We start from the raw sequence: 144179 nt of genomic DNA, 5'->3' as shown, positions 1-144179 counted from the left end.
TTCAGAATTGTCCATCAATGTAACACCATCAATGTAACACCCTGTTCAAGATGGCACCAGCGTGTGTAGATATCTGCGATTTTACTCCAAAAATAAGTTACAGTGAAGCCGTAAAAAATTCGTGTGTAAGGTGCAAAAGTGAATTATTAAAGTATAATGAGCGTATTGCTAGTTTACAATGTGTAATTAGCAGTCTAAGAATAGAAACTGACAGCCTGAAGTCTGAAAATATGGAAGTGAAGTCGAAGTGAAACATGGATCCATTGCTTCAAGACAGACAGAAGGACAAAAACTTTTGCCAGAACATGGCTACATTGGTGCAAAATGACGCTGATAAATCATCAGAATGGAACGTAGTAAACAACAAGCAGCGTCAAACAATCGGCACTAAAACTTCATCTACAGTAAATGTTTCGATGTTCGAGATTGTAAACAATTTTGATGTAATTTGTTCTAGTAATAGTCTCACAGAAAGTGAAAACAATCATAAGAAGAGTGTACCGATAAACTATGGGAAAAAGGTTAGGTTTGATCTTCCAAAGCCACAACGCTCAGTTAACAGCACTGTAAGTGGCAGTGGTGTGATCCAGTCTGCTGTGAGTGAAACATTAAATAATCGTTTTCACATTTTCGCTGATAGTCATGGTAGAGGCATGGCTGATATACTGAAAAGCAGTTTTAATACTGGACGTTTGTGGAATTGTGAAGCCAGGTGCTAAACTTCAAGACGTTGTAGCAGGGTGTGATCCTGAAAAGGTAAAAAACTAGTGTGTGATCTTAATAGGTGGCTCAAACAACGTTGCCTGCAACGATGGGAATGATGTCATACAGTCGCTCAGGAAGAAAATATCAGTGCTTCAAGGTATTTGTTGTGAACATTCCAAAGAGACATGGCTTAATTCCACAGTCCTGTGTAAATGAGGCTATCTCACAAAAAAACTCTAAGTTAGCAAAGTTGTGTAAGCATTTTAAAAATACTTGTGTTGTAGATATAAGAAGTTTTGGACAAGAATTATTTACAAGACACGGTATGCACCTGAACAGATCAGGAAAAAAAGCATTAGGTACCTTCTTAAAAACAAAAATATCGGAAGAAGTCCACAAAAGTACCCCAAAGTTGGAACCAATCGCACTTAAATGGCTCCAGCCGTCAAGTCAGGCTCGGTTTCAAACTCAAATGTTTCAGGAAATTGTTAGTAATGAACATACTGTCTCTATAGCTACAGATAATTTTTTAGGCAAATGTTTACATCTGTCTCTAATTCCAAAGAAATGCCGATTTTTCACCAAAATGTGGGAGGACTTGGTAATAAAGTAAATGACATTACTGTTCTGTTAGAGGAACCACAAGGAATAAAAGATACTGATGTATTATGTTTTAGTGAACATCATGTGAAAGATATTGAAAGGTTACAGCTAAGTGGTTACTGTCAGACAGTGCATTACTCTAGAACCATCGTGGAAAAAGGTGGAGTGGTAATTTATGTAAAAAACAACATATCTTACAATGCATTAGATTTAAAGAGCCATTGTATAGAGCAACAAATTGAAGTATGTGGTGTTGACATTACTATAAACTACTTCATGGCTGTAGTGTTAGCACTGTATAGATCTCCCTCAGGGAATTTGAATGTATTTCTTAAGCACTTAGATTCTTTATTATCCATACTATACTCAAAGTCCAAGAACTTGATAATTACTGGTGAGCAATAGTAAAGCTGATTTAGTACATTTAATGGAGCCTTATAATCTAATGGCAATAGTAGACTTCCCGACTAGGGTTACTGTTAACAGTAAAAGTCTGATAGATAATATATTTATAGATAAGTCTAAATGCAATGAGATCACTGTACATCCAATCCTTGGCCTTTCTGATAATGGTGGTCAATTGCTTAGGCTCAATTACATCAGTGTGTGCAACAGTTCCGAGCATTCTTGGAAATCTTTTAGGATAATAAATGAACAGGGCCTTAAAAAATTCAATGATAGCCTAAAAAGAGATAGATTGGAGCCCAGTTTATAGAGAAACAGATGTAAACAAAAAATACAATTAATTTTTAAATGAATTTATGTCTGTATTTGAGTCCATCTTTCCCAAAAAAAAAGTAGTTAGAAATAGTCATATAGGCAATGCCAAGAAGTCTTGGATCACTGCAGGGATAATAACATCTTGTAGAACAAAGAGGATATTATACAGTTCTCCCAGGACTTGTAATGATCCAAAGAAACGACAACACTACAAACTCTACTGTAGCATTCTCAAGAAGGTTATAAGTAAATCTAAAAGTATGTGCATAAAATCAGAAATTGAAAGCTCAGAAAATAAAATTAAAATTATATGGAATGCAATAAAGAGGGAAACTGGCAGGACAACAGGGAACATGTCTCAGGTAGAGATTAAAACAGGGGACAGTATCATAAAGAAACCTGAGTTGGTTGCTGAAATATTTAATAACCACTTTTTGAGAGCAGCAGAGAAGACAGGCTGTAATGGTTCTATGGAAGAATCATTGCCCCTCCTACAGAAAGCTATTAGTAACAGAATCCCACAGTTATCCTTACCTCCAGTTACTGTAAGCGAAGTCATAAGAGTAATTAGACCATTAAAAAATAAAAATTCTGCTGGTGTGGACAATGTTTCTAGTAAAATACTGAAACACTGTTATAAATTTGTTAGTCCCGTCTTATGCAACATATACAATGCATCCCTACAAGATGGGATTGTCCCTGACCGACTTAAGTTGGCTGTAGTGATTCCTCTCTTTAAAAAAGGTGATAAAAGCATTGTTACAAACTATTGCCCAATATCCCTATTAACTACATTCTCCAAAATTCTGTAAAAACTCATGCACAGAAGGATTGTAGACCATCTCAACTTCCACAGTATCTTAAGCAAAAATCAGTTTGGTTTTCGTGCCGGTCTTTGTACTGAACAGGCAATATTCTCTTTCAGCAACCAAGTTTTGGAAGCCATTAACAAAAAATGTCTCCAGTGGGTATTTTTTGTGATCTTACGAAAGCCTTTGACTGTGTAAACCACCAAATTCTTTGGAAAAAGGCAGATTACTATGGTTTAGGTGGTACTGTTGGCTTGTGGCTACAATCATATCTACAGGATTGGAAGCAGACTGTAATGCTATATGGCTCTTCTGGAGAACCTGCCTCGTCTGAATGGGGCACGATAACGTGTGGTGTGTCTCAAGCCTCCATTTTGGGCCCACTGCTTTTCCTCATCTTTATTAATGATCTTCCTCTTTGTTCTGAGACAAACAGCAAGTTTACCCTGTTTGCCGATGATACCACAATTCTAATTGACGACTTGATTGATCATGATCTTGAACAAACTACAACTGCTGTTTTTAATGACATCTTAAATTGGTTCTCCTCAAATGGTCTCTCACTCAATGCAGATAAAACTTATTATATGAGGTTTCATACATCACAAAGTAATCCCGATGAAATTAATATAAAATGTAGAGATCAACCAATACAGAAAGTTGAAGATACAAAATTCCTGGGTGTTTACATAGACAGTAAATGTAATTGGTCAGTTCACATTCTTCATCTATGTAAAAAACTTAGCTCGGCAACATTTGCGTTACGGGTAATTTCTTCAGTGGCTGAAGTTGACACTATTAAGGTTGCCTACTTTGGCTACTTCCACTCATTGATGTCATATGCTATCATATTCTGGGGGAACCAACCACTTGCAAAAAAAGTTTTCACCATTCAAAAAAAAAGCAATCAGAATAATGTGCGGGGTCCATCAAAGACACTCATGCAGGCACTTGTTTCGGAAGAGAGGTATCCTAACAACTGCCTCACAGTATATTTTTTCCTTGCTGACCTTTGTGTGCAAAAATTATTCCATCTACCAAGACAACAGTAAATTCCATGGTTATAACACCAGAAATAAAAACAATCTACATTTCAAAATGAAACGTCTCACTCTGGTACAAAAAGGAGTTTACTACTCCAGCATTAAGCTGTTCAATGCTCTACCACTACATATCATATCAAATGTGTTCATACAGAACTGCCAAAATTGAAACAAGTTCTCAAAGATTACCTGACAGAGAAATCTTATTATACTGTGGATGAATATCTGAAATAAAATGTACACCATCACTAAACTTATTGTGTCTAGAAGTAGTTCAATTGATGTTATTGTGCATTTGGGAATTAGCACACTTTTTGTAACACGTTGGCTGTACATGTATTTACTCTTGTAGGCCTAATATCTGATTCAACTTTGTGCTCTTATATTTAACCTTTATTTGAAACTTCTTTTTCTGTTAAATGGTTGTTATGTTATCTAGCTGACATTGTATCTGTTACTGTATTTATAGTATGTCTTACTTAAACTATGTACAATTTGCCATTGAATTGCCCTTGTATTTATTGTAAGTTTAAATTGAAACCTGTACAATTTGATACATTCCATATCCTTGTGATTGACTCACTAACTGGATCTACGGAACAAGAAATAAATAAATAAATAAAGTGACATTAAGCCTGAGTTGCATGAAAAACTGGAGCCTCATTAGGGGTTAGTGTCATTAGGCAGGTGCTCTGGCCAACCCACTGTACAGCTAACATCAGCCTGTGGAACAATTGATCATGGCCTGTTTCTGCAGCCACTTCAGACACCTTAATAGGGAATTCTTGGAGGCTGTGTTACTGATTGGCATCTAAAATAATTCACAAACCTTTGTGCCTGTCAAACTCTGCATCCAGGCCACAGAACAAGTGGGAAAGTGTGTCTGCATTTGAGTGCAGCATGCATGGTGAAGCAATAATGGATCTCATATGTATAGTTACTCAGGAACAATGCCCACTGTTACAGATGATGTATCATGAAGTTTTAAATGGGGGCTGCATAGCAAAATAAGGGGTTTGTGACCGTTGATCATGTGAAACTTAGTACCCCAGAAATATACATGAAACTTCCTGACTCCGAAAATGATAGCCTGTGCATCTTTCTTAATTTGGGAATAATTCCTCAGTGCCGCAGAGAATGCTTTAGCATCAAATGCAATGAGCTGCTCAATGCCATCTGCATATTTGTGGGATAGCATGTCACCAATATGAAGCATCAGTGTCAAGTGTTAAGATTTGAGGGAATGGAGAGTTGCTAAATAAAGCAATGACCTAAGGTACTTTTCAAGCTGCACCAGAGCTTTCCGGCATGCCTCTGACTACACAAATTTAACACTACCCCCCCCCCCCCCCCCCCCCGCCCCCCAAACACGCACACACAAATGATTTATTGGGTGGGAATTCTGAGCTGCACTGGGAATAAATTTTGCATAATAATAAGTGACTTCTCTCAGGAATGGCTGAAGTTCTTTGAAGCTGGTAAGTTAGTAATTATGTTCACATGATCTTGTTGCTATTAGAGCGAGCTCTTCCTTACGTAAGACATATTCCAAGCACTTTGTGCTTTACACAAAGAAACTACATTTGCTGAAGCAACAGCTTGGAGCTGCTCATACAACATGTATAGGTTATGCAGGTGCTGCTCCCACAAGCAAGTAATCTAAATAATTAACACAGTTCAGGTCACCTTGGATAAGTTTCTCAAAATGGTTCAAATGGCTCTGAGCACTATGGGACTCAACTGCTGTGGTTATCAGTCCCCTAGAACTTAGAACTACTTAAACCTAACTAAGCTAAGGACATCACACACATCCATGCCCGAGGCAGGATTCGAACCTGCGACCGTAGCAGTCACACGGTTCCGGACTGCGCGCCTAGAACCGCGAGACCACCGCGGCCGGCCGATAAGTTTCTCAATGTATATCTGATTTATCACGGGTACATTTGTGACTCCAAAAGGCAACATGTTATAACAAAACATGCTGAATAGCATATTACCCACAAATAAATGTTTCATCATACCATCAACAGGCAACTGAAAGTAGGCATCAGGGAGGTCTATCTCTGAAAAATAGACCTTTAAAAACAATGTTCCCTTACTCGGTTTTGCAACAGTTCCTCCAGCCTAGCTATTGGATGCAGATCGACATTTGCTTCCACATTAACAGCATACTTAAAATCACCACAAATTCAAGGTAATCCATTTGGTTTCTACATCTATATAGATACTCCACAAGCTAGCGTACGGCGTGTGGCAGAGGGTACCATGTACCACTATTCATCATTTCCTTTCCTGTTCCACTCGCAAATAGAGCGAGGGAAAAATGACCACCTATACTCCTCTGTATGAGTCCTAATTTCTCATATCTTAATTTTGTGGTCCTTATGTGTATGTTGGTGGCAGTAGAATCATTCAAGTCAGCTTCAAATGCTGGCTCTCTAAATTTTCTCAATAGTGTTTCTTGAAAAGAATGCTGCCTTCTCTCAAGGGACTCCCCTTTGAGTTCCCAAAGCATCTCTGTAATATTTACATGTTGTTTGAACCTACCGGTAAACAAATCTAGCAGCCTCTGAATTGCTTTGATGTCTTCCTTCAATCTGACAACAATCGAGCAGTACTTAAGAACAGGTCACACCAGCAACCCATATGTAGTTTCCTTTACAGGTGAACCACTCTTTCCCAAAATTCTCCAAATAAACCAAAGTCTACCATTCACCTTGCCTACCACAGTTCTCACTAGCTCGTTCCATCGTATACTGCTTTGGAACGCTATGTCCAGATATTTAAACAACTTGACTGTTTCAAGCAGGATACTAGCAATACTGCATCTGAACATTACAGGTTTGATCTTCCTACTTTCCACAATTAGAGCTAGCTGCCATTTATCACACCAACTGGTAATTTTGTCTACGTCGTATCTTCCTTCAGTCTCTCAACTTCGACACCTTACCATGCACTATGGCATCATCAGCAAACAACCGCAGATTGCTGCCCACCCTATCTTCAAATCATTTATGCATATAGAGAACAACAGTGGTTCTATCACACTTCCCTGGGGCATTCCTGACGATATCCTTGTCTCTGACGAACACTTGCCACTGGGGACAACATACTGGGTTCTATTATTTCAGCAGTCTTCAAGAGACTCACATATCTGTGAACTTATTCCATACACTCGTACCTTCATTAACAGCCTGCAGTGGGGCACTGTGTCAAATGCTTTTCAGAAATCTAGAAATATGGAGTCTGTCTGTTGCCCTTCATCCATAGTTTGCAGTATATCTTGTGAGAAAAGGACAAGCTGAGTTTTGCACGAGTGATGCTTTCTAGAAACGTGCTGATTCCTGGCTATAAGCTTGGCAGTCTAAAGAACATTTTTTTATATTCAAACTGAGAATATGTTCACGGATTCTGCACCAAACAGAAGTTAGGGATATTGGTCTGTAATTTTGTGGGACCATTCTTATAAACTGGAGTCACCTGTGCCTTTTTCCAGTCACTTCTGACTTTTTGCTGAACGAGAGATTCACGATAAATGCAAAACAGATAAGGAACCAATGCCGTAGAGTAGTCTTTGTAAAATCAAACTGGGATTCCATCTGTACCTAGTGATTTTTTACTTTCAAATCTTTCAATTGTTTCTCTACCCAGGGATGCTCATTACTATGCCATCCAAATGGGAGTCTGTCTGATAGTCAAATGACAGTATGTTTGTGCAATTCTCCTGAGTGAATGATTTCTTGAACATGAAATTTAAAACTTCAGTTTTCGTATTGCTACATTCAACTGCCATACCAGACTGCTCAACAAGGGCCTGAATAGATGCCTTATACCCACTTAGTCATTTTACATAAGACCAGAATTTCCTCGGGTACTCTGCCAGATCTTTTGCTAAGATGTGATGGTGGTAGTTGTATGCTTTGGGCATAGATCTTTTCACAGACGCCCGAATTTCTACTAACTTTTACTTGTTGTCATTTGTACATTCTATTTTGAACCAAGTGTGCAACAGCCACTGCTTCCTCAGTATTCTCCGACTTTGCTATAAAACCATGGTAGGTCTATTCCATCCTTTATCAACTTAATAGGCACATAACTCTCCAGACCGTGATTTACAATCTGGTTTAACTTTGCCCATAACTCTTCTACATCCATCTTACTGGAGCTAAGTGATGCCAATTCACTGTCTAAGAGAGATGCATTCTCTTTATATGCTCTGTCCAGAAGAAACACTCCCCTAGCTTTCTTGAATGATTTATTAACTTTTGTAATCACAGTTGCTATAATGACATCGTAATCGCTAATCCCCGTTTCTATACTGACATTGTTGATAAGGACTGGCCTTAGCTACAAGGTCTAAGATATTTGCATTGTGTGTTGGCTGCTGAGCTAGCTGCTCAAGACAGTTTTCAAAAAACATGCCAAAAGTATTTCGCATGACTGTCTGTCTGTACCCCCTGCAACACATCCATAGACATCCCAGTCGATACTCAGTAGGGTAAAATCTTCTCGGTTCTCAATCCACCTCACTTCCATTAAAATTCTTGAGCTTCCGATTGCTAACTCCGCCATCGTCACCAGGAGTAAAGCTACTGACTGCTGGGACTGGCTCTATTTTCCGAATACACACCTATGATTATGGTGGCTGGCACCAATTAGAGAGGGCTGAAATGATGTGTGTGCAGAAGGCAAGTTGGGCAGCTCATAGCAGCTCCAGCCCACCATGGGACCAAGTGACGTCAGGTGGTGCAAGCGACTGGCGCCACATTTGGAAATGCTGCTCTCACCCCCCTACAAGTGTTAAGCATCCGCCATTGGATTCTTTCGGCATCCAAAGCCTGCCCCCATGTCCAGGGCTCTGTTGAAATTTTTGCTGTTCATTCTTATCTTGGCTGCCTCTTTTATTCAGACACGTGGGCCAAGACTTTAGTGTTCTCAGACTGTTTTCAAGGCAATGCTCAGCTAAAGCTGACTTGTCATGCTTCCTTTGCGTAATATGTCTCTTGTGTTTGGTGTAACACTCTGCAACTGTGCAAATTGTCTCGCTTACATGATGCTGTCGCACTCGCAAGAGACACCATACACACCGGGCACATGAAGAGCTGAGTCATGTTTAACAGGGCACAACATATTTTGTATCTTGGGAGCGGGCCGGAACACTGGTCTCAGTTCATGTCTCTTCAGTAAATATCCTAACTTCCTGCTCACTGCCCCACAGTATGGCAGGAAAGCCACCGGCTTGGCTTCTGCCGATTCACAAGGTGTCCTTCGTCGGTGACTCCTGAAAGCATCTGCAATTTCTCTTTTGCTGTAGCCATTCTCCCTGAACACGTGCCTCAAGTGCTGCAATTCAGACTGTAGGTGGTGGTCATCATAAAAAACTTTGGCTCCATATATTAACGTGTTTAGGACCACTTTCTTGTGTACTGGATAGTGAAAACTAATGGCATTCAAACATTGGCCAGTGTGCGTTGTTTTCCTGTACACTGAATGACCAAGGCAGCCTCCTGCCTTCCACTCAACTGAAACATATAAGAATGGTAGTTTGCCATCCTTCTCCATCTCGATGGTAAAATTTAATGTTGGACACTGTTCACGAGATCCATGAAATGCTGCAGTGTATTTCCACTGAGAGGCCAAATCGATGTACCTAAGGAAGCCAGAAGAACGCAACACCGCAGAGTTCCGAGCCTTCTCAAAGTTCTCCATGAAGAAATCGCGACTGCAGGAGACAGTGGTGACCCCATTGCTGTGCCAACCATCATTTCATAACATTTGTCATGGTACAAGAAATATGTTGTCATTAGACCATGATGGAATAACTTGACGATTCCAGGTGGAAACTGTTGGGTCAAAAGATCCAGTGTATCTTGTACTGGCACCCTCATAAAAAGTGACACAATGTCTAGACTAACCAATACATCAATTCGGCCCAGCAATTAACTTGCTTTCACCTATGCCTCTTATACACGACCAGGTAACTTCACTGTCACAATTAATCTTGACCTCACTAGAGACAATATTTTGTTGACTGCAATGAATGCTCTTCCTCCTATGGCCTCTAATCAGTCTTTCCAATAATGTTCAATGACTCATTAAATATCTCGGGGCTTTCCACTTCGGATTTCAGCCAGTTCTTGGGCCCAAGAATAATTTGAGTGCGAGAACTTTCATGGAGGGCAGTAAATTTGGGAACTTTACTACGAATACTTTGACAGTTTGCTGATACAATTATGACAGTCGAAGCATCTTTATTCTGAATGCTGTTTGACTTCCCTTGCTGCATATCAACTGGCGAGTGTTCATCAGAGCACCTCAAACTACAGCCTAGCCTAAAAGGACTTGACGTGTACTCCACAAGTACTTTGCTACTTGAGTAGCTGTTTTCTTTGTGTGCTGCACCCCTGACCTATCAAGGAGAGTCCTACAAATCCCCACATGATGACGCAGGTCTAGAAATCTGCAGAACCCATGCAACAGGCGTTGTTGGTATTGACGTGAGACACAACACGCAGATAACTGCTGTATTGCTTGACAGCCACAGGCAAAGCCATCTACACATCTTGGGTGAGGCCCCCTGGCATACATACCGAGCTTGCATTGGCTTTCTTTCCAGTCCTGAATGCTATCTGCCTAAGGGGCTCCATAACGCCCCTAACACCGGAGCTCTCAATAACTGGTAAACCCCTGCCCACGTCTGCCTACTTAGACCCATCTGAAGAAGCGGCCACCTTTCCACTCACAGGGTGAATGTGTGAGGCCAGTTTCCACAATGGCCCTCCACCTTGAGTGACGTAAATGCATTACCACCCACCACTCATCCTGCTATGGGGACGGATCCACCTCATTGGGTGCAGTAGGAGGTGCCTCAAAAGCAGAGTCCATGAAAAAACAAGCAACACTTGAGGTGTCCCATGCAATGCGCCGTATTCTCTGTCACTGCTACACCTCAAGGCAGCAGCCCGAAGGTGACTGACCATAGCCAAAAGTGCATTCAGCTGTTTGCTAACTGTGGCCAGCTCCTCCTACGTCCACACACAGCATGCACACATCCAGCCATACTAATTGAAGAAGTAAAGTACAAAAGCAGACAGAATTCCAAGTATGCAACTTGCTACGTTCCTGATGGGTCACCAATGAATGCTGATGTGTTAATGGGCTACGTAGCTGGCTGTTCAGTAAGCAACTAATGCACTATAGACCAAATGAATTTACACTTACAAAAATTGGAGATTAAACATCTTAAAAAGAAGAAACATGCATGAAATTTTATAAACATTCTACAATGAAAACACAGAAAAAGATAAACAATTAACTCACTGCTCTGTAGCCGTATATAAGCTGAGAGCTGTTTTACTGTGAAAACAGGAATAGCCCACTGGCTAGACATTACTGGGGTTATCATTCCTTTACTCTGCAACCTATCTAATGCTCATGGACTGCAAAAGGCACCGGATGGTCTCTACAAAACAAAAGCACTGCTGATTGCTTTAAGCATATGTGGGTGTGGAACCCTGCTGCACAACCTAATGTACATCCCCAGGGAAGCGTCCTGGGACCTCTGCTGTTCCTGATCTATGTAAATGACCTGGGTGACAATCTGAGCAGTTCTCTTAGATTGTTCGCAGATGATGCTGTAATTTACCGTCTAGTAAGGTCATCCGAAGAGCAGTATCAGTTGCAAAGCAATTTAGAAAGGATTGCTGTATGGTGTGTCAGGTGGCAGTTGACGCTAAATAACGAAAAGGGTGAGATGACCCACATGAGTTCCAAAAGAAATCCGTTGGAATTCGATTACTCGATAAATAGTACAATTCTCAAGGCTGTCAATTCAACTAAGTACCTGGGTGTTAAAATTACGAACAACTTCAGTAGGAAGGACCACATAGATAATATTGTGGGGAAGGCGAGTCAAAGGTTGCGTTTCATTGGCAGGACACTTAGAAGATGCAACAAGTCCACTAAAGAGACAGCTTACACTACACTCGTTCGTCCTCTGTTAGAATATTGCTGCGCGGTGTGGGATCCTTACCAGGTGGGATTGACGGAGGACATCGAAAGGGTGCAAAAAAGAGCAGCTCGTTTTGTATTATCACGTAATAGGGGAGGGAGTGTGGCAGATATGATACACGAGTTGGGATGGAAGTCATTACAGCAAAGACGTTTTTCGTCGCAGCGAGACCTTTTTACGAAATTTCAGTCACCAACTTTCTCTTCCGAATGCGAAAATATTTTTTTGAGCCCAACCTACATAGGTAGGAATGATCATCAAAATAAAATAAGAGAAATCAGAGCTCGAACAGAAAGGTTTAGGTGTTTGTTTTTCCCGCGCGCTGTTCGGGAGTGGAATAGTAGAGAGATAGTATGATTGTGGTTCGATGAACCCTCTGCCAAGCACTTAAATGTGAATTGCAGAGTAGTCATGTAGATGTCATGTAGATGAGAAACAGCTGCTTGAAACTGCACTCAAAAATTATAGAGCTGCGTGGATGGTGTCACAGTTGAAACTATATTCTGTTGGTTCTGAATTAGAAAACCAAATAGCAAGAAAGCATCTAAGCAGAAACTTTTAGTTGTTGTCGTCCTTGAGTTGACAACTGGTAACCAGTATGTGTCCTCCACAATCACAGACATGGCCTTGCCTGCATCCAAATGGAAATATGCCAGCACTTCATTAATATCCAGTTGCAATATGAGCCTCTTATCTTGTCTGCTGTTGCTATCGGCACCAGCAAGATAGCATGTGGCACCGACAGCTGCATCTATGATAACACTAAAAAATTATCTGGCAGTGGCAGACTTTTTTAAGCGCCATACTGGAAAGCTGTAATTTTTCCCAAGGGCATGCAGCTTTACTGTATGGTTAAATGATGATGGCGTCCTCCTGGGTAAAACATTCCAAAGGTAAAATAGTCCCCATTTGGATCTCTCGGCGGGGACTACTCATGAGGACGTTGTTATCAGGAGAAAGAAAACTGGCATTCTACGGATCGGAGTGTGGAATGTCAGATCTCTTAATCAGGCAGGTAGGTTAGAAAATTTAAAAAGGGAAATGGATAGGTTAAAGTTAGATGTAGTGGGGATTAGTGAAGTTTGGTGGCAGGAGGAACAAGACATTTGGTCAGGTGAATAAAGGGTTATAAATACACAAGACATTTGGTCAGGTGAATAAAGGGTTATAAATACAAAATCAAATAGGAGTAATGCAGGAGTAAGTTTAATAATGAATAAAAAAAATAGGAGTGCAGGGAAGCTACTGCAAACGGCATAGTACAAGTTTATATGCCAACTAGGTCTCCAGATGATGAAGAAATTGATGAAATGTATGATGTGATAAAATAAATTACTCAGGAATTGAAGGGAGATGAAAATTTAATAGTAATGGGTGACTGGAATTCGAGAGTAGGAGAAGGGAGAGAAGGAAACATAGTAGGTGAATATGAATTAGGGGTAAGAAACGAAAGAGGAAGCCGCCTGGTAGAATTTTGCACAGAGCATAACTTAATCTTAGCTAACACTTGGTTCAAGAATCATAAAAGAAGGTTGTATACATGGAAGAATCCTGGAGATACTAGAAGGTGTCAGATAGATTATATAATGGTAAGACAGAGATTTAGGAACCAGGTTTTAAATTGTAAGGCATCTCCAGGGGCAGATGTGTACTCTGACCACAATCTACTGGTTATGAACTGTAGATTAAAACTGAAGAAACTGCAAAAAGGTGGGAATTGAAGGAGATGGGACCTGGATAAACTGAAAGAACCAGAGGTTGTACAGAGTTTCAGGGAGAGCATAAGGGAACAAATGACGGGAATGGGGGAAAGAAATACAGTAGAAGAAGAATGGGTAGCTTTGAGGGATGAAGCAGTGAAGGCAGCAGAGGACCAAGTAGGTAAAAAGACGAGGGCTAGTAGAAATCCTTGGGTAACAGAAGAAATACTGAATTTAACTGATGAAAGGAGAAAATATAAAAATGCAGTAAATGAAGTAGGCAAAAAGGAATACAAATGTCTCAAAAATGAGATCAACAGGAAGTGCAAAATGGTTAAGCAGGGATGGCTAGAGGACAAATGTAAGGATGTAGAGGCTTATCTCACTAGGGGTAAGGTAGATAATGCCTACAGGAAAATTAAAGAGACCTTTGGTGAAAAGAGAACCACCTGTATGAATATCAAGAGCTCAGATGGAAACCCAGTTCTAAGCAACGAAGGGAAAGCAGAAAGGTGGAAGGAGTATATAGAGGGTGTATACAAGGGCGATGTTCTCGAAGACAGTATTATGGAAATGGAAGAGGATGTAGATGAAGATGAAATGGGAGATACGATACTGCGTGAAGAGTTTGACAGAGCACTGAAAGACCTAAGTCAAAACAAGGCCCCGGGAGTAGACAACATTCCACTGGAACTACTGACGGCCTCGGAGAGCCAGTCCTGACAAAACTCTATCATCTGGTGAGCAAGATGTATGAGACAGGCGAAATACCATCAGACTTCAAGAAGAATGTAATAATTCCAATCCCAAAGAAAACACGTGTTGACAGATGTGAAAACTGCCAAACTATCAGTTTAACAAGTCACAGCTGCAAAATACTAACGCGAATTCTTTACAGACGAATGGAAAAACTGGTAGAAGCCGACCTCTGGGAAGATCAGTTTGGATTCTGTAGAAATGTTGGAACATGTGAGGCAATACTGACCTTACGACTTATCTTAGAAAGCAGATTAAGGAAAGGCAAACCTATGTTTCTAGTATTTGTAGACTTAGAGAAGGCTTTTGACAATATTGACTGGAATACTCTCTATGAAATTCTGAAGGTGTGCAGGGGTAAAATACAGGGAGCAAAAGATTATTTACAGTTTGTACAGAAATCAGATGGCAGTTACAAGAGTCAAGGGACATGAAAGGGTATAAGTCAAGGGGCATGAAAGGGAAGCAGCAGTTGGGAAGGGAGTGAGACAGGTTTGTAGCCTCCCCCCAATGTTATTCAATCTGTATATTGAGGAAGCAGTAAAGGAAACAAAAGAAAAATTCGGAGTAGATATTAAAATCCATGGAGAAGAAATAAAAACTTTGAGATTCGCCGATGACATTGTAATTCTGTCAGAGACAGCAAAGGACTTGGAAGAGCAGTTGAACGGAATGGACAGTGTCTTGAGAGGAGGATATAAGATGAACATCAACAAAAGCAAAACAAGGATAATGGAATGTAGTCGGATTAAGTCGGGTAATGGTGAGGGAAATAGGTTAGGAAATGAGACACTTAAAGTAGTAAAGGAGTTTTGCTGTTTGGGGAGCAAAATAACTGATGATGGTCGGGAGGATATAAAATGTAGACTGGCAATGGCAAGGAAAGCGTTTCTGAAGAAGAGAAATTTTTTAACATCGAGTATAGATTTAAGTGTCAAGAAGTCGTTTCTGAAAGTATTTGTATGGAGTGTAGCCATATATGAAAGTGAAATGTGGACAATAAACAGTTTAGACAAGAAGAGAATATAAGTGTCATATTCATGATCTATGGAACAAGTACTAATCTAGTCTCTATCCAGGACCCATCTCCTTTAATTCCCACCTCTTTGCAGTTTCTTCAGATTTACTATACACTTGATAAACAATAGATTGTGGTCAGAGTCCACATCTGTCCCTGGAAATGTCTTACAATTTAAAACCTGGTTCCTAAATCTCTGTCTTACCTTTATATAATCTATCTGAAACCTTCCACTGTCTCCAGGCCTCTTCCACATATACAACCTTCTTCCATGATTCTTAAACCAAGTGTTAGCTATGATTAAGCTATGCTCCGTGCAAAATTCTACCAGGAGGCTTCCTCTTTCAGTCCTTATCCCCATTCGACATTCACCAACTACTTTTTCTTTCTCTTCCCTTTCCTACAATAGAATTTCAGTCTCCAATGACTATTATATTTTCATGTCCCTTCACTATCTGAATAATTTCTATTATCTCATCATACATTTCATCAATCTCTTCGTCATATGAGGAGCTAGTTGGCATATAAACTTGTACTACTGTGGTAGGTGTGGGCTTCGTGTCTATCTTGGCTATAATAATGCGTTCACTATGCTGTTCATAGTAGCTCCTATTTTTTTTATTCATTATTAAACATACTCCTGCATCATCTCTATTTTATTTTGTATTTATAACCCTTTATTCACCTGACCAAAAGTCTTGTTCCTCCTGCCACCGAACTTCACTAATTTCCATTATATCTAGCTTTAACCTATCCATTTCCCTTTTTAAATTTTCTGACCTACCTGCCTGATAAAGGGATCTGACATTCTACACTCCGACCCATAGAATGCCAGTTTTTTTCTCCTGATAATGACATCCTCCTGAGTAGTCCCCGCCCAAAGATCCGAATGGGGGACTATTCTGCCTCCGGGATATTTTATCCAAGAGGACGCCATCATCATTTAACCATACAGTAAGGCTGCATGCCCTCGGGAAAAATTATGGCTGTAGTTTCCCCTTGCAGTTTATTCCCATCCCTCCCCCCCACCCCTGTCACAACCCATTTTTCACATTTTGTAAGTATACCTTTGCATAGGGTTACACTGAAATACCTAAATAAAATTATTCTGATGCTTAATCAGGATCTTCCAAAAGCTAACTACATCTAATTTAAGTAGCAGCAGTTATATCTAGGTATCAAAACAATGTAAAACACTAACAGTTGCCATGTAGCATGTCTGACAACGAGAAGTATTTCTCAAATGAGTTCAAAATACAAGGGAAGGGTTTCAAGGTGACATGTTTCACATAAAATACACACATCGATAGCAGTGAACATTCACAATGGCATAAGAAAACTTCCATACAGAGAAAATACTGAGTGCACTCTGGATAGGAACACAAACCGAAACACTGGAACTTGGCATTCTGTAGCCATCTATCGCTCAGTCATCTATATAGTAAGTGGTTTTTATCTCTTCCCACGCCTTTTTCTTCTTATTATTTTTTTCCCGCTCAGACTTTTCCATTATCACATTAATGGAGACTCAAGAATTTTAGTGTATCTGGTAACACATGGTTTCATATAAACACAAACTATTTGTTTCCCCCCTTGAAATGCGACAAAAACTATGACCAAAACTCTTTGCAGTCTCTGTTTTCATAATATGTGACTTTCACAATAACCCAAGATACACTCTTCACACAAGTTCATTGATGAAGCCTGCTTTCTCATATGCTATACATTATTAATAGCTATGAAGCCTTAATCACTGCCTTAGTTCCACAAAGCTTTTTCCTAAAATTTCTTATTATTAGAATAAGTTTCATTAATGGTACTCTCATGCAGTTTATTATTTATTTGCAGTTGCACAGATATCGAAGTAGTAATCCAAATCCCAAGGAAGGCAAGTCCCGACAGGTGTGAATATTACTGAACTTTCAGATTAATAGGTCATGGCTGCAAATACCACCACAAATAATCTGTAGAAGAATGAAACAACTGATGGAAGCCTACCAGGGGCACGATCACCTTTGGTTCTGGAAACATGTATGAACACGTAAGGCAATACTGGCCCAACTAATTACCTTCGAAGATAGACTGAAGAAAGCAAACCAACTTCTAAAGCATAAGTGGAGTTAGAAAGGTCTTTTGCCTATGTTAACAGAATTATACACTCTGAAATTCAGATACTCTCTGGAATTCAGAAGTTACTAGTCATAATACAGAGGGAGCAAAAGGTTATTTATAACCTGTACAGAAACTATACTACAGTTAAGAGTTGAAGGAAAGAAAAAGGGAGACAGTAATAAGGAAGGGAGTGAGACAGGGTAGTAGCCTACCTTCCACATTCTTTAACCTGTAAACCGAACAAGTAGTAATAGAAACTATGGAGAAAATTGGAAATGGGATCAAAGTTCAAGGAAATTAAATAAAAACTTTGAGGTTTTGCAATGATATTGTAATTCTATTAGTGATAGCAAAGAACTTGTAAGAGCAGCTGAACAGAATGGATAGTGTCTTGAAAAAAGGTTGCAAGATGAATATCAATAAAAGTAAAACAAGTATAATGGAATGTAGTCAATTAAATTAGACACAGCTATGGGAATTAGATTAGGGCACGGGACAATGTACGTAGAAGATAAGTTTTGCTATTTGGGCATCAGAATAACTAATGATGTCCGAAAGTAGAGAGGATATATCAACAGCAGATCAGGCAATGGCAAGAAAAACTTTTCTGAGACAGAAGGTACGTATCAGAAGTATAGCCATCTGCAGAAGTAAAACATAAACAATTACGGATCAGACAAGAAGAGAATAGAGAAATTTGAAGTGTGATGCTACATAAAAATCCTAAAGATTAATTGGATAGATCACACAACTATTGAAGGGGTACTGAATCGATTTGGGAGCAAAAGACATTTATGACACAACTTTGAACTTACAGGAAAAATCCTGAGGCATCAAGAAATAGCATTTGGTAATGAAGAAAGTGGGGGGAGGAGGATGGCGGTAAAACTTAAAACTTATTGAGGGACAACAAAAGCTGGACCACATTAAATAGTTCAAATGAATGTAGGTTGCAGTAGTTATGGAGAGATGGAAATGTCTGCAAAGGAGAGACTAACGTGGAAAGCTGCATCAAACTCATCTTTGGACCAAACGACAGCAGCAACATAATTAATGCAGGAGTAAACATAAACAAATATAGAAATTTGTAATTTAGCTTTTCCACACTTTCATTGACTGTAAGGCACAAAGAGAAGTGATTGCAGGTTGCATCTGAAATAAGGAACACTCACACATGATGTCACTGAAATTCAGAAAAAGTAATTGGTGTCTTGAAAAAATAATTTTGTTTTAAATTGGAAATAAGATCGATTCATAAAGTAGCCTATTCTGGGATTTCTTTTTGGTGTGTGTGTGTGTGTGTGTGTATGTGTTGTAGGAGTGGAAGGGGGGTGGGGGGCAGCATGCACACACTTTAACGTGCTGACTGCTACCGCACGCTTAGTGATAGACCAGGCATGCGGTGTTACGCATGAGGCTCACCTGTGGCTGCCACCACCCACAGGGCATCAGGCATGAAATTCTGCTGTGGTTGCCTCCAGCCACACAGCAGTCAATGTTAAACTACTCTTCTGAAAAATACTCACCTCTTGGTTCACTATTAGATATTACCAACAACAGCTGTGATTTTGTAGGAGAGGATATTCAACACTTCTATGTTCTCTTGATTGCACCTATGCCCAGACAAATATGCTCATGACATACCTCTGAGATATACTTTTCATTTCTTATATATTAAATCATAAACTATGACTGAATAAATCTGCTGTCAACTTTTTAGAAGATATTTATTTCAAACTTCCAAATAACACAAAAAAATAAAATTTAAAAGCTATTTCAATAAGTATCTTCAGTCAATATTATGTATTTTTTGTCTATCACTGACAGTTTTCAGAGATCTCCTTCACTTTAAAAAAGCACTGATACAAGTCCACAAGGGCATAAAAATACACAATACTTGAAGCAAAGATATTGGATATTGGAAATATCTGACAACAACAATATTGCAATCGGAACTGAATTGGTAGTTTGAAGAAGTAAGAAATTCAAAAGCCCCATCTGTAGGAAAAACAAAAAACCATCTCCTGTTCTTATTTGTAATCTTGTCTTAACCAAAGAATTATACAAGTTTGTTTACATTAACCAGCCATCTCAGTGGCATGGAAAGATGAAATGTTATGTCCAGAAAGATACATCAGCAAATTAATGACTGAGGATTTGTTTCCTTCTTCAAACTGATTATGTATTAAGCATTAAAACTTATTATTACAACATCAGATATATTTATATTTTCACAAAACTTTCATGATACAACATTTACAGGAAATGTCTATTCTATTTAAAGGTTTTGAAACCATTATCTATGAAATTTATTTTAAATATAATTACTGTCCTTCACTTTTACTGCTTTTGGCCTCATTAGTACCTCCTCATAAAACAGACTACACTCATATGGAATGCAAGTAACTATGTCATGTACAACCCAGATCTTCCTGTCTGGTATTGGATTTTTTCCAATGTATGCCGAACTCAGCTGTGGTTAAATAACCTTAGGTAAGAAGTGTTCTAACGGCCTGTACTTGGATATTGAAGGACTTTTCCAGGAACTTCGCACCCTCCACCCACCCCATCCCAAACAGAGGTCACCAGTTCTTAAAATTCAGGATACTTTCAGCAGAGATCTGAGTAATAATGAATCCTGTCTTCATTAATGTGTTCATCAATAAAAGCACATATGCCATTCAGTATTGCAATGGCCATGCTTGCTCCTATTATTCAGGCCTTTCAATAAATGATAAACAAAAATGCTATATCATTTGACTGATGCTTCTTTTGTGATTGCTTCCATAATGGTGATATTTGATCAATCAGGCCCAGTGAGAATGTGTGCGCTTGATTTTTTTGAACGTACATCAAACAAAGTTCCTTCTCATCTAAACTTCAGTATATATATTTTTACAACAGCAAACATCACAATTCTTTGTCTTACACAGTATTGTTACACCTGTCCTAATACTCTTATACTTGTCACCACAAAGTCGTTTGCTTTTCTAAATTTCACAGCTGTATGTTTCTTGACAACGAATACCTTTCTCCTTTTTTACTGTAGTAGTTAATATCAGTTTCAGAGGTGGATGAAGACCTTTTTGCAATAACTTCAACACCAAAGAATTGAAACGTACGCCTACAACAAAAAAAACATGAAAATACATTAGAAATGCCAAATTGACATGATTTTGAAACATCTAGAATAATTACTGTATCAATAACTATTATTCATTACCTTTAATGAAGAACATCTAAACTCTGACATCACACACACAAAAATACTCTACGGACTGAAACCACGAGGCAACCATGCATTCGACATCAACCAGGCTCTTATAACTCGGTGCATACACACAATTTGGTAGCCTTCAGGCATAAATCTCTAATTTACTGGTGTAAGATGTTCTAATGTCTTTGGGAGCAAAGAGTTTTGTACTGAACTGATCTGGTACAGGCGTACTGTATTGGGCAAAGAAGCATCTTCCTCTTAATAATTCAAGCTTTTCATCAAGAATGACATCTGCAAAAAGAAAGTAGTCATGCTGATAGTTGGCACAAATTATTGAAACATACCTTATGACTTGGAAAATAAATCTGAACCTTTAGAGACTCACAGAGAAGGAAGTACGGATGGAGGAGGCTTTATACCACACACGTCGGATTAATTGTATTTGATGCTATCAATGTACTGACTGGATAATTTCACAGTAAGTCCATTACTCAGTCGCCAAACAAATATTCTGAGGTTCCTAAAATTCAGCTTATATTTTTGACTACCTGTCATGTCTGCAAGCTTGACAAGTAGATTTAGTTAAACAGTTTACCTTTAATCATTAGAATCTTCAAATAATCTCTCATGTCAATTTTCAGACTTGCAAACAAACATACAGACTATTTCTCTGATATCTTATGCAGTGTATAAATAAAATACTTCTTTTCTTGATGCCATTTCTGACCAGTAATGATTGAAAAAAATGCAAAAGCACAGTTATTGTGATTACCAACGAAACTGGAACAAAGCTGATTGTATCATATACTTTAGATGTAGCCTCACTAGAAATACTATCAATCTTAAAAATTTACACAACATTTGCAAGAAATTAATCAAATTTTAGCAAATTACTCACAAAAATAGTCATGCTGTATCTCACAGATAAAAGGACATAGTAAGACACCATATGTTTGATCTTCGAAGGACAGAAAGTAATAACGTGTCACCGTTAGTAAACTACAAGGACGGGTGGTTGGGAACTTGCAGCTCTGCCCACACCCCCCTTATTCAAGAAAAGAAAGAAAGAGAACAGCTCTCAGATATCTGATTAACCATGTTACGACGAGACTCAACATATGATATGCAACTAAAAAAGTCTCTCTTCACACACAAACCAATGCTAGAACTCGGAAAGTCCTGAACAGAATACAAACAGTGTAAGACATAAAAGTAATCACCCACTGAATACTCCAGGTGTTGTGCAGTCAATGGGTATGTATACAATATTTAAATTAGTGCTGAGGTTGTCCTTCAGAGCTGACAGACTAATTAGAGGGAGGGGGCAAATTGAAACATACACAAACTTATTGCAGTGGAGTATTACCACTAAAGTTAACTCAATGGAACCTATAAGGTAAAAAAAAAGTTCTCTCTCTTCTTCAATAACTACAACTATATTGTCCCACAAGCCTGTAAGGTTGCAGCATCAGAATGCTGTGTGTATAGTTTTTAGCTCATTAGCTCTCAGAGCAGGAGTGTGCCTGAAAACTTAGCAACGATTTCATTTTTGTTTATTTGCCTGTCAACACCTAAACTACACAAAAAGTGGTTACCTTCACCCATATTCAACACACACACACACACACACACACACACACACACACACACACACACACACAGAGAGAGAGAGAGAGAGAGAGAGAGAGAGAGAGAGAGAGAGAGAGAGAGAGAGAGAGAGAGAGTCTCAGGCTGCTGGGGACAGGCCACTTTCTGACCACAGCAGCCAGAGACTGTGGTCATGTATGTACATGTTGCGTGCGTGCGTGTGTGTGTGTGTGTGTGTGTGTGTGTGTGTGTGTGGGGGGGGGGGGGGGGGGGGGTCGGGGGGGGGGGGGTCATTTTGTCTATTCCCGGTGAAGGCCTTGTTCGCTGAAAAATTACTCCCTGAGAGTGTTTTTGTTGTGCCTGTCTGCAACTCAGTATCTCTGCTACATGGTGTGTAGAAACTATCCTTTTGGTAATATTGTCATATTCAATTGTTTAAAATGAATTTATACATTTTCTTGCTACAAAACCAGTGTCATGTCCATGTAGTACCCCTTGTTGATAAAAAAAAACTGAATTTTGTCCTGGATGCATGATGTCAATCCTAATAGTTTTCAGTTATTTGTATATGACATTTGTAACTTTTTTTTTTGGAAAGAACCACAGTTTGTTCTACAACTCATTCAAAAAATTCTCTGTTGCACTGTTTGCAGAGAAGGGATGGGAGAAAAAATGTTGACTTTCATTTCAAAATAAAGAGATATTGTTAATACGACATGTCAGTCCTTCAAAAATGCCATTTCATCATGTGAAGGATGAAACTTTGCTTCTTTTTAATGACATATTACCTTCATGTAAAACAGATACAGATTTACAGATTGCTTGCGTTCAGGATGGGCGCTAACCTGGATCTGTTTGTACAGGGGCCTCCAGTGACATTCATGGGGATGTAAGCGGTTACACTTTTTTTTAAAATTATTTTCTTAAACATTAATGTGACTATTTTAGTCTGGTTTTCTATTATCAGCAAAGGTAATTAAAATAAGGGCTAAGTTTTATTTATTGGTGTCAAAGTATCCTAGAGTTATTTAGGAATAGATTTAATTTGCTGTTAATATAGTAGACATATTGAAACTCTGCTTAACAGGACTACCCCATACCACTAAAATGTGTTGATATGGAAGCTGTTATGAGGCAAAGTGTGGTATGATTCACGTACACTTATATACAAAATCTCTAGCATCTAAATCAGAAAAAACAGAAGCCATTCAGCTCAGACTTTGTTGAAAACCTCCAGACATAAGCCTGCCCTTTGTCACTAGTCATAAATCACAACTTGCCACTGAAAAAAATAAGACATATTATTTCATTTTGCTGTACACTGATCACATTACTATCTTAGTATCAGTGTTATCCTTTAAAGATGAAGTGGAAAGTTACATATCTCAACTGGACACCAGTCACAGTGCCAAATGCAAAGAACTGGCGACAAGTTAACAGCCACATACCAGAAGTAACTTCTTGTTTCAGAATGAAATGCATCATTTGTGTAAATAAAAAATACATAGCATTATGGAATTAGTGTGGTATTGCTAATAGAAGGGAATTATGAACATTTTGTAAAGAAGAACCACATGTCATTTTATAATTAGAACAGTGCCTTGTGGTTGTAGGTCTCTACAGAAGAGACCTTGGAATAGCTGGATGAGGATAAAATAATTCAATTTGTTTAAAAGGCCAACATTTTCCAAGCTAGAGACACAGGAATAATTTCAATTATGAAGCGAATAAATAATTTTTAAAATCTTCATCATGTCTGGAGGCAGAAAATGTAAACTGGAGAAACACAGACAAATCTGTTGCAATAGTAAGAAGGTTTCATAAAACTCCTGGACTAAGATTTTGACATCATTAAAAACATCATCTTCAGAAGGACCAATGACTGACACTGGTCACCTCCACAAAATTATGTAACCAGTGTCAGTTATTGATCCTTCTGAAGAAGATATTTTTCAAGACGTTGAAAGTTATGTCAAGGAGTTAATAAACCTATTTACTATTGCAATTGATTTATCTGTATTTCACCTTTTCCTTATGATTAATAAATAAACTTAAAAGCATTGGAGTAACAATAGAAAAGAAATGGTCAGTAGTCACCTTTAGACAGTCATGACATAAGATCACTGAGCAATCTTCAGAGTACACAGGAAAAAGATTCTGTAATGATCCTGGAAGGATACATTCATGTTTCATTTTGTGCCAATGACCCATACTGTCTTGGTGAATCAGTGCCAATTCCAATGTTATTGATAATTACACAGATTCTATACACAAAAGGAACAAAATTTTCTGTATGTAAATCATGCCAAAATTCTTTTACACACCACAGTATTTGTCCATATACAGAGGAAGAATAGCACTCAATATGTACCGCACAACAATGCTCTCAATGCATCTTTCTGACATCTCTGTCTGACCTACTATGGCTGATGATTTTTTCCAGCTGTAATTTACTTATACATTACTGTGATATTGATATGAAGTCAGGGTTTTGCCAAAACTTCCCAAAAGTTATAGCTTTTTCTGAAAATGAAATAAATAAGTATCATTCAGTCTGCAGCCTAGTGCAACACAGTAGGTTTGATACCATTACGATACCCTGTTTATCGGTTTCACTGATTATTAGTTCAAGCAGCTTTTCAACTGTTTTCAAGAGGCTGAGGAGACCATTCCAGACTTTTTATTTCAGAAAAAATATGGTATGCTCACTGTGAAACAAATTCCGAGTCACCACACCAGTATCCAACACAAGGATCAAATCGTGAACATGTAAATCAGAACAAATGAAAAGCTAGCAAAGGTAAAAGTTTTAGATTTTATTTCAGTTCCATGTCCTGCCTGCAAATTTATTAGTTTACTTGCTAAGGCCCTTAGTGAGGTTAAAGGTTAGATAATGTTCAAATTTCCCCACTACAAGTGTCTTATTTCCATCATTTTCTGCTTAAATATTTGTCACGGCATGCAAAAATTATTGCTATTACTGGTGGAGGTGCAGACTGTCATCCAATAGGCTCGAATAAAAAGGATGCGTGGAGACTTAATAATAATAATAATAATAAATATTGTTATTATTATTATTATTATTGTGTGTGACAGGGCCTCATTAGATCTAAAGTCACTTTATTATTAAATTTACAATTTTTCTATGCAGCGCTCATCTTTTATTTGTAAATTCTCTTTCTTCAATATATTTTATTCATGTTTTCCTTGAAGTTTCATTCTCCAACTGCACCTCTTACCTGTCAATTTTTTGATTCTACAAGTTCTGTCCAAAACTTCCAAAGAACTTATCTGAGCTCTTTTTAGATCTTTTTTGACTTGATGAAACCATGAAACAGTTTTGTCATTCAGTGTGTGTTAAAATTTAGTGGGTAAGTTTTGCTGCTGGGAGACTTTAGCTGTGTCCACAAATATTGAATTTACTGCTTCAGGGTCGAATATTTTTTATGATGTCTGATGTGTCACTATGTAACAGTCTTCTGTTCTATATGGGCTGAGAATCTCTCATAAGTCTGTACTCTTCTTTCACGATGTTTCCCATGTCATCCTTATGTGAAGTGTGATAGTTTTGTTGATATACAGGGCTTCTGGTTTGATAACTGTGTTGAATGCCTGATGTTTGTATGTGTAGAGAGACATTTTTTGCTGCACATCACAAATTCTTCTGCAGGCACTCTCAAGTTTCTTAGGCAAATCATCTGCATGTCCCCCTCCCCCTTTCCCTTCCCTCACGAACAAACTTTATCATGTATGCAGAGCATTTTCACATTCTGAACTGCACCACAAAGATTGATTGTTCTTCTTCAATGGATTAATTTTTAGCCTTTTACCATTTTTTGTTGCAATTTTTCCCAAGTGTGTGTCTGTTTTTTGCCCTATTCCTCTTTTAAATTGGTGTGTAATTTTTTTGCATCAAATTTCAATCTCTTTATTAAATTATTATTACCACATACGTTGTGTTGCCCACTTCCGTAGCAGAGTGCTCAATGCAACACACCCTCATGTGGAGGACTTGCATACTGCATGGGATGTTTTCTTGGTGGTAGGAATGGACTGGAGCGGACTCAGCCTTGTGATGCCAATTTAGATATCTGATTAACAGGTGGAAGCTCCAAAGGCGGAACATTGACAGCAGTCAGGAGGGCGGTGTGCTGACTCATGCCCCTCTGTATGGCATCTGATGATGATAAAATGGTTTGTCAACTAGTACATGGCCTTCAGAGATTGATCATGAGGTTTCCTTTTTTTGTGTTTGTCATGATGCTGCTATCACTACCATTAAAGATTTTTGTAATCTAAACCATTTCTCATATTGTTCAGCTACAGAAGGAAAATGACTGTTTTTAAAAGGTAAAGGCAGGAAAATTATGATGAGTAGTAGGCCAGAACTTGACCACAGGTTATCCTAATGAATAATTGTTATTAAACTGGTGCTACTCTGGACTAAACTTACACTGGAGAAAATTGGTTGGATAATAGTAGATAAGACAGTTGTATTGCTTGTTGTGTCTGTCACATAGAACTTGAAAACAAGATTCATGAGGATACTACAGACATGTTCAAGAGTTAATGTCATTGCTGTTAAGAAAATATTATATTCTGTTATGGAAATTCAATAGTCTGCACACTTTATCATTGTTTATTACAATAAGGGACGTATGTTTGCCAAATTTTTCAAACAACAGTTTAGCCTGATCAGCACTGAATTGATAGAATTTGTGTTGCGGGGGATAATCCAATGACAAGTAAATATGTTTTGGAACAAAAGAAATGAAGTATCACTCCATGGCATATTATTGCTTACAGATGCCAACCAACTCCAATACACGGTTGTGCCAAAGAACAGTAGCTGCTGGTCATGTTTCTGCAGACATTGGGGATGATACCAGTCTTGCAGTGAACTCTTCACACAATAAACAGGATTTGGCTGCTAAATCACAAACCACTGTGACACAAATTGTATTGTTTTGTACACTGAAGTGTCAAAGAAACTGGTATAGGCATGCGGATTGAAATCAAGGATATATGAACAGCCAGAATATGGCCCTACAGTCGGCACTGTCTGTATAAGCTAACAAGTGTGTGGCACAGTTTACTGCTGGTTTGATGGCAGGTTATCAAGATTTAAGTGAGTCTGAATGTGGTGATATAGTCAGTGCACGAGCAATGGGGCACAGCGTGTTCAAGGTAGCGATGAAGAGGGGATTTTCCCGTAAGACCATTACACGAGTGTACCGTGAACATCAGGTATCTGGTAAAACATCAAATCTCCAACATCGCTGCAACCGGAAAAGGATCCTGCAAGAATGGGACCAACTACAACTGAAGAGAATTGCTTAATGTCACAGAAGTGCAACCCTCCTGCAAATTGCTTCAGATTTCAATGCTGAGCCATCAACAAGTTACAGTGTGTGAACCATTCAACGAAACATCATCAATATGGGCTTTCGAGGCTGAAGGCCCACTCATGTACCCTTGATGACTGCATGACACAAGCTTTATGCCTCGCGTGGGTTCATGAACACCGACATTGGACTGTTGATGACTGGACACATGTTGCCTGGTCGGAAGGGGTCTCATTTCAAAATGTATTGAGCAGATGGACGTGTACAGGCACAGAGACATTCTCATAAATCCATGGACCCTGTAAGTTGGCAAGAGACTGTTCAAGCTGGTGGAAGCTCTGTAATGGGGTGGGCTGTGTGCAACTGGACCCTTGATATGTCTAGATATGACTATGACAGGTGACATGTATGTAAGCATCCTGATTGATCACCTGAATCCATTCATGTACATTGTGCATTCCGATAGACTTGAGCAATTCCAGCAGGACAATGCGACACCCCACACATCTAGAATTGCTACTGAGTGGCTCCAGGAACACTCTTCTAAGTTTAAACACTTACACTGACCAACGAACTCCTCAGACATGAACATTATTGACGATATTTGGGATACATTGCAACATGCTGTTCAGAAGAGATCTCCACCACCTCTTACTCTTATGGATTTATGGACAGCCTTTAAGGATTCATGGTGTCAGTTCTCTCCTGCACTACTTCAGACATCAGTCAAGTCCATGCCACATCATGTTACGGCACTTCTGCGTGCTTGCACGAGCCCTACATGATATTAGGAAGGTGTACCAATTTCTTTGACTGTTCAGTGTAAGTAACAGCTGTAAACTTCTTTAGTTTACTAATTTTGAGTTGCAAGAAGGCAATCTGTGTTAATAGATTAGAGAAGATAAACTTCTTTGCTAAAGTGGCTAATAATAACCTTTATTCTCAATAACCAGTTTCAGTAATAAATGTTACCATCTTCTGATCTGGAAAGCATTTATACAGTGTAACTATATGCAAAGCAGATGTAGTCTACAGTATCAGGTACAAAAAAAAAAAAAAAAAAAAAAAAAAAAAAAAAAAAAAAAAAAAAAAAAAACCAGAAATACTACATTAGCTGCATGAATGTATAAATGCTTTCCAGATCTGAAAATGGCAACACTGATTACTGAAACCACTTATTGAGAGTAACTATTATTATTAGCGATCTTGGCAAAGAAGTTTATCTTCTCTAATCTATCATCACAGATCACCCCCTGCAGCTCAAAATGAGTAACCTAAAGATTACTAGGCCATGACAGGTGCTAAGGGAAGCACACAACTTCACATTGCAGAAGAAAATTATAAAATTCCACTCTCAAATTCTTTTCAACAAGAAGTGGCTGCAGCTAATACAGTATTTTTGGTTTGTGTTTCATATTGTACCTGATACTGCTTATAATGCTTTGTATGTAGTTACAAAATACAAGTGCTTCCCAGATCTGAAGCTGCTAACATTGACTACTAAAATTAACCAGTAACCAAGATTAAATTTTATTATTAGTGATATTGGCGAAGATGTTTATCTTCTCTAATATATTAATTTAAAAATTAAAATCTTTATGAGACACAAGGAAAGTATATTTGAGTTTCTTCAGGTGCATTAATTGTTTACATATCTCCCGAAAATGAAGGTGTGTAGACGTTCAGTAGAGGAACCTACTGCTATTCTCAAGGTATACTGTAATACTGAAAAACCAGGTTGTTCATTAATTCTTACATATACATACTGTACTCCATATGTACAAGGATCTTCTCATACCATATTTCTCAAGTGAACATATCATCTAACCTAAACTTCATAATATGTAACTGTATGACAACTACCAGGTATACATAAAAAAGACATACAGCAGTCAATAGAGAATTTGCAAAATGAGAATAAATTGTGACAGTTCACAGGAGATGTCATACCAGATATCAACCAACAGGCCTAATAACCAAAAAATTTACTATCAAGAAAATGGAACATGAGAGCTGGGATGACTGTCCTCTTGTACAACTTTCATTAGTTACCTACCAAAATTCCACGTGAATTTTTCTCCAAGATCATACCAGCTGCAAGATATAATTCCTGTCACATGTTTGGGAGTTGTGTAGAAAAAGTTAGAATACAAATAAATAATTTAAGAGTACAAGAGACCATTCAGTGAATAGGAGAAGCTGAGCAGTCAACAGGCGCACAAAAAAAGAAACAAAATTTGGTAGGTTTTGGAAAAATCCTGTAATAAGCCACAGGAAACCTGCCTGCTGTCTCGTACGCTTTATAAAAGGAACCCTTAACAGTTTTGTACAGTAACATGCTAATGATTTCAATTAACAAACTGAATGTGCAATTCAGCAAAGGCATCCATGCAGACTAAATGTGAACACATCCATTATTAGCTCACAGCACAAATCACTTTGAAAATTCCAGACTGATACATACATTGAATCCAATTCATGACATACAGGACTGTGTCAATCTTATTTTAATATTATCACTCTATCTTTTTCTAACTATCATTAATGTTAGAACTTTGTACATGGCATTTTCTTTTGGTAGTTGCATACAGTCTTTTCTAAGGAAACTTGGCAAATGTTGCTTTCACATTACTCAAGCAATAAAGACAATTTATCCCCAGAGCTTACCGAGCGACATGGTGCAGTGGTTAGCACACTGGGCTCACATTTGGGGGGACATCAGTTCAAATCTTCGTCCAGCCATCCTGATTTAGGTTTCCTGTGATTTCCCTGAATCGCTTCAGGCAAATACAGGGATGATTCCTTTGACACGACATGGCTGATTACATTTGCCATCCTACTCTCATTCAATGGGATCAATGACCTCACTGTTTGGTCCCTTCTCCCACATCAACCAACTTCAGAGGATATAGTTACATGACTTTTTTGGTAAATCTGCTTTCAATCGAGATAAATGAAAACTGCAATCTACAGAGAGCATATGCTCGACTGAACAAGTGTGGCAAGTTAAAACCGGGACTCAAAACCTGTCTATTGCAAGCCATGGGCTGTGTGCCGTTCAAGCAATACTTCCCAACTCTGCGATGGGTCTTCCACAATACTCTGAGACTAGTACTTTTGAAAGAAAGTTATAGTGGTGAGGTTGGCTTATTAACAGGCTCTGTTGTTATTAACTAGTCAACTAAATCTCATTTTCCTTGCAGCATGAAGTCAGTATACATGGTTGGTGTTCTAGTCAGAAACAGAAACTAAGCTGACAAATTATGGGCTGCATACACAAGTTAAAAAATTGTTCTGGCTTCCAAATATTGATAAAAAAGAGGTTAAAAGTTAGCCAGTGTAAATATAGCCATGCCACTACCCTGCCCTGAAAGCCTCTACAGTGAATTATACTCTTACTCTCCATGCTGAATAAAATAAAGCAGCTGTTTAAATATCAAGTTTCTAGAGGGCCGTCCAGTAATGTAGGAAGAAGAGATTGAGAAAAAGCATAAATTTGAAATAAGAGATTAAAAGTGGAATGAAAAATTAAAAAGCCACTTTAATAGCATATGCAAATTTTTCTGACACAAAATATTCCAAAGAAAAAGACACAAGGAGATGACGATAATCATTAACTGTGAGCCATTAACATCTGATATCAGTATGTGTGTTTAAGTAACAATTGATGATCATTTTCTGTAGTGATAGAATTAATGTAAAACTTACCTTTGGGAAAGTTTGGGAGTACCAAAAATGCCAAGCTATTTCACAGTTTTCCTCATGCACTATGTTTGCTGAATAACTTGACTACATCATAATAGAGTAGGGGCACAATACATTTGTTAGGATATGGTGTGTACAGCAATGAGTCTTCAAAGCAATCTTCTCAGCACTGCCGACTGTTTTTAGTTTTATTTCTGGATACTTTTTACTTGAGAGAGAGACAGAGAGATTAATGTAATTCTTGTCAAACAATAGCACTCAGAAACAGAACAAGAATATGTGACTACAGGTGTGTTGTCTAAGTTACTGTTCCATTATTTTAAAGGACTTTTATTATTAAAATAAACAACAGCTGTTGAAAGTGTCTATCTACAATGATATATACAGAATAAGGGACCTGCATTCAGGATGAATATTCTACAATTATTTTAAGCATTTAGTAAATTTTCTGTGTGGTGTAATGACATGTATATTCCACGCCACAAGCAGCTACTGAATGCATGTAAAAATATACATAGAATTCAGAATTTATAACAAGGACTGAAACTAATGAGCACAAGAAACAATCACACTTTTCAAAATAATCTCTTCACTAGTGTACCAATCACAGAAATAAGAAACAATGAAGACACTATAAATCTATACATGTTACCATATATATATTCATAAGTAAATAATGGTATCTCATTTTTTCACTCTTTACCTAACAAAAGAATCATAACATTTACAACGTTGTACAAGCAAATCTACATTATTTGACAAAATATGACACAAAAGTTATTCTTCCCCACAACAAGTTGTGTTAACAAGACCTGGTGTCCTAAAAGCATTTCATCTAACATTGTACTTTAATATTTTCTTTCCAACAATAAAGCGCCACAGGTTTTATTTCAGTATTTGGTAGATGTAACGTAGTATCAGTTAATTCTGAACTTCCAAAATATATGTACATCAAATTGTTATGATAAGGGGAAGGAACCACAATGTAGAACAATTTCCTTCAGTATGGACCTTCGAACTGCACAGCATGAAAGCAATGAGACATCACAGCTTCAACAGCACACTAGCACCATGTGATGAAACAACAGTTATTGCATTGCTTAGTGTAGTCACCATTAACAAGTTTAAGGCAGAACTGAGAAATTGTTAACAATGGTATCATTATTATTAAAGGTGTCACATCTACTAATACATCTGAATACAGTAAAAAACAAAACTGGTATAGGCTTTTATTTTTAAAGAAACTATTTCTTCTCATAATGCATATATTTAGCCATTTATAAAAATTTTCCACTTCCAATAACTATTAATCTGGTGATTATGTATGAGGCTGCAGTCTGTAAACATTAAATGTATACAAATGTTATATTTTCTTTTCCTACATTTTGCATTGTGGAACATTATAAATAAGCAAGATAAACTTCCACATACCTGTCTACAGTTCTTGCTGTAGTTCATATTTGCATAACGATTGAGAAATTTCTGTAACAGAAACTTTAAATTGAAAAATAAGTATAACTAAAAGCTCTCACATGGATGCTGAACTATTTCAGTTCAATGAAAATCACTGAAATGTGTCTCGTATAAAATTCACTCAAAACTAACTGCAACTAAATAATTTTATGATCATTAGTTGAGAATTTTTACTCTACGTCCTTACCGTAAGTTAAAACTAGTTCCAACGATCACATTATTCTAACACGTAATGCCCAAGTTCATTCACAGTTGAGTCTTGGATTGAATATTCTGCTGAATTTCATTTTGAATGATTAAATATTTTAAGGCAAGGTTTTTTCAGCACTTGTGAATGCTTCAGGTGTTTACTTCATACCAAAAAGCATTTTATCATGGCGTTTTGTTCTCAGTGATAAGTTTTTTTATATTTAAGATTATAATATTTTTATAGTGTAAACTATTCACATGAAAAACATCAGACATTTCATTTTCTGTTACAAGAAAAGTCAAATATACCCACTGCACTCACATTTTCAAAAAAGAACTAAAAAATTACTGTAGGATTCATTCAGATTTGTACTGGTGTTACTTGCATTTTGTTCCTGGAAATACAAGTACAATAAAGATTTCTTCATAATCAATGAAGTGACTCTGAGTTGCAACTTAAAACTTTTACTTAAGAACAGGAACCAAAGAAGGTAAAGAATTCTGTGCTAGCCTTTACCAGTACCTCTTTTCCTTGTATAACACAAACAAGCAAAATACTGATTCATAATAACATTGGCCTCACCTGCGGCCAATAACAGGTTTCTGCTACAAAAATTAAACTCCTTGTACTTTGTGACAATTAATCCACTGTTTACACTATTGATGTCACACAATCCTAATAAACTAGGTATAAAATGAATGAAGAGGGAAGGATAGGACAGGGAAGGAACAACTGCTGACATTTAAAAATAAACTGAGTTAAGAAAGGATTTAAAATTGATGTAACAGTCAGTCATGATAACAGTGTTCACTATTAAATGAGAACTACACTTGGTACCGTATGAAGTGGACTAGAACATGCTGTTCTTCACCACACAAACGTCTCAAACATTCATCATTTATCTCCTGAGACATCTTGACTGTTCTCAATCCTCATCTTCTTTTTACTTTCTTCTTCTAATGTTGTGTCAGCCTCCTCAACCACCTCAAGTTCCCTCTTAACAGTTGTTTGCTGGGGAGATTGTTCAGCAGAGGTGGTAGTTGTGACGTACGAGTTACTGCAAGTTACAAAATAAAATCCGCATTACAACATCAATCAATCAAGTTATATAAGCAAGAAATGCAACCAACATGAAGTACAATTACCACTGCATAAATTGCTTTGAAAACACAGAGGTCTGGAAGGCAAAATGGTGAACTCTAACGTAGGTAAGTTGGCCTAACTACAAGTTTTGTGCTTTGATTATAACTTAACTTGTCCAATAATTAAAGCCTTCATGACATTTCTGCTGACGATACATTACAGGTTACCGAATTTTAATGCAGCATGATATCTGTTGATAGACAAGATGTTTTCACTAAAATAGTGTTTCTGTAATTCCAAGCTTCCCTCTTTGTTATATATTTCTTCTCTATATGCATTCTTCCTTGCCTTATCTTCATTATGCTTTTAACACCTTCTATTTGCATTGCTACAACAGGTCTGGCACCCCATTAAAAGAAAAAAACTTAATTCAGAAAACAAGCTAAACCAGTAAAGTTCACAACTTATAAATCATTATCTATGACACGGCATTAATTTTATTTTTCGTAGGAGTTTTAGCTGACAAATTTTGTTTCAAGTTTCTCTTTTCATTGTATATGTTGTAATCAATTTCCAGTCGCAATTTTGTCATAAACCACACGGTAACAGCAAAATCGATGAGATTCTAAGAAAAGTATAGGTTACACGAGAATTAATACCACAAATTTCCACTGCAGTCACTGTGTCCCTTGCAGGCAACAATAAAGCAGGTGCATTTTAGTTCTATCAAACAGAAAATGAATTAATTTGTAATACGTGAACATTTGTTGTAAATAATTGCATGTACCCACCTGTAATTAGAGTATGCAGCCTGCACAATGACAGGAGCTGGCGTAAAAGTAGCTGGGGACAACGAGCGTTCCTCAGCTATACTCACAAGGGTGGTAGTGCTGTTTGGCATTAGGTACTTCTCTGTAAATCAAAATTAAATTGTTACTATTTAGGATTTAAGCAAACTACACATTATCTTATACAATTCTTGCACACAATGTTGATAAATCAAACTAGTCAATGATGAAAGAAAATATAAAAAATAGAACACTTAAAATTTTCAAATTCTTTGTAGTTTCACAAGCAGAGCACGTAGTAGGATCATCCACCCCATCACTATTTCAAGTTTTTGGAAAATATATAAAATCAAAATTCTAAGCAAAATTACAAAATCTCCTATGTCAAAAACAGTACAAGGATACGTAAAAGTATCATCTATTTTAATGATCATCTTAGCATAGCAATGTGAGAACAGCCCCTATCCAGCAGTGGATCAGTGTTCTCATTTCACATATCCTCATTCTTTTCATATTCTCATCAAAAAGGTAATAACATTCAGAATAGTGGGTGCACATACTGAATTTTGTTAGTACAAAATTTTAACCACTGAGATAATAACTGAACAGGTAAACTTCGTGCATGTTGACAGCTTTTTGTAGTATAATTTTTACACTTGGGAAGAGACACTAAAATCAAGAAAACCTACACAGTGGCAGACTATGTCCAAATGTGCATATGATATAAAAATATCAGGTGAACAGGAAATAATCTTTAATACCACATGGTATTTATATGAATGGCCAAAAGAAGACCCAAGCCAACAAATTTACTGAGATCATACTATACTGCGGGAGAAAGGGGGGGTGGGGTGGGGAGGAGGGGTTAGAGGGTAGATCAGAGGGAAAGGGAGAGCTATCTCTTACTCTCAGATTTCTTCAATTCATGTGGAACTACTGTTTTCACAGAGCCCATCATTAATCCTATAAGACAGCAGTAACCTGCTCTCCAAGCCTGACTACTGTCAACAAATCAACATAGTACAGACACTGTGTTTCTATCCAAAGACTTCTTTGCACATTCATCTGAAATTGTCTGTATGCCGTATGTATTTACAATTTAAAAACCTACAGATACCTTTGTTCATTTTAAAACTGAAGATCAGCACTGAAGTACACACACTCACTTTGCCCTGAAGTGATACAGTATTTGCACAAATGTAAAAATTTTCATTACTTAAAAAAATCTGTTTCTTGATGTCACCAGATAAACTGGAAGTCACAGACACAAAATTAATTAAAACAACAGTCACAGGTTTAAACTTCAGATAAACTGCACAACAGAAAGTATGAGTACTAATCCACAATCTCCATGCTGCAGCATGGAATTCTCTTCAGAAAAACAACAGAACCCTGCATTTACTCCAGTTTGACCTTTGAATGAACGGCAGACTATCACGTCCCACTTCTTGTCTGATATTATAGGACAATCATTAATCAATTGTCTCCAATTAACTTGTGTTTTCAAGACACACTGTAATATGTGTCAGTCCATAAATAGTTCACTAAAATGTCAACACTACACACTGTATTTCAGCATTCCTTCACTTCGTGGGCCATTATAAGACTTCATACCAAGTATATAGGCTGTGTATCAGAACTGTTGAACAGATAAAAGTTTAGCTTCATAAGGGATATGATTGCTGCACAAACTAAGACATACGTACTGATGTAGTTTTCTCTAATTATTATTTACACAACTCAAAGATGGAAAGGACAATCATTGTTTACATGACTCAAGAGTGCAAAGAACACTTTTAAAAGCTGTGATCAATGTTTGTGTTTCTTTCCTCTATCTTCAATAGTATTAATCAGGATGATGATGTTTGGTATGTGGGGCACTCAACTGCGCGGTTATCAGCGTCTGTACAAATTCCCAACCATTAATCAGCCAAATTTCACCACTTTGATGAATGATGATGAAATGATGAGGACATCACAAACACCCAGTCATCTCGAGGCAGGGGAAAATCCCTGACCCCGTCGGGAATTGAAACCGAGAACAAGACCTGGAGATGCGGACTAGTATTAATCAGTTGCACACCAAGTGGTCCCGAATACAATATGCCTCAGGATATATTTTGATATGTCAACTAGTCCCTCAATTACTTGACCAGTAGTAAATGTCACTCTGAACAATCTGACTGTGCCACTTATGTGAAGTACAGAAATGTCCATTTTCTTACTCATTTCTAAAAAAGAAAGGTATATACAGAGCTCTGGGGTGCTGAATAATATTGATTATCTCTTTTTCTATCTGAATTACGTGAACTGTCATTGTTGATGCCTCGTACACAACTCAACTGTTTCTTAGCAGCACATTCAACATTATCTGCATATAAAATGTTCTCCACTCTTCATTTAAAAAATATGGGGAACTGATGGTGAAAGACTCTTTTGTTTTGCAGCTGATTCATGGTCGACTATGCAGTAAAAGTCATCTTGTCTGTAACTTTTAGTCTAGATGGTTCTACAGTATTCTTATACTCACTTGGTCTCTGTTCGATTTTATAGTCCCTTAATCCTAGAAGGGTACATCAGGATCAGCCTGACCATTCAGCATTGAGTGAGACCTAATAGAGGACTAATGTTTTGGAACATTGCTGTTTAATTAATGTGACAAGCAGATTTTTAAGGGTCCCTGTGACCCTAGAGTACACATTGTATAACTGTTCTGTCACGAAGTGTGAAAAATGTTTATATGGAAACAGCATGTAGAAGTGCCATTTTACTAATGGTAGATGCTATACGGGAAGCATTTTTAGATGAACTCAGTCTGGAATGTGACAAACGACTTCCCCGATGAAAGTGAACCTGAAACTGATTCTCCTGCAGTGGTTACAGACAGTGGTAAAAATTACAAATCTGACGAATCTTCAGACAGTGTTGAAGAAAATAAAATTGTCCACTGCAAGAATGGTCATTGTTGCAATACACTTGTTCCTAATAGAAGAGGGGAGGCAGCTGTCGATAACATTGTACTCCATATTCCACGAGTGTGGAAATAATTTATTAATGGATTTATAAGTAATTTGGAACATTTCAAAATATTTGTGTAATACATGCATTTAATTAAATGAATAGCACCTTCATGAAATTGAACTGCAAATGAAGTCTTTAAATCTGGATCACATTCAAGTTGTATCACTGAAAAGCTTCCATGACAGTTTTTCACTAGTCTCGAATTTCGGATGCATTAACATTAATAGGGACTGAAAAAGTATGCGACAGAAGTAAAATAAAAAGAGTTTAATATCTGAGAGTCCAATATCATTATAAAATATTCTACATCCAGACAATTTCTCCAACAAATAACTGATGGCCACAGTGACACTGGTGTACAGTTCATTAACAATTTCATAGGTGTACTTTATTTGGGTTAATTGCACTGAGATGCTCTCCAAATAGGAGCTGTAGTAGTTCCTGCAGCAATTTTTTGCCCATCTACTTGATCTTGAGCACATAAACCCTAGAATTTCCTGGTAAACTTTCAGTGTGTTCTATCCAAGAACAGTGAATTACTGTAAAATGGAGATTTAAAAAGGAGGAAATCTGTTCTTTGTTATGATTTGCTTAGCAAATCTCCTGGCATGGTATTGTCATGAGTGTTGTCCAAAAACACGAATGAGATGGAACTGTTCGGGAATAATGGAGGAAATGCTTCAGAGTGAATTAAAGTTCTCAATAATAAGTGGTTCAAAGTTAGGTCAACATGTAGCCCTGCCTATGTAAAACACTGAGTCACACTGTTTTTACTGGGTATGTGATTAACTAATGTATCTCAATGGAATAAGGGATCAACATCAAAGTTTGGCAAACTTCTTTACCTACAGCACAATGCTCGCAATTACAAACAACCTCTAATGAAGTCTATTCTTCATAAATCGGTCAATGACTTCTATAGTATTTTGACAAAAATTCATTACAAAAACCATTCAAAATTTGCATTACTCTCTTCAAAATTTACTGGCAATTTTAACAGGGATGTAAAGGATATAAATATTCATTGACAGAAAGTTTTCATTCCATAAGTAGAATTTTGCGCTTTTGCACATCCAAGCAGCTATTTCTCCAAGCCCCGATCTGCACACTGAATAAACTTCAGTACAATGGCTCACACGTTCAGGATACCTGGGCATTTTGACAAAATTATATCATGCACCTTATCAAACAACAAAATTCTTGTATGTGGAAATATCATGAGTGAAATACAAGCCATAGGGCAAAATAATTATTTATCATTTGTTTGCACAACATACAGTACTCTCAATCAGAGCTGACTGACTCCACTTTCATGGCAATATCCTTTAATACACACACAAAATCTTTTGTACTGAATGAAACCAAATTAATTCAGCAATATGCAATGCCTTCTTCTTCCTGCCTTTTTCCATTTCTCTACAGAGTCTATCAGGGGATCAGCAACAATTTTGGCACATTACAAAAAATTCTTAACAATAATATATATTTACACCTATATCAAAAACATATGTATTATACACAATTATGGCTTATTACTTTTTCCCAAATCTTGGCCAGCTTCAATGCATTTTCTGTTCCTTGATGAACATATTCTGTGCAGGAGGCTGGTCACAGTCAGCGTTAAAGCATATGATGAACAGCCTTGTCTTCTACTCAGTCACCCTGAATATCATCTTTATCAGTGCAGCCCCATCTTGTTAAATTAATGTTTGATAGGCCAACTCCAAATCTCAGTCTACTCAGGGACTTCTAAGTTATCCACTCCTCATCATGCCCACGAAGTAGAGTTCCTGAAACTCTTTTCCAGCCAGGGGGAAGGTAGATCATAGTCCTCCAAAACTGCAATCTAACTTTTATGGCAGTGTTTCTAAGTGTGGTCTGTGTTCTACGAAAACATCTCCTTGACTTCAGTCATTCTGGGTGCAGTATGTGACCATACAGAGGATGCGTTCTCTCCTGATCCACTGCGTTACTAGCCTGGCACAGCCACTACAATAAACTAACCCTGATGGAGAGTTTAGTGAAAGGAGGAATTTCACACTTTTTGCCAAACAATCCATTTTCTTATACAATAACTGCAGTAGCACAAATTTCTATAATCGAAGTATAACATGACAACAGACAGATAATTTCCTGTTCGCAGAATCAAATGTGCTCTATGAAAGTACCTACCACTAAGGAAGAAGCAACTGCTGCATTTCACAGAAGGGTTACCATCTAAAGGCCAAAATCTACTTTGATTTTTTACTGATTAGTTTAAATGTAGTGTCAAGAATGTATATATTTAAGAGTACTACTGGTGATCATTCACTAGCAAAACCACAGATAGTATTTGCAGGCGAAAAAATGAGAATATTTAACAGCCAGTGACACTAACATGTGAGCAAATTTTGGTGTTTAAAATTAATGTGTGATGTCCATGCAGCTATCTCTGAATCCCAAATTAAATGGGACTATCTCCATGAACATTACCTTTTTATCTCTCTTTAGCTTACTGTCTGTACTGATACAATAGCTGTACCCTCACACCTAATTTCCTTCTATCGGCAAACTACACTCAAATTAAGCCCTCAGAAACATCTTTCGGAATGCAGATGGTGTCACTGAGGTGAGGAAGAAAGATGTGGCCTTCTTATATGCAGTGTAGCTCACCTCCTCCCCCCCTGAGTACCTGGCATTGCCTGGGTATGTATTTATTCCAATCCTCTATTAGTCCATCTCCTCCTCCTCTCCACCTCTCTCTGACCATCTTCTCCTCCCCCTCTGATCTTCTCTCCCTTCCCCAACTGCATCCATCTTCTCCTTCCCCTTCTTTGCCTGTCCATCTCTTCCTGTCCCTCCTCCCTGCTTTCTCCATGTTATCACACCCACCCCAATAGGAAGCTGACACTTCTTTTTGGCACCAGATCAAAACTAATGTGTGTATCAAATTTTATTGGAAATATTATGGGGGTTTAGGATAAGCTTTCTAGACGTGGTTTGCATGTGTATGCACATGTCAAATACATTTCTCATCTATTTAAAATATTTCACAAGTATTTGTACACATATTCCACCGATATTTCTTGCAAATTTCGCCCTGCAGTCTCATTTTCATGCATCTCAATGTTAATGATGTTGTAACTCCTGAAATGTGTTTGTACAATGTTTACTTTGCAGGTACATTCAGTAGTATATGTATAACTTGTTTGCAAAATGTGTTGTGAACACAGTAGTAGAGAAGTAATAAATTAAAACGTCATACTTCAGGCGGCAGTTTTAATGCATGAATAGCAAAAATTCCTTAAGAGACAAACTTTTTCCTATCATAAGTAAGAAAAATGGCGGCTACAGGTGTAAGAAGTTTGAAACCATTTATTATGGCAAATCTATTTCAGTCACTGTGTAACCATCTTCAGCACAAATATTTTAGTCTTTAAGACTAAGTTCAAAATTTTTTTGTTAGCTGCTATGTTCTTAAGTATTGACGCCATGTTGAAATTGTAATATGTGCTATTACTCCATGAGTCTTCAAGATTTAAATACTTGCACTGAAGATGGTCACACAGTAACTGAAATTGATTCGCTGTAATGAATGATTTCAAACCCCTTATGACTGAGGCTGCCATTTTTCTTGTTACAATACTAAAATTGCACTCACTGAGCACGTGGTTCCCAATGGAGTCCAACCTCAAGCTTTTTTCCTTTCATCATTGTGTAGGGGTTGTCAGCAAGGAAAGTTTCATAAAGGTTTAAAGTTATTTGTAATGTTTGCTGTGAATCACTGCTTGCTCTCATTGTCAAATACTAGATGAATACCATACGGGTATTCGTACACCGATGCATACATTGTCTTTTAATTCACACACTGAGCTCTTTGATATGTAGATAGTTCTTACCCCCCACAGCACATCGTTCCAAACAGTAACAGTTCAATCAAGTTTAGTTGAAATCTGTTCAGTGGGTAAGTAGAAGGAGATGTGGAACATACACATTTTTATAACACGTATCAAATGTCCAACAATAATTAGATGCCAAATTTGATGTAATTTTTCAGTTTAATTTGGATTTTTTTTGCCAATTTTGTTGTTATTCTTTGATAATTCTGGTGTTTTTACAAAATTCAAAAAAATAAAAATATGGCACAGCACTGAAACATATGAGTCAAAACAAGGCTTCCAAAATAGGTAGGTATTGACAGGTGTGAAGAGTTTTGAACTACATGCTTAATAAGTCATGGTTGCAAAAATGATGACAGAAATTATTTAGAGAAGACAGGAAAATCTCCTGAAATCCAACCTTGAGAAGGATGACTTTGGTTTCCAGAGAAATGTTAGGAACATGTGAGGCAATACTGATTCAACAACTTATCTTAGAAGTAGGCTGAAGAAATACAAATCTACATTTATAGCGTTTGTAGATTTAGAGAAAGTTTTTGATGATGCTGACTGTACTGCACTTTCCGACATTTTGAAGATAGCAGGGATAAAATACAGTGTGCAAAAGGTTACTTACAACTTGTACAGAAACCAGAATGCAGTAATGTGGACCAAAGGATCTGAAAGGAAAGTAGTTGAGATGTGACGGGGACATGATTGTAGCCAGTCCCCGAAGCTGTTCAATTAGTACATTCAAGCAAGGTGTAAAGGAAACCAAGGAGAAATTTGAAATGAGAATTAAAGTTCAGGGAGAAGAAATAAAAACTTAGAGGTTTTCTGATCGCATTGTAATTCTGTCAGGGTCAGCAAAGGACTTGGAAGATCAATTGAATGGAATGAATAGTGCCTGAGAAAAGAGGTTGCAAGATGAACATCAACAAATATAAACACAGGCAACAGAATGTAGTCAAATTAAATCAGATGATGATGAGAGGATTAGATTAAGAAATAAAAAGGTGAAAGTAATATATTAGTTGTTTGGACGGTGAAATAACATATAATATAAAATGAAGACTGGCAACAGCAAAGAAAGTATATTTGGGGAAAAAAAGAAAAAAAAAAAAAAAGAGAGAGAGAGAGAGAGAGAGAGAGAGAGAGAAAGAGAGAGAGAGAGAGAGAGAGAGAGAGAGAGAGAGAGAGAGAGAGAAGGAATTTGTTAACATCTAATGTAAAATTAAATGCTACGAAGTCTTTTCTTACGGCGTTTGTCTGGAGCATAACCTTGTACGGAACTGAAATGTGGATGATAAACAGCTCAGACAAAAATGCTTTTGAAATAGAGTGCTATAGAAAAACGCTGAAGATTAGGTAAGTAGGTGAAATAACTAATGATCAGGAAACGAATTTAATTTACGGCAAAATTGACTAAAAGAAGAGATCGGTTAATAGAACACATCCTGAGGCCTAAGGAAATAATCATTGCGGCAATGGAGGGAAGGGCATACCTAAATACAGTAAGATGGTTCAAATGGATGAGGGTTGCAGTAGTTATTCACACATAAAGAGATTTGCACAGGATAGACTAGCAAGGAGGGCAGCATCAAGCAAGTCTTTGGACTGAAGAACACAAAAACAGTAACTAATACAATCTCCTTCATATTTTATTACATATTTATTTCTGATGTAACATTTACCATTAACATTACTCCAAAATCAACACTTATATGAAAATCCTCAGTGTTAAACATATATAAACATTTACTTTTTAAACTGTGTGTGACTTCTACATTTTTCCTAAGTTGAACTATTTAAGTCTTCCTCCATGCACAACATACTTTGATGAGATAGTTTTAGATTTTTAAAGTCTATAAATTATTTTCATTGCAGTTGCTGAATTTTTACTGGTGATACAGCTGCAAGGAAAAGATCTCTATGATAGGAACTGTTGTTAACAAGTGACATACACTTGTCATTTTGACAATGTGAAAGTCAAAAACTGTTCAAGCAGAACAAATGAGACATTACCTAATCCAAATCATTCCACAACTTTTGACACACTGCGTATATGACTCACTCTATTGTACTAATTAGAAAATGGTAATGTTAAAGATAACTCAAAAAAGAGTAGTAAGTGAGAGGGGAGGGATAGAAAAATAAAACATTTTATGTCGAAAAATCATGTTGCTTACTCCTATGGTTTAGTTCCTGTATTACTGTGCAAATTGTAGAATTATATTACATTCAACTTGACAAATGATAATCTGAGGTACTGTGTATTCCAATAATAATTAAAATAAAATAAACTATATCTATCTGGGTTCCCTATGTGATATACAAGGCCTGTAGTCTAAAACTATTTTCACTCACATTAAATTGTACATGTGAGAAAGAATAGTGCCAAATGTCAGTGAAGTGGGGAAGCTTTTAACAGTTAACATGTAAGATAATCAAATTAAGCACTTAAAAAAATGTGTACCATCTGCGCATACGACAGATAATAAATGCCATTTGAGATCGAATCTTTTGAAAATTACTGACTGTGTGCAAACAATCTTAACTGGTAGATGTGCGCTTCAACAACTAAATAATCAATAATTTTGCAGCAGAATTAACATTTCACTCCGCAGAAGAGTGTGCACGGATATGAAACTTCTTGTTTAACTGGAACTCAAACCTATATCTAATCTTACCAACTGATTTACCCCAGCATGACACTCAATCTACACTCACACATTCAACTCCTTGGCTGTGGTCATAGCTCCATGACATGGTTCCTTTCAGGAATGCCAGTCCTTTTAGGTATACACAGAAAAGCTTATATGAAGAACAGAAAATATGAGAAAAGTACTGGCACAAATGAAGCTACAAGGGTGGGTCACGATTCGTACCTGAATAATATAAGGAAAGTACTGGCACAAATGAAGATACGAGGATGGGTCATGAGTCGTACCTGAATAGCTCAGTCAAGACAAGCATTGCCCACAAAAGGCAAGATTTCAGGTTCAGGTCCCAGTATGGCACACAGTTTTAATGTTTCAGTAATTCTGAATTCTTCTGTAAGAGCATACATATTTTCTTTGCAAGATACAGCAGTTTTTGATGAGTTAAAGCTGATTATCTGAGTCAGCTACATTTCACAAGTGAGACAGAAATAAATAATTTTTCAGTCCTGTGATTGTGAAGAGTATAGTTTGAGCAATCAACATTCAAGAAGTCCTCTCCTCTCTTGAAACACAATTATACCTTCAACTATCTGCAAACATTATTTGATAAATCCATCTTCACCTAATAACTTAGAAAACTTTGTGGCGTTTCTACTTATGTGGCTTTGAAAGTGCTATGGGGCTGAATTCTTTACTTTTTTAAACATTTACTGCTGGATATTCAAGTTGTAACTTTTGTAGCCTATTTCAAATGTTTGGAGCTGTCTATCAAAATTTTAGATGCCTGTATATCTCTCCTTATAGTGTCCCTTCCAAGTAGCAAAGTAGATTGGCTCACAGCAAGCATAATGGGAAATATTTATTAAAATAAAATTTCTCCACTTAATTATCTTGAAACTGATGACACTAGGCCACCAGAAAAAAAAAGAGAGCAACAGCATACATGCCAATATTTTTAAAAGTGGAGCTCTGTCTTCCACTAAATGTCTAGCGGGTCATTCCATGTCAAATCACGCAGGTTATGTCAGCCATCATCTCAGATTTTCATGGAACTTTACACATTTGCTTATATTTATAAGAACTTGTGCAGAATAATTTTGGTCTCAGACTGAATTATTTTTTTTTATAACTGATTTTAAATGTTGTGATATTCTGGTAAGTGGACTCTGCAAGAATGTCAATGCAAAATGGTACTTATGTACATAAATGCCGTAACTCAGGTGTTTATGAAGCTTTCAATTTGGATTTTTTTGTTCATATCGTAAGAGAAGCACATCCTTAACAGACATGTAATTATTTAAGCAGTTAATTTACAAAGGATAGTACAAAAAAATTAATGTGTGTCACTTTCCAATTTCTGGCAAAAGTACAGACACATTGGAAAATGTTTATATCACATTTCACCAAACTGGTGGGGATTTATTACTGGTCTTAAATAATTCCCAAGACAGTACACATTGTAATGAAATAAAATTATGAATGGGTTTTCTACAAATGGACACACAAATAAAACTGAAATCACAGTACTTTGGTTGTGATGAAAATAATAATAATAATAATAATAATAATAATAATATTTCTAAGAAAGATTATCGATACCTGACACACACTGCTTCAGATTTTCACGACACTTTTTCTACGTTTTACTTTCTGTGTGGCAACAGTAAACGCAAAATCTCGCCACATACTTCATGTGGTTTGAAAGGAATAAATGGAAATTTTTTACACACGTAAATGCCAGATCTGAAGTTTGTCATTAGGACTGCATTACTATTATTATTATAGGAATGCCAGATCTGAAGTTTGTCATTAGGACTGCATTACTATTATTATTACAGGATTAATCAATACAAAGATCAATGAATAACAGCATCTTGTTATATTCCTGTTATCCTCTGCCAAGCCTCTTTATTCAGCACATCTTCCTTGTCGATGCTGCAATGTTCCATTACTCCATTTATATGGTCTGTCCAAAAACGTCATGGGCTTCAGCACTTACATCTGCTGGGTGGTTTCCATTCATAGACCTTCTTTGGCCACCGATGATCTGGCATTCTCATCATATGTCCACACCATTTTAGTGGTTTTCTTTCAATTCTATCTATCACTATATCATTTCCCTTCATTCTAGCTCTTACTTCATCATTAGATTTCCTTTCGATTCTTGATATTCCGGCACTCCTACGCAAATAATCCATTTCCACAGCTATTAGTCTTCTTTTGAGATCAGCATTTAAGATCCATAGTTCTGATCCACAGCACAGCACTGATTCAACAACTATCTAATCTACTCTTTTTTTATTGCATTACTCCAGACAAAAATAGTAACAGAAAGTATCTATTTTCAACACATCACTGTCACATTTCCCCAGATGTATCTTTATTGGAAAAAAATTAATAACTATTCTTGACTTATGGGAATATAGAAAATCATTTTAAGCTGTTGTCGTCCAAACAATGATTTTCAAATAAGTAAAATACTTTCTAACAACTGAGACAAGGCTTATTTTTATCAAAACTCTGATATTACAAAAAAAAAAAGGGGGAAAGAAAAAGAAAAAAGAAGAAGTTTTGACAGATATTGGATGTTCATTTAACATACATCAAATCACTGTTCAGAAGGTTATTCAAATTAGATTATGTAAACCACGACCTACAGCATGACTTCCTCATGAAAGTACTGAGCCAAAAGTTATTAATTTAACTGAAACATTTTCATTACACGGGTTAACTTTATTTAGTGTGTCAAATTAGAATCTTTAAACAATTACTCAAGCCACACTAATGTTAATTTAAAATGTACATGTTCAGCAGTGAAGATCCATTAAACTACCAATGAAACTTCTTAAGAGCATCTCTGTTTTTAATCCACTGCGACAAATTATATTCTGTTAACTTCGTAACTTTTTCATTAAAGTAATACATTCTGCCTATTGATGTTGATTTAGGTACACCAACATCACATAAAATGTTTTCCAAACGCACAAAACAAGAATCTTTCTTCTCAGACCAAAATAATAACACTGTTGGTATAGGTGGGTGGAGAAAAAGTAGTTCAACGTCTCCTTCTTCATCACAGACATTTCTGATGAAGGCAAAGTACTGTAAAGAATCACAGGAAAGTGGTTTATAATGGTGAAAATTCCTGGTACCAGATATTGTGCGGATTGTAGTAAATCGATTTGTGGTTCTTGTGTAGGAAATCTACGATGACTTTCTCTAAGAAGTGAAAAAAAAACATTTGTCAATATTATCTTTGCAGAAATCATAAAAAAACAAATGCAGTTATTATTTGCACATCATCCGCTAGTTGAAGACTAGCTCTTCTCAACAGATTTACTACAGCTATTAGCAAAAAAGGAATGCTCAGCATCAATACAAAAACTTTTTCTGCTCACACAAAATTTTTAAAGCTTTTTCTATTCTTGTATTGTGCAGTAAAATCAGCACTTTCTTCACTTGTGGGCACTGCTCTGCCAGCCATTTAACCATTTATTTCTGGATGTTACAAACCCAACATGTTCCAGAACATCACTTATAAAGCAGTGATTCACTATTACCAATTTACTTTCCTTATTTATCACATAAACACACATGGGATGGACTGTACTGTTGCTCTTTGTCCAATGGTAGCTCTGAATTTCACTCTAAATTACAAAACTGTAATTTTCAGCAAAGTCCATTAACAGAATTGCTTTTTCAGGGGTTACATATTCTTTTAATTTTTTCAATGATTTTGTCTGATACTTAGATATAAATTAGTGTGGTCTAAGTACCTGTATTTTGTTAGATATAAATTAGTGTGGTCTAAGTACCTGTAATTTTGTTACCAAAGTCTATGTATTCACCAACAGTTGCAGACTGCTTTACCAACTCTGCCCGATGATCTGAGTTTATCCATTAGCTGAATTCAATTTCATCATCAGCGTCTTTGTAAGCTAATTTCTGTTTTAATGCTTCTGACAGAGTCACTGCTGGGACAATTATCACAGCGATTCTGCATACTGTCTTAGTTTTCAGAGTCACATACAAGAAATTTTATAAGTTCTTTGTATGTTTCTTCAATGTGTTCCACTTTCAAAAGCAGTTTTACATTTTGGTGGATCAAATCTCGTTATCTTCACTAAGTTCTTCAATGTTTTTTTACTAAGCTATAGGTTGTCAAATGTCATGGTGTTTTTAGTAATTTTCCAACAGTGCATGAATTCACATTTTCCATTGCAATTAACTGGGCACTAATTCACTCAAAACATACTTTATACAAGTGGAATGACAAGGCCAAACCACAAACAAATATGCACTGCCTCACAGAAAGACAAAAAGAAACTGAGGCCAAATAGACTAACTGTTGCAAGGCACTTATTCTCAACAATGAATTTCAGCAATTGTTGCATTGTTTTCATGCCTATAAAGGTTTCAAACAAGTTACTGAAAAAAAAAAAAAAAAAAAAAAAAAAAAAAAAAAAAAAACAACCAACCCACCTTTTTTTTTATCGCCGAGAGCAGATGACTGGCTGAACACATAAATCATATATATTATAGTCTTTAAAGCATAGCTGAATTAGTCAAATGAAAGGAAATAAATTTTCACACTAAAAGTTAATGTGACTGTCTAGAATGAGTTATATACTTAAATATGCTAATTTGGTATTGTTGCATCTGAGGCAGTGAGTGAATGAACTTACTTAAAATGACCCTTTCCATCACAGCAAAAAGTATTTTGATTTCAGATGTGTGTGTCAATTAACAGAAGCTCCATTCAAATTATTTTATTTGAAAGCTTACAATCTAAGGGATTATTTAAGACCAAAATCAGGTTCCAAGCAGGTTGGAGAAGCATGATCAAAGCATTTTCCCACATCCTCAATTTTTCTGAAATCAAAAATTGACATACATCATTTTTTTTTAATTTTCTTTGTAACTTTACTGCCTCAATAACTGGATATCTGTCAATTATATGCCTTAACTTAGCTTCATGAACATCTTAGTCCTGGGAATTTATGTAGGTAATTACCATTTTGCAGTGACATTCCTACAGAGCCCAGTTATCAGAATATCGCTACATTTAAAATTCGATACGAAATAAAGTTGTAGCCTGAGACCAAAAAGATATTTCAGAAGTTCCTCTGTTATTAGTAAAAGCAAAAGTGCAATGTTTTGTGAAAATCTGAGATGGAGGGTTATAAATCTTTGAATTATTGCATGCTTTGATGTGGAATGACCCTAGCAACAGTTAAACGCTGATTGGCAGTTTTGTTCCACAATACCTCTTGCACTGTCACTTCGCCTAAATTTTTTCACAGCAACATTTTGTATGAATGCACATCCCATATAAATAAATTAAGAAAAAAATAAATTTTACTGGTTAATTTTTTCCTTCAGAATCTAAGAAACAATATTTTTGCATTCATACATTATCACTCATTTAATTTTGAACTTTTTCAAAAATGTGTTCTAAATGATTAATGGAAAATCTCATATTAAGATGTGAAACAAATACTAACAAAGAGATAGAGGGGCTGGCCAATACTTACCTCAGCTCAATACAGGCGATAGATTCACAAAACAGAACAGAAAATTTACATTCCTAGCTTTCAGAACTTTGTTCCTTCAACAGGGAGGAGAGAGGGGGGGAAAAAAGGGAAGGAGGGAAAGTGGATTCAGTTACTCACAACCCAGGTTATGAAGCAACAGAGAAAGGTAAACAGAGGGGGCGGCGGGGGGGGGGGGGGGGGGGGGGGGTAGCCAAGGATGGAGGCATGGTTGTCAGAGGGAAGTGAGAGAAAATAACCATTTCAAATGAAGAACTCTGAAAATTGTTTAAGCGAAATCAGAATCATGGTTTAAACGCTGCTCTCCCTAGTGCCTCAGTGACTCCACTTGGTAAATTTGTTCCTAAGGCAAGGAACAGTTTGGTTTGTCTTTTTTTCTTAAAATAAATAAATAAATCTGCTGTGAATGTAACTAGTTACTGAAATTTGTATTTCTAATTGACAGTTTGGTTTATCTCGAAATTGACAGTTTGGTTTATCTCGAATAATAATAATAATTTAACACACGTCACTTAGTACTAAGCAATGTGAGAAAGACTCTGTTAGCACATAAGATAGTATGTTTATAACAGGTTGTACGGAATCAGGAAAAGTAGAGGGTTGTATCTGACCTACAAGGAGCAGCAGCTTCCTGTATGTGAAAGAAACACATATGAGGAGTCACGGACAATATATTAGTACAAGCAAAACCTGTCTACTAACTGTCTGAATCTAAAGTTACAACGATCAGTTTAGGACTTCTGTGTTCATGATACTGAGGAGTGACTCAGACTATTGATTCTGGACATTATGCCTGTCTACTGCAGCAAATGTATCTTATGTGCCTTAAGCAGAGAACAAAATCTGCTTTGGTGCAAATGTGTGTACTGATTCATTGAAGCAATAACAAAATGCATAGAAGTGTTACTTGTCCTTTAGTACAGTATTTTGCAGAAACTTCACCTCGTACTCATCTTGTTGTAATCTTCAGTCAGCAGACTGGTTTGATGCAGCTCTCCCTAATACTCTATCTTGTACAAGCCTCTTTGTCTCCCAATGCATCCCACATCTTTCTGAATCTGCTTACTGTATACGTCTCTTGTTCCCTCTGTACAATTTTTACCACCCACAATTCCCTACCATACCAAACTGGTGATCCCTTTATGTCTCAGAATATGACCTATCAACCGATCCCTTCCTTGTCTTCCTAATTTACTGCAGTACCTCCTCATTAGTTACGTGACTGATCCATCTAATCTTCAGCACTCTTCTGTAGCACCACATTTCAAAAGCTTCTATTCTCTCCTTGTCTACACTATCATCCACGTTTCACTTCCATACATGGCTACAGTCCATACAAATAGTTTCAGAAAGCTACCCTCAATGTTAACAAATTTATCTTCTTCTGAAATGCTTTTCTTCCTATTTCCAGACTACATTTTATATCCTCTCTACTTCAGGCATCATCAGTTATTCTGCCGCCCTCATAGCAAAATTCATCTACTACTTTAAGTGTATTGTTTCCTAATCGAATTCTCTTAGCATCACCTGATTTAATTCGATTACATTCCTTTAGCGTTGTTTTCCTTTTGTTGATGTTCATCTTATATCTTCCTTTCAAGAAACAGTCCATTCCATTCAACTGCTCTTTCAAGTTCTTTGCTGTCTCTGACAGAATTACAATGCCATCAGTAAAGTTTTTATTTCTTCTTCCTGAACTTTAATTCCTACACTGATTTTTTGTTTTTATTTTTTTGTTTCCTTTACTGGTTGTTCCATGTACAGATTGAATACCATCAGAGATGTACAACCCTGTCTCACACCCACCTAAATCGCTGCTTCCCTTCCATGCCCCCTCGACTCCTATATATATTATATATATAAATAGCCTTTTGCTCCCTGTAATTTTCCCCTGCTACCTCCAGACTTTCAAAGAGAGTAATCCAGTCAACATTATCAAAAGCTTGCTCTAAGTTTGCAAATGCTAAAAAATGTATTTTTGTCTTTTCTTAACCTATCTTCTAAGATAAGTCATAGGGTCAGTATTGACCTGCGTGTGCTCACATTTCTCTGGAATTCAAACTGATCTTCCCTAATGTCAGCTTCTACCAGGTTTTCCTTTCTTCTGCAAGGAATTTGTGTTAGTATTTTGCGACTATGACTTATTAAACTGACTGTTCGGTAATTTTCACACCTGTCAGCAACTGCTTTATTTGGAATTGGAATTACTACATTCTTCTTGAAGTCTGACATTATTTCATCCGTCTCATACGCCTTGCGCACCAAATGGAAGAGTTGTGTCATGGCTTGCTCTCCCAAGGCTATCAATAGTACTGACAGAACATCATCCATTCCAGAGGCCTTGTTTTGACTTAGATCTTTCGGAGTTTTGACAAATTCTGCAAGCAGCATCATATCTCCCATCTCAACTCCATCTACGACCACTTCCCTTTTTATAATATTGCTTTCAAGCTCACCTCCCTTGTATACGGACCCTCTATGTATGCCTTCCACCTTTCAAAATTCCCTTCTTTGCTTGGGACTGGTTACCACCTGAACTCAATATTCACACAGCTGGTTCTCTTTTCCCCAAAGGTCTCTTTAATTCTCCTATAGGCATATCTATCTTACCCCTACTGGAATATACTTACAAATCTACACATCAGTACTCTAGCCATTCCTGCTTAGCCATTTTGCATTTCCTGTCAATCTCATTTTCTAAATGTTTGTATTCCATTTCGCCTGCTTCATTTGCTGCATTTTTAAATTTTCTGCTTTCATCAATTAAATTCAATATCTCTTGTGTTAGCCAAGGATTTTTGCTAGGTCATATCTATTTACCTATTTGATCCTCTGCTGACTTCACGATTTCATATCTTAAAAGTACCCACTCATCTTCTACTGTGTTCCTTCCCCCTGTTCTAGTCAACGTTTGTGTAATCCTCCCTCTGAAGCTCCCAACAACCTCTGGTTCTTTCACTTTATCCAGGTTCCATCACCTTGATTTCTTACCTTGTTCCAATTTCTTCAGTTTTAATCTGCAGTTTATAACCAATAAATTGTGGTCAGAGTCCACATCTGCCCCTGGATATGTCTTACAATTTAAAATCGGGTTGCTAAATCTATGTCTAACCATTACACAATCAATCAGAAACATTCCGGTGTCTCCAGGTCTCTTCCAAATACACAACCTTATAATATGATTCTTAAAACAAGTGTTAGCGATGATTAAATGATGTCCTGTGCAAAATTCTACCATGCAGCTTCCTCTTTCATTCCATTCCTCCAGTCCATATTCACCCACTATTTTTCCTTCTCTTCGTTTTCCTACTATTGAATTCCAGTTCCCATCAAGATTAAATTTCTTTAACTATCTGAATAATTTTGTTTACCTCATCATACATTTCTTCAACTTCCTCATCTACAGAGCTAGTTGCCATGTAAACTTGTACTATTGTGTTAGGCATGAGCTTCATGTGTGGCTATAACGATGCATTCACTATGGTATTCATAGTATCTTACCCCCACTCCAATTTTCTTAGTCATTATTAAACCCACTCCTGCAATACCCCTATTTATAACCCTTTATTCACCTGAACAGAAGTCCTGTTCCTCAAAACAAACTTCACTAAGTACCACTATATCCAACTTTAAATTTTCTAACCGACCTGCCCATTAAGGAATCTAACACTCCATGCTCTGATCTGTAGAATGCCAGTTTTGTTTTTCCTGATGGCAACATCCTCCTGAGCAATTCCCACCCGGAAGTCCGAAAGGGGGGCTATTTTACCTCCGGAACATTTCACTCAAGAGGACACCATCATCATTTACCCACACAGTAGAGCTGCATGTCCTTGGGAAAAATTACAGCTTTAGCTTCCCCTTGCTTTCAGCTGTTCTCAGTATCAGCAGAGCAAGGCCATTTTGGTTGATGTTATATGGCCAGATCAGTCAATCTGAAGCACGCAAGCCACCCCACAGACGGCAAGATTCATGGTTCATACAAAAGCAACAACTAAAGAGTCTTCCATAGCCTTTGCTGGAGTGTACTGACCAGAATGTGGAAGTAAGTCTGGTGGCCATTCTCTACCTGTTAATAAAATGCAGTTGTCCAGCTTTCAGTATAACTACTATTTCAAAACACTAACCATGGCCATAAATTTATTTTGCTTTTCTTTTGACCACCTTGTGTCAGATTATGCCTTCAGATTTGCACATCAAAACTCCCCCTTCCTTCTCACAACTGACTATTTTCTAAATCCCCCCCACAGAATTTTTTTTGCTTTTTCCAGAACTCTGTATGTGCCAAGTGGCAATAAGATACTTCTGGTAAAACATAAAAACCCTTCCTTGTACAAAAAGCAAAATACAGTTTTGTGATAAAATTTTAAAAAAAATCAAGGCAGTTCTTTGGGATTATTAAACACGTGGGCCATCCTGAAAGTAACACATTTTGATCTATTGCAGCACTGGGTGGAGCTACAGCCGCCATCTTGGTGTCATAACATTCCTACACTCAGTGGGCATCCAGTGGTAGTAAAGTGTGATCATTGTCTCTGATACTTTACTTTCTGTGACTTGTGAAGATTATTTTGGGAACAAGTTTCTGTTGGCAAAAAACTACAAACCAATTGAAATTTATAGCGACCTTTGTGATATGCACAGAAAAGGAATATTGAATGAAAGACGAGTGCGGCAATGGTGCTCTGATTTTAAAAATCGCCATATCAATATTCATGATAAGAACCGCAGTTGTAGACCTAGCCTGCAACTGATGAAATTGTGATGAAAATCAACAACATTCATGAAAATTGTCGTTTCATGATTACATTTTGCAACAGTTTTCCCAAGGACTTTGATGCATGAAATTGTGGTGGAGAACCTTGGATACCAAAATTTCTGTGCTAGTTGGGTTCCTACAAGCCTAACGGAAGACCACAAAAAACAGGGGGCAGCCTGCAGCACTGACCTTCCTCAAAGATTGTGAGAAAAATGGTAACTAAGTTACCGACTGTATCATAACTGGGGATGAGACTTGGATGAAGAATGTTAACTGTGAAAAAAAGGCAGGTTATGGAATGGGCTCATACAAATTCTACCAAGAAACCAAGGAAGTGTTTGCAAATATTGTCAGCAACAAATATCATGAATACTTCGTTTTGGGACTCTAAGGGTGGAATTTGTGTTAATTTCTTTGAATGTGACACAACAATTAACTCAGAGAGGTATTGTCAACACTGAAAAAGGTAAGGTGGGTGATGAAAACAAGCATCAGGGAAAACTTCTCGGAAAATTTAGTTTTTTCATGACAACGCATGTCCACACACAGCCAAATGTACTTGAGAGCTCCTACGGAGTATGGATAGGAGGTGTCTGATCATCCACCATACAGCCCGGATTTGGCACCAAGCAGCTGCCACCTTTTCTCGGCAATGAAGACATGACTCGCTATTACGACACTTTGATACTGACACCAAACTGCATGCGGGTGTAAACCAGTGGTTGCAATAGCACGCGCAGATTTCTAGAGACGGTACTGAAAAACATTTGACACGGTACAATAAATGCCTCAGTCTGAGTGGTGATTATGTAGAAAAATAGGTTAAGAATGTCCATTTAAAATGTAAACAATAAAATTTGTTTTTTTCCAAATTGTTAATTTATTATTTCAAAACATCTGTTGCTTTCTGGATAGCCTAATATTTTGTTATTGCCCATTATCTGGTTAACAGAAAGCTCGCATTAAATTTGGACATCATTCCCGTCTACTGCATTTGACATCAAAACTCACTCTTAGACATTATCCACAAATCTAGCTTTAAGAAACTGCACTTTTTTGGATAAAGGAAGTTACTGGTAAAAACTGGAAAATTGTGAGTAGTTTCGGTACAAAGTTATTATTTTGTCAAAATCAAATAATGGAAACTCCAGGTAGGAATATGAATAATGAAGGAAAAGACAGATTGCTACTTACTGTAAAGAAGACATGTCAAGTTGCAGACAGGCACAATTAAAAGCTTTCAGCCACAGGCTTCGTCAGTAAAACACACGCGCACACGCAAAAGCAAGCAAGCAAGCACACCTCACGGACACACTACTGCCAACTAAAGCAAGGGATAGTAGTGTATGGGTGGGGAGAGAGACGAACTCTGTCTGATGGAGTGTGCAAGGACTAGACTGCTGACAGGTGCAGTGTCAGGAGGTTGTAGGGCAACAAGGAGGGGAAAAAGGGAATAAAAAGGAGAGAAGCAAGGAAAGACAGACGGATGCATTGGCAGAGGGCTGCAAATAAACAGGGTGGGAAATGAGAACGGAGAGGAGATGATATGACAAAGTGGTTGGAAACTGGTGGGTGGAGGGTGCAGTGACAGTATGTTCCATAGGTTGAGGTTAGGATAATTATGGAAGCGGAGAACGTGTATTAAGGTAAGTCCTACCTGCGCAGTTCAGGAAAGCTGATGGTGGAGAGAAGAATCCTGTTGGCTCGGGTAGCGAAGGAGCCATTGAAATCAAGTGTGTGATGTTCAGTTGTGTGTTGTGCCACAGGATGGTCTACTTGCTCTTGGTCACAGTTTGACGATGGGCGTTCATCGTGATGGACAACTGATTGGTAGTTACACCAATATAAAAAGATGTGCGATGATTGCAGCAGAGCTGGTAAATGACAGAGCTGCTTTCACAGGTGACACAGCCCCTGATGGTATAGGATTTACTTGTGATAGGACTGAATTAGGAATTGCTGGGTGAATGGATAGGGCAGTTTTGCATCTGGGGCTACCACAAGGAGTTGATAGTTGTGGCAGAGTTAGGAATGGGAGTGGCATAGGAATGGACTAGGATGTTATGAAGCTGGGTGGGTGGTGGAATACCACTTTAGGAGGGGTGAGAAGTATTTGAAGTAGGATGTTCCTATTTCGAGTAAGATGTCCCTCATTTCAGAGCACGATGGTAGGTAATCAAAGCCCTGGTGAAGTATGTGGTTCAGTTGTTCAGTCCGGGATGGTACTGGGTGATGAAGGGGACACTCCTTAGTGGCTGATTCTTGGAGTTGGTAGGAGGACTGAGGGTGCAAGGAGAAATGGCGTGGGAGATCTGTTTGCAGACTAGGTAGGGGGTAGTGTCTGTCTTGTCTGTGAAGGCCTTGTTGAGACCCTCAGCACACTGAGCAAGGGCATTTTTGTCACTGCAAATACACGGTTGCCAGGTGGCCAGACTATATGGGAGGGATTGCTGGTGTGAAGGGGATCTCCTCCGCATTCTCATCCCCCACCAGGTTTATCTGCAGCCTTCTGCCAATGCATCTGCCTGCCTTCCCCACTCTTCTCCTTCTCTGCTCGTTTTTTTTCTCAGCTTCCCTGCTCTACATCTTCCTGATGCTGCACCTGTTGGCAGTCTAGTCCCTGTACACTCTAGCTGGAGGTTGTGTGTGTGTGTGTGTGTGTGTGTGTGTGTGTGTGTTTGCTGATGAAGCCTGTGGCTGAAAGCATTACGTGTTTTTTTTTATTTTTTCAAAAAGTAGATTTGTCACAGAATATTATGAAAGTTGGATGAAGTACTTCAGCTACCAACAAAAGAATGGATACCAGTTATGCATATGCACACGCACAAACTGAATGCATATTAAAACCACAGACATTACATCCTCGGACTTCACAACTACTTATGCACTCCTCTTGCCAGGAATGAGAAGACTCAGAACATCTAAAACGAAGTTATGTGGAATCTGGATGAAAGGAAAATGTCATTCCAAACATATGAGGAAGCGCGCAATATGCAAGCAATTTAGAGGCAATTTAGGGGTACTCAATATGTATCTCCTTCCACTACTGTCTGTTCTAGCAGCAATAGTTCAGCAATTAGTAAATAGATATTCTTTTCTGTCAATATTCATGTTGGAAAAGAACTCTGAACTTTCCACAAATAATTTCTTGTAGTTACAAATACATTCACTTTTACTGCCAATCTAACACTCAACTTTCAAATACAAGTGTTTTGTTACAGCTTTCACACTATACTTAACAACCATAATAATAATTTTAAGGGAAGAAATGGGTATTTAAATTCATTCCACTAGCATAGTAAATTGTTTTCAATGAAACAATATTCTATACATTACATGAACTAATTATACAGCTTATTACTCTTTTTCTTCATTTAAAGATGTCTTTCAGGTACAAATTTCCTTTTTTCTGTATTTATAAAAAGACAGTTTAATAATTACATTATACTATAAATGTGTAAACATAAATGAAAGTGTTCCACCCAAATGTTTGGAAGGAACATAGAAGAAAATTTATTATTATTATTACGAGTCCCACTGCATATGTGCTTTAAATAAGATATGGCCAAACAGAATCGTATCTCAGAATATGAATAAAGAATGACATCTACTGAGGCCTTCAGTTACTATTGCTCTGCCATAGTAATTTCCTCACACATTTCACATTAGGTCTACCCATATTTACACAGTACAGTTCATTTATTGAAAGCTTATTAATGTTAGCCAATATCTACTTCATGGTTTTTGATTTGACAGTTGGATGTTTCAAAACAAGATCTTCACTGGAATTTTTGCTTTCATAGATCTCAGATGAGACTGTCTGAGGAGGAAGGAAGCTGCCAATTGAACACAGTGCTGCACTTTGTCAGAAAGATATGCATCAAATTCACGAAAAATAAATGACACCAAAAGATTAACAGGATGAACAGGGCTGAAAATACTTCAACAACATTGTATGACACCTCGTTGTTCTAGTGCGTGCAAATAAAAACAAAAATAAGAGAGGCAGTCAAGATTTGTTTAACCCCGCTGTGTATGATTACTACTTCTGTGTGTCTTGCAGATGATTCTTTTATGTGAATTATACATTCTTTTCTTTCACATCAACACTGCACAACTTAAATATATCATGTTCTACAAGAATTTATACTGTTGTTGGTACACAGTGGGTCTTGCATGGTATAACTATGTCCTACTGTCAACAGATTCAGTACCAATTTTGGGAGGAATTGGACATTACTTAAGCACTACATCAATAGTACACATATACCATGCAAGATGATGAACTCTTACAGCATTTTAACATATTTCTGTTTCCCTACTGTCGACGATGACACACTTTCAATTTGGCATTTAGTCAAAATGTAAATGAAATGACCATAAATTTTCATATGTGGTTTGTAACACCAATGTTAACACCATTGCCCACTATATCTTGTGGACTTCCGTACCTCTCAACTGTTACAAAAATTTATGCAATACTGCTCATCCACTCACATCATTATTTCAAGCTAAATTAAAATGAGGTGTATAAAGGATACAAGTTTATAAATGCCTTCCCAATATCTGTGGTTATACATTCTTCATATAAATGTCTTAGGAGAACAACTGGAGTTATTTTCTAACATACTTATTCATGTCATGCAAAAGCTGCAGTTCCTCCAAAATAAAAAACGTAAATGTAATTCAAAATTACAAGAAAATTGATTTAACTTTGCTACTGTGTTGAAAGAGTATGTGTACCTTCTCTAGTAACTTCTCCACTCACTCCATTGGTAACCACAGCAATCTGCTGTGCTGGCAACATGATCCGTGATTTTCCCATTACTGTGACTTGCTGTGGTTGCCCAGTAACACTGCTTGTCACAAAAGTGACACCTGTTAACACAGTCATACTTGCATTATTTTACACTCCACCTTAACATGTACTCCCAAAAATACACATAGGAAATTAAACTTCTCACAAATCACAACCATTCTCGAAATTCACAGAAATAAACTTGACCAACATACTTTACGAGGATGAATCAAATAGAAACAGGATTTTATCACCATCATCATCATCATCATCATCTAAGACTGATTATGCCTTTCAGCGTTCATTCTGGAGCATAGCCCCCTTATAAAATTACTCCATTATCCACTATTCAGTGCTAACATTGGTGCCTCTTCTGATGTTAAACCTATTACTTCAAAATCATTCTTAACCAAATCCAGGTACCTTCTCCTTGGTCTGCCCCGACTCCTCCTACCCTCTACTGCTGAACCCATGAGTCTCTTGGGTAACCTTGCTTCTTCCATGCGTGTAACATGACCCCACCATCTAAGCCTGTTTCTCCTGACTGCTACATCTATAGAGTTCATTACCAGTTTTTCTTTGATTTCCTCATTGTGGACACCCTCCTGCCATTGTTCCCATCTACTAGTACCTGCAATCATCCTAGTTACTTTCATATCCGTGACCTCAACCTTGTTGATAAGGTAACCTGAATCCACCCAGCTTTCGCTCCCATACAACAGAGTTGGTCGAAAGATTGAACGGTGTACAGATAACTTATTCTTGGTACTGACTTCCTTCTTGCAGAAGAGAGTAGATCGTAGCTGAGCGCTCACTGCATTAGCTTTGCTACACCTCGCTTCCACTTCTTTCTCTATGTTGCCATCCTGTGAGAATATGCATCCTAAGTAATTGAAACTGTCCACCTGTTCTAACTTTGTTCCTCCTATCTGGCACTCAATCCGTTTTTTTTTTAATCCATTTATTGAAAAGCACAAGGTAGTTACAATTCATTTCTCCACATAGTTTGCCACTTTAGAAATACGTTTTTCCCTCTGAAAAGGAAGGTTTTTTTATCACAGCATCATAGAATGAAGCTGGTTGCACCAGGAGCCGACTGGGCACAAATTCCTTGACACCTTCCATCATCCTCACATCAGTGTCCTCCCAGACATTTAAACAGTCCAAAAAAATGAAATCACAGGGTGATAGGTCTGGGTCCTATGGAGGATGATCAAGTTGAGTCTTGCCTGCCATTGTTGCAGAGAACGATGTGTCAAATTAGTTGGTCTTGTCTTTTGGAGCGATACACATCCCTCACCTTCTTCAACAACTTGCAGTAGTGTGCTGCACAGACGTTGTGTTGCTCACACAAAAAAGTCACTGAGCAAAAAGTCTCACTAGTTGAGAAAAAATGGTTGTAAAAAAACCTTGCCAGGTGACAGTCGAGTCTTGGCTTTCACTCGGGCTCACTAGCCTTTCCTCTGCCACTCCTGCCTCCTTTAGATGCGGGAGTGTAGTAGTTGACACTACAATTCACTGCAGGTGAAGATCCAACTAAAAAATGAATCAACTTCTTTTGCAACCTTTGCTCTAAGCCTCTGGCAGACTTCCAAACATCTCAACTTCTGATTTTCGGTCTGAAGATCAGGGGGACTCATCTCAATCACACTTTACGGAACGGTATGTCATTTGCAATGATTGCTTGACAGTTCGCATACCTTATTCTGACCTGTTCTGCAATATCTGATACTCTCGCCCGTCGATTGCCTTCAACAACATCTCGAACCGCATGCATGTTTTCGTCTGTAATGATGGTCTGAGGGCCAGTGATCATGTTGAAGATCTGCAACATGTTTTCAGCCTTCCTTGAATTCTTGATGCCAGGCGAATGCATGTGTCCTTGACAATGTTTGATCACCAACTGCACAGTCAATCTCTGTAATATTACTGTTGCATGGTCTCCTTCACAAGCAAGGAATTTTATAATTGTGTGTTGCACCGTGGAGAGGTGCATCTGTTGCTCTGGCACCCTGCGCATTACTGACAGAGCTGTTGGAAGTACGTAACGGCTGGTTCTCCCCACTACTAATGGCCCCGTCCTAGCAACAATTGATGCTCAGGAACAAAAATCCTGTTACATTTGATTCACCTTCGTATTTACACACAAACTTCATTACTATTAATCAAGGAATGAAACTATACTACAAAGTCTATTTAGATTGCAAAATTATAAGTGATTCACTCTGTGGAAATCCCAAACTTTTAAAAAAAGCATGAACTTGTCTGGAAGTGCCAAAATTGTCACCATCAAGAAACAATATTAATGAAGAGTTAAAACTTATATATGTATAGCTGTCTTTTTGTTCTGCCTCTCTGCGACTCAACATCACCTCTACATGGTGAGTAGCGATTTATCCTTTTCATAATACTGTCATTATTCAGTCCTGGATTTTCTACTGCTTGATACTTTCTATTACAGGTAGTATAACTCTTAGTACAATAGCAAACCATTGGTAAAAATCACACAAACAGATGGCTAAAACCTTGACAGCTAAATGGTTCAAATGGCTCTGAGCATTATGGGAGGTCATCAGCCCCTAGAACTTAGAATTACTTAAACCTAACTAACCTAAGGACATCACACACATCCATGCCCGGGGCAGGATTTGAACCTGCAACCAACCTTGACAGCCTTGATTAAAATTACCAAAATGAATTTCAAACATTTCAAATGTGATGATTAGTAAATTGAAAAATATTATCCATCATATTTTGAAAGAACGTTGTTGAAGAGTTTATATGATTTTTTGAATGAGAATTTGCGGAACATTTCTAAAAGCATAGCACAAAAAACAGATCTACTTAATATCATGTAGTATCATAGCTCTGGGTACAAACCAACTGAATCATGTAAAAGCTTACTTTTAAAAAAATTCCCCGTCTGTACATTCCAAGATGTTTGTAACAGTTGTCATTGCACTGGTTTTCAGTTCTAAGAATTATTTGATGCATCATTAATTTATCCTGTGCACGGCTCTTGAGTTCTGCATTAATTACAGCAACCTACATTAACTAGAATGCTTATAGAAGACAACGGTTGTTTTCCCTCTACAATTTTTACCACCACCCTTCCCTCCATTAGGAAACTGCTCATTCCCTAGTGCCTGAGGATGTGAGTTACCATCTGATCGCTTCTTTTAGTCTACTTATGCAATAAATTTCTTCTTTCTTCAAATCAATTCAGTATCTCCCTGTACCTTCATTAATTATTTGATCTACACATCAATTCTTCAGCATCTCCTACAGTAACATATTTCAAAGGCTTCTATTCTCTACTTGTCTGAACTGCTAACTGTCCACATTTCACATCTACAAGGCTATAGTCCAGACAAATACCTTACGAAAAAGACTTCCTAAGAATTAAATTTATATTGGATGTTGACAAATTTCCCTTTTTTCTTACTACTGATAATCTGTGGTTTACACTCTCTCTACTTCAATCATCATCAGTCCCAAAAACCAAAACTTACAAACCGCTTTTGGTATCTCATTTCCTATTCTAATTCCCTCAGCAGTGCCCGATTTAATTTGCTACAGTCCATTACTCTTGCTTTACACTCATTGCTATTCATCTAATAACCTCTTTTCAAGACACTATCCACTCTCTTCAACTGATTGTAGAAGTACAATACTGTGGCACCTTTGTTGTTCAGAAGTACAGTGCAATGTTCCTTTATACAAGCAGGCATAACGACGTATGGAAGTTTGGGTCTGGCCACAATGCATGCTTGGATAGCCTAATGGTAAGGTGACCACTAGGGATAAGTGGGAAATCCGTGTTTGAGTCGCGGTCAGGCACAAATTTTCACTGGCGTCATTCCATTATACAACTGATGCTTGTCCATATTCGCAACTGTGAATACATTTCATGGATCTTAACAGTTCTTCACAATTTGACAGAATTACAATGTTCTGACAAACTTTAAGGTTTTTGTCTCTTTTTCCCTTAACTTTAATTCCCCTGTTCAAACTTCACTTCATATATTTCAATGATGGCTCAGTATACAAATTAAATTACATGTGGGATTGGCTACTGCCCCATCTCACTTCTCAACTACTCCCTTCCTTCCATCCACTCATAACTGCACAGCCTGGTATTTGTAAAAGCTGTAGCTCACTCACAACTATCTGTATTTAAACCCCGCTACCCTGATAATATCAAATAGTATTTTCCAGTTAACATTTGCAAAAGCTTTTTCTAAATTTACTAATGCTGTGGACATGATTTACCTTACTTCTACCAAACACCTAGGATAAGTCATAGTGTCAAGTATTGCCTCATCTGTTCCTGCATTTCTCCAGAACCTGAACTTATCTTCTCTGACATTGGCTTCAGTTTTTTCCATTCTACTATAAACAGTGTCATTATTTTGCAACTATTAATTATGAAACTCATGGGTCAGTAATATTCACACCTTTCAGGCGCCTGCCTTCTTCAAACCGTGATTATTACATTATTCTTGAAGTATGCGGGCATTATTCCTGTCCCATATATCTTGTATACCACGTGGAACAGTTTCATCAAGGTTGATTCTCCCAATGATCTCAATAATTCTGAAATGTCTACTTGTTTTGATTTAGGTGTTTCAATGGTCCATCGAATTCTACCATAGTACTGTAACCGCCACCTCATTTATCTATTTCGTTGTCCCCCTCCCCCAAATTCCATCATACAGTGTGTATCAAAAGGAATCGTCCGATTTAATCAAAACCATAATTATTATGTTATTTGAGATGTGGGCATGCTCAACATACTGTTGGAAAGAGCGAACTCTCGAGTTTTACATGGTTCCCACTAGGTAGCAGCAGTGTGCACCCACTTCAGTTCTAGTAAAAATGGTGTTGGGACAACAGAAAGCATTCTGTGTTCTACATTTTGCGCAGTGCGGGTCAGTAATATCTCATCAGCACGACTTTCATACTAGATATGGTGTGGATCTTCCTGCAGCACAGAGCATTAGACGATGGCGCGAACAATTCTGAAAAATAGGTTGTTTGTATAAAGACAAATCACCAAGTTGTCCCTGAGTCTCTGACACAGACGTCAAATGGATCCGCCATAGCTTCACAAGGAGTCCGCAGAAATCCACTCATCAAGCAGCTCGACAGCTCAACATGTCCCAGATGTCCACCTAGCATGTGTTGCATTGCCACACTGGCATCTGGAAGTGCAGGACTTTTTAAATCAAAGGATTACTGAGCAATAGATTGGTCACACTGGACCTGGCTGTATGTGATTATTTCTTGTGGAGGTTTATAAAACACTCTGTTTTTGTGCCTCAATTACCAACAACAATGAATGAACTGAGACATCACATAACAGCAGCTGTAAAAGCTATTAACTCAAGACATGTTCACTGCAGTGTGGGAACAATTTGAATACCGCATTGACATATGCTGTGCATCTCAATGGGGGCATATTGTTTATCACCTATGAAAAGGAATGGAAAAAAAATATTTCTTTTTAGTTTCTCAGTCATAAAAAAAAGAAATTCACTGTATGTGTTTATTAGTTTGTGAAATAAAGAAGTGCCGAACTGGATGGTTCTTTTTGGTACACCCTGTACTGCCTTCAAGTTTGTTTCCTTTGTAATAATCGTAATGGTAAAATTACATAAACTACGGGTTACAAGGAGTATTACAACAGTCATTCTCATCCTCCACTATCCACAACTGGAATGGTAGGCAGGAAGAAAAATGATTATCCATAACATGGTGTATTACAGGTGGCTGACTTTAGAGTGGATGATGAATGAATGTAAGTACACAAAACTGCACAAAGCTCAACCTTCTCCAATTACCTTCAGTCCTGGACTTTCTGTGAATGGTTTATCTTCTAATAAGTGATACAAACTCAAATAACTAGCTTATCTATTGATAGCAAAGCCTTTCTCTTAAATTTAGATACTGGATTTCTTAACAGATTACTTCATTCCACATCTCAATATAACTGCATTAAAATAAACAAATTAATGGAAAATTTTTAATAACCAATTTGTGCTCCATACATAGTCAAGCAGGAAAATAATTACTATTTCGGTAATCCAAACTTTCCAGATACTGGGGATAATTTCCACGATGGAAGAGAAATGAAGTGCCAAATGTAAATACTAAGAAGGAGCACATGTACTGTGGACTTTTGAAGCATGAGAGTGTACAATTCATTCATGTACACCAGGAAAGGAAGGGTCCAAGCACCAAGCCTGATACCTCTAATAACTGAGAGTGCATTTGATTGACTGTTATTTACCATAACCATCTGGGTCCTGTTAGTCAAATATGATCTAATCAGTGGCAACACTTTATTCTTGATACCATAACTCTGGCTTACTTAGGAGTATTTCATCTGACACAATGTCTAATGCTTTGTTCAGCTGTAGCAGTAAGGGACAAGTGAAGAAATTGATCTCAAAACAATCAAGAATAATTACAACAAGAGTTTCTACTGCTGTTTACTGTAGATGAACCTGCCCTAAAACCAGAAAGCAAAGTGGAAATCAGACTGTGATCTTCAAAATATTGGCAAAGCTGTAATTTAGTATGATGCCTATTACCTAGGATATTATAGGTACGAGGGAGATTGGTTGGTGACTTTTTAGAATAACAATAGTAACCTTCAAGCTCACGGGATACTGCCAAGGCGATATGATGCAAGACACCTGCCTGTTACAGTAGCGAGTGGAGTTACCACATGCTGCACTGACTCGGCCCCTCTATGTATCCAAAAGTGGCACCTTGTCATAACAAAACCATGACAATTAAGTATAAATACTAGTCACTCAGGCCTAGCAGTTTCTGTCATTGTCTGCTGCCTATACTGAAGATAATTACACGGCAGCTGATGACACAATGTAGGTCACCTCTTATCTTCAACTAACCACTGCACCTGCCAGCTGTTGGTTTATGGGCTGCTCCTACGCCCTACATCTGAAGAGGCACCATCCCACTGGGCTTTCCCCTCAACTATCAACAACAGGCTTGCGAACATCTCCAAGGGGTCCTGGCTTCACAGCTTGCACCTGGGTGCATCCCATACCTACTCCAGGTTATTGGCTGTCCAGTGCTTCTTTGCCCTGTAGGCGGCAGAATGCCTGAGGTAGCAATGTGTTCACAAGACCGCTTATGTAGTGAACCCGTTGTGGCTGCCTAGCTGCATGTTGGTGATAGTGCATGTTATGCTAACATGGGCTCTGCTAACCTGGGGTTGAAGCACATCATCCAGATGCCAAAAGCTGCGACCATACGAGTTCTTGCTGAATTAAGTACATTATATCATCGAAGTTCTGATTCCACAGCTACCAGGGAACTTGTGCTCCATACTGGTCACCATACTCACAATCCTGAGTTATCACTTGACATTTTACAATGTCAATGACAATTGGGCCATCTGACACTTATGGGGCTGCCATCCTGCAATAACTGCTGCTAGAAGTGTCTTTGCAGATTCACCCCATAACAATACAAATTAACATTAAACACTCATCCATTATTTAAGAAATCAAGGGAGTTTTTGTTTTTTCTCCCTAGTATAGTGTTGATGTCAGCAAGAAATCTGCTATCTGCACTGAAAGCAGAAAACTAGTTTCCAACAGTGTGTCCCTGCACAGCTGCAGCAAAACCTGGTTGGGTTTGTGGCGACGACTGCTGCTGCTGCTGCTGCCACCACAATAAAGGTCCTGAAGTGTACAACTGAGATCCAAAGAAAATATTAGTGTTTTCTGAAAAACTGGTTTTACCACAGCATGTGCAGGGCATCTACCAACAACTCCACCACTCTTTTTTCTTGCTTCACCCATATTTGCATCTATGTTGCTCAGAAAAGTTTTCAAGATTTCTGCCATCATGCATGCCTTACTACTTAAGTCACATGTGCATGGCAATGCTTCTACACTCTAAAATAACAGGGAGTTTTAAATTTCAAAATTATTAATGGCAGAAATTTTTTGATCGTCATCATCACTGCTCATAAAGGGCAGTACCAAAGCTTGTTCTCATTTTTTGACCAGTGCGACAATTTTCCCTCCATAAATTATAATTTAGATCAGTTCCATCAGTGCCAAAAATGTTCCTTGGTTCATAACTTGGAATCAACTGGGGCAAACTACTTTCACTGTTATTATTTTTTATTCCAACAGTTGACACTTTCCAAGCCCACAGTCTCAGGCTCTACACTTAACCGTACCAGAAGACATTATGAATTTTTTATAACAACAGACAGCAACTCAGTGCAAAAAAAAAAAAATCTTCAAAACCACTCTTCAGGATGTTTATGGCAGTGCATCTCTGGTTATTGGAATGTTGCCTACTCTCATTCCTTGAAAGCATTTTAAAGGATTGTTTCCAAGAATTCCAAAGTTTATGTACAGATGGTTTTCCTCTTCAAACCAGAACCTTGCACCTACCCATTCAGGAGATTTACTTTATCTTTCAGTACTCCAAACAAATAAGATGGTGCCAATCACATTTCTTAGCAATATCAGTAAGTTCATAGTCTTACTGTCAACTTCTATTAAATTTTAAGTTTTATCCTATCACAGACCACATTAAAGTATTATTAACAGCACATAATTCGACAGGACTATACAAAAAGTGTGGTTGTTTCAGTGCTCAGAATGTAAGTTTAATATGTCAGGTCACACAAAGTCGCAGATCAGGTTCAACTTGATAATATCAATTTACCATTGAATTCTATTCTATTTTGATGGCTTGAAGGAGGATGAAAAATTATCACAAAAAAGGTTATGATTATGATGACGGAAAACTCACAAACTCCATGTTAGGATTTGTGTCTAACTACATCCACACAACCTGGCTGGCCCATGAGTACCGACCAACAACCGTGTCATCTTCCACCAATGGCATCACTGGATGCAGTAAGGAGTAGTGTGCGGTCAGCACACCACCATCCCAGTGACTGTCTGTCATTGTGACCTGGAGTCTTTGCTACTTGATCAAGTAGCTCTTAAAATTGCCATCACAAGGCTGAGTGCGCCCTGTTTCGGTCCTCCCAGCAAGAAATCTGGGGGTTTTCCACGAATAAAACTCGGGACCTCAACGTGGCTGTCAGCTGCATTGACAATTAAGTTATGGATGCAGATTGGATTTGTGTCTAAACCAGGTGTTATTTTATAGAATCTTTCATGCTTGTTCCTTAGAAGCACGTTACTATTTTCAACAAGTTTCATTAAAAATGAATTTAAGTAACACTGTTTGCATGGAATGTCACTAGCACCTATGAAAATATTCACTAAAAGTGGAAATGTATTAAATGCAGGGCTTAATATGAGGTTATAATCTAATAAAGAAGAGGTTATAATCTAATAAAGAAGATGTCTAAATTCTGCTCAGTCGTCTTCTCCTTTTGACAAACTAACAGTTGGTGTTACCAGGTATAGCAAAATAGTTTGAAAGACAATGAAAAACAACTCAATTCTAACAGCATGGAATGTTGAAAATGTGACTAGAGACACAATATCAGCATATTCTCCTTAATAAGGTAGTCAAGAGACCAGAAACAACATTCTGTTGTCGTTTTGAACAATACACATAAGGTAGCTGTGTGAAGGAACAAGAAGGGGAAAGAAAAGAGAGTAGGACAAACACAACATGGGTTGTTGCATCTGACGAATTTCTCCAAATGAACTGCTTTGAAAATGAACTTTAACAAGAGAATTTACACTTTCAAATAATAGTTCCATCCACTGTAGTTGCATAAATATTATTAAATTTAAACTGACAGAGCTGTGATTACAAAATTTTCTGTCTATTGAAATATGCCACTGTGGAAGATAGATGCAAATAGTATTTTACAAAGTAATATTATGACTTCTTCTTTAAAGAAACATCATTCCAAACTGTCAATGAGCAGCACTTAATTAAATAGTAATCTGACACTGAACAAAAACTTTCACAATGTATGAAAACCTAATCTTAATTTTGGTAATAGTGAACAGTGACACCTGCAGCAACTATTAAAACACAGTTATCGAGAATTTTGTTTACTTATGCTTATACTCTAAGAATCTAGGAGGAACACAAAATTCTTTATAATTTGAGGTCAAATGTTCTGAGAGAACTAATGTTTGAATAAGATCCTCAACAAACTGTTTATTACTTAGTTCATGCCGTTATCTACATAATAAATGCATACCAGAGTTTCCAGGAGAACCAGGAGCTGACTGGCTGGTCTTGACCTCTAGGTGTGAGCTATGGACTGCCGGTGATGGGACAGAGCATTCAGGATACTGTTCGGGTGCTGGTGAGCCTTCTCGAGAAAGGGACTCTGGTGTCATCAATCCACTTACACCAACATGACTTGGAGAAGCAGGAGCACTCCTGCAAAATTTAGGATAAACTTTGATTTAAAAATTATTGCTAAGTCTATGTAGATTACACCCATGTGTGCTAGAATTAATACAATAATTACATATAAGGCTTTTGCAGATGCATCTATCACCATATAGCACTACTTCTAAATCACAAAAGGCTATGAATCAATTCATAATGAAGGTAATAACAATAAGGAGTTTTTCTGTTGTTGACAGGTACAGAGACAAGACAGTGAATTTTGCTACACTTTCAGACAATTGGCCACTAAATGCCTCATGCATAAGTTGATTTGTTACTTTCACTCTTTTCTTTATTTATATTCCACCAAGGACTTCATTTATCATACTTAAATCAATTCAGTATGATCAAACACTTACATAAAACTTTGGGATTTAAAAATCTCAGAATACACACATGGTTTGAGTGCAAAAAAAGACTTCATACTATTTTAGCACACTGGTAACTCTTCTACAGAGGAAGTGTCATGAGAATAGTTTACTTTTTTCAACTTTCTGCTCCAACTGCCACTATTGCAGTAAAGTCTTACCTATGATTTTAAAAAATACAGTTCCTATGTATTACTGTGCATTACTAAGTGGGGCTTACCCAAAATTACCAACATATAATAACCACAGAAATGTCAAAGAAACAGGGCCAAAACTTCAAACAATGTTATGACAGAAAAAAAAAATTATTTTTCAATCCTGATTGTGATTTGTGAGGTAAAACCAATGTGAAATTATAACACAGTTATTTACCAAAAACTAAAGCAGAATTGATGAGTTCTCAATTTTTTTAAAGTCTTACTTCATTATGCTAAAATAAATACGATTTCACAAGCTATAACACAACACTATTCTCTCTGCATAAGTAGAACATTCTCTTTTTATGTCTCAACAGCATAACTTCAAAAATTAAAAAAAAAAAAAAAAAAAAAAAACTTTCTGATGAGAAGTATGAAAAAACAAAAGAGTTGTTCTGAAAACTAATTTTTTAAAAAAATTATACATTTGTCTGATAAATGACAAAGAATTGAAGCACTAATTGGATTTCAAATGTATCTATTATTTACAACTAATTCATTCACAGATGACAATCTTTTTTTTCCCTTTTTCAAATGAATAATGTTTAGAGCAAATATTTGAATTTGTTATTTACAAATAATGAATAATAATTTTTATCTCTATTTGTTGTACATCATTCGAATAAGTTTTGCCCGACCCTGTCAGTCAGATACAGCTTGTATAATACACTACAAAATATAACCATATAGGGAGGTGCTGAGTCGGGATAGGCACAAATAGGCACAGTAAAAAGATTCACCCAATCATAGCTTTTGGCCATTAAGGCCTTTGTCAGCAGTACACACACACACACACACACACACACACACACACACACACACACACACACACACACACAGTCTCAGAGAGCTGAAACTACACTGTGAGCGGCAGCACCAGTGCATGATGGGAGTGGCGACTGTGTGGGGATAAGGAGGGGGCTGATGTGGGGAGGGGGAGGGATAGTATGGTGGGAGTGGCGGACACTGAAGTGTTGCAGGTTAGACAGAGGGCAGGAGTTGTTACATTCCATCCAGGATTTTCCATTGTTTGACATGACAAAATGTGTGTCATAAATTATATATCTGTCAAGATTTTAAGTGGTGTGTACTTAGCAGGAGCACAATGCATTCTGTCCAAAGAAAGAAAAAGAATACTTTGTGGTAGTACTTCTTTGCTCTAACTGTCTCCGTTCAACACCACCTGCTCATGTTACTGTTTCTCTCAGCAACCGGCAGCGTTAAGCCTTGATTTAGCTGCAGCCACAGTCTGCTCCTGGTTCTCTCTCTCAGCAAAGTGATACATACACACTCTTGACTGTTTACGTAATATTTGTTGTGTTTATTATAAGTCGCTCTTACACAACACTACAACAATAAAACAGCACTCTACAACAATAAAACAGCTGTCACCACAGTGAACTAACAGGAAAATGAAATCAAAATATTCATTACGAAAGATGAAATCTTGTGGCAGACATGTAATGGTAAATGGCACTTTGGGGTTGCGCACCATGTGTTACACTGTCTGTCAATAGCACAACACTCCCTCACCTTACCTTGTTAACCCTCAATACTCAAACATATATAGCTGCTTATTTTGTCCTGTACTGGAACTATGCTATTTTCCCAGTTGACTGCACTTTTATGTTTTTAATAGTGTGCCTGAAAAACCTGTTTATTCAATTAAAACAGTTTAAATAGTCCAATCTTACTAATTATGTAGGAGCATCATTTGGACCAACTGCCATCAATTTTCCATCTTCACTACCACTTCCATGACTATCTTGTTGCTTCCACAGCACTTGAAGAGATTGGATCATCAGCTGCTAAATATCTTATTATCAAGACAAAACTCTTTATTTTGTTTTATTATTATTTTTTATGACAAAACAGCTGTATTTATAGTTTTTTACTAACAGCAATAGATAAAAAGCACATCGATCGTTGCCATGCTATGTGCCTGAAGATGAAACCTTTCTGCTTTGAAACTGATTGAAATTAGTGAAGAAATGAATAAATACAACTGGGTAGATATGTGAAATAATGATAACAAAATTATTTCCATTCCCCATAAGAGCTTCAATGACAGGTGCCCCAAAGAAGTGTGATACAACCACTGTCATTGTCTATGTACTTAAACTATCTGACAGACAGGTTGAGTAGCAATTTCTGCCTCTTTGCTGATGATTCTGGATGTAAGGGGACGGCGTCATAATTGAGTGACAGAAGGATGATGCCAGAGGACTTAGACAGACTTTACAGCTGATGTGATGAATGTCAGCTTGCTATGAATTTAAATTAATGTGGCCGAGTAGAGAAAACAACCTTGTAACGTTAAAGTACAGCATTAGTAATGTGCTGCATGACACAGTCACTATAATTAAATACCTGGATGTAATGTTGCAAGGGTGATGTGAACTGGAATGAGACCATTGGTTTGGTAGTATGGAAGGTGAATGGTCAACTTTGTTTTATTGGGAGAGTTTTTGGAAAGTGTAACTCACCTATAAAGGAGAAAGCATATACAGGGTGTTACAAAAACGTATGGCCAAACTTTCGGGAAACATTCCTCACACACAAAGAAATAAAATATGTTATGTGGACATGTGTCTGGAAACGCTTACTTTCCATGTTAGAGCTCATTTTATTACTTCTCTTCAAATCACATTAATCATGGAATGGAAACACACAGCAACAGAACGTAACAGCATGACTTCAAACACTTTGTTACAGGAAATGTTCAAAATGTCCTCCATTAGCGAGGATACATGCATCCACCCTCTGTCGCGTGGAATCCCTGATGCGCTGATGCAGCCCTGGAGAATGGCGTATTGTATCACAGCCGTCCACAATACGAGCACGAAGAGTCTCTACATTTGGTACCAGGGTTGTGTAGACAAGAGCTTTCAAATGCCCCCATAAATGAAAGTCAAGAGGGTTGAGGTCAGGAGAGCATGTAGGCCATGGATTTGGTCCGCCTCTACTAAGCCATCGGTCACCGAATCTGTTGTTGAAAAGAGTACAAACACTTTGACTGAAATGTGCAGGAGCTCCATCGTGCATGAGCCACATGTTGTGTCATACGTGTAAAGGCACATGTTCTAGCAGCACAGGTAGAGTATCCCATATGAAATCATGGCGGTGAATCGAGGAAGTACAGTACATACTGACGAAAATAAAATGAGCTCTAACATGGAAATTAAGCGTTTCTGGACCCATGTCCTCATAACATCTTTTCTTTATTTGTGTGTCAGGAATGTTTCCTGAAAGTTTGGCCGTACCTTTTTGTAACACCCTGTAGAATACTAGTACAACCAATTCTTCGGTACTTCGAGTGTTTGGGATCCCCACCAGGAAAGATTACAGGATGACATCAAAGCAATTCAAAGATGTTCTGCAAGATTTGGTTGGTTGGTTGAGGATTAAAGGGACCAAACTGCATAGGTCATCGGTCTCTTGTTTCGTAAACACACAGAGCACAGTGAAACCATCCATTTGTCATTCTAAGCACAAGATAAAAATTCCAAGGGAAGAAAATCCTCACAGTCAATAATAAAGAAAAATGGAAAACGGAGCACAGCAACAAAAACAACATAGAGAAGAAAGGGAGAAAGAATTAAAACTGTACAGCAGAGGATCGTGGCTGGCTGATCATGAAAATAATAGGATGAGCCAGCCACTCTGCAACACGTTAAAACCTCTGCCTAAAAGATTAGGATGGAGTCGAATTACAACACAAAACTAATTAAAAATACAGCTCAAAAGAGAGTGATGTAATAAAATTAAATGGAGCTATAAAAGCCGCTTGCGCAAATAAAACGTAAAACCCGATCTGCCATAGTGACATTGTCACCTAAAAGAGATGATAAATCACCCTGGGGATTAAAAGCACACCTGAGAGCGGTTAAAAGAGGACATTCCAACAACAGATGCGCCACCGTCATGGTTGCACCACAGCGATAATGAGGGGAGGGTCCTCTCGACGTAGCAGATGACCATGCGTCAGCCAAGAGTGACCAATGCGGAGCCTACACAGAACAACAGAATCTCTGCGAGAGGCCCGCGTGGAATAACCCCACACAGTCATGGTCTCCTTTACTTGCCGCACTTATTAGGTGCAGACAGAGTGCTCCATTTGTCTCCCCGGATCCTAAAGACTCGACGGTCCAAAATCTTTCGGAGATCAATTGCCGGTAGGCCAATCTCCAGCGTCTGTTTGCGGGTTGCCCCTTTGGCTAACTCGTTGGCAAGTTCGTTTCCCGCGATTCCAACGTGGCCCGGGGTCCATATGAACACCACCGAAGGACCACACTGTTCAAGAGTGTGAATGGATACCTGGATGGCATGGGTAGCTCTGGTCAAGAGCCTGCAGACTACTGAGCGAGTCACTGCAAATGACGAATGACTCTCCAGTGCTGGTATGAATACGCTCAAGGGCACGAAAAATGGCTGTCAGTTCTGTGGTGTAAACACTGCAGCCTTCCGGCAAGGAGGGCTGGTCGACATAGTTCGCATGAGCATAAGCGTACCCCACACGGCCATCAACCATCGGTATAGATAACCTCCGAGTCATGGTATGCACTGAGGAGAGCAAGGAAATGGTGGCGCAAGACTGCAGGAGGAACCGAATCCTTTGGCCATCAGGAAAGTTCCAGCTAAAGCTGCGGCCGACGAATACACCAAGGTGGTGTATGTGGGCAGACCTGGTAAGCAGACGGAAGAGGAAAACACCCCAGTTCACGAAGGAGCGACCAAACACGGATCCCAATTGTATAGCCTGATCGTGGCCAATGGTGTGGGATATGGACTGCCGCATTAGCGGAAAGGAGACGGTAGTTAGAGTGACGGGGCGAACAATGGATGTGGGCAGCATAGTTTGCTAACAGTTGTTGACGCTGAATACCAAGCGGAGGAACCCCAGCCTCAGCAAGGAGGCTATGAACAGGGCTGGTGCGGAATGCTCCTGTCGCCTGTCGAGCCCCACAATGGTGAACAGGGTCCAGCAGTTGCAATGCTGAGGGCGACGCTGAGCCATACGCCACACTCCCATAATCGAGTCGGGACAGCACGAGGGGTTTGTAGAGCTGCAGCAGCTTATTACGATCTGCACCCCAAGTTGTGTTGCTGAGGCAGCGGAGGGCATTCAGATGCTGCCAGCACTGACACTTGAGCTGACAAATATGTGGAAGCCACATAAGCCAGGCATCGAACAGAAATCCCAGAAAACATTAAGTGTCAACAATCCTGAGCATCGCATCCTGAAGACAGAGCTCAGGGTGGGGATGGGCAGTTCGACGCCAACAAAAGTGCATGACACAAGTCTTCCCGGCAGAAAATTGAAACCCATGGGCTAGGGCCCATGCCTGCGCCTTGCGTATGGCTCCCTGCAACCTACGTTCTGCAACACCAATGGTGGAGGAGCTGAAAAAGATGCAGAAATCGTCAGCATATAACGTGGGTGAGACAGACGACCCTACTGCTGCTGCAAGGCCATTAATGGCCACAAGGAAAAGGGGCACGCTCAATACAGAGCCCTGTGGAACGCTGTTCTCCTGGATATGAAGTGAACTATGGGATGTGCCAATTAAATTGCGGAATGTCTGAACAGATAAAAAATTCTGAACAAAAATGGGGAAAGAGCCCAGAGACCCCACCCGTGCGATGTGGCGAGAACACCGTGCCGCCACATCGTGTCATACGCTCTGGAGAGGTCGAAAAAGACAGAGACGAGATGTTGGCGGCTGGAAAAAGCAGTGCGGATTGCAGACTCAAGGAAGACCAAAGTATCGGCGGTGGAACGGTCCTGACGGAAGCCGCTCCGGCACAGAGCCAGAAGACCCCAAGACTTGAGCAGCCAACACAGCCGTCGACTCACCAGACGTTCCAGGAGCTTGCACAGAGTATTTGTCAAGCTGATGGGCCGATAGCTATCCACATTAAGCGGGTCCTTACCAAGCTTCAGCACCGGAATGATGGTACTTTCTCGCCACTGCGACGGAAAAACACCATCGCCCCATATGCCGTTGAAGATGGCAAGAAAACATCGCTGACAGTCCAGGGACAGGTGTTTGAGCATCTGATTGTGGACGCCATCTGACCCAGAGGCTGTATCAGGGCACTGTGCCAGGGCGCTTTGGAGTTCCCACAAACTAATCGGGTGTTATACACCTCAGGGTGGCAAGAAGCAAAAGAAAGCCGTTTGCATTCCTCCCGGCATTTTAGCGCGCAAAACGCGGGCGGGTAATTCCCTGATGCAGAGGCCCGAACATAGTGCTGCGCGAAATGCCCGGCAATTGCATCGGCATCGGTGGATAGCCCCCCATTGATGGTAAGCCCTGGGACACCTGTAGAGTGCTGCAATCCAATGATGCGCCGAATCTTCATCCACACCTGGGAGGGTGAGGTACGGGAACCAATGGTGGAAACGTACCTCTCCCAGCACTCCTGTTTCCGCCTCTTGATAAGCCGCCGTGCCTGAGCACGGAGACGTTTGAAGAAAATGAGGTTCTCCAAAGACGGGTGCCACTTATGTCGCTGAAGAGCCCGCCGACATTCTTTAATGGCTTCAACAACCTCCGGAGACCACCAAGGCACTGACTTTCGCCGAGGACACCCTAACGAAAGAGGAATGGTACGTTCCGCAGCGGAAACAGTAGCTGCAGTCAGTGTCTCAACCGCCACATCGATGGTACGTGGGGGAGAGATTCAGCAGTGGCAGCACAGGAAAACGTTTCCCAGTCGGCCTTGCTAAATGCCCATCTAGGCAAGCGGCCACGGGAGCGACGCTGGGGTAGTGAAAGGAAGATGGGGAAAATGGTCACTACCACACAAGTCGTCATGGACTCTCCAGTGGACCGATGGTACAAGCCCTGGGCTGCACAAAGACATATCTATGGCCGAGAATGTGTCATGCGCCACACTGAAATGTGTGTCAGCGCCAGTGTTTAAGAGGCAGAGATCGAGTTGGGAGAGGAGATCCTCGACATCTCTGCCTCAGCCAGTAATCTTCGTTCCACCCCATTGGGGATTGAGGGCGTTAAAATCCCCCAGGAGAAGAAAAGGCTTGGGAAGTTGGGTGACAAGTGCAGCCAATTCGGTCAAGGAGACAGTACCACCTGGAGGGAGATAGACACTGCAGACGGTCATGTCCTGGGCAGTCTTTACTCTGACAGCCACAGCTTCCAATGATGTTTGAAGGGGCACAGGAGCACTATATACAGAGGTAAGGACATACACGCAGGCTCCACCTGACACACAATTGTAAGTGCTACGGTTGCAGTAATAACCCCTGTATCCACAAAGGACATGGGTCCGCATTGTCGGGAACCAGGTTTCCTGGAGGGCAATGCACAAAGCAGGAGTCGTGCTTAGAAGCTGACGCAACTCAGGTAGATGGCTAAAATAACCGCCACAATTCCACTGGAGGATTGTACAAAGCGTGTCCTGTAGGGGCATGCAGGCACAGAAAAGGCAAATTACTTCGCAGGGTCACATGCTGCCATTGACTGAATGATGGACGTCGCTAAGTCCATCGTTTCCGAGGAGACGGCGAGATCCAGGTCATCAGGGGACACAAAGAGCTCGACCTCATCCTCAGAGGCTGAGCTGACAGGAAGCGGTGGTGCGGGAACCACTGGGTCCTTATCCTCCTTAGAGACCTTCCTCTTCTCTCTCTTGTCTTTCGGAGGAGGGTTTGCATGCTGGGAGGGCTTCCCTGACGCATCAACAGGAACAGACGAAGAGCGTGAAGCCCTTCGACCAGCAGCTGGTGGCTTCTTCAGCCACTGGCTAGTGTCTTGTGAGACACTGGGGAAGTCTTTGGAAGGGACACCCCTAAGGGATCCCTTCCGAACAAGTGAGGCCAGAGGAGGCTGTCGCCCCCCCCCCCCCCCCCCCCATGTAGATGTACATGTAATGTACTGATTGGTATGACACCTTTAACAGCTGCAGACTGAGGAAGCCGTACTTGTGTAAATTATTTGCTGAAAACATCCCCATAATACCACCACCACTGTTTCAATGCTCCCTTGCACAGCTGTTTAAGATTTGTTCTTTCGCAGAAAGTTGCCACAGTAACTCTGTATTTGTTATTTCATTGGTAAGTATGTAGATACAGTTCATAGGTTTTGTGGTTAAATCTTTCATAAATTTAACTGGCGTGTGTGAGGTTTGCTGTCATATCATCAACTCTACAGCACTTTTGAAATTAGAATTACTGCGGCTGTTTCTTACATTGTGGCCATGGCAGTGTAAGTTTGAGTGTCTGTATTTACATACTGCTCCATCCAGTAATTTCCATGATTGGCTTTCATTTTTCTTTGTGTGTTTTGGTCCACAGTTATGGGAAATTTCTTAAAACGAATCATTTTCCTGAAGAGAAAAGTATTATTTACATGTAACAACTGATCAATTTCATCTACATCATTTACAAGAGAAGCATTACTCCACACATATATGATAAAGCATGTTGATCTAAAGGCTGTGTAGAGTGTTCCTTAGATATTAGCAACATATGTTGTACTCCGCATATATCTGAGTTCTTATATGAAACAGCAAAAATAGTAAGTACAAGAACAATATTATAAAACATAATACTGTATATCGTTCCCATATACATGGCGATTTTACTTCGTTTCACATACGAATTCAGGTACAAGAGGAAACTACAATAACTTTTTAATGTCTGATGAATACTATGACAACTGTTAAATACACATACTTGTTCAATACATTCATGTATATGATGGTTCACTTTACAGTGACAAATCAGTCAAAAAGTGACAACTGTGATGTATAAATAATCCTGTTAAAACTAAGCTGCCCTGACCCAAAAAAAGTTTTTATATAATACTTTTTTTATTAGGGAATTTTTTAAACCTTTTCTTAACATCTTCTCTTCATTATCAAGTTGACAGACCTATTTTGGGATGATCATATTTTGTTGTGTTCCGATAGACTTTAGCACCAGACAGATTTAAATTATACTATGTTTTCTTAACACCACTGTCACTTGAAAAGTTAATGCTCAGTATTTTCATTGGAGAAATATTATTTGAGCTCCATGTTGATGATGAACTCAGTTGTCTGAAAGGCAGGGTCATATATGCTTCATAGGTATTAGGTTCAACTATTGAACAGCATATAATATTCACATTCAGACTGATTTCAATGTTACAATTTCATTTCATAATATGTAAAGTGTCCAAACATGGATCATTCTCTTCTTAAAAATATATGAGCAACAGTGTCATGTGTCCAGTAACGTCCAATAGTCTCTACCAACTTCCGTGTTGTGACCAGCAGTATGTGTGCTATAGTATCTCAGTGACTGTTTGTTCTAAACCAAGGGAGCAACTAAGATTGTCCACAAATAGCGTAGCCTTCAGTCACACCTGGCTAACATTTTACTTGAGAAATTGGCCATGTACTAATCTTCACAGAATAACCTGTTTAACAGGTATAACACTAGAAGGGATCATATTACAATGTGTCAGACAATATCATAATCATCTCCGAATGATAAACTCTCTCAATTTCTGCGAGGAAGCATCAATGTTTATTTAGTTATTTTTATTGACCAACCCAAAACGCTGGTTTGTGGGCACTCATGTCAACAAAATTTACATCGTTTACCGATGTTAGTGTCCCTATACTGCTGATGTGGGTTTTTGCACAATGCCATTATTGATTTCTTAACTCTTGCCGCTTCAAGCCACCAAAGAACACACTTCTGTGTAAACATTCTAAGACTGGCTATGATCATCTACTGACGTCTCATCTCTACACACAATGTACCAAAGTAATGGGAAATATCTCTTATTTTTATCAATATACTAGACATATGTACAAACAAACTAATAATTCCTATTATTTACACCACTAATCACGTACATATTTATCTAACACCAAATAGAAGCAAATACTACGAGTTTAGCTATGAATTATTTTTACTTCCCTTCCCCTTTGTGAGCTGTGAATTAAGGATTCTTGATCTAACAGCTAACTGTATTTTAATGTGTACACAACAACTACTCTCATCTTTGATGAAAACACACTTCAATATTGCCTTAGTTGAATACAAATCAGTGATTCACTTGTATAAACAGCTTTTATGTAGCCAAATATGCTGCATCATGTAGATTTCCATAAAATGTAAGCTCTTACAACCACAAACATTACATTTATTAAAATTTTCCATTCTATTATATCATGGCCAAACAGATTTTCTTCATATACGTTTCATCCTCACCTGCAGATAATATCTTCTGGGGGTTACGGCTTCAGTTCACTGCACATAATGGCTTACTGCTGACTGAAGTGAAATTTCCACTGAGGAACATCTGCACAGGAGTGCATATGTTTTTAAAATTCAAGAACAGAAGACAGCTTTCAACTGTTGTGTACTACTGCTACTGTTCTTCAGTGTTGACTAGTGCACAACCTCTTTGTTGCGTGTTTTCTAAGATCTGACCTACACAGCCACAAATATTTTTTTATGAAAGATAAAAAGATCTGGGTATTCACAGATTGACCATTGTTACAGTTACATCTCAGTGATAGTTGTTATGTCCTTTCTATATCTGAAGACAAGTACCCACTGAGAGCCACATTCTTGTCCAAGCAACTCAGGCTTGTAGACTTTTCTCACTCAGCCCACAAAAATTTCACAATCCCATGTTGTTGCTGCTTCTGCTGATGCTGCTATGGATAGCGATTTGAATCACCATATAAGAAATGCCCCATGTAAATCGGTAGTTGATATGACAACCGTAGTACACAAATTCACAAGCAAAGGTCATGAATTTTGAAGATTTGACAAGCAGTAGAAAAAGCAGAATCTTATTGCAGGATACAGTGTAACTGTGAGCAGGCGTAGAGGACCCAGCTGAGAAGGATGCATGCAACAGGTGAGACTGTGAGTGGGGAAGTAAGTCTTTCCCCTCACTCCGTTTGTCTGTGTTATTGGGAGTCAAAAAAGTAATGTGTGACCACTGACACTATTGTCAGCCTTGTTTTGTTTCATTGTCCACATCCGATGCAGTCCCGCTTTCTTTTACTTTTTATGCACAGCACCAATGACAAAGAGGAGATTACTAGTGAAACAAGTATGCAGGTATCACATACACAATGCACGCAAGACACTGATTGGAACACCCTACTGTTGGAGATGCTAAGCAAAAAAATATTAAAGAAACTTCCACATGGGAAAAATACAGGCAGTCTCCCACCCTTCATCAAAGACACCAACCACTTTCTCGAACGCCTGGAATCCTTACCCAGTCTGTTACCCCCGGAAACCATCGTTGTAACCATTGATGCCACTTCCCTATACACAAATATCCCGCACGTCCACGGCCTCGCTGCAATGGAGCACTTCCTTTCACGCCGATCATCTGCCACCCTACCTAAAACCTCTTTCCTCATCACCTTAGCCAGCTTCATCCTGACCCACAACTTCTTCACTTTTGAAGGCCAGACATACCAACAATTAAAGGGAACAGCCGTTGACCTCCATATGTCCAATGGCCAGCTTCACACATCCGTCCACATCAAACCCACCAACAAGCAACAGTACCTCCAATATGACAGCTGCCACCCATTCCATATCAAACGGTCCCTTCCCCACAGCCTAGGCCTTCGTGGCAAACGAATCTGCTCCAGTCCTGAATCCCAAAACCATTACACCAACAACCTGAAAACAGCTTTCACATCCCGCAACTACCCTCCCGGCATGGTACAGAAGCAAATAACCAGAGCCACTTCCTCATCCCATCAAACCCAGAACCTCTCACAGAAGAACCCCAAAAGTGCCCCACTTGTGACAGGATACTTCCCGGGACTGGATCAGACTCTGAATGTGGCTCTCCAGCAGGGGTACAACTTCCTAAAATCCTGCCCCGATAAGAGATCCATCCTTCATGAAATCCTCCCCACTCCACCAAGAGTGTCTTTCCGCCGTCCACCTAACCTTCGTAACCTCTTGGTTCATCGGTACGAAATCCCCAAACCACCTTCCCTACCCTCTGGCTCCTACCCTTGTAACCGCCCCCAGTGTAAAACCTGTCCTATGCACCCTCCCACCACCACCACCTACTCCAGTCGTGTAACCCGGAAGGTGTACACGATCAAAGGTAGAGCCACGTGTGAAAGCACCCACGTGATTTACCAACTGACCTGCCTACACTGTGACGCTTTCTATGTGGGAGTGACCAGCAACAAACTGTCCATTCGCATGAATGGACAGAGGCAGACAGTGTTTGTTGGTAATTAGGATCACCCTGTGGCTAAACATGCCTTGGTGCACGGCCAGCACATCTTGGCACAGTTTTACACCGTCCGGGTTATCTCGATACTTCCCACCAACACCAACCTATCCGAACTCCGGAGATGGGAACTTGCCCTTCAGTATATCCTCTCTTCTCGATATCCGCCAGGCCTCAACCTCCGCTAATTTCAAGTTGCCGCCGCTCATACCTCACCTGTCTTTCAACAACTTCTTTGCCTCTGTACTTCTGCCTCAACTGACATCTCTGCCCGAACTCTTTGCCTTTACAAATGTCTGCGTGTGTCTGTGTATGTGCGGATAGGTGTGTGTGTGTGTGTGTGTGTGTGTGTGTGTGTGTGTGTGTGTGTGTGTGTGTTTGCGAGTGTACACCTGTCCTTTTTTCCCCTTAAGGTAAGTCTTTCCGCTCCCGGGATTGGAATGACTCCTTATCCTCTCCCTTAAAACCCACATCCTTTCGTATTTCCCTCTCCTTCCCTCTTTCCTGAAGAAGCAACCGTTGGTTGCGAAAGCTAGATATTTTGTGTGATTGTTTGTGTGTTTTATTTATTGTGCCTGTCTACCGGCAATTTCCCGATTGGTAAGTCTTGGAATCTTTTAGTTGCATAATCAATGCTAATATTAATAAATTAGCAGCAACTGATACCAAGTGCACACAAATGGAGAATATGACTGAAGTTATTTCAGAAGCGTCAGTGAACTGAAGAGTGAGACAATTTAATATATTTACATTGCTCGAACTTTATCAAGTCAGTCACAGTTACAATGCACAACTTAATTGTATTCATAAAAATGTTTTCAGAAGAACATGTTCTCTTCTGCCTACATCACGTCACAATGAAAACACTATTACACTGTCACACTTCTGTCAGGTGCATTTTTCTGTACATGGATAAAAGTGGGAAACTGAAAAGGAGAGCTTGAAGGCAAGTGTCAGAAGGGAAAAATATGAGAACTAGCTGTAGCAAATCACACTTTACAGCCAGGAAACCACAACATCCAATCTGATGAAAACTGTAGCTGGGATCCAATCGTGCTATAATGTCAAAAGTGTTTGATATTGCACTTTTGTGAGGATGGACTTCACTACAAAATTTCGCTTCAGCAATAGCTAATTTCTGTATGCAGTAAATAAATCATGACCCTCCCACCCTTAGCCCCTGGTGATGTCTTCCGCAGTTAGTGACAAAACTTCAGATTTATCAAGAAAATACGTCTGACTGCAGCACAACAGCCTAGAGAATTTTAATAATTGTACAATGCACACTTTCTTTAGACAGTTATTTGACATCATAAAATTACTTGAGAATACACATGTAACTTTAAAAAAATTCTGCATGACTCATTATTCAACACCTGCTACTAAAAAATTTCAAGGTTCTACATAGCTTGTAAAATATCAAGGAAGTTACGACCCTCACTAATCTTTCACACCAACTTCGTGGAGAATCCCTTTCTATCAATTATACTGCTAATTCAGATACATCAGATCAGAAATAGATGAAGCAAAGCAAGAACATTGTCTGCTACATACCTTGAAGACAGACCGAAGGGTGCTCGAAAGCAGGATACTCCCCTCTGTTTTCTTCTGCGAAATGCTTGTTCAATCAGTTTTGCTTCAGACTGTGGATCAATGCGCCAGAAAGAACCTTTCCCCGGTTCTTCTTGCGAACGTGGAACTTTAATAAAATATCGGTTGAGTGAGAGATTGTGTCTGATGGAGTTCTGTTAACAAGCAAAATAACTGTATGTACATTCTTATCCTATCACCGCAGAAAGTATAACTGAAATCTCTTACAGTATAACAAGACTACCTCATATGCCCAGAAGAATATTAAATCTTCTCTAACATACATTGGATAAGAAGGTTAAATGCTAACAATTCTATACAATGTTGCTACTCACCATAAAAAGATGCAAAACTAAATGGGGATGAGGAACATCCTGCTCAACATTTTAATGTAAGGAATGTGGTTTCTGTGAAGTTACGTCATAAAATGAGGGTTTAAAGAACTTTACTAGAACTGGGGCCTGTATATCTATTGGTCGATTAAAATAGTAGCAAGTCAATCAGTAACACTTGCATGGATGGTTCAATTGAAAAATTCCTTTCTAAATAGGCAGATGTCCCAATTAAAAAGGCACCTTTTTAAACCAAAAGCTGCACGTAGATATTTCATTGTCAGACAGATAGTGGTTTCTTCAATTTCCTGACGGTAGCACAAAATGCTTCAGAGTTGACATTCCATCACGAGGAAGGACACCAATCACAATAACCCCTCTAGAGTCCCAGAAGAACGTCACCACGAATTTACTGACTGAAGGTGCATCTTCAAACTTTTTCTTTGGAGGATTGGTGGTGTAGCCCCACTCCATGGATTGCCATTTTGTGTCCAATTCAAAGTGATGAATCCATGTTTCATCGCCTGTGACAATTTTCGCCAAAAAATTGTCATGATCAGCCTTGTAACATGCAAGAAATTCTCCACAGTTTGTCCTTCATTGGTCTTTATGTTCTTCTGTCAGATGGGTAAGGAATCCAGTGGGCACACACCTTTGAGTACTCCAATTCCTGGACAAGTGTGTCAGCACTATCGATCAAGCACCTCCAATAAGGGTGGCTGCGCGTTAAAACACTGCAGGAGTCGCAGGTTTATGTGGACATCCAGCACGCAGGAGATCAAGACAGATTTGTGCGGCCTAGTTGCGATGATGACAGCTGCCTCCCCCGATGACTCGCCATGCTTTTGTACACTGCCAGGTCTCCAAAGACATTCTGCAAGCACCTATGCATGTCTGCGATGTTATGGTTTTCCGCCAAAAGAAACTCAATGACGGCTCTCTGCTTGGAACGACCCTCCATTATAGACACCTGTTTGAATGCTACGTATAGTGCTGCAGCCTATCAGAACTTCAGGAAACTATATGTGCGGAAGCAGAAATATTTCATGGGGAATATTCCATTACATCCTGCAACAATTCCGAATCTTTTCAACCGAAACTGAACAAGGAAAAACCATGCTGCACTACTTATTGAATGCCCCTCGTATTTGCATATATAGCAGCAGAAACACAAGTATACTTACACATTACAAGGGTTGCCCAGAAAGTAATGCACCACTTTTTTTCTTCAATTCTTCATTGAACGTAATGAGAATTACACACAAGAAAGAATGGTGTTTTATCTACACAACCTATTTTTCCACATAACCTCCATGCTGTTCTATGGCCTTCCTCTAGATTAGATTAGATTAGATTAATACTTGTTCCATAAATCATGAATACGACACTTCGTAATGATGTGGAACGTGTCAGGTTAATAAAAGATGTCTGTACAAGAAATTACATTACACAAAATATTGCATGACACTAATGATTAAGTTTTTTTTTTTTTTTTTTTTTTTTTTTTTTTTTTTTTATCTAAAAATTCAGCCAATGAGTAGAAGGAGTTGTCATCTAGAAATTCTTTTAATTTATTTTTAAATGTTAGTTGGCTATCTGTCAGGCTTTTGATGCTGTTTGGTAGGTGCCCAAAGACTTTTGTGGCAGCATAATTTACCCCTTTCTGTGCCAAAGTCAAAATCAAACAAGGGCATATATGCCATGTCGGAACTCATCCTTGTCCTGGTGGCAGAGCCAGTGCTTCACTATGTGAACTTCCTTCGCTGATTGGCAGGTGCAGTGCCAATTGTCAAGTCATAATGCGCCTTACATCGCGAATGACAACATCAGCTTGATGCAACACGTCAGGTATGGCAGCCGTGGATAGTCTCCCCAGCAAATCGTGGAGGTCTGCCAAATTGCCTTCTGATGACCTGACCCTCCGTGCCCAGCGATTAACTGTACTTCCGTCAACAGCATGCCCCATATACTTTGCACAAGCATTTGTGAATATTGCCCACAGTGTCTTTCCCTGCAGTGAGAAATTAAAAGATGGCAGGTTGCTTGTAACATGCATCACCCACAGACACCATTTTGAAACTATCCTGCAGGTACACTATCTGTCGGAAGTGACGGAAACTTGGCATGCTCACTCAGGAGATTTCAAATAACACATAGGTAACATTTTGCAGTCGTAGAACTGTTTTCGGCTAAGAAAAAAAAATGTGGTGCCTTACTTCCTGGGCAACCCTTGTATAAATGTGCATGTTAATGAACTCGCCAGAATTCAGTAGATCTCATTTAGCTCTATGTCACAATTATTTTACCTTCAGAGGCCACATAATGTGAACAAAAAGAAGTTCTAGCTATGGGGAACTGCATATCAGGAATGAACATAAATGTATTTTTGGATTGGGCTGAAAACAAATATTTTGAACATTCTGATGACCTGAACAAAATGTCATATACTACCACAGTTATGCAGATGATACACTTGTCTTGCACAATGGCACTCTTGATGGGGCTAACAAATGTTGCCAACAATTTAATACATTTCATAAGAGTATAAAGACAACAGAAGAATTAATTTTTTTGGACCTGAAGTCAAAAGAGAATGGGATGTCCACTTGTTCAATGTATTCCAAAAACCTACTACACCTGATTGCACAATTCACAACCGTTCCTACCATCCTCAGTCCCATAAAGAGACCTAATTTTGCTCAGTTACACAAAGGACCATCAAAATCCTTTAAGTGTGGTGAATATTAAGACTGAATTACACACACTGAAAACGGTAGCATCGAGCTATGGCTTTGACCCAACACCAGTTATGAGGTTGTACACCAAAAAGCAGCAGAGGGATACTCTAGGAAAAGAGTGAAAGAAAAAAGACAGATGTATAACATTACCATACTGTGGTTACATAAGTCGCTTTGGTTTCAAAAAAATTTGGCTGTAAATTGGCTTCTGGGCAGAAAACACTGTAGGATAGTAGATAAGATCCATGCATATAACAGCTCAAGTGTATATAAAATAACATGTAGTGACTGTGATAAATTTTATGTTGGGCACACATAGAGAAACTTCAAAATGAGGATTGTTGTTCTTGTGGTCTTCAGTCCTGAGACTGGTTTGATGCAGCTCTCCATGCTACTCTATACTGTGCAAGCTTCTTCATCTCCCAGTACTTACTGCAACCTACATCCTTCCGAATCTGCTTAGTGTATTCATCTCTTGGTCTCCCTCAATGATTTTTACCCTCCACGCTTCCCTCCAATGCTAAATTTGTGATCCCTTGATGCCTCAAAACATGTCCTACCAAGCGGTCCCTTCTTTTTGTCAAGTTGTGCCACAAACTCCTCTTCTCCCCAATTCTATTCAATACCTCCTCATTAGTTATGTGATCTACCCATCTAATCTTCAGCATTCTTCTGTAGCACTACATTTCGAAAGCTTCTATTCTCTTCTTGCCCAAACTATTTATCATCCATGTTTCACTTCCATACATGGCTACACTCCATACAAATACTTTCAGAAACAACTTCCTGACACTTAAATCTATACTCGACGTTAACAAATTTCTCTTCTTCAGAAACGATTTCCTTGCCATTGCCAGTCTACATTTTATATCCTCTCTACTTCAATCATCATCAGTTATTTTACTCCCTAAATAGCAAAACTCCTTTACTATAAGTGTCTCATTTCCTAATCTAATTCCCTTAGCATCACCCGATTTAATTTGACTACATTCCATTATCCTCGTTTTGCTTTTGTTGATGTTCATCTTATATACTCCTCTCAAGACACTGTCCATTCCGTTCAACTGCTCTTCCAAGTCCTTTGCTGTCTCTGACAGAATTACAATGTCATCGGCAAACCTCAAAGTTTTTATCTCTTCTCCATGAATTTTAATACCTACTCCAAATTTTTCTTTTGTTTCCTTTACTGCTTGCTCAATATACAGATTGAATAACATTGGGGAGATACTATAACCCTGTCTCACTCCCTTCCTAACCACTGCTTCCCTTTCATGGCCCTCGACTCTTATAACTGCCATCTGGTTTCTGTACAAATTGCAAATAGCCTTTCGCTCCCTGTATTTTACCCCTTCCACCTTTAGAATTTGAAAGAGAGTATTCCAATCAACATGGTCAAAAGCTTTCTCTAAGTCTACAAATGCTAGAAATGTAGGTTTGCCTTTCCTTAATCTTTCTTCTAAGATAAATCGTAAGGTCAGTATTGCCTCACGTGTTCCAACATTTCGACGGAATCCAAACTGATCTTCCCCGAGGTCAGCTTCTACTAGTTTTTCCATTCATCTGTAAAGAATTCGTGTTAGTATTTTGCAGCTGTGGCTTATTAAACTGATTGTTCGGTAATTTTCACATCTGTCAACGCCTGCTACCTTTGGGATTGGAATTATTATATTCTTCTTGACGTCTGAGGGTATTTCGCCTGTCTCATACATCTTGCTCACCAGATGGTAGAGTTTTGTCAGGACTGGCTCTCCCAAGGCCGTCAGTAGTTCTAATGGAATGTTGTCTACTCCGGGGGCCTTGTTTCGACTCAGGTCTTTCATTGCTCTGTGAAACTCTTCACGCAGTATTGTATCTCCCATTTCGTCTTCATCTACATCCTCTTCCATTTCCATAATATTGTCCTCAAGTACATCGCCCTGTATAAACCCTCTATATACTCCTTCTACCTTTCCGCCTTCCCTTCTTTGCTTAGAACTGGATTTCCTTCTGAGCTCTTGATATTCATATAAGTGGCTCTCTTTTCTCCAAAGGTCTCTTTAATTTTCCTGTAGGCAGTATCTATCTTACCCCTAGTGAGATAAGCCTCTACATCCTTACATTTGTCCTCTAGCCATCCCTGCTTAGCCATTTTGCACTTCCTGTCGATCTCATTTCTGAGACGTTTGTATTCCTTTTTGCCTGCTTCATTTACTGCATTTTTATATTTTCTCCTTTTATCAATTAAATTCAATATCTCTTCTGTTACCCAAGGATTTCTATTAGTCCTCGTCTTTTTACCTACTTGATCTTCTGCTGCCTTCACTACTTCATCCCTCAGAGCTACCCACTCTTCTTCTACTGTATTTCGTTCCTCCATTCCTGTCAATTGTTCCATTATGGTCTCCCTGATACACTCTACAACCTCTGGTACTTTCATTTTATCCAGGTCCCATCTCCTTAAATTAGCACCTTTTTGTAGTTTCTTCAGTTTTAATCTACAGTTTATAACCAATAGATTGTGGTCAGAGTCCACATCTGCCCATGGAAATGTCTTACAATTTAAAACCTGATTCCTAAATCTCTGTCTTACCATTATATAATCTATCCAATACCTTTTAGTATCTCCAGGATTCTTCCATGTATACAACCTTCTTTTATGATTCTTGAACCAAGTATTAGCTATGATTAAGTTATGCTCTGTGCAAAATTCTACCAGATGGCTTCCTCTTTCATTTCTTCCCCCCAATCCATATTCACCTACTATGTTTCCTTCTCTCTCTTTTCCTACTGACGAATTCCAGTCACCTATGACTATTAAATTTTCGTCTCCCTTCACTACCTGAATAATTTATTTTATAAATGAGGGTTACAGAACACTTTACTGTTAGTTAATACAATACCTCAACACCTAGCATTTATTTGGAGATTGCAAGCAATTGTTTAATGACACTAAAAACATCACAATTACTCAAAAGGCAGAAGAAAGTAGATCACTAAACACCCTAGAACAAGTTGAGATGTGATTTACTCGAATCTAAGATGCACTTTTTTTCCAGTTTTTGTAATTAAAAAAAAAAAAAAAAAAAAAAAAAAAAAAAAAAAAAAAAAAGCCTGCGGCTTAGAATCGAGTGCAAAGCGGAAGTTCTGAAAAATGTTGGCAGGTGCTGCCACAACTAACTTCTGTCGTTGAATGTATGTAGTGCTTCGCAGGCACAAAAGATAAATACTGGCACCAAAACCTCTGCGCCAGAAAAAAAAAAGGGGGGGGGGGGGGGGTGGAACACGAACTTTTTTTCTCCGCCCTGAGTTTCCACCACTGCATTTTCGTACCTTATCCAACGAAGTAAATACGAATTCCGTATTGTTCATCTTCGAACGTAGCAGCATTTCAATGTACTACGAAAATCAGACTGGCAAGACTGTTTGGGATGTTTGTCAATATGGCCGACTCTGCATTCTGAATTTTTTCCTACCTGTGAGAAGAGATGGTTGCTAATAGGAACTTTTATGAATTGTGAATCACATGCAGTATTCTCTTAACCATAATAATAATAATATGAATATAAACATTTTGCCATGTATTCTTTTGTGTTTGCTGCTATCTCATTTAAATTTTGTCTGCCTAAAATACTACGAAACTAGAGTGAGACAACAGCAAACGCGGAAGAATATACCTATCATATCGTGTCATGTTTATATTCGTATTATTCTTATGCCGAATAGTGATACAATCAGAAATCAAGCACGGCAATTGGTTAGTTTTTTAAATCTAAGATGACTAATTTCTGTGCAGAATGTAATGTACTAAAGAGGCAGCTGCAAAGATTTTCAAATGGAGAAAAATTTTCGCTAAACTCTCATTCAGAGCACCTTCTATCATACGCAGTCTATTATTTGGTTCTTGTTGATCATTATCAAAGAAAGAAGCAGTGTAAGTAACAACAAATAGCAGTCTCTTGCCATTGTTTTGCTAATGAGACTTTTTTTTCTTTTTCTTTTTTTAAAAAAGAAGAAGAAGAAGAAGTGGTGGTAGTGCGCACAAAAGCAAGCAGGTCGTAAACACTCATTGTCAGAATGCGACAAACAATGCATGACACAGTACAGTAACGCATTTTCAGCTTTGAGTGACGTAAACACCTAAAACAAAGAGAACGGCACTTATCAGATCAAAGAAAAATAAGCAATCAATTCAAACCAAACAAAGCATGTGAAAAAGGAAGGGTACTCGTATAAATACGCATGGAGCGCCTGACGCATAGTAACGGCTACCCGGTAAGACTTAACTGCTAAGCTTATGACTCGAACCAAACTACTGTAGCTGTATCGTCATTCATTTGACCTAAATTGTGTCTCATATTACAATGGACCAACTTTGTTTTGATTTGGAGGTGCGGCCTAAAACTTTTCTCTCCCCTTGAATTTCAAGTATCATTTTTGAGGTGCGGCTTAGATTCAAGTGTGGCTTAAATTCAAGTAAATATGGTAACACCTGGACAACATCTTTCATGAACAAACTGAGTTATGAAATCAGATGTATATCCAGAATATTAATTGTGTTTTAACCAAACAGGTTCAGTTTAGAGTTCACCCCATTTCCTGCATGTTAAATTGACTAATCTGACCTGATATATTGGATCATCATCATATCCACGTCAGAGCTGACAGCCTCATTATATGGTACACACACATTTTTCATCATGTCTGTCTTATTCAATATGTTGTTCATGACAGTTTACATCAGTTTTCATCTTTATGTATATTCTACTCTTATATACTAATTGTCCAAGCATGATATTTAATCCATCACAGCTATATCTTGAAACAATCTCAGGAATAACGAGAAATGCTGCAATACAAACACATTAACCTATCAGTCAACTTCATGTTTGCTTTCTATGACACTAGCATCCAATGTGGCCAAAAAGAGTCACTGTTTGAACATCTGATGGCTGTAGCATGTATGCACGTAATCTTTGTATAGTGAGCTACGACAGATGTTGTATCTAACTGTAAACGCACGAAGACTTTATTATAATAGATTTTACATATCCAGAAGTTTTTGATCTTTTCTACATGAGAATTGATTTTGACATCATGGATAATCTATAACTGACATAAATGTCATTTGCTATAGTCATAATACACAAGCAAACTTATGTGTCTAGTGTTTTGTGTACAAATGTTGTTATGTAGTAAAAATTGATAGTATACAATTGTTGTTCTGATGAAATCTAGCAATTTCAAGCAATGTGGAATATCAACATGGCCACACTGGTGGAAGCCTGAAAATATTTTGTCAGCAGTATCGCCAGGAAAGTTTACATCCACCTATAATTTTTTTGTTCGTCCTCTGTGTCAGATGTCTGTCAGATGCCACTGACACTTCACTCTATGCCCGATTACCAGTCTTGCAATTAAATATTTTACACGTAGCTCATGATGTTAAAAGTATGTACTTTAACAAATACTTACAATTGTGGAGCACCAAGCACATAAGACTTTTGCAGACATCTGTATTCATGAGGTGTGGTCCACAAAACAGTTTTTTCTTGATTTAAATTATCTACCACTGCAAGGCAGACTACAGGAAAGACATTCCACCTCTTTGTCACATAATACAACAAACAATAATCTGCCAACAGACTTTTCATAATAGATGGCACATTAGTCACAACTGGTATGTGTTATGATGGTGCAGAACCACTAAAATTCCAAACACGCATTTTGTTTACGAAAAGGACCACAATAATATCTTAACAAATAAAATTATATACACAGAGGTATAGGTATCACAGACCTCAAAAGATTTCAGTTGTTGATTATTACAAGGGCTATTCAGAAAATAGGGAACACTTCGGCACTAAAAAAAATTAGTACAAGAAACACATTTTATTATATACATCTGAAGCGGCGACTGACACACTAATTTTCCACATAGTACCAAACACTCTGAGGCAGTTATCATAGCAGCGGGCAAGCTTTGAAAGACCTTCGTCGTAAAATTCGGCCGACTGAGACTTCAGCCAGTGAGTCACGCCCACTTAAAAACAAGTTCCATGTCATCAACAAAGCTCTGTGTTGCAAGCCAGTTCTTCACCTTGGGAAACAAGTCGAAGTCGCTTAGTGCAAGATCGAGGCTCTAGGGCGGATGAGGGAAAATTTCCCATGTGAATGAATTAAAGAGTTCTTTAGTGCGGTTTGCTGTGTGAGGTCGAGCATTGTCGTGCAAAAACAAGATTTTGGATGTCAGCTTTCCTCGGCATTTGTTTTGAACTGATCTTCTAAGACTGCAAAGTTTGACAGTACCGGGCAGAATTTATGGTTTTTATGTGCCCCCATTCCACGGACTGTAATTTTGTCTCGCAACTGACGTGTTTCATCCAAGTCTCGTCACCGGTTACAATTCAATCCAGTATGAATCATAATGTTTGTGGTAGCCCTCGAGAAATGTCAACAAAATTTGTGGCAGCCTAACTTTTGAGTGACAATTTCAAACAAAAAAGTCCATGAAACTTGTGGAAAAGGAAGGCAAGAGCTTCGTTATAGTGAAGCAACTGTTTTCAAAAATCATTTCATCAACTTTAATGACAGGATGATCAGTCACAATGCTCGGGCATCCACTCTTCTCTTCACCATGAACATTGGTTCAGCCATTTTTAAAACAAATGAACCATTTTCAGACGGAACATTCGCTCATTATGTTGATTCTGCACACTTTGCACAGTTCACTATAAATTTCTATAGATTTTAGGTCTTTTTACCAACAAAAACTGTATCACTGATTGCACCTCACAACTGGCAGGATTTTCTATTGCAGCATATGTTTCAAATTTGAATATCGAAAAAACCAGACACGCAGAGACGTTCCCACTATCACAGATGGATGCTGACTGAGCTGCCGAGCATGCACATACACAATTGGCATACACCTACTGGCATCAGACAGAAACGTTCCTTACTTGCTGAATAGCCCTCATAACTGCAGGGTACTGATTTAATTTTGTTGCCGGTGGTTTGTAGAAAGGGAGGTGGCACCCAGCGGAATCTGAGGGGTGTTCCATACAGTTCAAGTCAGTTGAACTTGGTGTTGAAGACATCAACATGAGTTCACTATCACACTTCTCAAATTACTGTAACACAATTCTGGCCTTGTAATACGGTGAGTCTTCCAATTGGAAGATGTCATCACAACCGGGAAAAAGACATGAAGCATCAAGGGATGCAGGTGGTCTGCATAACATTCATGTAGTTCACAGCTGTCAAGGTGTCTTTGATTATTACGCCAAGTCACACAGAAGCATAAGGTGTATGTCCTCCGTAGCACAATACTGCACTTTCCAGCTTGCGTCCGGTGACATAAAAGTTATATGTTATGTTCACTCAAGAATATGGTGTATCCACGCTGAGTAGAACAACACCACTTTTAGTGGAAAACTAAGAGACTATTTCCCCAAATATGATAACATTAATGAAGATATACTATTACTAGTAACTTTATTTACAATGTAGTTTTCAGTATTTCAGTATTCAATTTGGATTAAACAATCTTTAACGTTTCTCAGCCAAGAACTCTCTTTATACCAACTGAACTGGTAAAAATATAACTGCAAGCTCTATTTGGCCTATTCAATGATTAAAATGCTTCAAAATCAGCTCAAAGGTTGACCCATAACACTTTTCACTGAGCACAACTAATGACATTTGTACGACACAATAAAGCAGAAAAAATGTCAACTATAACATCTAGATTGCACTGTGAAGTTTATTAAGGATATGAAATATCTTGAGACACACAGAGCCCTATTATGCCTACATCTCTGACATCTAAAAATGAACCACTTCTGAATACTTGCCTGTTTGTGAAAGCAGAGATTTTCCAGTATGAGTCAGAGTAAATTGATCACAGACAGTCGTAGCAGGCTGGGTATGACAGCTTTGCAGACCTACCTCAATCAGTAACATACTGTGATTTTGTAAATGTTTCTCTGGCAATGCCTCATTGTTGTCTCAACTCTGTAGATGTCTGCTGTTTTCATCTGCAGCCATTAGCACTCCACAGCTGACTGATGGCAACAGCGCTGCAAGCTGTCGGGGATCTAGTTACACCATCTCGACTATAGTTTTGTGCGAGAACAACGTGTAGATGTCTCACTATGTGTCTGTTGACAAGTGTTGCCCTTTTTTTGTCAGTACAAAGAAATGCTTTCATAGAAGCAGTAGCAAACATAAAAGTAGTTGTTGCAACTGACTGAGCCATTATGCACTTCGTTGACATGAAATTTTGCATATACTCATTAGATTTTGATGTTTTCTGTAATTCTGTCACAAATAAGTAATGTTTGCTGAGCGAGTAAGAAATTTTTAAAACTCTGGAGAAAGAATAGAATTTTTCTGAATTGGAGGGAGAAATATCCGAGTGGGAACAGTCTCGAAAAATAGGTGAAGGGTTTTTCCTGAACGGCATAACAATGGCTCAATGAACTGCTCCTAGTGCAACTTTCAGCAACAGACTTGTAGGATAACATTTTTCTGATAAAATTCCTGCAACTGAGTTGAAACAGTAAAGAATGTCATTTTGGAAAATTTGTTTTGAAAACTAAAGTCTATTGGCAAAGCAAGCTCAAAATAATCAAGCCTGGTGTTGCCCTGATTGCAACATGTTTCTCTAGGTTTCAGGTTTTTCCATACAAAAGCCACTTACACGAGAAATCACACAAGAACTCATTCTGCATGACTTATTTTTTTAATGGTAGGAGTTCTTTCTGGCATCATCATTGTAAAATTTGTTATGTATTACTTAACTAAAATAAAGATGAAAAATCATTTTTTTAATTTGTACTGCCCTTTAAGATATCTCAGACAAAGATGTGCCAACAACATTTCAAATAATGGCATAAATAGCTGCTTTTCTGTGATTGAAATTTTTCTAAATATCTGGACTTCAAAGTGTTAAAGACCCAAACACTACAACCTGGTTGCTTGTCAGACTTTATGCAGTAGATGAGACCATGGATTTGCAAATTATAACTGGAAAACCTAATGGAACATGGTTCTTAACAGATATTTATTTTTTTATGACCTACAATATGCAATAAAGTATTCATAGGTCACAACACCATGACTGCCCTTTCACAGGACATCTGAGGTGTGAAATGCATTTGATGATGATATAAATGTCTCTCTTGGCAGTAGCTCTGCCAACTGAGTGAAGCCCACCGTCATCAAAACAAACTCTCCCGCCAGAAAAGTAAACAAGTGACCTTGAGGCATAACATGCACACAGTTGTATTCAAACACTGGCTAGGCAGTCTACCTGCACAAGTGCTAGTGCTTCCAACCAGTAAGCCAGCCCCTGCATGTCATGGATATTGAGTGCGTTTTACCCCAGGTTTTGAGAATTGAGGAAGAACAGTAATGATACCAATATTCCTTGTGTTGTACAGAGTGTCCATGATTATTTCTTTGACCTTAAATATACACCTGTACTTAACAAGATATTGTGCTTTTTACCACAATCCAACAGCATACTTGAAGCAATTTCTACGGCATAAATTTGTACTTTTTAGATTACTTTGCAGAATAAAAGTAAAGCAATAAAAGAAAACAAAAGTAGTACTATTACAATAGAAAAGTGTTGCAATGAATACTAATATCACTGGAGGCACACTGTATAAACACAAACACACATACACACACACATACAAAATAATAATAATAATCTGAGATTTTATGATATAAGCGAGCATTAAGACATGATGAAAATACTCACTTGCCAACCCTTGTCAGCTGTGCGATAATAAGGATAGTTTTTGGTAATATACGAATATATACCACTAAGTGTTAGTTGCTTGTCTGGTGCTGAAGCAATGGCTTGTACAATTAGCTGGGCATATGAATATGGTGGTTTTGTATCGTCCTGGAAAACAAAACAAAAGACTGTAAATTACACTCTGGTCACATTTACTATGTAACACATAATCTACAAAATGAAACAACAAAACTGCAAAGATGTTTCACTTTATCAAATAAATGTTATAGTTTTATTAAAACAAAAGTAACACTTAAGTCACTGGAAGAACTCGCACAGTGTAAGCTATTTATAATGATACATAGTGAAACGAATTTTACATTTAAAAGTAATAAATACGATATGTGACTACTTAAAATACGGGTACATGAAATAGGATATTACTGTTATACATACACTATAGCTAAAGTTATCTATTTGCACTTTAGTATTAAATTAAGATATTTATTGGAAAATATCCGCTTCTGGGCAGCAAGAAGGCAAGCCAATTTTTTTAATTTATTTTTTTAAAATTAGTTATACCAAACAAAGTATGAGCTGCTTCCACTCAGCAGCTATGAAGTTTAAAGTATCCATTGTACAGCAAACATTTAGCTATGCTTTCATGAGAAATCATTTTCTAGCTTAATATCAACAAATGTATTCCTGCCTTCACGAATGAGTAACGAAAAGGACATTCTTTATTGAAAGTTATGTACAGGTTTGCTTTCTTTAAAGTACATACTTCTACTTCTACCGTTACAACACTGAAAATAGTTTACTTGGAACTATAATGTTACACATACCAGTGACCTGCTGAATAGCAGATAAAAATTACATATGTTTGTGTGTATCATGGATGAAACTGAGAGTTGGAAAAATCACTTTTAATTATGATCGAATTAAAAAAAACTACATATGGCCTTCTATTGAAAATATTCTGTGTGAGCTGTCCGAGATAAACTCATGAACCACCTTAACAGTTTCAATGCACTGTCTAATAATAAAAATAATAATAATAATATCAATAATAATAATAATAACAATAACCTTGAGTATACATACATGTACCATATAAGAACCTATGCCTTGCTGAACCCAGTCTGCAGGTATACTACAAGATGTCATAGCATTTGGAGGAACATTTTAAAATGGTTCACAGCTTGCTGCACTCAAGGTGCTATACAAGCATCTAGCAGAAGAAAACTGCTGACAATTTCTTTTGGCGTAAAGGCCTCTTTACTATCATATTTAGTTACATGACTCTACAAAAAATGTTCAATTTAGAGCTCCTGGATTGATCACCAGATCTTTACAGCTCCTTGATTGATTACCAGATCACATTATGTAAATACATATTCACATGGTATATAAACTTATAAAAAGGGACTTAAGATTCTGAATAAGTAAATCCTGGAGTTCACACTTGCTGTCATTAGATATAGAGGAAAGCAACAGTTTCCAACAAGATGTCACACTTTGGTTCCTGGTAGGGGGGGTTTGGACACGTTACTGTCATCCATCTAAAACAAACTCTGTTGCGCATATGCGGCTTTCGAACGAGGTCTCTACAGGAAGAATGCCAGTGTGGATTACTTTCCAGCAACAACTACCCGACAGTGATGAGCTGCTGTCTCGAAGAAATATTGTGAGAGTTATGCAACATTACCCAGTGGCAGATCCAAAATACATATAACATTTAGTTATCCTTTTAATTGTTTACAGCTCTCTTCTCTACCATTTGTTTATGGAATTTTAACTTCGCCCAAATTTTGCTTTTAAACCCTTCAGACCAATATAAGTACTCATTTGATAATAAATAACACTTAGAGGAGCTTAAGATATAGCAACTGTAATGCAACATTCACTTAACCAAGTGTCAAGGGATGCTGATCACAAAAATGAGCTGAGAGACATTAGCATGGCGTAAATCTGCAGCTAACTAAAAGAAAAACAACAAATAGCTATAAAAACTATGATATACTTCTGATTCCTTACAATAATCACTCTTCTTCCTCTGCTTCTTCTTCTTGTTCTTCTTCTTTTTCTATTGTTGTTATTTCTACCATTACTACTACTACTGCTGGCAATACTAGTAGCACCCACTTAGTCTTCTGTACCTCTAACAGAAAAATACATTCAGAAATGAATTGTTCAGAGATTTACTATTGCAGAACAGGAAATCAGATGGAATTTCTAACTTCGATCTTCTTTCCATAATGACCCATCTTCTTCCAGTCAGCTGACAAAATTCCACATATTGCTCTGAATTTCAAAGGTATAATACAGATTGCGTACTTATTTGTATTTTACTACAAAAATAAAATTTTACAACCTATACTATGGACATAGACAAGCTCCAGATAAATCTCTCACCCCTCTCTAAACATTGCTAAAGTAAACACTTCATAAGCTGGTTGTTACCTTAATTCACAGAATTTGCTAAACTAGTGTATTTTATTCACTTACTTCCTCAACAGACACTTGAAACACTTAATTTATGTCAAAGTTACAAGCTGAACAGACAAAGATAATGAAAAAGCTATTAAAATAGAAGATGAGGGAGAGCAGTTTAAGAATTGTTATTAGCTATGTAGATGTAATTTTGCTTCCCTTCCTGTTCAATATATCAAAAAGAATCTTAAATAATTAACCTTTGGTGGACTGCAAGGTTCGACCACAGTTGGTGGAGGACATGTAGTTGTGCCATTGTGACCACCTTGTCTGTACACTTTGTGGCCATTGCCCATGGTGTCCACACCAGAACTGTGTTGATTTTCTGGGCTTGATGTCAAGGTTGCAAGGCCACTATGACTAGAGGAACCATTGTCTGGCCTGAAAGAAAGATTATGAATTATCATACTATGAAGAATAGCTATAACCAAAGTTAGTAATGGGTCCATCATTTATATGTTTCAACTGATGTGTCTTTATTCCCAGAGGATACTGAAGATAATGGGAACCCCTGCCTGTATTTACCAATTAAAGTTGACCACAAAACGTCTACACTAATAAGATACAAATCAATGTCACTGAAGGAAGTACAAAAAACAGTTTCATAAAAAAATCTCAATACAATCAAGATTCTATTCTACAAAGTCCTTATTCCTCCGTTGCAGGTTTTTTTTTTTCCCCCTGAAATTTGTCATTTCATTCTCAGTAGGAATTCCTAAATCTTGTGGAACTATTGCCGCCTAATCACACAAAAACATTCACTGTACAACTCTCAATCCAATATTTACTATTTATTTTTACTCTAAAATCTGAACATTTCAATATTAGCAAAAATGCTTATCAGTGAGCAGAACATATCACGGTGACTCTGTAACAGATCTTTCCTATAATTACCTACCGGTCCTGGCAAATATATCATTGATAAGAAAAAAAGAAGACATACAAAATGCATTATTCATGGGCCATTGTCTGCACATCGTTGACATTTGGAGTCAGGACTTCATCTATCTTTGGTTCCTTGTATTTCATTACAATAATATGTTATCATCAGTATGCCCTAAATAAAGTATGTAATTGTGCTTCTGCATTATTACCTATCATCACAGCTTGATGTAGCGACAGTGACCGTATTAACAACAGAATGTGGGCCACTACTAGCAACAGCTGCTGCTGCATACGCTGCCACCATCTGAAGATCTGCACTAATATTGCGTTTTCCATGGCTTCCTCGGGGACTAGCTGGGCACGAGTTGGCAGCACTAAAATAAAAATATTAACCATTATGCATTACTTGCACAATTTACAAGGACAATCGCACTAACAATAAGCTAATGTTTTCTAATTATTTCGATAGTTATTTTTGTGTGTGTGTGGGGGGGGGGGGGGGGGGGGGAGACGTAGCTGCAAGGTCGTCTGTCCCTTGTTCCCAGTAGAACAATTACCCAAGGGAAAGAAGAATGCTAAAATGACGTAAGGCACAATAACAGGAGAAAGGAAGAACCAGAAGAATAACAAACACTACAATGGACAAAACAGGACAAGAAAACAACCGAGAGATGCAAGAAACTGGGAAGAGACTAAAAACAAGAAAGCAAATTACCGTGGCTGGCTGACCAAGAGAATAAAAAAGGAGAAGCCAGCCAGTCTACAAAACATTAAAACCTCCACCCTAGGGTGGACACAGAGGGACAAAGGACATGCACTAAAACTCAGATCAAATGATAAAACCCACCCTCACGAATAAAACATAAATCTAAAGCTGCTGTTGAGGCATTGTCACCCAGCACTGAAAGTAGGGTGCTGGGAAAGTTAAAAGTTAGCCGCAGAGTGGCTAAAAGTGGGCAGTCCAGCAAGAGGTGGACAACTATCATTTGGGAGCCACAGCTACACTGTGGTGGGTCCTCACGACAGAAGAGGTAACCATGTGTGAGCCACGTATGGCCAATAGATCCCCTGCGAGAAGTCCGCAGGGAAGGCTTCCACAAATTCAGTGTCACCTTAATGACACCCAGTTTGTTGTGCATATTGTTATGCCACTCTGTCTCCCAAATGCGAAAAACCTTGTGGCGTAAGACAGAATGCAGGTCAGTTTCAGAGATGCCCATCTACAGGAGCGGTTTCTGCCTAGCCTGTTTGGCCAGCCTGTCAGCAAGCTCATTACCTGGGATTCCGACGTGTCCCGCGGTCCACACAAACAACACAGAACGACTGGACCATTCCAGGGCAGAGATGGACTCCTGCATGTTCGCTAGCAAAGGATGGTGAGGTTAGCACTGGTCGAAAGCTTGTAAGCTGCTCAAGGAGTCAGAACAGAGAAGAAACGACTCACCAGAACAGGAATGGATGTACTGAAGAGCGTGAGATATGGCCACCAGCTTTGCAGTGAATACACTGCGGCCAACGGGCCACGAATGCTGTTCAATATGGCATCTGTGGACATAGGCGAAGTCAACATTACCAGCAGTCATCAGTGTAAACAACTTCAGAGCCCCGGAACATGTCAAGAATTGAGAGGAAGTGACAGCGGAGAGCGGCGGGGTTAACGGAGTCCTGAAGGTCATGCAAAAGGTCCAGATGAAGCTTCAACCGAGGTGTACACCATGGAGGTGTACGTGAATGGACCTCAAGTAGAGGTGGTAAAAGGAAGGACTCCAGTTCGGAGAGAAGGGATCGCATGCGAATCGCAATCGTGAGTGCTGACCTGGGCCACCAATGCAGGAGAGGAACAGAGGCAGGTGGAAAAAGGAGACAGTAATTCGGATGCTCAGGAGAACTACAAACGTGTGCAACATAACTGGCAAGCAGTTGTGCACATTGGATCTGAAATGAAGGGACTCTGGCCTCCACCAGGACACGGGTCACCGCACTCATTCTAAAAGTTCCTGTCTCTAGGAGAATGCCACAGTGGTGGACTGGGTTGAGTAAACGCAACACTGAGTGCGAACCATAAACCAGATTCCCATAGTCTAGGCGGGATTGAACAAGGGCCCTGTAGAGCTGCAGCAGCATACAGTGATCTGCACCCCAGTTGGTGTCGCTCAGGCAGCGGAGAGCATTGAGGTACTGCCAACCATGCCTACTTAAGCTGACGAATATGAGGTAACCAAGTCAATCGAGCATCGAAAACCAGTCATAAGAACCGATACATCTCCATTACAGTAAGTGGATCATCATTAAGATAAAGTTCAGGTTACGGATGAACAGTACAACGCCGACAGACGACACACGATATTGCGGCTGAAAACTGGAAACTGTGGGCTAGAGCCCGTGACTGCGCCTCGTGAATGGCTCCCTGTAGGATACACTCAGCAACACCAGTAGTGGAGGAGCAATACGAAGTGCAGAAGTCATCCACATACAGAGAAGGGGAGACCGACGTCCCTACAGCTGCTGCTAGGCCGTTAATGACCACTAAAAATAGAGATACACTCAATACGGAGCCCTGCAGAACGCCATTCTCCTTAATATAGGGGGAACTACAGGAGGCACCGACTTGGACAGAGCGACAGAAAGGTTTGGATCAAAATTGGGAGTGAACCCCGGACACCCCACTCATATGCTGTGGCAAACGATATGATGTCGCCAGGTTGATTCATTTGCTTTACTTAAGTCAAGAAAGACGGCAACCAGGTGTTGGCATTTGGAAAAGGCTGTTCGGAGGGACAAGATTATCAGTGCTAGAGCGACCCTGGTGGAAGACACTCTGACCTGAAGCGAGTAGGCCGCATGACTCCAGGTGGTGGATAAAATCGCCGCAATTCCAATGGAGGATGATGTGATCGTGAGACTGGGAAGGCGTGAAACACTCAATGAGGCAGTCTACACCTCAGAGTCACCTGCTGCCACGGGCTTATTTCCTCAACAGGCTATATCCATTGCGTCTGCGGGCCTGACGAGATCTAGGTCCACAGCGGATGCTAGAATCTTCACCTCATCCTCAGACACAAGAGCTTGTAGGCAGCGGTGGTGTGGGTGCCACTGCAAATTCCTTGGTCTTGGGGATCTTCCTTCTGGATTTCTCTTACTGATCCTTGGGTTTCTCTGGCTGGGAGGGTTTCACTGATTCAGTCTCCGGGACTGAAGATGATGGTGAAGCCCTACGAACAGTTGCTTTTGGGCTCTTTAACCACTGGCGGGTTTCACCTTTCCCTCTAGCAGAAACCTGGGAAGGGAGTGACCCAAGGGACTGGAACTGGAACCTGCAGACTGATGGGGCTACACCTGTTCTCATAGCGGCGGCATAAGAGGAGATCGTAGCCACAGGATGAAGGTGCTCAAATTTCCTCTTGGCCTCAGTGTAGGTCAGTCACTCCAGGGTCTTGTATTTTATGATTTTCCTTTCTCGCTGTAAAATCCTGCAGTCTGGTGAGGAAGGGAATGATGCTCTCCGCAGCTGACAGCGATGGGAGGCAGGGCACATGGAATATGGGAATGGGATGGATGTCCACTATCTCGACCTGTGATGCCGGAAGTACAGTGGGAAGACATATGGGCGAACTTCCAGCACATAAAGCACTGCATCTGGGGAGGGATATATGGCTTACTATCACAGCGGTAGACCAATACCTTGATCTTCTTGGGTAATGTGTCACCCTCGAAGGCCAAGATGAAGGCACCAGTGGGAACCTGATTATCCCTCGGACCCCAATGGACGCACCAGAAAAAATGAACTCCTCGCCGCTCTAAGTTGGTGCGCAACTCTTAGTCAGACTGCAAGAGAAGGTCCCTGTGGAATATAATACCCTGGACCACATTTAAGCTCTTATAAGTTGTGATGGTAACGGAAACATCCACCAGCTTGTCACAAGTGAGTAATGCCTGTGACTGGGCAGAGGATGTCGTTTTTATCAAGACTGACCCTGACCGCTTTTTGGACAAGCCCTCAACCTCCCCAAACTTGTCCTCTAAATGCTGTACAAAAAAACTGAGGCTTCATCGAATCAAAGGAGTCCCCGTCACCTCTCAAACATACGACGTACTGGGGTGAATAAGTTTCACTGCCATTCTTAGCCTGGCATTCCTCCCATGGTGTGGCCAGGGAGGGGTACGATTTAGGATCATACTTGCTTGCACTGTACTGAGACTTGGGACACTTAGAGACTGCTGGCGGTAGATCACCAGCAAGTGATGACGTGGTACACTTCATCACGTGTCATTGGCCCTGATGCCACCCACTTCAACCAGGGGGCCTCCCACGGGCACCACCTAGCCGCAGCAAAGACCACCTGGCAGGATGGCCATTGCCGGGAGTCCCGATGCTCCAGGGTGACAGGCATCTAATCCTTGGCGTACGTGAGGAGTTAACAATGCAGGCATCAGCAGAGCGATACCTGTGTAGTCAGGGGGCTTCAACCAACAGGGTACATGGTAGCCCCACCACAATGGACTGTCTACCATGCTGGATATGAGGTGCAAAGAATTCCATGGTCATCACTGGCACAGAACACAACACTGTATAGTGGGTGGAGAGAAACACACCCAGGAGGGTGCCCTCGCTCAAGAGATGGAGGATGAGTGGGACTGCAATGCCACAATGAGAAAGTGGGCTAAAGATCTCAATGCACGATGGACACAATGCATGATGTAAGGCACTCTTCCCCAATTGGCTCGCTCTTCGGGAAAATTTTGGCCAAAAGGTGTGAGAGTCCTTTTAGTCACCTCTTACAACAGGCAGGGACACCTCGGGCCTATTCTAACCCCCAGGCCCACAGGGGAGAGGTGGGGGTGGGTGGTGGTGATCTGAGATGAGGGGCGCTCAACATCACGGTCATCAGCACCCTGACAAAAAGTCAGCTTACCAATCTCATGGGTGGGGACGAAGGACATCCCCACACGCGGAGCAGGTTATAATGTATTAAAGTCTGCCTCCTTTCTCCACCAATTTAGGGATGAGGCCTGACAATTCACAAAATTTCACCTCTCTACACTGGAATCAGTATCTGTGAGGATGGTGGGCAGATGTCTATCAAGACTGAGGGCTGCCCTAATATCAGTATATAGGACAAATGTTGCCAAAATATGCTTAACTGAAAGTGGCATGCTACAAACTTCACAGATCGGTGGATGCTCCCGCCAGAGGAGGAAGCCATGTGTTAAAGGGCTATGTCCGATGCACAGTCTCGTAAGCAGAATCCCCTTCAAACAGTGAGGCTGACAAGCAAGTCTGCAAAGCCTTGTGTTGATTCGAGTGACCGCAGTTCGTTTTCTGTCATCTGCAATCATTCAGTCTCCCACTGACAAGTGATGCGTCTGTCAGAAAATGAGATGATGGCATGCAATAGGATGGGACTTCATTGGACAGGACCTTCCTGATATGCTTCCTCGGTGGCTTTGTCGGCCATGTTGTTTCCCTGTATCCTGATGTGGCCAGGTACCCAGTAAATGATCACCTCCCTGCCATGGTGTTAAGGAGTCATGGATGAGCTGAATCACCTGGTCTACTGGATACATTTGGTGAAGTGCTTGCAGCTTGTCAGCTACTCAGTTTTTCGGCTAAGGCATTTCAAAATATTGAATGACTGGAAGCCATTTGTTCGTAGGTATTTCACGTGTGGGATCCAAGTTGATTTCAAGTCAAATAAAAAACACAAAAAGCACACAGTTTCTTGAAAACATAAAATATTGTCTCTCACTGCGAACACTGGTTGAATAAAACATCGACAAGCGTGGTTAAAATTGACACATGTAATCTCCTCGGGTGAGGAGCAAAAACCAATTGTCCTGGCCCAGGTTTCCAGCCTCCTAATGGTCAGTTGTAGGTATCTCGACATTGTTATAATGTAAGAGGAAGAGTAAAATATTTGCAAAGTCATCCACAAACAAAGAGCATTTGACAGGGCTCCTGACTGCAGAGGAAATGCCACTGATAGCGATGGCGAACAATGTGACAATGAGGACCCTACCTTGGGGGACCCCATTCTCTTGAACATAGCAGTCAGACATTGCATTGCCAACACGGTATCAAAAATGCCGGCCGATCCTCGAGACAGGATTGGATAAGAAGTGGCAGGCATCCACGTAGTCCCAATTCATGAAGTTGACAAAGAATGCTGTACCTCTAAGTAGAGTCATATGCTTTTCCGGGGTCAAAAAACACACAAAGCAAATGGTTTTGACACAAGGAGGATTACTGTAATGCCGTATCCAGTAGAATTAAGTTGTCAAGGGTGGAATGGTAGCACCTGAAACCACATTGGGAGCAGCTCAGGTGCCCTCGGGATTCAAGCAGCCAGACGAGGCGGCAGTTGACCATTCATTCAAGAGTCTTACCCACACAACTGCTGAGGGCTACACTCCAGTAACTGTTAAAGGATGCTACAGTCCTTGCCTGGTTTCTAGAATAGAATTAATATTGCCTCCTTCCAAGTTGTGGGGTACTGCTCATCAAAGCAGACCTGACTGAAACAAAAGAGGAGCCGTCCCTTCGTTTCAGGGCACAAATGATGAAGTGTGGAATAACTGATCTCAGAGCAGTGTCTCTGGCTGGAGACAAAGCTGATTCCAGTTCCCACATGGAGAACAGAAGGTTTGTAGACTTCCTCGTTATGGGAGAAGAAACTGAGGTCCTCATCTCTGCACTTCTATGGAACACCTGAAAAGCAGGAGCTCATCTGGAAGACATAGTGACAGTAAAAAAGTGTTCTGCTAAAACCCGAGCTATGCCTTCTGGCGTGTCCACCAAGACACCATTACTTGACAAGGCCGTAAAGGGACATGTACTTCCCTTGCCTGAAATCCATCTTACTGAGTCCCAAACTCATGCAGTGGAAATGGACCGATTAATGGAAGTCATGAATTCTCTCCAGGAATCCCTCTTTCAATCTTTTATCACTCGCTCATGTGTACTCTCGCAGATCTGAAGGCATGAAGGTTTTCTGTAGTTGGACGGTGCTTAAAGTTTCGCAGAGCTGTTTGTCTAGCTCCGATTGCCAACTGACAGATTCCACCAAGGCACAGGCTGTCGTCTGAGGTGGTTACTAGACCATGGGATGGACTCTACGGTAACCCTTTGGATCTCACAAGTTATATGGGCACAATCATTTTTTTCAAAAATAGCCTGTCAACTACACTGCAATCAATTTGCCCTTTGTATCATCCATCTGCGTTGTCTCCTGTCAGTCACCATCGTAGTCGGCAGACGGATCCACACTGGGAAGTGGTCACTAGAATGTAGATCTGTAGCCACTTCCCACTGAACTGAGTCTGCATTAGCTGGGGAACAAAAACAAAGGTCAATGGCTGAAAAAGCCCCTGTAGTTGTGGAAAAGTGTGCCATCTGACCCGCACTCGGAAGGCAGATATTCTCAGAATGGACGAGTGACTCGATCATCCAACCCCCAGAGTAAGTGGCAGACAAGCCCCACAGCACACTGTGTGCACTGATGTACCTACTAGGAGGAATGGGCATGGGAGTGGCCGGAAGAGTTCTGTCAATGCATCTGCATTGAAAGCATCATTAGGTGGAAGATACAAAGAACACACTGTGATATTAAACGGTGCTAGGACTTTCACGGCAATTGCTTGTATGGTCATGGTAAGAGGGACAGGAGATGAGTGGCCTCTGTCATCAATGGAAACAGCCACTCCACCTTTAGCCCTGTCTTCAGTAATATCATCCTTCCTGTATGGGTGGTGACCCCGTAATGCAGGTGTGTCAGTGACTTTAAGATGTGTTTCTTGTACAGAGATGCAGAACTGTTTCTCCTGGACCAGGAGCAATAATTCTCCTAAATGTGAGCAATATCCTCTTAAATTCCATTGCAACACAGGAGTCCCTGTGGAAGCCATCGTTTAGCAAAGATTGTTCGCGTTTCCTCCCTCCAGAGGTGGTGACTTACTGGGGAGGTCGGAAATGTTAGCTGGTCCCCAGCATTCTGCTTCCTCTGACTTGAAGTCCATATTCTCAAGAGCATAGTCCCAATCAGGGATAGAGAGAGTACTTGCCGATCCGAAGGTTTAACTATCACTTTCTTGGTCTTGGAACTACTTTTCAAAGGATGTTTTTCTTTACTTTTTGGAGGAGGTGGTTGCATGGGTTGCAAGGTCGGCTTAGTTGGATTCTGATGGTGGGCAGTGATATGTGGCTTAGGTAGTAAGACCATTGCTGACAGCTTCCGAATGACTATACCGTTTAAAGCAGAGCATCCCCCCTACAGCAGGTACACCGACAAGTGCATGTGCTCGTATTTGAGTCTGTGGTCAGAGTTTGTGTGGAGGCATCACACTTGGCAATTGGCATCTTAACACAAATGCACAACAAGTAGCAAAAGCCAGAGATTGCATAGCTTTAAAAGCTTTTTTAGTTTCCCCATAGGGTATACGTCCCTAGACTTCCAACTCCCGAATTTTTCTTTCCTCGATGTAAACCCCACACTTGCTGCTCCACACTATGTGATCCTCGGAGCAGTTTACACATTTCAGAGGAAGTGCACAAGAATTGCCCAATCGTGAGCTGGTCTCCACAATTGCCCCACGCTGCCCTCCCATTACATCCCATAGCGGTATGACCAAATCTTTGACATTTGAAACATCACACTGGGTTAGGAATAAACAGCAGAAACTTAAGACGGATATAGCCTGCAAGGATATGTTAATGTAGCTCTGGAGTACTAAATGTTAGAATAATGTTGCCAATTTTTCCAATTTGTCATTGACTCTCCTCATGTAGTTCTGCACTTCCGTGACGCCCATATTTTTCCATTCTTCACGTGACTTTACGAGTCCACCTTCATTATATCGGAGGAGGTAACCACACACTTACTAAAGTTAAGGGTGCTATGCAACTCAGCCTTGACTGGGTATCATCTAAGGCCTTACAGGCCAGAAGCTTAGATATTGAATTAGCAGTTTCAACTAGAAGTGTTATATTACGAAGCAGCATGAAAGCACTATGTCTTCAGGCCACAAGTGGCCCACTGGGACCATCCGACCGCCATGTCATCCTCTTTGAGGATGCGGATAGGAGGGGCGTGTGGTCAGCACACCACTCTCCTGGTCATTATGACGGTTTTCTGTGACCGGGGCCACTACTATTCGGTCAAGTAGTTCCTCAATTGACATCACGAGGCTGAGTGCATCCTGAGAAATGGCAACAGCGCATGGTGGCTCGGAGGGTCACCCATACAAGTGCCAGCCACGCCCAACAGCACTTGACTTCAGTGATCTGACGGGAACCAGTGTATCCACTGCGGCAAGCCCGCTGCCTGCATTACAAAGTCATTTGACACTTTTTAGAGATCCAGCAATACCTTCCAATGTCCAGTGAATATAAAAAGGAAGACCTTCTCAAAGGCTCCCCCTGTTTGCTTTATTACAATGAAAGTGTTATGGCACATTAATGCCCTGTTACTATGATTCTGAGACTTCTTTTCAGGAGGACTGATCAACCGAGTCCTCTTTGATGAGACACCCATCCCTTTCAGTAGTAGTAGTTTGATGAGACCATTCCATGGGGATCCCACGAGACCCAAGGGAAACAACCATCAAACGAGGCAGAGCCCTGCATGCCTGAGCAAGCCTTATACAACTGTAGGGTGGCAGGTGCCCAAGAGGTCTGTATGAGCCTGAACAACAAGGTCATCAGTCTCTCAATCAAAGAGTGGAGCATCCAGAAGTAGAGACAGCCACCAAAAGTGTTTTCTGATCTAGTCTGAAGATTCATAACAGTTAACATAAGAAGGCTAGAAATGTAATGGACATCTTTTACAGTGAATAATAAAAGTAAGATGAAGGGAACAGAGAAGTCAGCAGATGGGCTCTGCACGTGATGTGAAACGCCCCACCCATAGCTGTCCCACACCCACTATTTAACGTTGTGTGCCACCTATAACAGGAAACATGGCGCAGCAGAAACAAGGCAAACTGAATCTAAAAGCAATTAAAACAGTGTATAAGAAGGATGAGAGAGTGGTCTGGTCAAGAAGGTAGGATCAGCGAACCCCAAGACCTAGCATACAGCAAGAGAAGCCCCTTCGCTGACCATCCTACCCCTGCTCCATAGGTAGATTAGAACTTTACAACTGAGAATAAAAACCCCTTTCATTGTAGAAACTGAGAACAAAGTCAACTATTCAATGAACTAAAATGACATAGAATGAATCCAGAAATCCATACTTAGCATGGAGGACCAAAAGGAGGTGCAGTCCACCACAATATGAGCTACTGTCTGTTGGGCTCAATAACCATAATGTGGAGGTGGCTTGTAACACAAAATAAAACTATGGGTCCTACAGCTACACAAATAATCAGCAAGCTACTGTATGATGTATAGTGGAGAGTACCCTGTACCACTACTCACCATTTTCTTTCCTGTTCCAGTCGCAAATTGAGGGAGAGAAAAACGATTATTCACATGTCTCCATACAACCCCTAATTTCTCATATCTTATCTTTGTGGTCCTTATATGAAATGTACGTTGGAGACAGCACAATTGCTCTGCAGTCTGCTTCAAATGCCGGTTCTCTAAATTTTCTAAATAGTGTTCCTCAAAAAGAATGTCTCCTTCCTCACATAGATTCTCATTTGAGTTCACGAAGCATCTCTGTAACACTTGTATGTTGTTCAGACCTACCAGTAACAAATCTAGCAGCCCATATCTGAATTGCTTTGATGTCTCCCTGTAATTCGGCGTGGTGTGGATCCCAAACACTCTAGCAGCACTCAAGAATTGGTCATACTAGTGTCCTATGTGTGGTCTCCTTTACAGGGGAACCACATGTCCCCAAAATTTTCTCACTAAACCTAACTTGACCATTCAACTTCCCTACTACAACCTGATATGACCAATGCAGAGACGACATAGGACTGTGGATTCCTTCCGGGAGAAGCAGAAGGAAGAGTGCCATGTTGCAGTAGTTTGCTCGATTGTGCGGAGTTTATTAGATGGGGCGATTCTGCACCTGGGACTGACGAAGCGACCGGGAAGAGAGTAAGAGCTCCTGTAGACAGTCAGCTAGTTCATTCCCAAGGATACCCATGACTTGGGACCCAGAGAGAGATAACTGAGCAAAGACCAATGGCAGATACCAAAGAGTGGCAAGGGCAGCATCAGTTAATAACTTGGAGACTGCTCACTGAGTCTGCACATAGTAAAACACAGTCAAGGGAGGCCCTTCTGATAAAATGGAGGACTCTGTTACTGGGTGTCAGCACTGCTGTAAACACACTACACGTTCCCAGCAGTGAGTGGTGTTCCATACCAGTAGGAGGTACAAAAGCATATCCTATCTGACACGCAGTTTTTGAGTGATCGGTGTAAAAGATGGAGGCACACTGGAACTCTAAGAACTGCACATAACAGACGCCAAAAGGACACGGGGTGATCGAGATTTTAGGTCCTTGCAAGATATCAACCCTATTCTGTGGCCTGGGCAACATTCAAGGGGGAGTGCGTGATTTACGCACGGGGAGCACAGTCCGGAGAGAGGAAACAAATATCTTGGCATTCCCGCCCAAGGGCTGATGTCAGGAGGTCACCACCACTCACATGCAAAGATGATAGAACATGTGGGAATATCCAGGAACTGTTGAATGGTGACTGCATAGCAGACCACGAGCTGGTACTGTCGAATATGACAACCAAAGATCCCCACTTTGGCAAGGAGACTGTCAACGGGACTAACCTGAAAGGTACCAGTGGCCAGATGCATGCCATGATGGTGGACTGGGTCTAACAGTGTCAAAGCTGAAGGAGCCACCAAACCATAAACCTGAGCACCATAATTCAGCCAGGATGAAACCGGGGCCATGTACACAGGTAAGAGCAGCACAACATGCACTCCAAAATGTGTGGGTGAGAAAGCAGACAGCATTACGCTTCTGCATGCATTTAGTCTTCAAATGGTGAATATGGGGCATCTATGTCAGCTTTTTATTAAAAAAGAGGCCCAAAAAACAGGACTGTGCTACAATGGCCACATGCTGGATACCTAAGTAGGGTTCTGGGTTGGCAAGGAAGGTAGTGCAATGGCAGCAACGCATGACCCTTGTTTTTGTAGGAAAGAATTGGACAGCACAGGAAAGAACCTTTGCAGAGGTCCACCGGATGGCACGTTGCTGCTGATGTTCAGCAGAAGCTGCTGAGTAGGATCTGTACCAAGTGCAAAAATCATCAACATACAATGCAAGGGTGGCCCATCAGAGGTCACTAGACCACTGATGGCAATGAGGAAGATAAAGACACTCAACACTGAGTGCTATGAGATGCTATTCTCTTAGAGTTGTGTGGAGATGAATGAAGTGATGATTTGAACCTGGGACAACCAGATGGATACAAACTGACAAATAAAAATCAGTAGGGTGCCCCAATGTGGAGGGTAAATTAAATGTGATGACTCCAAAATGTGTGGGTGAGAAAGCAGACAGCATTACGCTTCTGCATGCATTTAGTCTTCAAATTGTGAATACGAGGCAGCTATGTCAGCTTTTTATTAAAAAGCCATGTTGTGTTCCTTATGCAGGACAATAAAGACTAAACTTAGATGTTGGCATTTAGAAAGAGACTGTCGGAATGCTACTTCCAACCTAAGTAGAGTGTCAGTTGAGAATCGTCTCTTCCTAAAACCACACTGATAAGGGTACAAGCCAGGGTAATTGCCCGGTAACTGTTGAGAGACATTTGATTCTTGCTTGTCTTGAGGACTGGGACAACTACACTATCTTGCCATTGTGAGAGGAAGGCACTTTGAAGCCACATATGGTTGAACACTCTGAGGAGATGTTGCCTTTGGAAAACACTGAGATGTGGGATTACCTGATTGTGAATTTAATCAGGACCTGGGACTGAGTCATGGGATGAGGCAAGAGCCTGAAGTAATTCCCAGTCAGTGAAGGGTTCGTTATAGGAGTCAGCTTGGTGGGGAGTGAAACATAAGGGGAGGTTTTCAACTTGCCACTTCTGCAGTAGAAAGTAGCTGGACAGGTAGAAGATGCCAATGCTGTTACAAAGTGGGTTGCAAGGCGTTCTACAAGAACCAAGGAATTGGTACAAAAACCATGCTGTGCAACAAGACCTCGAACAGCTACTGGTCACTGGCCACCCACAAGACCATGGAGTTTGGCCCACACCTGAGATGAAGAGGCATACCCACAGAGGAGACATAGCACCCCAGCATCCCTTCTTATTGTTTTTGATTAGGTAGTGAGCCACAGCACAAAGTTACTCTGTGGAGAATGTCATTTGAATCGTTGCAGGGCTTGTTGGCTATCTTGAATAACTATTGCAATATCTTTGGTCCAACACAACACTGGGAGGTGAGGGCAGACCTGTACAAAGGGGAAGAGCAGTTCCAGCAGCATGGATCACAACCTTGCACAATCTCAGTCTGTCTGGCAATGTCAAGAAAATCAAAGGATCACTGGAAAGCGATCATAGTCATAAAGGTCATTGCACAGTGCCCAATGTAGTGAAGCCATAAGATTGGGGACTGAGACTGTTCGACTGATAGCTGAATAGTCACCACAGGTGGTATTGAAGTGGGACGGAGAACAGTCACTCAGTATGCACAGATCATGGTCTGTGAGAAGCTGGTCTAATTAACAGGCCCCTACCACTGCCCACAGGGGGCATAGTGTGTATAAGCCCCCAATAAGGAGAAAAGGAGGGCAAACTGTTGATTAATATGGTCAATTCAACAACAAAAAAGTGGCCTGGCTGAAGATACACCTGATAACCACGAAGTGTTGGAGAATAGTCATGAGTGAAGTGCGTTTCTCGGAGAGCAATGAAAACTGCAGAGGAAGGGAAATAATGTGTTGTAGTTCCGGCAGATGACAGTAGTACTCACTGTAATTCTACTGGATGGTCATGTGATTGGTGGCCAGGTTAGGTGTGAAGGGGTCAAGAGGACTGGTCATGCCACAGGACCACTGCCTGTCACCCCTGGGGATAGCACCACTTCCATGAACATTGGCTCAAGAGTCTGACTGTGTGGGAGGGATTTGGTGCCTCCAGTGGCACAGCAGGAGCCTTGTCTCAATTCTTATTCTTCCTCCTCTTTTTCTTCTTAACGTTTGGTAGACAAGGTTCATTCAAGGGGCTACCTGCATTGAGCACAGTGAGAATGAAGAGAGGACAGCCCTGGGACCTACAAGCCATGGCTCCTTCAGACAGTGTCTGGCATCAGATCTCTGTTCAGGGGGTTGCCAGGGACATGGATGCCGAGAGGAAGTCCTGTCAGCATAAGGTGCTAAAGAAGGAGAATGCTTCTCTGGCTGAGAGCAGGAAACGCCCCAAAGAAGGTACCATGAGAACCACACGAGACAAGAGTTATGGAGATCTGGTTTGAGGAAAGTTTAGTGGGGGAGGGGGGGGGGGGTGCCTCAGAATATGGCATCCAGTCAATAGATTTGTATTCCTGGACTGGGTCTCCTGTTCTTTCTTGACACTGGCGAATGTGGAGGGTGATGTTCCATACAGCTGACACACAAAGATGGATGTTCACAATGACAACCTTCATAGACTGATTGTTCACAGATGCCATACTTTGGGTGTGCCGTGCATTGGGATGACATATGCCTAAAGCATAAACATCAAAGCTCCTCATAGGTGATGGCACATACAGTGTCTTATCACACCTGTTCACTGTGACCTTAACTTTCTCTGGGAGGCATTCCCTTCAAAGGCTAACTGGGTGGGGATGCTCAAGATTAGGTGCAGGAAGTGGTCTGTATTTTTGATATGGGAGGCTAGGCTGCAAGCAACTGTTTGAACCAATGACACAGAGATTAGAGGAGAAAACCACAGCTGCTTGCAAGAATAAGGGCGCAGAAAATACAAAAAAAAAAAAAAAAAGGTATTGCACATTAAATTTTTATCCAAGAATTCTAATATTTTCTTCCTCTTTGATATAAATATCTACAAAGAAGATTTTTTTTTACCCAACAACTTTTTATACTAAATAAAAAGTATAGAGGGGGGGGGGGGGGGGGGGGAAGGGAGATTAAGGTTTAACATCCAATGTTCTGTACAAAATGAACCATCCCAGAATTCACTTTAATCCATTGACAGAAACTACGTAACATCTAAATCTGGACAGCCAGATGAAGATATGACCCACACTCTTCCTGATTAAGAGTCCAGTACCTTAATCACTTTGCCACCTGAACTCAGCAGCTAAGTAAAATTCCTATTGCTTTCTGCATGTAGACTGTAAGCAAAGAACTTGCACTGGTGAAAGAGATCACTGATTTTTGAACATACAGTTTTTTCAAGTCAAGAGAGGTGAGGGACACAGGTTTGCCAATGTGGTATGATCAGCTAAAGGTGAACCCTTTCCCTCTTTGAAGGCAAACCATTATCAGTAGATAACTCTTAGCAATTTTACAATTAAAAGACATTACAAGGAGCTGACAATAACGTGTTTTGCTGCCTATTTTAACGATCACTGATCTATCATTAAGAAAGGGGAGTGATGGTGTATGGGGGTATAGGAGGAAAGTAGGTTGTGGATGCACAAACCTGGTACAAAACAAAATATTTTATATTATTTGACACCAGTTGGTAATAACAGACACCATTTTGGGTCTAAGCAAGCACTTTACACTGCTGCAAAATATTGAAAAATTATAAGGAACATTGAAGATTTCCTTGAATCTGCTACTGGCAGAGCAACATCTTCACCCATCACAAACAAATCACGTCTGTTCTGAGAAATTATTTTTGAGGCTCTATAACTGAGAATGTAAATCACACTAGAAAGAAATACTTATAAATGTAACAGGGGATGGTATCAACAGGAATGTATCAGATGGTATCAACAGGAATAAATCTTAAAGACATACAAAGACAACAGACACCAGCAAATACTTAAATATCACAATATTAACAACAAAATCAGTTTGTATGATATGCATTTTCACTGTTTATGCAAGCCTGTACAACTTATTTTAACATTTGGTTTGTTAAAACATTAAAGGTAAAAATTAGTGACAAAAAGGGAACACCAAGCTGCAACTAGTCTTACTAATGTTCTCATTCTCACCTAATAGTGCCTGTTGGAGAAGGGAATGGGCTGCTGAAACTTGCATCCGGATCTGGTATATTTATTCTAAGTGGTGGTAGGGGAGCACGTGGTTTTGTTGGAGACAGTTGCCGTACAGCTACTGGAGGATCTGCTTCATCAACAAGCGACTGGAAAAACAACCTTATATTTGTGCTTGGAAACCGGAAAGTACACCTGCAAATAATATCACCCAGTTAGAAAACTAATAGCATGTCACTGTGGCACAAAAAATGTATTACTAGAAAAAAGAAGATGAAATTTATGAATCCTTATTTGTTTTTAAAGGAATTTAAATCAAGAATTTTATTATCCATTTATCACTAAATAGGCTATGTCTACACACTAAAGAATAGTAAAAGAAATTAAATAAGTACACCCAATATTCTGCATGTCATAAATATCTCTCATATTGTAAAATTGGTTGTCTGAAAGCCAAAAATGTTGTCCCACTTCTGATATCAGGCTTGCAAATTTCTTCCCTCATGACACATTCTGTAATGTTGTTCCTGATATGGAGAATAAAGAAATAATTACAATGATGCACAGCTGGTAGTAGCCCGACCTCAGTAGTACAAGGATGACAGTGTTCCTCAGGACAAGGAGTAACATACAGGGTGTCCACACAAAACCACCTCAATTTCCAAATGCAAACTGTGAGACAGTCTGGAGCATCACATAAAGCAAACCAAAAAGTTTTGTGTAGATTATTTTCTAAACAATTCCTATTGTTCGGTGTTACCCATTGGTGTCCACAAAAACTCCCAAAGTCATTTACAAAGGGAGCCACAATTGAGACAGTTAAGGCTTGATATCACTAGTTCCCAGCCCCTGGGAGTGTGATAAACAGTCACTTTCTGGCAGAAAGTGCACATCTAATGAAACTGTACAGGAGCACAGAGAGACCTTCTAACGAAGCCCATCAAATTCAGTTCAGTGAGCATCACAAAAGCCAAACATCCCTCACTCACCAATTCAAAAGCACCACATAAACAACTTTGTTTGCATGTTTACAGAGTTAAATTAGTGCAAGCATTTAGGTAAAATGACTTGGAGCTTCATCACATATGTTGGAGTATATTGCACACAACTGCAGCTATTCCGGAAATGTCATTTTCTCTGACAAAGCAATCTTCCACATATGTGGAAAGGTTAACTGGTATAGCATTCACACCTGGGATTCACAAAACCCTCAATTTTCACCAACCTGTTAGAGACAGCTAAAAGGCCAATGCGTGGTATGCGCTGTTGAAACATAGTTGGACTATTTTTCTTCACTGAGGAAACAGTTATATGGACAAGCTTGAGCAATTTTCTGCCAATCAGTTTCTTCCCCTTCAACCAAACATGATCTTCCAATAAGATGATGCACCACCACACCAGAGTTGATTTGTTTGAGATTTCCTGGACTGAACATGAATAGGACATGATGGACCAACCATATGACTGCAACTATCTCTGGAAATAGTACCTATGGATTTCTTCCTGTGTAATCATGTGAAGGATATTTTAGGGTCAACAGCCTCTGTCACCCCAGACATGTTTATGCACACATAGGTTGGGATAACAGCACCATTCAGACATTTTAAGGTTCATGAAAGAAGTCTATGTAGAAGTGTCTTAATTTTTTGTACAAAACTACGAGTTATTATATGAGGCAACAAACTGTGAATATCAATGCCTCATAGTGTTGAGGTGGTTGTTGGTAGTTTTTATTATTATTATTATTATTATTATTATTATTATTGCATTTGCAAATTGAGGAAGTTTCCTGTGGACAACCTGCATTACATAGAAAAACAATTTTTTCTTTTTAAAATGCTTATGATGTGAGGATACTGTCCCAACACCAATAAACCAAGGAAATATGTGACTGGAACAGCCTTAAATAGATTGCCCAGAAAAATTTATTACTAACCACACCTCTCATTTTTTATACTAGATAAGCAATTACGCTTTCATAGGAAACAGACTACAAGAACATCAGTCATGTGAGACACAAATAACTATATAAAGGCAAAAATGCACTGACACTAATAAACAAATCAAAACATGCTTTTCTTGTACTTGTGCTTAACTTTAAGCTGTACATACAAAGGAGCACTTAAACATTCATTCAAAACTCTGAGTATATTATTCACAACGGACAGTCCTGAAATAAAACCAAGTCCTGGCAGTTATCATACGTACTTTCCACAACCTTTAGGCATCTTTTTAATATACTAATATTCCAACATCACTAACAACAGCACAAATTATAGATGAAAACTATAGCACTTGATAACCTCCATAAACCCATCTTTGTGTAACTAAGCAGAATTGCATCTTCAAACAAATGTAATGTAATCCAACATTTGAATGAATAATCAAAACTGATAAATTGCACTTTCAAATCTATTTAACAAATTGTAGCTTTGGTTCCAAAAAATGGTTCAAATGGCTCTGAGCACTATAGGACTTAACATCTATGGTCATCAGTCCCCTAGAACTTAGAACTACTTAAACCTAACTAACCTAAGGACAGCACACAACACCCAGTCATCACAAGGCAGAGAAAATCCCTGACCCCACCGGGAATCGAACCCGGGAACCCGGGCGTGGGAAGAGAGAACGCTACCGCACGACCACGAGATGCGGGCTGTAGTTTTGGAAAATAATAATTTTTTAATTAGAGATAACATAATTTATACAGTCAATGCCTATCACTCCAGATGATTCAGAGTTTACGACTGAGGGATACCTCAACATCAAGCATAACCCCTACTCTGGCCGACTTAACTGCTTTACTCACTGATGAGAATGTTGTTGCAGTCCAGAAATTAGACCCAGGAAACTGACATGGCTCATACCACCACAAAGATGGAACTTCTTAAAAGCAATTGATACAATTTACAAGATCATATTCAACTTAGCAAGCTTAGTTGTTTGTAAGTTCCGTATTCTTTCATAGAGCAATGGATGACACACTGTAGCATGTAACAGAAAGAAATGCTCACAAAAGGCAGTTCTGTACATCTTGCTATGCAATATAGTATTCCATTGATAAAACTTGGCTTTATTATCAATTAGATGCTAGGAATATACAAATATATGTATTGTTTAGCAGATTTGAAACAGGGCAGCCAACAAAATTATCTATGGGTTTGAATTGAAGATTTCTAGGATATACAAAAATAGAAAGCGCTGCAATGAATTTAAATTTATTTTACGGAAAATGTTGATATAAATGTGTGCACAATGATCTAATCATGGTATAAGTTATGGGACCTATGCTCCCTTTCATATTTATGCCTATTGTTCCTGCATGAGGAAAATCAATAAAGCATATTTCATTATAATCAACATCACACACCCGTAAGAACAATAGGTGTTTTTAATGTTCAACACCAGGGTGCTATAAATGTCACTCACAATAAAATTACAGTGCCAACAAGACAGAAGATCTATTAACTGATTAGGCACAGCAGGGCAACAAGAAGAAGAAACATACCACATGAACTGAATTGATTAAAAGGCACATAGTAACCTTTTTGTATTTTTTATGGTTTATGCACAATAAATGTAAATAATATGCATCAAAATTTTCATCAGAAGTCTGTGTTATCTAATACACCTTTTTCTGAATATATGTTGCAGTTTTAGATTTCATAACAAATAGTGCAATAAGTATGGCATGAATGCGAACACTGGGCTACGCTACAGAGCAACCTGTTACCACAGCTATTTCACACTGTAACCTGTTGGATTAGCTAACATGAAAGCCAAGTAGCCACTCTCCTATCTAATCTACACCTCAGGCTACACTATACATCAATCTGTTACAAAATCCAAGATTTTGAACAGAGAGTGGGGGCAGGAGGAACAGGAGGGGGAGGTCAAGAAGGGAGTGAGGGCACTTTCACACTGTCTCAATCGAATTTCTGCTACAGAATTCCAACTGTTTATAAGTCTGTTGTTATTATTTATCAGCTTTCGTAGAAGCTACTTGGTCATGAAATAAATAAATAAGTTTACAGAAAGCCGACTTAAAAATTTATAAGCAAATGAATTGCAGAATTAATCAAACACGAGACAGTGCATACATAAATAACACATTCCAGGAATTCCTGTACAGGATGAAGGTAGTGTGCTACAAGGCAGCTTTTCAACTTTGATACGAATCCTTAAGAGTTTGTCACATTTCTTTTATAGTTGAGGAGGAAGCTCAATTGAAAAGGAAACCTGCTCTCTGACTCACCATCTTTGGGCAATAAAATTTATCTTTTGCAAGCGTTGATGTCAGAAACTATATGCGCAGTCTTTTGTTGCATGTAAATGTCAATATGTCCCTTGAAAGCAATGTTCTGATACTACAGGTAACTCATTACCTACATAATTAATATTACATTTCACATTTTCACACCAATATTTGTATCGCCTGCAAAGAGAAACATTTTTGAGACATCTGTAATGTTGACTGGCAAATCACTGATATACACCAAGAAAAGCTATAGGCCCAGAAGAGAACCCTGTGGCAACCTCCACTTTACATTACCCTAGTCACATTCAGACCTTTTTCTTGTTTGTTGACACTGGAGGACAAATCACACAATCACCACACAATCAAAGAAAGTGCCTACTGCCCCCAATATTTTTCTTAGTCCTGATAGTGCCTCATATACAAAACAACAAATTGGACTTCCTGTGGCTACTCCATTACTGAAACCCAACTGCAAGCCTGACAGTAAATTGTGTGTACCGAGACGTACCAGTACTCTCGTATAAACTGCTTTCTCAAACAATTTTGAAAATAGTTACTGATAGGAAGGAAATTGGTCACTAATTATCTACAATACCGCTTTCACGCTTTTTAAAAAGTTGTTTTACTAATGAGAGTGTCAGTCCCATAATGAAACTGACTCTCCTAAAAGACACACTGCACAGTAAGTAATCAGTGCACTAATCTTTGTGATCCTACTTAAAGTTTCATCATACCCATAGTAGTTACATAAAGGTGCTCCACAGCCTGTAAGTACTGTATTTGTTTAAAAGATCTTACTGTATCCCATGAGCTCCATTTAAAATATTTTGTTGCCAGATCAGTAGTCTGGCATGTAGTCTTCAATTAAATATTTTAATGGGTTAAAGTGTGGTATTAGACCAGCCCCTAAAATCTTTGTTGTGATGACAGACTGATCTGTAGCACACCCCAAGGTCTAGATTAGGTTGGAAGGTAAAACATTGGTTGAGAGTTGGTGAAGACAATGAATGGGAAAGCACTCTGTTTGTGGTAAAAAAATCACCCACTGGCAAAATCTAGTGTTCATGTTTGCACAATATCGAAAAATGCAAAGGGGGAGGGGGTGTTCAATATGTAAATTTTATCTTTTAAATGCAACTAGATTTACAACGAGATGTCTTAACAGATGTAATAATTGATTTGGCAAAAGTTATGTACTGAACCCTCCAACCTCCTTGTGTTTTTCAACACACTGGGTATGTAAACATTTCTACTGGTCAAGTTCTTACCAAAACCAGATTTTCTGCTTTGAGATTCACTGGCTTTGCCAGCTCACAAACAAATTGTCACCCTCCAACCTAACCTAGTCCTCGTGCTGAGTTACATATCAGTCTATCACCACAATCAAGATTTCGGGAAGGTGTGGGGGTAGTACAATACAAAACTTTAGCCATCGGTTGTGATACGTGATGTAGTTGTCTCAGAACCCCAGCCTTTGAGAGTTCTGCGTAATTACCTATACCAATTAAATTTCAATTGAACTTTCTGACTACTGAAAAGAGGAGATTATTACATATTTTTTCACAGCATTGGTGAATCATTAACTGCCTCTCTTTCACACAAAAAAGATGTATGTAATATGTTTAGCATGCACATGGTGCTCCAATGTCTTTTTCGCAATTGTCTAGTTCTAATTTTGCTCAAGAGGGCTTTTTATTCTCTTGGTATAATGCACGGTTTTAACATGTGTGATGACATTCTTCAGCACTTTGCAGTATACCTTGCAGTGCATTTCTGTAATCATGCTCTGACTATCCTCCATACTATAATATAGCTCCTGTTTCCTCTTATGCCGCATTCTAATCCTCTTAGTTATCTAAATAGATTGCTTACTAGTACTGCATATCTGTCTGCAATTTATTAATAGGAATTGCCTTCTCAAGCAACATAGGTCTGACAAATTTGGCCTTCAAAATTTGTTTTATAATTACATCAGCATCACATGAGGACTCATACTGGTACATCTTTTTCTTTTGTACCGTGGAATGACTTTGCCTTCATTCCTCTCAGCACTGTCTGTGCTTCTTATTCTGTCAGGTCATTACTAATTTTTTTCACAGTGTGCCTTTAAACTACAGAACAACCAAAGAAGATACTGTCTATGATCACACAGTAGTTTCCCTGAACTCTAGTTGGAATATAATGTCTGCAACAGGTTGTAAGGTTATCTGGAGAATCAAAGTTTATATTGAAATCCCCACAAAATTAATTTTATGCCTTGTTTTAAAAGGTGAGCCAAGCACTGTGTCAAGCCTGGAGAGGGAAGTCTTGTAGTCTAAACTCGGAGACCTGTAGAGGCCTACAATTAAAAGTCTTTTCACTGAAAATTCAATCTCTCTTGCTTAACCTCCAAACATTTGGCCTTTACAATGTTTCAGTATAAATAATTATTCTGAATGAAACAAAATCCTGGTATAGAAATTAGACAAGATGTATCCCTCCAAAGAACGAATTAGTATTTCTTCACAATATAGATGATGCTCTGATATACAAATCAGCAATTCATCTACTTTATTATTATTATTATTTCATCAATGTTTAATAAAATACTTCCTAAAACTGTTACAACACAGATGTTTTGGGTAAGGAACAATAAAGCAGAAAGTTTTCTGCGTGTTGTCAATAACTAGTTCAGTCTTATGTGACAATATAGGAGATGTCAAATCTCATACTTCAACATAGCTTAGATCCACCACAGTAACAAACCCAGAGCAACAAATGCTCCATATAAATCACACATTAAAAACTCAACAATTACACAATGGTTCTGGTTGTTTACAACTATTGTTACAAAGGTCTCAAAAACTTTATATGCATATACTTCATAAATTGACTTCTTGGGGGCTTCCGTAATTTCAAACTGTTGTCAGTGGTCATAAAATCTTAACTGGAACTAATAATGATCCCAGTCATAGTATAACAACAGACCACATTTATATACTGCTGGAATAACCCTGACTTGTTAGATTTCTGACTTTGCAATAAAGTATTTCCTTAATTTTATTTGCCAAGGCATTTGTATTGATCTGTATCGTAGTACTTCACAAAAGAATGTGTGTATGGTGACCTTTTCCAGATATTCCAATGTGGGGAAAAACTTAAGGACTTAGTACATTTTGAAATAGAGGCCTAATAATATATAAGTTATACCTGTTTACTTTAAACTAAATAAAGTGATAGAAACCATGAAAGTTAAGTATACCAACTGGTAAGACTACTATGCATGGCAAGGAGGGGAAAGGGCGATTTAACAGGTTTCAATTAAAACTGATCCGTTTGTACCGCAAATATTATTAACAACAGAAGAAACATAAATGTATAGCTACTTTATTGGCTTTGACTTATATCTCAGAAGAAATAGCTTTGATGCAATCTGTGTTTATTTTCACAGCAGAGTTGTTGGAAGGCCAATAACATCTGGCGAAATATTGTTATTATCCCTCTTTTGAAGAGCCTCAGTAATTTCGTAGAACTTATGCACAGTTAAATTTAGATATCTCACGTGGATTCTTTCATTCATTTCAACCGTTTATCAATTTTCTAAACCCATTAGCAATTTTCTTAAATCCAGTTGAAAATATATTCCATGTGTGTATTCGGTGGCGATATAAACGCAATACGGATAAAAATAGGAGTACCCAATAGTTGATGTTTAACCGGCAATGAAAATCAATTCCTACGCACGATGTCAACAATTCACTTCAGTGATATAAATAGCTACCAAAAGATGTCAGGAGCTGTAATAAACAAACAAATCAAATTACAGCAAAACTTCAGCAAAACATGTTATACACGACCGGTTACAGAAATTGAAGACAGTCAATGTCCTTCGAAACATTACACAAATATTTTCATCAGACACGACACGACCCCCACTTTAACCCATGTTGTTTACACATGCCTTTACTTACGCTTTAGGTAACTGCAACGAAGGCGCTCCTTTCCTTTGAAAAACGCCATCCACAAAAACGCCGTTCTTCCCACTGCAGGACATATAAAAATGAGGATGTTCGAAGAAAATCTCTATGTGTTTTCTAGAAATAAAACTTGAATGTCCCATGTTTACATCGACCTCGCCTCGCGAACTGTTCCGACCAATAGTAATCCTCTTCTGTCGCACCATATATTCGAATTCCCTCCCTTCTAATCGAGCAATTGCTGTTCCTTTGCTTTCTGAACTCCATTGCAGCTTCGAAGGGCTAGCTGGTGCCGATTTTAGGGCTAAAAGAGCCCAAGCATCGCTCTCCTGTGTCCGTGAATGTGCAGACATCACTCGGTGAATATGGCTTCCTGGCAGCCGATCTAAGTATCTCTGCGATCTGGATCGTGTGCCTGTTGTTTACCCACAATCCAGACGTGGGTGGCAGAGACCACGTGATGTCCTGGACAGAAGATTTGAACAACTAAATGTAAAGTCTATGGACAAGGAGGAATACAGAATGTGCAGCCAGAGAGGAGAAAAAAGAAAACCCTGGGAACAAGATTCATTATTATGAGCTGGAAGGGAAAAATACGGAAAATGGGCATTGAAGTTTATAATGTAATGAATGTATACTGTTTTGAAGCTTTCATGAAATGTGCTGTACCTGACCTTGTGTTTTGTTTACGTTTGTTAGTTTCTATGAGCCATGAGCACTATAGTGTTTGTTTATTTTTCACTTGTACTGCCGATGGAAATAATGAAATAACCGACGTTCTAGTGAAAGCGTGTATCGTGGATGTGCGTTGTTGGGATTAATTGATTTCTACGAGCTATGCTCTAAGTAAACAAGTGTACTGTATTCAAATATTGACTCAGTTTACATTATTGTTTTTTGGAGGTCGTTCATTTGTTTGTATTGTGCGATTTGAAGTGACTTCTGATTGTCAGTATTATCGAAATCTATGGAAAAAGAAACTTCGCTTCAACGTATTACAAGAGAGACCTTCCATTCTCCATGCGTTTGTTTATTAGAGCTTGCAACGCAAGAAAGACATTAGTTGACTATTGCCCAACGCGCGGTGTGTCTGTGATATATTAAAGACACTAATTTTCATGTTGTGTAAATCTCGCCTTAGAGCAACAAATTTAATATGCCTAACCAATTTTTGTGCAAGATTCGGATGGGTATTCATGTTATGTAATATTTATCCTTATCAATTCCTTGGCACTTCCCATTATCCAATACTTTTAAGGTAACAGACTTTGGTATCGTTCATAAGGTTTCATACTGAGGTGGGGCGAAGTGTGATGATGTTGGACCCCCTTCAAAATTTTGATTGTGTTGACAAATTGATGTGTAGCATAGCTTGAAGTCTTGGTTAGGTTGAAAGGTCATAGTTTGCTTGTGAGTTGACAAAGCCAACGAATGTGAATTCAAAAGAAAGTAGGCCTGTGTGGTATCAGGCTGACTTGTAGCGCACATATTTAATGTGCCTTTAACCAAAACTTAAAACTGCGAGGTAAAGTGGGAAACGAGTGTTAAGTAATGGATAAATCTATAACGAATATTTTAATACATATTCGATATGTTATACATAAGGTACGAAACTGCAAGGGGAACCACTATGTAATTTTTAGCCAAAACTGAATTTTATCATATAATCCCATTCTTACACATCTAGACATTCATTTTGCACTTAATGAAGTTGCAGTGCATTATATTAGTATGGGTTCAATAGATCACGAATACAACATTTCGTAATGAAGTGGGATGTGTCAGTTTAACATAAGTTTTCTTTACACTTGTTTTTTCAGTTTCTTCTTCATATCTAGAAATTCATCTATTCAGTAGAATGAGTTGTCATTCTGAAATTCTTTTAATTTGTTTTTAAATGTTGGTTAGTTATCTGTTAGTGGGCCACTACATACGTGGCTGAGAATCATACTTATCTGTTGGGAACAAGTTTTTAGTACTCAGGGAAATGACATCAATTCCATGTAAGCTTTCACTTTTGAGTGCATTTATTATTTTGGTAATTTCTGTAGGAGAGGTAGGCTGAATTTCAGTTTTATCAAATTGTAAATTCCATGTAAGCTTTCACTTTTGAGTGAATTTATTATTTTGGTAATTTCTGTAGGAAAGGTAGGCTGAATTTCAGTTTTATCAAATTGTATAGGCATTGCCTCTTCCATACACATTCTTGCATTTTCTAATGAATAGCTGGATCCTATTTTCCGTACAACACTTAAAAATGGTTATTAAAAAATATTTTCCACTTCTGACAGTCTGTTAACAAACTGTTCATTTAGTTTATAACAACAAAAATAATCAGTTACTGGTAATATAATGTAAATGGACAGATAAAAATATCTACTCACTAAGCGGCGGCAGGGAACATACTCATAAAAGGATTGAAATTTTACAGTCTTTTGGGGCCAGTGGCTCCATCTTCTTGTGGAAGAGTAGAAAGAGGAAAGAAGAGAGGTGAAGGGAAAGGACTAGAGTTTAGAAAAGTCACCAGAATCCCAGGTCAGAGAAGACTTACAAGATGGGATGGGAACAAAATACTGATTGTTGGGGACTGAGAGCTTAAAAGAGAAGGAAAGACCGATTGTTAGGAACTGCACCGTATGAGATTTGAAAACCTGAGAGCTTTAAGCTCTAAGGTTTATATCCAGTGCAGTTCTCAACAATCAATATTTTCGTCTCATCCTGTCTGGTAAGTCTCCTCTGACCAGGGGCTATGGGTGACTTTTTTAAACTGTACCCCACTTCTTAAACCTCTCCAGTCCTTTTCCTTCACACCTCTTCCTTCCCCTTCAAAGTTAAATCTGTTTGTGTGTGTTCCTGTGCCATGGCTTGGTGAGTAGATTTTTGTGTGTCCATTTTTATTGAGTTTGATAGAAAGACAGTCTTCTTGTACTCTTGGTTGCCCTGTTTCCCTTTTAACAATATTCCAAATTGTTTTAACTCTATTATCAGATGTGCAAATCTCAGACATAATGCACATATTTCTGAACTTTTTAACAGTTTTTCGTAATACATAGCAGTTTTTATAGTGTTTGACTGTTTCTGCATCATTACTCCTTCTGACTACAAGATACATTTCTCTTCTCTGTTTACAATATTTTTGATCTCTGTAATAATCCATCTGTTTTTAGATGGTTCCTGCAATCATGGTGCACTGTTTCCTGAAGGTAACTGTTTTCAAACACCCTCACAAAGGTATTATCATGAGTAGGTCAAATTTTAAATTGGCATCAGTTCCCTGTTCACCTCATCCCAATCTAACTGTTGCAAGCTTTCCCTAGAATTTTCAGTTGTTAAATTATTATCTGAATGCACTATTTTGGGGAACTGTTTTGCATTACTGTATGGAGCTGTTTCATACACCCCTGGAAATTGAAATAAGAACACCGTGAATTCATTGTCCCAGGAAGGGGAAACTTTATTGACACATTCCTGGGGTCAGATACATCACATGATCGCACTGACAGAACCACAGGCACATAGACACAGGCAACAGAGCATGCACAATGTCTGCACTAGTACAGTGTATATCCACCTTTCGCAGCAATGCAGGCTGCAATTCTCCCATGGAGACGATCGTAGAGATGCTGGATGTGGTCCTGTGGAATGGCTTGCCATGCTATTTCCACCTGGCGCCTCAGTTGGACCAGCGTTCGTGCTGGACGTGCAGACCGCGTGAGACGACGCTTCATCCAGTCCCAAACATGCTCAATGGGGGACAGATCCGGAGATCTTGCTGGCCAGGGTAGTTGACTTACACCTTCTAGAGCACGTTGGGTGGCACAGGATACATGCGGACGTGCATTGTCCTGTTGGAACAGCAAGTTCCCTTGCCGGTCTAGGAATGGTAGAACGATGGGTTCGATGACGGTTTGGATGTACCGTGCACTATTCAGTGTCCCCTCGACGATCACCAGAGGTGTACGGCCAGTGTAGGAGATGGCTCCCCACATCATGATGCCGAGTGTTGGCCCTGTGTGCCTCGGTCGTATGCAGTCCTGATTGTGGCGCTCACCTGCACGGCGCCAAACACGCATACGACCACCATTGGCACCAAGGCAGAAGCGACTCTCATCGCTGAAGACGACATGTCTCCATTCGTCCCTCCATTCACGCCTGTCGCGACACCACTGGAGGCGGGCTGCACGATGTTGGGGCGTGAGCGGAAGACGGCCTAACGGTGTGCGGGACCGTAGCCCAGCTTCATGGAGACGGTTGCGAATGGTCCTCGCCGATACCCCAGGAGCAACAGTGTCCCTAATTTGCTGGGAAGTGGCGGTGTGGTCCCCTACGGCACTGCGTAGGATCCTACGGTCTTGGCGTGCGTCGCTGCGGTCCGGTCCCAGGTCAACGGGCACGTGCACCTTCCGCCGACCACTGGCGACAACATTGATGTACTGTGGAGACCTCACGCCCCATGTGTTGAGCAATTCGGCGGTACGTCCACCCGGCCTCCCGCATGCCCACTATACGCCCTCGCTCAAAGTCCGTCAACTGCACATACGGTTCACGTCCACGCTGTCGCGGCATGCTACCAGTGTTAAAGACTACGATGGAGCTCCGTATGCCACGGCAAACTGGCTGACACTGACGGCGGCGGTGCACAAATGCTGCGCAGCTAGCGTCATTCGACGGCCAACACCGCGGTTCCTGGTGTGTCCGCTGTGCCGTGCGTGTGATCATTGCTTGTACAGCCCTCTCGCAGTGTCCGGAGCAAGTATGGTGGGTCTGACACACCGGTGTCAATGTGTTCTTTTTTCCATTTCCAGGAGTGTATAATGTAACAAAGTGTACATCATGATTAGACAGGCCATTCTTAAAAGGAAAAGTTTTTATTTGATTAAATTTATCTTTGTTCATAAAAACATTGTACATCAGTGTGGTGCTTCCCTGTACTACCCGATTAGGAAAATCAATAACTAATGTCAAATTGAAAGAAACTAGTAATACTTCAAGATCAAGCTTTCTGTCAGACTCTTTCAGAAAATCTACATTGAAATCCCTCTCTCTGACAGATAGAACAACAAAGAACCCAAGTTTTTCAGAAATAATTTAAAATTTTCCAGTAGGAACCTATACACAGCTACAATAATAAAAATACCATTATTTAGTTCAGGCTTACACACACACACACACACTTGTGCACATGATTCTGTACGTTGCTCTATACAATTTTTTTTAGTTTCTTAAGTTCTCACACCATGATAAATTTTAACAAAGATGAAAACTACTACTCTGCCCATGGTGTCTCTACTTTTATGTGTGAAAAGCTTATTTACACTTGCATTTACCTTTTCCGTATCTGTGATTATATGATATTCAGACAGGTGTAGTACATCTGTTCCATTCTCAATTTCTATATCTTCTAAACAAACAAGAAGCTCATCTTCTTTGTTTTTTTTTTAATCCACTGATATTCCAATGTAGTATATTAACATTTTTTCACTGTGCTTTTATGAGAATATTGTGACATACTAACATTATTTTTCACTATACTCTTGTGTCTTGTGATATTTTCAACATCTGTATTACCTGCCTGTCTGAGATTCTCTTTAAGCTTAATTTCAATCAATTTTGAATAATTAGACACTGATCTTAGCCTGGAAAAAAAGTATTCCCATGAATTTCAGTGCCTCTTCTTAAAGAATTTGATATCATCCAAGCCAATTCACCATTCCCTTTCCTAGTGAGATGCAGGCCACCTACCAGTAGCATCAACAGGAACCAAACCTACACCTGACAAAGTAGCCGCACCAAGCTGCCGATCTAATTCCATATTGACCCTTGTGACAGAGCTGCTCGATTGGGAATGATCATACCACATGAAAGTAGGAACCAGGCCAACATTTGTACGGTTCTGCTGGAAATATATTCCCCACTAATTGAGTTTGGGAGTAATTGAAATCACATGGTACTTTGTATAGCCTACTTATTTGAATACACTGTTAATTTTGGGGATACTCAGTTGATCTACAATACATTAGAGAAATTGAATTTGAAATGTGCTTGAAATTTAATAGCTTTCTTCTAACTGCAAGGCTTTAATTGCTTTCAAATACTGGTAATGTTTACAAGACTATATCTACAGTGTGTGGCAGAGTGTACCCTTCATGCTCATTATGGATATATCTTATTCCTGGCAGTCATTGCCATGACTACTCTCTCTTAAAATATCTTCTGTATTGTTTGTGAGAATTGGGGATCAAATTCTGGCACAAACTTCAGGTGTTATCTTTTTGACAAACATGTTACGTGTCCACAGTTAAGTTAATCATTTTTTTTTATTTTACAAAAAATATCTTTTATATTTTCTATCCACAATTAAGTTAATCTGGATTGTGAACCTGCTCAAATTTTATAACTCTCTTGATGTCCTTTATTTACGCAAACAGGACATAGTCCTCACTTGCTATTTTGCTGTAAATTATTTTGCCAGATATACTTCAGATTGGCTGCAGTGTTTTCTGTTTCATAACTGTTGCATTATTTCTTTGGTAACATCCATGAAAAATAGTCGGGAGTAGAAATACATTGTGTAAGCTAACCCTGTCTCGAATAGTGTGCTTGCTAAAAGTGCTGCAATAGTTGTACTGATTGATAACAATATATTTAAAGTATTTCTATCTTTCAAAACTGCAGTGTTCTTCTGGTACCAAAGGAGAAGAGAAAAATAGAGGGGCATCTATGAATCACAAAGTCTGTCAGGAGCTGAACTTTTCTCCATTGTTTTTGTACTTACATTAATGTCAAGTCCTCCTTAGTCAGTGTTAACTTAAGAATATTATAAACATATGAAAAATGTCAACAAGAGCTCTTCTCTTATGGTGTCATACCATCTTGGCCTATAAATTGTCACCTTGTTCCTCTACCAAATGCATTGTCATTTTATGATTATTGTGTGATATAAGCAACTATCATATATTATATATAGTCTTCCCATTTTAATTAGAAAAGCTCACTATTTTCATTCATTCATACAGCAGAACAGTGGCTGTATATAAGAACAGCTTTTTCTCACATATTTACATCCAGTAACTGCAGCCACTTCAGCTTCAAATGTGTGTCATCTGCAGAATCTTAAGACTTACCATGATATTTTTGTTTAAGGTGTCTCTGACTAAGTGTTCCATAGTCACAGTATCCATGAACTCTGCAGTCACTAGTGAGAGATGCTCTAGAGTCCCAATTTCTATATTAAAGCGTCACATTTGGCATGATATGACTCATCGGTAAGTTGCGTCTACTCCTCACATTCCTCTCCAGATGGAACCTTTGTAGCTCAACTGACACCTGTGACACCTGGATAATGTTTTGAAACTGAGCTCCATATTGCATCTGGTTAAGGTGTCGTACACAGCCATTAATCCGGCACAAGGAAGATTGGATCATGTTCCTTATTCCTCCATTTCAGTAAATCCTCTCTGGCACATCCCATGGCGTGGGCATGGGGGTGGACACTGTACACATGAATAAACTAGAGGGACAAGAATGGCTAAGTTCAGGTAGGGATGAAATCTCATAGGGTACGATGCAGAGCACATGCCTGGTATGACATCAACAGCAGAGGAGGTGTTACCTTAACTTTGCCGGCGAATCGAATGTTCAAATAACTTACGGGTTTGCTGCTGGGTGACGTCGTCGAACACCGCTGATATTTCGACAGGAGCACACCCTGCCATTCTCAAGGTGCAATCAAAAAACAGAGGGACAGAATTAGTGCTACCTCACCTGTTGATCAATAGTAACTATCGATATTTCTGATGTTGGTTATCTTTGGTTGTGTTGACACTTCTGTGTGTGGTGTGTTCCTTGTTTCTCCTCTGTGAACCGAGGTATTAAATTTGCTTGCACATTTTTTTTTCTTCCTTGCATTTGTGCCTTGAGAATGGCAGGGTGTGCTCCTGTCGAAATGTCGGCGGTGTTCGATGACGTCACCCGGCAGCAAACCCGTAAGTTATTTTAACAGCAGAGGAGGTGAATTGTTGTATGGTGGAGTCAGTAGAAAAGACAGCACTCTATTCAGGGTTTGATATTAGTGCAAACTGGTTCTCAGAATAAGGAGCTCTCCCTGCAAATTTCCAGTTGCCTTCACAGAGGGCAGGTGAATGAGTAGAGGATCGCAGTGTCTGATCCAGAGTGGGCGCTGAACATGGCTGACTGCTCTTTTTGCATGTGTAGAAATGAGTAGGAAGGTATTGTGTTTCATTAGATACACATGGTATAGACATTAATGTAAAATATTCTGGAGCTGAATTTCCCTTTACGTGGATCTCATGGATGGGAATACATTAAGGCCACATGCTGTGAGTGAAGAGGATGAAAATAAGAAGAAATAGAGTAAAAGGAGGCAAGGGAGGTGTATAACACTTTGGACATGGAATATTCCAGCACTTCAACAGCAAGGCAAATTAGAAACGTCTATACATGAAATGGACGAAAACAAATTAGACATACATGCTATGAACAAACTAAGAAAGTGGATTGAGAGTATAGAGTTAGACAGTAGAAATTATACGTTTTACTATTCTGGTCAAGAGTCACAGTACTAATAGACAAGAGTCTGAAAGGAAAGGTTTTGGAAGTAATATGTATAAATGTCAGATTGATGATGATGAAACTGAAAGCAAGGGGAACAGACTTGGTACTTATCAAAGCATACGTGCCAACATCCTGACGTGGAACTGAAAGGTACTGTGAGAAAGTTATCCAGTAGCAGCTTGTGTCCTGGCATAGGATAGAGGAAGCTTGTTACAGTTAAAGGGGGCTCCAGATCAGTTTGCAATTTCAGGTCATTTAGGAGCAAATGCAGAAACACGAACTTCCAATAATGGCAGGTGATTGCTAGGATCTGCAGCAAACACTGTTCGTAAGGCACCTTTGAGAACTGCAGATTTTGTGTTTCGATAAAGCCGTTTGTAGGAGACCCAGGGGTCTGAAGTACCCCTGTTTGTTGTATTCAGATGAACTACAACATTAGAAGAAATGATCAGTTCAACTATTGACACAACAGAAGTTGGTTTGAGTCCGTGGAGTGAGAGAAATGAAAGCTTACCCGAGGCTGGTGCTGAGCACCACAGATTGGGTGTCCCAGCAATCTGACTGAAGGTGCGTCCACACTACTCGTGTGGCTCGTGTACTTGTGAGACTTGCGAGCCTTATGAATACTGTGGACGGAGGTAGGCTCCAAGGGCTTTCCGCAAAACAGGCTTATGAGCCGCCCAAGCATATGGCTTGTCTGGTTCCGGCCGTTGTCAGTACATCAAAGGCATGTGCGGCAAGCTGCGCGAGTAGTGTGGATGGCAACAAGCACTGACCAGTTGGTTTTCTGCACTCGTACAGCTTGGTCTTGGCATTATTCTTTTTCTGTGTTGTGGACATCGATTTTCCTTTTACAACAGAGTGAACCGACGATTTTGCCATTAAATTCATAAATATTTATGACCAATTTTCTGTGCTTTGAGACGCAACAAACTCCCAAAATAAAATTTATTTTTGGAAATGTATAAAAAACCAATTAACAAACAATAGGGGTCGGTCCACAGCTACTTAACTTTTTGTCTTTTTCAGCTTACACTTCGGTCCCTGTTCAATGTTATTTTTATATATTTTTGGTGTTATTCCGTTAGATACTATTAATCATCTCATATCTTATCTTAAGATATTTTTTCATATTTATTTCAGCTTACTACCATTTCCATTAGGAATATACCCATTGTTGTTGTGGTCTTCAGTCCAGAGACTACTCTATCCTGTGCAAGCTTCTTCATCTCCCAGTACCTACAGCAACCTACATCCTTCTGAATCTCTTTAGTGTATTCATCTCTTGGTCTCCCTCTATGATTTTTACCCTCCACGCTGCCCTCCAATACTAAATTGATGATTCCTTGCTGCCTCAGAATATACCCTACCAACCGATCCCTTCTTCTAGTGAAGTTGTGCCACAGATTTCTCTTCTCTCCAATTCTATTCAATACTTCCTCATTAGTTATGTGATTAGGGTGTGTCACAAATATCTTTTTTCACCAATTCTGTTCACTACCTCCTCATTTGTTTCATGATCTACCCATCTAATCTTCAGCATTCTTCTGTAGCACCACATTTCAAAAGCTTCTATTCTCTTCTCTTCTTGTCCAGACTATTTATCGTCCATGTGTCACTTCCATAAATGGCCACACTCCATACAAATACTTTCAGAAACGACTTCCTGACACTTAAATCTATACTCAATGTTAACAAATTCCTCTTCTTCAGAAATGCTTTCCTTGCCATTGCCAGTCTACATTTTATATCCTCTCTACTTCAACCATCATCAGTTATTTTGCTCCCCAAATAGCAAAACTAATTTACTACATTAAGCGTCTCATTTCCTAATCTAATTTCCGCAGCATCCCCCAATTTAATTCAACTACATTCCATTTTTCTTGTTTTGCTTTTGCTGATGTTCGTCTTATATCCTCCTTTCAAGACACGGCCCATTCTGTTCAGCTCCTATTCCATGTCCTTTGCTGTCTCTGACAGAAATTACAATATCATCTGCAGACCTCAACATTTTCTTGTCCATGGATTTTAATTCCTACTCCGAATTTTTCTTTTGTTTCCTTTACTGCTTGCTCAATATACAGATTAAATAACATTGGGGATAGGCTACAACCCTGTCTCACTCCCTTCCCAACCACTGCTTCTCTTTCATACCCCTCCACTCTTATAACTGCCATCTTGTTTCTGTACAAATAGTAAATAGCCTATCGCTCATTGTATTTTACCCCTGCCACCTTCAGAATTTGAAAGAGAGTATTCCAGTCAACATTGTCAAAAGCTTTCTCTAAGTCTACAAATGCTAGAAAAGTAGGTTTGCCTTTCCTTAATCTGTTTTCTAAGATAAGTCGTAGGGTTAGTATTGCCTTACATGTTCCAACATTTCTATGGAATCCAAACTGATCTTCCCCGAGGTCGGCTTCTACCAGTTTTTCCATCTGTCTGTAAAGAATTCGAGTTAGTATTTTGCAGCTGTGATTTATTAAACTGATAGTTCGGTAATTTTCACACACCTGCTTTCTTTGGGATTGGAATTATTATATTCTTCTTGAAGTCTGAGGGTATTTCGCTTGTCTCATACATCTTGCTCACCAGATGGCAGAGTTTTGTTAGGCCTGGCTCTCCCAAGGCTGTCAGTAGTTGTAATGGAATGTTGTCTACTTCCGGGGCTTTGCTTTGACTTAGGTCTTTCAGTGCCCTGTCAAACTCTTCATGCAGTATCACATCTCCCATTTCATCTTCATCTACAGTCTCTTCCATTGCTATAATATTGTCCTCAAGAACATCGCCCTTGTATAGACCCTCTATATACTCCTTCCACCTTTGCGCTTTTCCTTCTTTGCTTAGAACTGGGTTTCCATCTGAGCTCTTGATCTTCATACAAGTGGATCTCTTTTCTCCAAAGACCTCTGTAGTTTTCCTGTAGGCATTATCTATCTTGCACCTAGTGATATGTGCCTCTGCATCTTTACATTTGTCTTCTAGCCATCCCTGCTTGGCCATATTGCAGTTCCTGTCGATCTCATTTTTGAGACGTTTGTATTCCTTTTTGCCTGCTTCATTTACTGCATTTTTATATTTTCTCCTTTCATCAATTAAATTCAATATTTCTTCTGTTACCCAAGGATTTCTATTAGCCCTCATCTTTTTACCTACTTGATCCTCTGCTACCTTCACTATTAAGTCTCTCAAAGGTACCCATTCTTCTTCTACTGTATTTCTTTCCTCATTCTTGTCAATCGTTCCCTTATGCTCTCCCTGAAATTCTGTACAATCTCTGGTTCCTTCAGTTTATCCAGGTCCCATCTCCTCAAATTCCCACCTTTTTGCAGTTTCTTCAGTTTTAACCTACAGTTCATAACCAATAGATTGTGGTCAGAGTCCACATCTGCCCCTGGAAATGTCTTACAATTTAAAACATGGTTCCTGAATCTCTGTCTTACCATTGTATAATCTATCTGATACCTTCTAGTATCTCCAGGCTTCTTCCATGTATACAACCTTCTTTCATGATTCTTGAACCAAGTGTTAGCTATGATTAAGTTATGCTCTGTGCAAAATTCTACCAGGCGGCTTCCTCTTTCATTTCTTCCCCCCCAATCCATATTCATCTACTATGTTTCCTTCTCTCCCTTTTCCTACTATCGAATTCCATTACCCATGACTATTAAATTTTCGCCTCCCTTCACTATCTGAATAATTTCGTTTATCTCATCACAGATTTCATCAATCTCTTTGTCCTTGGTGGAGCTAGTTGGCATATAAACTTGTACTACTGTGGTAGGCGTGGGCTTCGTATCTATCTTGGCCACAATAATGCGTTCACTATGCTGTTTGTAGTAGCTTACCCGCATTCCTATTTTCCTATTCATTATTAAACCTACTCCTGCATTACCCCTATTTGATTTTGTGTTTATAACCCTGTATTCACCTGACCAGACGTCTTGTTCCTCCTGCCACCGAACTTCACTAATTCCCACTATATCTAACTTTAACCTATCCATTTCCCTTTTTAAATTTTCTAACCTACTAGCCCGATGAAGGGATCTGACATTCCACAGTACAATCCGTAGAACGCCAGTTTTCTTTCTTCTGATAACAACGTCCTTCTGAGTAGTCCCCGCCCGGAGATCCAAATGTGGGACTATTTTACGCAAGAGCATGCCATCATCATTTAATTATACAGCAAAGCTGCATGCCCTCACGAAAAATGACAGCTGTAGTTTCCCCTTGCTTTCAGCCGTTTGCAGTAGCAGCACAGCAAGGCTGTTTTGTTAGTGTTACAAGGCCAGATCAGTCAATCATCCAGACTGTTGCCCCCACAACTACAGAAAAGGCTGCTGCCCCTCTTCAGGAACCACACGTTTGTCTGGTCTCTCAACAGATACCCCTCCATTGTGGTTTCAGCTATGGTACGGCTATCTGTATTGCTGAGGCACGCAAGCCTCCCCACCAACGGCAAGGTCCATGCTTCATGTGGAGGGGGGGGGGGGGGGGATGAATGTACCTAACAACTGCTTATAGTTTCGAAATTTAAAAATTAAAAGAAAAAAAAGTTCTAATTGAGATAAAATTATAGGGCGTATGGAAAAATGGGCTCTGAACAAAGCAGAGGAGAAAGGAGAAAATGGACTAACAGCATTGGAATACATACTGGGACAACACTGGATACTCAGCTAGTAATAAATAAATAGTAATGAATTACATTTATTTTTCTAACGCAATATATTTAAGCACACATACATTTATGTATATTAAATAAAAATAATAAGATAGGAATTAATGAAGGTAAAACTTCATATATATATATATATATATATATATATATATATATATATATATATATATATATATATATATATATATATATATAGGTAGCTGAAATGTGTGCAGTCACAACTACGTACGTATCTAGTAGCTAAAAAATAATCCTTAATATGTTACTGATTATCATCTTGCCATAGCAATCTTCCCTCTTCAGAAACGAAATAAGCAACGAATTCATCTCCAGTGTCTTGGGCAGTCTCTGTTGAACGTCGTGGAATGATCGCTAATCGTGCAGGAGTGATCTCATTTCTCCAAGTTCCTGGCTTTAAATGCCCATTCTCCTCATGATCAACTGCTCCTACAGGGATATAAATTTGTCTGGAAGCGAACTTTTTTGCAAGAAATTATGGAGGTATATACAAGTCATAATAACACTTTGGATTTTCTCAGGCTGTAGTATCCGGAATATGGAAGAAAGTATTCCGAATGCATTTTTCACAATCCGCCGTGCTCTTGAAGGTCTGTAGTTAAAAATTCTTTTCATTGCCCTCGGAGGTTGTTGCCCAATATACGGCTTCATGATATGACTGTTCAGGGGAAACGTGCTGTCTGCGACAGCAATTTAGGGTACTTTTTTCTGCCTACCTGGGAGGGTACGACCGTCCGGAAAAAGATATAATTGCTCTTATTCTTAAAAAAAGATGTATTTCGAAAAACACTACAATCTGAAATTCGACCTTGGCAACCGACATCAGAAAAAATCATCCACCACCTGTGTTTTCTTGGGTCTTTGTAGCATCTTCTTCTATCATCTTCCTCAGCTAAAAGGCGCATCACAAGAAAGCTGGCACTTAATATAACCGCTTCATCCATTTTTTAAATTAGGAAAGTGGCACTGGCCAGAACTGCAAGTACGGTGTGGATGCTCACGAGCCAAAGCCTGGCAAGCAAGATAGAAGCAGCACGAGCGCAAGTCAGACAAGTCTCCTGCCAGACAAGTATGGCAAGCACGAGTAGTGTGGACGCATCTTGAGAGCTCTTGTGAATATGAAAATCTGAAGTTTTTAAAGGATCGCAGATGTGTATGGTTCCTCCCTGACTGTAGTCTGCCTGCAAATGCACCGACACTTTACAGGCATAAGCCAATCTGGCATATGGTTCTGCACCTCCCTGTTATCTCCGGCCAACCACATTTGGGTCCATTCCCTCCTCCTAGGGATGTTCGTGGCCTTTACATTAACAAACTCAGTGTTTGGTAGCAACAGCATTCAGAGGAAAGTTAAACATCACTACCCTTTGTAATATGGCTAGCAACAATAGTGTTTTACCTAACTTTGTCCTGTCCTACAGGTGGAGACTTCTCTCTCAGTAGTGAGAACCTCTGTTCTAGCAGTTTTACTTATTTCTCATCTTTGTGTAACCTGTGTGACTCCACTGATGTAGCTGTTCTCAGGAGCAAGCAGGAAGCTTGCTGCAAATACTAAGACATGCCTGTTTGTGACAACCACCTACTGTGACACCATACAACAGCATCTCAATGGTGTATGGAGCTACCACCTAATTCTCTGATCTGTAAGTGCTGCCCTGGGACAGTTGCCCAGACTGTGTGCAATAACACATGCTGCTCCAATTGCTGTTTACCTCGTGTATTCTAAATGCTATCACATGCTCCTACCCTCTGCATTTTATCTCTGGTTTCCTGTCTTGGACTGCCATCACTGGTTTCCAATTGCCTCAAACTTAATGATGCATTAGTCAATAAGTTGTCAGTATGTGAAATCTCCCTCCAAGGAAAAACTTTGTTGGCAAAAACTTTGCAACAAATTAGCAATTTGACTTCTGTTGTGGTTAAATTGTTTTAGTTCTAATGATGACATTACCCCTGTATATACGTTGTTGAATAGTCACTTTAGTTCTTTTTACATTTTGCACTTTGTGTAGTTCACTTTTCGCTTCACTTTTACATACACATGTAAGCATCAGAACAAACGTTGTTTCATTTCTCACTACACTTACATATGCATAAAAACTTCAGTATAAATAATTGGTTCCAACTTTTTTTCACATTACATATACTGATACACATGAGTATAAAACATTGCGTATAATGATCACAATACTAAACCTGAAAAAGAGCACATATCCTTGCATTACTCTTGTGTGCACTTTTGTAATGTGACTGATAATACTTATTTCTTATATACTAAGGGAGTTTTGCAGTACATTGCATTATCTTTGATTTCCATGTGGAACTGGCATCGGTATTAGGGGTCTTCCCATACTGTGTTCAAATGTAATGGAGCTTTAATCACACTCTTCACTGTCTCATCTGTTTGGGGGAGAGGCCTTTTACTACGAACGTGTGTCATCTCTGCCCATCACTATTGTCATTCTCACCAAACCATCTGCACAAACATAATGGTAATTATTGCAACTCCAAGGTGGGGTCAGAACAAATAGTAATACCAAGACATCACCAAGAGACTATGTAGTTTTGGAAAGCTATTTCCTCATTATTTCTGGTATTTTATGAGTTGCTGCTCTAAGGCCATCTAAGTGTATTACATAGACCAATGGCAAGTTCAGCTTGAACATGAAAATATTCCTGCTTTCCTTGTTTATTGTGCAGCAATCAATCTGTGTATAAGCTGGCACTATGCCTTTACTGGTCACATTAGTTCTTATTTGTTAATACCGTATGAACAGGTGTGCTCCATATCCTTTACCGTTACCACGTAAAATGTTAGTTTCCCTTTGTCTTTGACCATTACATGAGTTGGCTTGTTGTGATCAGACAAAATTTTGAAGCATTTCTCTTTCAAGTAACAAATAACCATTGGTCCTGACTCAGTAGAGTCCAAATACTATCATTTTAATCCTTGTGAATTTACCTTACTTGTGGTAGCATCCTAACTTACATATTTTATTATCACACTTCGTCTTCAAAGCAAACTTGTGGTTAAATATTTGTAAAAATGAGCTATCTCTTTACACAACAGTTGTTCATTACTCAATTTTGCATAGTGTCACTTTGCCTCATCAGTTAACAAATAATCTTCCTCTGGCTGTATGCACAGTTTCAGAAGGTAGGGATAATAATTCTGTACAAATTAAACAGTTCATTTTCCACCAACGAGACATTCAATACATAACCTAATGTATGACCAATCATAATCGCATCAACATCAATTTTGCTTAATAACTGGTGTTTGCTCTGTTCTGTGAGAGCAATTGAAAACTTCTTCTCTTTAATGTCTTCCCAAATTAAATGCAAATATTTAACTGTTTTGTGCTGGACTGATTATGTGTGGTGTGCATTTACCATGGCAGAAATTTACAAGTCATATTCCCTTTCGAATTCATTGTACATCAATACCAACTGTATTAACTGTTCATTAACAGTAGTGATCACAGATAAATGCTTATCTGCTGATTAATGCTATTCCCGTATTCATCCATTTGCCTGTGAAGCTTTTCCTTTGACAGTTATTTCCTTGTTACTTACAATGTTGCCTCTTGTGTTATTAAAGCTGGTTAAAGTGGCCTTGACAAGTGTTAGTTGATCTTTGGTCAACTTAAGTAATTGCCTCTCATGATTTCAACTAAATCAGTCTTTGATTTGAAATATGAGGCATCCTGTTCATCTAATGCCCCAAACAATATTTTACTAATTTCTCTCACAAAATTTAAGACACCTCACTTCCTATGTTTGTCATGCCTTGTTTATTACCATTAGACCTTGCAGATTCCTGATCTTTTGAACTTGCCATTCTAAGGCTTGTTATACAGCTACACATTCTTGATCTTAACTTTTGTTTACGAAATCTTACAGATAAACATGCAGTCTCTCTGTATCATCAGCTTTTCCCTCGAGTTCCCCTAAATGAATGTAACTAACTGTGGTGTCGCCACCAGACACCACACTTGCTAGGTGGTAGCCTGTAAATTGGCCGCGGTCCATTAGTATACGTCGGACCCGCGTGTCGCCACTATCAGTGATTGCAGACTGAGCGCTGCCACACGGCAGGTCTAGAGAGAGACTTGCTAGAACTCGCCCCAGTTGTACAGCCGACTTTGCTAGCGATGGTTCACTGACTTCTACGCTCTCATTTGCCGAGACGATAGTTAGCATAGTCTTCAGCTACGTTATTTGCTACAACCTAGCAAGGCGCCAGTATCCATACTATTGATATTGTGAATCATGTACCATAAAGAGTGACGTTCTCCATAAATGGATTAAAGTTAAGTATTCCACCAGCTACGTCCATTTTTCTCAATTCTAATTCCCTTGTCATGTTCCAGACCTTACGCCAGCCTGCGTGAGCTAAAATGCGTGCATTTCGGCCTCCTTTAGTAATACGGAGTTGGCTCTCCTGCCAACCACAACACTAACGATTTTCCTTAACACACTGTAGATTTATACCTTGCCATTAACTATTGTAATACGAAGAATGTGCAGAAAGTAATTACTGTTTTGGGGAAAAAACGCACAAAACATTTTTTTTTTTCAAACCGAAATTTATGCTTATGAGAAAAGCATTTCTTAAATTATTCATATATTTAATTGCCACCACTGTTCTGATGTTTGTCATAGTGGGAAACCAGATTTCCAATCCCACTTCATAGAAAGGTGCCACCAATGAAGACAGCCACTGCTGAACACCGTTTCTCCTTCTTCTTCTTCTTCTATCTTTTTTCGTCGTCATTGCCTTCCTTGAGAATGATGATTCAAGTTCAAGAGCAAGTGGTAGTTAAAAGGAACGAATCAGGGCTGTATGTCAGATGATCTGACTGCTCCGACATGAATCATTGAATAAGGTTTTGAGTGACACCAACAGAATGGGGGCTTGCATTGTCATGAAGCAACAGAAGGCCTTGATTGACCATTCCACACCTTTTATTTTGAACTGCGTGCTGAAGTTTTCATAATGTTCCACAGTGTCGTACCATGTTGACAGTTTCACCTCTGGAAGGAACTCAACAAGCAGAAAATGATAAAGAAACTATGTTTAGCTGTGGCTCTCTTCACTGGTGGAATCTTTCTATGAAGAGAGCATAAAAAAGTTCGTTTCCCAATGTGACAAATGTCTGAACAGGGGTGACAACTATGTAGGAAAATAGTTTAAGAAATGATCCCTCTTGTAGATGTTGTTTGTTGTTGTTGTCTTCAGTCCTGAGACTGGTTTGATGCAGCTCTCCATGCTACTCTATCCTGTGCAAGCTGCTTCATCTCCCAGTACCTACTGCAACCTACATCCTTCTGAATCTGCTTAGTGTACTCATCTCTCGGTCTCCCTCTACGATTTTTACCCTCCACGCTGCCCTCCAATGCTAAATTTGTCATCCCTTGATGCCTCAAAACATGTCCTACCAACCGATCCCTTCTTCTAGTCAAGTTGTGCCACAAACTTCTCTTCTCCCCAATCCTATTCAATACCTCCTCATTAGTTACGTGATCTATCCACCTTATCTTCAGTATTCTTCTGTAGCACCACATTTCGAAGGCTTCTATTCTCTTCTTGTCCAAACTAGTTATCGTCCATGTTTCACTTCCATACATGGCTACACTCCAAACAAATACTTTCAGAAACGACTTCCTGATACATAAATCTATATTCGATGTTAACAAATTTCTCTTCTTCAGAAACGCTTTCCTTGCCATTGCCAGTCTACATTTTATATCCTCTCTACTTCGACCATCATCAGTTATTTTACTTCCTAAATAGCAAAACTCCTTTACTACTTTAAGTGTCTCATTTCCTAATCTAATTCCCTCAGCATCACCCGATTTAATTTGACTACATTCCATTATCCTCGTTTTGCTTTTGTTAATGTTCGTCTTATATCCTCCTTTCAAGACACTGTCCATTCCGTTCAACTGCTCTTCCAAGTCCTTTGTCGTCTCTGACAGAATTACAATGTCATCGGCGAACCTCAAAGTTTTTACTTCGTCTCCATGAATTTTAATACCTACTCCAAATTTTTCTTTTGTTTCCTTTACTGCTTGCTCAATATACAGATTGAATAACATCGGGGAGAGGCTACAACCCTGTC

At 39.3% G+C, this 144179-nt stretch overlaps 1 protein-coding gene and 1 long non-coding RNA gene across 3 annotated transcripts; both read right to left on the bottom strand.

Annotated features, from left to right (window-relative positions):
* Positions 1 to 19185: 19185 nt before the first annotated feature.
* On the bottom strand, positions 19186 to 22502 carry LOC126331039 (uncharacterized). Its single transcript, XR_007563252.1, has 2 exons — positions 20701 to 22502; positions 19186 to 20601 (listed from the first exon to the last, which is right to left on the bottom strand). It is a non-coding gene; the product is annotated as an uncharacterized LOC126331039 (long non-coding RNA).
* Positions 22503 to 31491: 8989 nt separating this feature from the next.
* On the bottom strand, positions 31492 to 128068 carry LOC126331017 (forkhead box protein K2). Of its 2 annotated transcripts, XR_007563251.1 has the most exons (11): positions 124782 to 128068; positions 116574 to 116768; positions 100689 to 100853; positions 99795 to 99975; positions 97123 to 97269; positions 84269 to 84459; positions 69708 to 69892; positions 59461 to 59595; positions 34869 to 34989; positions 32763 to 34051; positions 31492 to 31539 (listed from the first exon to the last, which is right to left on the bottom strand). XR_007563251.1 is itself a non-coding variant. In XM_049996437.1 (10 exons), exons 1-10 carry the CDS (start codon positions 125138 to 125140, stop codon positions 33889 to 33891), a joined length of 1842 nt encoding a protein of 613 aa, XP_049852394.1. In that variant the 5' UTR covers positions 125141 to 128068; the 3' UTR covers positions 31492 to 33888. The 2 variants fall into 2 exon arrangements, 1 of the variants encoding a protein (XP_049852394.1); XM_049996437.1 differs by having other exon boundaries at positions 31492 to 34051.
* Positions 128069 to 144179: the final 16111 nt, after the last annotated feature.

Source organism: Schistocerca gregaria, chromosome 2 (assembly GCF_023897955.1).
Source record: "Schistocerca gregaria isolate iqSchGreg1 chromosome 2, iqSchGreg1.2, whole genome shotgun sequence".
In the NCBI taxonomy this organism is placed as follows: domain Eukaryota; kingdom Metazoa; phylum Arthropoda; class Insecta; order Orthoptera; family Acrididae; genus Schistocerca; species Schistocerca gregaria.
Note: the sequence above shows the minus strand (reverse complement) of the source record. Positions and strands in the feature narration are given on the sequence as shown.

What these genes read in the sequence shown, in the direction of transcription:
- LOC126331017 (XM_049996437.1), bottom strand. Translation starts at nt 125,140, where the DNA reads ATGTCTGCACATTCACGGACACAGGAGAGCGATGCTTGGGCTCTTTTA. An exon ending in TCGTTGCAGTTACCTAAAGC is followed by an intron (nt 116,769 to 124,781) that starts GTAAGTAAAGGC and finishes TATTATTTGCAG; the next exon opens with GTGTACTTTCCGGTTTCCAA. An exon ending in TCTCCAACAGGCACTATTAG is followed by an intron (nt 100,854 to 116,573) that starts GTGAGAATGAGA and finishes TTTTTATTTTAG; the next exon opens with TGCTGCCAACTCGTGCCCAG.